The following is a 125,486-nucleotide window of genomic DNA, read 5'->3' as shown; positions in this document are numbered from 1 at the left end:
AAAGGAAACGTGTCTGCTTCCATGGGTGGAGCAACCACTGGGTGGGAGGAAGATCATTCTCCCCAGGGCTGCAGGAAATTGTCCCGGGTGTCAAAGGTAACCTCACACTTACAAACAAGGGATCCTGGGACTTGTATTTCTTTGATCAACATTTATCCTTTTTTTTTTTTTTGGATGACATTTTGGGGCTTCAGAAGCAATAAACAAGTTTCCATAGAGTTATGGTCTCAACATGGTTTCAACATACAATGGTCGTCCAACTGATTTTTTGGGGGTCAATTTAGGCACCAGGGCCAGGGTGGAACCCCCTATAGCCATATCTCTGAATCTCTCTCTCTCTCTCTCTCTCTCTCTCTCTCTCATTTAAGATTAAGAGGAAGTGTGTACACCGTGTTTCACATCTGCAGCATTTCTTTGTTCATCATAGGTGTTAACATTTTCAATGAAATAAATGAACAATCATGTCAAATATCCAAAAGATACAAAACATTCAGAAAACTTTCAGACCCTCTAACTTTTGTTATATTTTATAATGTTGTGGCCTTGTGCTTACAATAAAAGAAACTGTTTCCTCCATCATTCTGCACTCGTCTCTCCATTATGACAAAGTGAAAGCAGAAAGTGAAGCCTCTTTGGCAGCTATTACACACCTAGATGCAAAAATAACTTGTACCCTAGGGCCTAACTAAAAAAATAACAACAACTAAAAAATCTATCATATTGGAAATTCACAAAAAAAAAAAACATTTTCCCTTTCATCATATGAAAATGAATTTTTTTTTACAGATTTTACTATATTTGAAAACGCCTGAATTATTGAAACATAACATCATTCATCTCTGAAAAAATAAAAAATACCCAGTGCCAGAATTACGCTTCTTTGATCACTTTATATCCCCCCAAAAAATGTCTGAAAAAGTCCCATTTGCCCTAAAATGGTACTTATAAAATTGACAGCTTGCGTGGAAAAAAAAGGGTCCCTCAAAAAGCTGCATAGATAAAAAATATTTTTAAAAGAAGTCAAAGGGTCAGAAGAGGGCGATTAAAAATAATTTAGCAGCCTTCTTTTTGGTTTTTGTAAATTTAATAAAACATAACAAAAACGATTTAAACTTGGTAATGCTGAAGCGAGCACACCCACAGAATGCGTTAATTTGTCGTTTAAAACGTCATAAAAACAAAATCCCTAAAATATTGTCTGAATACTTTTTTTGTTCTTTTTCTCTCAAACTAAAATTACATTGTATGGTAAATACAAATTACAAAGTACAAATGGTCCTTCATAAAATAAGCCCTTATACAGCTCTGTTGAATAAAAAGTAATGGCTTTCTGAAGATAAGGAGACAAAAACCCGGTCACGTGTTAAGCTCACATTGGAGTCAGTGGATTTCTACCAACTCCGAATCTATCCCAAAACCTTGTTAGCAGCCAAGCAACGGGGAAATTGGGGAAGGTATAAAGGGAAATGCAGATGTACGAACTTCTGTCCTTGGTGGAAAAAACAAGCACCATAATGGGGGCCCAGTATGACATTTGTCTGGGACACTCTCTTTTCAAAGTATGCAAATGTGTTTCCAAACAATCATTATATAAGGGAAGACAACACATATGTCCAAACTCTTGTTTGTAGTAAACACATAAACCAACGGCTCTTACAGAATCCACGGTAAAGAACCACAACTATTGTGTAAATGATACGCTTTCCAGACAGCTCCGTTCCTCTTTACTTGCATTTAAGTCTTGCAATAGTTTGGATACTTAGAAATGTAAAATATTCTCAAATAATAACCCATTAGGCACAAGGCACTTCCTCATAGTGTATCTTTCTCGGAGATTAGAGTATAGATTTCCTGTGAATGACTCAATGTCTGATAAAAAAATAAAATGTAATGTCTTACTAGAATACAACATGCAATGCAGCATTTCAGGGCTGTTTATTAACAAATGAGACTGTACTTAAATCTCTCAGTCCAGTCCCGGTGCTCTGGTTCATCCTAGTGTGGTAGCGGGGTGTGATGGTGCAGGGCAGATGTTGTTACCGTAGGGGCAGATGGCATTAATTCCTTGTATTCGTGACGCCAGGGCGTGGTTTAGCCTTTAACCATCCGAAGGTATACCGCTGGATCCTGGGCTAGGCACGGGGGCAATAAAGACTCTGACGAAAGTGACGGACAACGGTAGCTTTACTGAGGGTAGACAGTTGGTAAAGTCTAAACAGTTCAGCCAGGGCCCAAGGAGGTGACCAGTGACACAGAGACCTTAACCCCTTAAGGACCCAGCCAATTTTCAGTGTAGGACCCGGCCATTTTTTGCACATCTGACCACTGTCACTTTAAACATTAATAACTCTGGGATGCTTTTACCTTTCATTCTGAATTCAAGAATGTTTTTTCGTGACATATTCTACTTTATGTTAGTGGTAACATTTTCGTGGATACTTGCATCATTTCTTGGTGAAAAATTCCAAAATTTGATGAAAAAATTAAAAATTTGGCTTTTTTTTTTACTTTGAAACTCTCTGCTTGTAAGGAAAATAGACATACCAAATAAATTATATATTGATTCACATATACAATATGTCTACTTTACATTTGCATCATAAAGTTGACATGTTTTTACTTTTGGAAGACATCAGAGGGCTTCAAAGTTCAGTTTTGAAGTGGATTTGAAGGGCCTTCATATTAGAAATACCTAATAAATGACCCCATTAAAAAAACTGCACCCCTCAAAGTATTCAAAATGACATTCAGTAAGTGTGTTAACCCTTTAGGTGTTTCACAGGAATAGCAGCAAAGTGAAGGAGAAAATTCAAGATCTTCATTTTTTACACTCACATGTTCTTGTAGACCGGCAGGTGTGGTAGAGGGCTCAAAAGGGAAGGAGCGACAGTGGGATTTTGGAGAGTGAATTTTGATTAAATGGTTTTTGGGGGGCATGTCATATTTAAGAAGCCCCTATGGTGCCAGAACAGCAGAAACCCCACATGGCAGAACATTTTGCAAACTACACCCCTCAAGGCATGTAACAAGGGGTCCAGTGAGCCTTAACACCCCACAGGTGTTTGACGACTTTTCGTTAAAATCGGATGTGTAAATGAGATTAAAAAAATTTCACTAAAGTGCAGTTTTTCCCCCCCAAATTGACTATTTTTACGAAAGGTATTGGGAGAAAATGCCCCCCAAAATTTGTAACCCCATCTCTTCTGAGTATAGAAATACCCCATGTTAGGACGTAAAATGTTCTGCGGGCGAACTACAATGCTCAGAAGAGAAGGAGTCACATTTAGCTTTTGGAAAGCAAATTTTGCTGAAATGGTTTTTGGTGGGCATGTTGCATTTAGGAAGCCCCTATGGTGCAAGAACAGCAAAAAACAAACCACATGGCATACTATTTTGGAAACTACACCCCTCAAGGAACTTAACAAGGGGTACAGTGAGCCTTAACACCTCACAGGTGTTTTATGACTTTTTTTTAAGTTGGATGTGTAAATGAAAAAAAAAAAAGTTTTCACTAAAATGCATATTTTCCCAAAATTTTAAATTTTTACAAGGGGTAATAGGAAAAAATTACCCCCAACATTTGTAACCTCATTTCTTCTGAGTATGGAAATACCCCATGTGTGGACGTCAAGTGCTCTGCTGGCGAACTACCATGCTCAGAAGAGAAGGAGCGCAATTGAACTTTTGGAGAGTGAATTTGTTTGGAATGGAAGTCAGGGGCAATGTGCGTTTACAAAGCCCCCCGTGGTGCCAGAACAGTGCACCCCCCCCCCCCCCCACACATGTGACCCCATTTTGGAAACTACACCCCTTACAGAATTTAATAAGGGGTGCAGTGAGTATTTACACCCCACTGGTGTTTGACAGATCTTTGGAACAGTGGGCTGTGCAAATGAATAATTACATTTTTCATTTTCACAGACCACTGTTCCAAAAATATGTCAGACACCTGTGGGGTGTAAATGCTCACTGCACCCCTTATTACATTACGTGAGGGGTGTAGTTTACAACTCACTATACCCCTTGTTATGCTCCGTGAGGGGTGTAGTTTCCAAAATGGAGTCACATCTGAGTATTTATTTTTTTGCGTTTATGTCAGAACCGCTGTAAAATCAGCCACCCCTGTGCAAATCACCAATTTAGGCCTCAAATGTACATAGTGCGCTCTCACTCCTGAGCCTTGTTGTGCGCCCGCAGAGCATTTTACGGGTTTCCGTATTCAGGAGAAATTGTGTTACAAATGTCACCATAGACCGGTAATGACCCGGAATCACAAGTGTGAATACACTTACCGACATGGGGGGGTGGTCTAATGACCCCACTGGGCATTTGCGCTGGGTGCCTGCTGATCGATATTAGCAGTCACCCCGGTCCGGTCCCCACCTGGCGCATGGCAGGGACCAAAATTCCCACAGGCGTACAGGTACGTCCTGGGTCCTTAAGTACAGGGGTGGCAGGACGTACCCGTACACCCTGGGTCCTGAACAGGTTAAGAACCAGAGTCCCATGACGTAGGTGTACGTCAAGGGTCCTTAAGGGGTTAAGGGATTTCTGGGACTTGTAGTAGGACTGGACAATTGAGTGCAGACCTCGCTGACTTGACAGATGACCTGGACTGACTTGACTTGACTCATAAAGCTGTGAGTTTAGCTTACTTGAATTGATGGTGGCTGCAGGACTTGACTTTGAGGTCTCCAACACTCTGGACACACACACTAGGCACTACTGCATTGGACCTCAGCTTAGCAGAAGAGCAGAGCTCAAAGAGAGAGAAGCTCCACCCAGGGCTTATATGGGGGAGACTAGCAGGGAGCCCATAGGTCACTCTTGAGATCACCTATTCACTAGTACCTCCTGGGTAACAATCACATGACATATCACATGGTATAACTTTTAAAGCAACATTACATTTTATAACACTTTACATGATAAAACATAATTACAATGGGGAAACAAGTGCAGGGGCCTTGGGGACACTGAAGGAGGCTGCCTGACAGGACAGCAGAAGCATGGGGTAACATCTCCTGTACTGGGCCACCACACCAGAATCGGTGCTTACTTATCGTGATGATTTCCTCTCCTCACTCTCCTGATGATTTAGAACCCCCTGCAGCCTGTTAATGAGGCCAATCATTGCCTTGTACCAACAGAGCAGGGAGAGTGCATCATTAGGGTTGGTAAACACAGCTACCAGGGTGACCTGAAGCTTCAGCAGTGGACTGGCTAGGGTGATTACATTGTTTGTTATTTCACCATTCTGGGATGCTGCGCTAAATGTTATTATTTTTTTTAAATTAAATCAGAATACCTCTTTAAGAGAATTAAATTTTTTAAATAGAAACATTCTTTGTCTTAGCCTTAGCACCATCTAAGAACAATGGGGGTCATTTACTATTGTGATCCCGACTGTTATTTCACCGGTTTTGAAGCCAAATTGTATTGCACGCTTCATGCGCCAGAATTTTCGACCATTAAAATAAAAAAGACCAGACCCACTTATAAAACCCGAAAAAGGGGCATGGCTGCATGTGAAAGGTGTTGTGGCCGCAGAAAAGGGGGCATAACCTCAATAGTTTAAAAAAATCCCAACAAATTTACTGATGTTTCCACATAAAATGTGGTGGATTTGAGCTCCGGAAAATGTAGGGAAAATTGCTAAATTAGTAAATACCATGGAAAAATACCTGTTGGGAATAAAAACCCACAAAGGAAACTACAATCCACTTTTAGGAAATCAGGGCCAAGGTTTCGTAGCATCTTGGGATACAAGAAAGTCTGCACACGATGGTTCCCATACAACTTACTAATCTGCACAGGCAACAACTTGTGGAGGTTGCGAACCAGAGATTAGATGGTATGAAGAAGATCCAAATATTCTGTCACCGGAGACAATCGTGTCCATCACTATGATCCAGAAAGCAAAAGACAAAGCATGGAGTGGAGACATCTGTCTTCTCCAGCAAAGAGGAAATTCAAAAGTCAAGATAATCACGTTAACATTCTTTGGGGGGATAAACAAGTGTATTCTGGTGCTTTTCCAAGTGAATGGGAAAATAGTGGACAGTGCAAAACAGTCCTGATACTCTAAGACAATGCCCATCCTCATACAACAGACGCAACAGTAGAGATTGGGCTCAAACATCATCCACATCCTCCCTACTGCCCAACTCAGGTCCAGTGCCTTTATCATGTCTTTGGTCCACTGAAAGAAGCACTGCCGTTTCAAAGATTTGTCTCTATTATGGAAAAGGTGCTTACTGGGCTTCAAGAGCAGCCGAAAAACTTCTTTACTGCAGGAATTTATAAACTAATTGAAGGAAATAACAATTGCAACATCTTTCATTGGGGCTCTGTGACAAAGTCATATACAGTGGAGCAAAAAAAGTATTTAGTCAGCCACCAATTGTGCAAGTTCTACTTAAAAAGATGAAAGGCGCCTGTGATTTTCATCATAGGTATACCTCAACTATGAGAGACACAATGAGAAAAAAAATCCATAAAATCACATTGTCTGATTTTTAAAGAATTTATTTGCAAATTATGGTGGAAAATAAGTATTTGGTCAACAAGAAATGTTCATCTCAATACTTTGTTATATACCCTTTGTTGGCAATGACGTCAAACGTTTTCTGTAAGTCTTCACAAGATTTTCACACACTGTTGCTGGTATTTTGGCCCATTCCTCCATTCAGATCTCCTCTAGAGCAGTGATGTTTTGGGGCTGTCGCTGGGCAACACAGACTTTCAACTCCCTCCAAAGATTTTCTATGGGGTTGAGATCTGGAGACTGGCTAGGCCACTCCAGGACCTTGAAATGCTTCTTACGCAGCCAGTCCTTCGTTGCCCGGGTGGTGTCATGCTGAAAGACCCAGCCATGTTTCATCTACAATGCCCTTGCTGATGGAAGGAGGTTTTCACACAAAATCTCACGATACATGGCCCCATTCATTCTTTCCTTTACATGGATCAGTTGTCCTGGTCCCTTTGCAGAAAAACAGCCCCAAAGCATGATGTTTCCACCCCCATGCTTCACAGTAGGTATGGTGTTCTTTGGATGCAACTCAGCATTCTTTCTCCTCCAAACACGACGAGTTGAGTTTTTATCAAAAAGTTTTACTTTGGTCTAATCTCACCATATGACATTCTCCCATTCCTCTTCTGGATCATCCAAATGCTCTCTAGCAAACTTCAGACAGGCCTGGACATGTACTGGCTTAAATGGGCACTCCGGCCCTAATACATCTTATCCCCTATCCAAAGAATAGGAGATAAGATGTCTGATCGAGGGGGTCCCGCTGCTGGGCAGGGGGTGGGGCGTGAAGTCACACAGGGGTGGAGTCGTGACATCACAATACTCTCCGGACGCGTGGTCATCACGCTGCACACTCGGAGCCTCCAGCGCTGCGGAGAGCCCACAAAGGTGGGTCCGAAATGACAGATTGCGGGGATCCCCAGTGGTAAGACCCCCCGCGATCAGACATCTTATCCCCTATCCTTTGGATAGGGGATAAGATGTATTAGGGCAAGAGTACCCCTTTAAGCAGGGGGACACATCTGGCACTGCCTGATTTAATTCCCTGGTGGCGTAGTGTGTTACTGATGGTAGCCTTTGTTACTTTGGTGCCAGCTCTCTGCAGGTCATTTACTATGTCCCCCAGTGTGGTTTGGGGATTTTTGCTCACCGTTCTTGTGATCATTTCGTATGTCTTCCAATTTCTAATAATTGCTACCACAGTTGATTTCTTCACACCAAGCTGTTTCTGGTGTCCTTCAACAGCTCTTTGGTCTTGGTCATAGTGGAGTTTGGAGTGGGACTGTTTGAGGTTGTGGTCAGGAGCCATTAATACAGGTAACGAGTTGAGGACAGAGGAGACTCTTAAAGATGAAGTTACAGGTCTGTGAGAGACAGAAATCTTGCTTGTTTGTAGGAGACCAAATACTTATTTTCCACAATAATTTGCAAATAAATTTTTTAAAAATCAGACAATGTGATTTTATGGATTTTTTTCTCATTCTGTCTCTAATAGTTGAGGTATACCTATGATGAAAATTACAGCCTCTCAGTGGTAGAACTTGCACAATTGGTGGCTGACTAAATACTTTGTTGCCACACTGTACGCAGTTGCTCACAAATACACTGGTCCCTCAACTTACAATGACCTCAGTTTACAATATTTTTGGTCTTTTCTGGACCATTGTAACTGTAAACCATACTTACCATACAATGCTACAGACAGTCCAGATCTGTGAAACATGTCAATGGCTGGAAGAACCAACCAATCAGAATGTATTACTGAAGTGCATGCACTGACTGGCTGTCTGGTAGCGCCTCCTACAGTACAGGGAGGTATTACATGTTCTGTACTCTTTACCTGTGCCAGGGTTAGCTGCTCCTTTGGACACCAGGTGAGGGTGGCTCCATTACTTTTTTAGGACATTGTGTGTACTGTATAGGACCCTGAAGAAGCTCCTGTCCTCTACATAGTGTCACGATTCGGCTAGCTGATAGTGGATCCTCTGTGTCAGCGAGGGATAGGCGTGGACCGTGCCGGTGGACCGGTTCTAAGTAGCTACTGGTATTCACCAGAGCCCGCCGCAAAGCGGGATGGTCTTGCTGCGGCGGTAGCAACCAGGTCGTATCCACTGGCAACGGCACAACCTCGCTGACTGCTGAGAAGGCGTGGGACAGAAGGGCTAGGCAGAGACAAGGTCAGACGTAGCAGAAGGTCGGGGCAGGCGGCAAGGTTCGTAGTCAATATGGAATAGCAGGAGGTCAGGAACACAGAACCCGGAGCGCTCGGCGTAACAGTACCCCCCCCCCCCCCAGGTCTCCCCCTCTTTTTGTCGGGATGTCGCTCCACAGAGGACGAGGACATCGGTAGCGACTGTAGAGTCTCCCTCCGGGGGACAGCGAAGTCCTGGGTATGCCCATGCATGGCAGACAGTCCAGAAGCAGTGGGAATGGGGAGGGGGGGCAGAGGGTGAGGTTTGACACGGGGCAGAGTGTCACCAGGACGGGGACTATGAGGGGGGACGGCTCAGTCCTGACAGGCCTTGGGGAGACCAGGCACAGGAGGAGACACTGAGGACCGACAGACGGAGCTGGGAGCAGACGTGAGGCACTCCTTGCGGCAAGCAGGACCCCAATTCTTGATCTCCCCGGTGGTCCAGTCAAGGGTGGGAGAATGGTGCTGGAGCCATGGCAGACCGAGGAGGATTTCAGAGGTACAGCCGGGCAAAACCAAAAATTCAATTTCCTCGAGATGCGGTCCAATGTTCATAAGCAGGGGCACTGTGCGAAAACGCACAGTGCAGTGCAGCTTGACCCCGTTGACTGAAGAAATATAGAGCGGCTTGATGAGACGGGTCACCGGGATGCAGTACGTATCAAGCAAAGAGGCCAGAATAAAATTTCCAGAAGAACCAGAGTCCAAGACGGCCACAGCAGAGAAGGAGGAGTTGGCAGAAGGAGAAATCCGTACGGGCACAGAGAGAGATGGAGAAGCAGACTCCGTACCCAGAGACGCCAGGCCCACATGAGCAGGTTGCGTGCATGCATTTTCCAGACGTGGAGGACGAATAGGGCAATTCACCAAGAAATGTTCGGTACTAGCGCAGTACAGACATAGATTTTTATCCCTACGGCGAGACCTCTCTTCAATAGTCAGGCGAGACCGATCTACTTGCATAGGCTCCTCGGCGGGAGGCACAGGAGTAGGTTGCAAGGGATACCGTGAGAGAGGTGCCCAGGGATTAAGGTCTTTTTCCTGGCGGAGTTCCTGGTGTCTCTCAGAAAAACGCATGTCAATGCGGGTGGCCAAATGGATAAGTTCATGCAGGTTGGCAGGAATCTCTCGTGCGGCCAGCACATCTTTGATGTTACTGGATAGGCCTTTTTTAAAGGTCGCGCAGAGAGCCTCGTTGTTCCAAGATAATTCGGAAGCGAGAGTACGAAATCGGATGGCGTACTCGCCTACTGAAGAATTACCCTGGACCAGGTTCAGCAGGGCAGTCTCGGCAGAAGAAGCTCGGGCTGGTTCCTCGAAGACACTACGAACCTCAGCGAAGAAGGACTGTACAGTGGCGGTGACAGGGTCATCGCAGTCCCAGAGCGGTGTGGCCCAAGACAAAGCCTTCCCAGACAGGAGACTGACCACGAAAGCCACCTTCGACCGTTCTGTAGGAAATTGGTCCGACAACATCTCCAAATGTAGGGAACATTGTGACAGAAAACCACGGCAGAGTCTAGAGTCCCCATCAAATTTGTCCGGCAGGGACAAGCGGAGGTTAGGAGCGGCCACTCGCTGCGGAGGAGGTGCAGGAGCTGGCGGAGGAGATGGTTGTTGCTGTTGCAGCTGCTGTAGCTGTGACTGAAATTGCTGTAGATGTGGCTGAAGTTGCTGAAGCTGTGACTGAAGTTGCTGTGTCATGGTGGTCAAGTACGACAACTGGTTTTCTTGTTGGGCGATCAGTCGGGATTGCTGGGCGATCAGCGTGGATATATCAGCGATACTTGGCAGCGGCACGTCAGCGGGATCCATGGCCGGATCTACTGTCACGATTCGGCTAGCTGATAGTGGATCCTCTGTGTCAGCGAGGGATAGGCGTGGACCGTGCCGGTGGACCGGTTCTAAGTAGCTACTGGTATTCACCAGAGCCCGCCGCAAAGCGGGATGGTCTTGCTGCGGCGGTAGCAACCAGGTCGTATCCACTGGCAACGGCACAACCTCGCTGACTGCTGAGAAGGCGTGGGACAGAAGGGCTAGGCAGAGACAAGGTCAGACGTAGCAGAAGGTCGGGGCAGGCGGCAAGGTTCGTAGTCAATATGGAATAGCAGGAGGTCAGGAACACAGTATGGGTAACACAGTAATAGCTTTCTCAAGGCACGAGGCAACAAGATCCGGCAAGGGAGTGCAGGGGAAGTGAGGTATAAGTAGGGCAAGGAACAGGTGCAAGCTAATCAGGGTGATTGGGCCAGGCACCATCATTGGTGCACTGGCCCTTTAAATCTCAGAGCGCTGGCGCGCGCGCGCCCTAGAGAGCGGAGCCGCGCGCGCCAGAACATGACAGCCGGGGACCGGGACAGGTAAGTGACCTGGGATGCGATTCGCGAGCGGGCGCGTCCCGCTATGCGAATCACATCCCCGCCGGCCATGTCAGTGCAGCGCTCCCGGTCAGCGGGTCTGACCGGGGCGCTGCAGGGAGAGAAATGCCGCGAGCGCTTCGGGGAGGAGCAGGAACCCGGAGCGCTCGGCGTAACACATAGACAGTGATTACAGCTCCCAGCAGATCTTTATTACTTTTATATGTACGATCTTGCTTTATCTCTATTAGTTATCTACTTATTTTTCTTTAATCCTCACTTTTTCCTATTTGTGGATGGCATTTTGGGGCTTCAGAACCAATTACCAGGTTTCCATAAAGATATAGGCCCACATTTATCAATGTCTTTAGAAAAAAGGCGCAAGCAGGTTTTTTTGCGCCTTTTTTTGCCCCTTTTTGTTTACACATTTCTGCTGATTTTGAGTTGCAATCCACTGATTTTGAGTTGCAATCCACTGATTTTGCCAATAGACATGATGTGGAAGGGATTTATCATTGCACCTTTTTGCAAAAAAAGGCGCAAAGCCACTGAAAAGTCTCTAAAACTACACCAGCCCAGACATGGTGTAGCTTTTTGGTGTATGTGTAGACAGAAATTTCAGAAAATGTGGACCTGCACAAAATTTATCAAAGCTCTTTTACCTTTTAATAAATGTGGTGCTCCTACACATTACCAGCACACAAAAAAAAAGGTGTAAAAAAATGCTTCACTTGCACTGCAACGATAAATGTGGGCCACGGTCTTAACATACAATGGTCTCAATACACAATGGTCATCCTGGAACCAAATCATATTGTAACTTGAGGGACCACTGTTCATTTATTATGCATTTTTTGCCTTTACTTTTTAATTCCCTGTCTCATGTTTATGTACATATAACAATAAAGATGAATTATTGATAGCTAAATAGTTCTAATAAAGGAGATATATGGTGCATAAAAATGTATCCCCTATCCGCAGGATCGGGATATGATTTAGACCCCCTGCAATGTCCTGTACGAGTCCCTGGCTCTCCCCGGGAATGGAGCCTTTCGACTCTCGAAAGAAGCGGCTGCTGAACCCCCCCCCCCCCCCCCATTAATCTCTATGGGAGAACCGTTCATCTATCTCTGGCTCTCCCAAAGAAATATATGGAGGAAGCGTGTTGGCCACCTCTTCGTGCAGTGGTTAATATATATCCCCCAGTCCACTGTACTAGTAAAAAAAATGTTTGCGACAATTATAATATTTCCAACTGAAAAGAAAACTATTTGTAAAGTATTTGTAATGTTTTGCAACACAATAAGGAAGCCATGATCTATTTTAATTGTGTAGCTTTACCCCAGACTGACTGACCACATAGAATGATACATATGGGTGTTACGCCGAGCGCTCCGGGTCCCCGCTCCTCCCCGGAGCGCTCGCTTCACCTCCTCCGCTGCAGCGCCCCGGTCACGTCCTCTGACCCGGGGCTCTGCGATCCTGCTGCTAGCCGGGATGCGATTCGCGATGCGGGTAGCGCCCGCTCGCGATGCGCACCCCGGCTCTCCTACCTGACTCGCTCCCCGTCTGTTCTGTCCCGGCGCGCGCGGCCCCGCTCCCTAGGGCGCGCGCGCGCCGGGTCTCTGCGATTTAAAGGGCCACTGCGCCGCTGATTGGCGCAGTGGTTCCAATTAGAGTTATCACCTGTGCACTCCCTATATTACCTCACTTCCCTTGCACTCCCTTGCCGGATCTTGTTGCCTTAGTGCCAGTGAAAGCGTTCCTTGTGTGTCCCTTGCCAGTGTTTCCAGACCTTCTGCCGTTGCCCCTGACTACGATCCTTGCTGCCTGCCCCGACCTTCTGCTACGTCCGACCTTGCTTCTGCCTACTCCCTTGTACCGCGCCTATCTTCAGCAGCCAGAGAGGTGAGCCGTTGCTAGTGGATACGACCTGGTCACTACCGCCGCAGCAAGACCATCCCGCTTTGCGGCGGGCTCTGGTGAAAACCAGTAGTGGCTTAGAACCGGTCCACTAGCACGGTCCACGCCAATCCCTCTCTGGCACAGAGGGTCCACTACCTGCCAGCCGGCATCGTGACAGTAGATCCGGCCATGGATCCCGCTGAAGTTCCTCTGCCAGTTGTCGCTGACCTCACCACGGTGGTCGCCCAGCAGTCACAACAGATTGCGCAACAAGGCCAACAGCTGTCTCAACTGACCGTTATGCTACAACAGTTGCTACCACAGCTTCAGCAGTCATCTCCTCCGCCAGCTCCTGCACCTCCTCCGCAGCGAGTGGCCGCTCCTGGGATACGCTTATCCTTGCCGGATAAGTTTGATGGGGACTCTAAGTTTTGCCGTGGCTTCCTTTCCCAATGTTCCCTGCATCTGGAGATGATGTCGGACCTGTTTCCCACTGAAAGGTCTAAGGTGGCTTTCGTAGTCAGTCTTCTGTCCGGAAAAGCCCTGTCATGGGCCACACCGCTCTGGGACCGCAATGACCCCGTCACTGCCTCAGTACACTCCTTCTTCTCGGAAATCCGAAGTGTCTTTGAGGAACCTGCCCGAGCCTCTTCTGCTGAGACTGCCCTGTTGAACCTGGTCCAGGGTAATTCTTCCGTTGGCGAGTATGCCGTACAATTCCGTACACTTGCTTCAGAATTGTCCTGGAATAATGAGGCCCTCTGCGCGACCTTCAAAAAAGGCCTATCCAGCAACATTAAAGATGTTCTGGCCGCACGAGAAATTCCTGCTAATCTACATGAACTTATTCACCTAGCCACTCGCATTGACATGCGTTTTTCTGAAAGGCGTCAGGAACTCCGCCAAGATATGGACTCTGTTCGCACGAGGCGTTTCGTCTCCTCGGCTCCTCTCTCCTCTGGTCCCCTGCAATCTGTTCCTGTGCCTCCCGCCGTGGAGGCTATGCAGGTCGACCGGTCTCGCCTGACACCTCAAGAGAGGACACGACGCCGTATGGAGAACCTCTGCCTGTACTGTGCTAGTACCGAACACTTCCTGAGGGATTGTCCTATCCGTCCTCCCCGCCTGGAAAGACGTACGCTGACTCCGCACAAAGGTGAGACAGTCCTTGATGTCTACTCCGCTTCTCCACGTCTTACTGTGCCTGTGCGGATGTCTGCTTCTGCCTTCTCCTTCTCTACAGTGGCCTTCTTGGACTCTGGTTCTGCAGGAAATTTTATTTTGGCCTCTCTCGTCAACAGGTTCAACATCCCAGTGACCAGTCTCGCCAGACCCCTCTACATCAATTGTGTAAATAATGAAAGATTGGACTGTACCATACGTTTCCGCACGGAGCCCCTTCTTATGAGCATCGGATCTCATCATGAGAGGATTGAACTTTTGGTCCTCCCCAATTGCACCTCGGAGATTCTCCTTGGACTTCCCTGGCTTCAACTTCATTCCCCAACCCTGGATTGGTCCACTGGGGAGATCAAGAGTTGGGGGTCCTCTTGTTCCAAGAACTGTCTAAAACCGGTTCCCAGTAACCCTTGCCGTAACTCTGTGGTTCCTCCAGTAACCGGTCTCCCCAAGGCCTATATGGACTTCGCGGATGTTTTCTGCAAAAAACAAGCTGAGACTCTACCTCCTCACAGGCCTTATGATTGCCCTATCGACCTCCTCCCGGGTACTACTCCACCCCGGGGCAGAATTTATCCTCTCTCTGCCCCAGAGACTCTTGCCATGTCCGAATACGTCCAGGAGAATCTAAAAAGGGGCTTTATCCGTAAATCCTCCTCTCCTGCCGGAGCCGGATTCTTCTTTGTCTCCAAAAAAGATGGCTCCCTACGTCCTTGCATTGACTACCGCGGTCTTAATAAAATCACGGTTAAGAACCGCTACCCCTTACCCCTCATCTCTGAACTCTTTGATCGCCTCCAAGGTGCCCACATCTTCACTAAATTGGACTTAAGAGGCGCCTATAACCTCATCCGCATCAGAGAGGGGGACGAGTGGAAAACGGCATTTAACACCAGAGATGGACACTTTGAGTATCTGGTCATGCCCTTTGGACTGTGCAATGCCCCTGCCGTCTTCCAAGACTTTGTCAATGAAATTTTTCGTGATCTATTATACTCCTGTGTTGTGGTATATCTGGACGATATCCTAATTTTTTCTGCCAATCTAGAGGAACACCGCCGGCATGTCCGTATGGTTCTTCAGAGACTTCGTGACAACCAACTCTATGCCAAAATTGAGAAATGTCTGTTTGAATGCCAATCTCTTCCTTTTCTAGGATATTTGGTCTCTGGCCAGGGACTACAGATGGATCCAGACAAACTCTCTGCCGTCTTAAATTGGCCACGCCCCTCCGGACTCCGTGCTATCCAACGCTTTTTGGGGTTCGCCAATTATTACAGGCAATTTATTCCACATTTTTCTACCATTGTGGCTCCTATCGTGGCTTTAACCAAGAAAAATGCTGATCCCAAGTCCTGGCCTCCTCAAGCAGAAGACTCCTTTAAACAACTCAAGTCTGCCTTTTCTTCGGCTCCCGTGCTCTCCAGACCTGACCCTTCCAAACCCTTCCTATTGGAGGTTGATGCCTCCTCAGTAGGAGCGGGAGCTGTTCTTCTACAAAAAAATCCTTCCGGGCATGCTGTCACTTGTGGTTTTTTCTCTAGGACCTTCTCTCCAGCGGAGAGGAACTACTCCATCGGGGATCGAGAACTTCTAGCCATTAAATTAGCACTTGAGGAATGGAGGCATCTGCTGGAGGGATCAAGATTTCCTGTTATTATCTACACCGACCACAAGAACCTCTCCTACCTCCAGTCGGCCCAACGGCTGAATCCTCGCCAGGCCCGGTGGTCTCTGTTCTTTGCCCGATTTAATTTTGAGATTCACTTTCGTCCTGCCGATAAGAACATTAGAGCCGATGCTCTCTCTCGTTCCTCGGATGCCTCAGAAGTTGATCTCCCTCCGCAACACATCATTCCACCTGACTGCCTGATCTCCACTTCTCCTGCCTCCATCAGACAGACTCCTCCAGGAAAGACCTTTGTTTCTCCACGCCAACGCCTCGGAATCCTCAAATGGGGCCACTCCTCCCATCTCGCAGGTCATGCGGGCATCAAGAAATCTGTGCAACTCATCTCCCGCTTCTATTGGTGGCCAACTCTGGAGACGGATGTTGGGGACTTTGTGCGAGCCTGCACTATCTGTGCCCGGGATAAGACTCCTCGCCAGAAGCCCGCTGGTTTTCTTCATCCTCTGCCTGTCCCCGAACAGCCTTGGTCTCTGATTGGTATGGATTTTATTACTGATTTACCCCCTTCCCGTGGCAACACCGTTATTTGGGTGGTCGTTGATCGATTCTCCAAAATGGCACATTTCATTCCTCTTCCTGGTCTTCCTTCTGCGCCTCAGTTGGCTAAACAATTTTTTGTACACATTTTTCGTCTTCACGGGTTGCCTACGCAGATTGTATCGGATAGAGGGGTCCAATTCGTGTCTAAATTCTGGAGAGCTCTCTGTAAACAACTCAAGATTAAATTAAATTTTTCCTCTGCATATCATCCCCAGTCCAATGGACAAGTAGAAAGAATTAACCAGATCCTGGGTGATTATTTGCGACATTTTGTTTCCTCCCGCCAGGATGACTGGGCAGATCTCCTTCCATGGGCCGAATTCTCGTATAACTTCAGGGTCTCTGAATCTTCCTCCAAATCCCCATTTTTCGTGGTGTACGGCCGTCACCCTCTTCCCCCCCTCCCTACCCCCTTGCCCTCTGGTCTGCCCGCTGTGGATGAAATTTCTCGTGACCTTTCCATTATATGGAGAGAGACCCAAAATTCTCTCTTACAGGCTTCTTCACGCATGAAGAGGTTCGCGGATAAGAAAAGAAGAGCTCCCCCCGTTTTTTCCCCTGGAGACAAGGTATGGCTCTCCGCTAAATATGTCCGCTTCCGTGTCCCTAGCTACAAGTTGGGACCACGCTATCTTGGTCCTTTCAAAATTCTGTGTCAAATTAATCCTGTCTCTTATAAACTTCTTCTTCCTCCTTCTCTTCGTATCCCTAATGCCTTTCACGTCTCTCTTCTCAAACCACTCATCCTCAACCGTTTTTCTCCCAAATCTGTTCCTCCCACTCCTGTTTCCGGCTCCTCGGACGTCTTCTCGGTCAAGGAGATTTTGGCTGCAAAAAAGGTCAGAGGAAAAAATTTTTTTTTAGTAGACTGGGAGGGTTGTGGTCCTGAAGAGAGATCCTGGGAACCTGAGGACAACATCCTTGACAAAAGTCTGCTCCTCAGGTTCTCAGGCTCCAAGAAGAGGGGGAGACCCAAGGGGGGGGGTACTGTTACGCCGAGCGCTCCGGGTCCCCGCTCCTCCCCGGAGCGCTCGCTTCACCTCCTCCGCTGCAGCGCCCCGGTCACGTCCTCTGACCCGGGGCGCTGCGATCCTGCTGCTAGCCGGGATGCGATTCGCGATGCGGGTAGCGCCCGCTCGCGATGCGCACCCCGGCTCTCCTACCTGACTCGCTCCCCGTCTGTTCTGTCCCGGCGCGCGCGGCCCCGCTCCCTAGGGCGCGCGCGCGCCGGGTCTCTGCGATTTAAAGGGCCACTGCGCCGCTGATTGGCGCAGTGGTTCCAATTAGAGTTATCACCTGTGCACTCCCTATATTACCTCACTTCCCTTGCACTCCCTTGCCGGATCTTGTTGCCTTAGTGCCAGTGAAAGCGTTCCTTGTGTGTCCCTTGCCAGTGTTTCCAGACCTTCTGCCGTTGCCCCTGACTACGATCCTTGCTGCCTGCCCCGACCTTCTGCTACGTCCGACCTTGCTTCTGCCTACTCCCTTGTACCGCGCCTATCTTCAGCAGCCAGAGAGGTGAGCCGTTGCTAGTGGATACGACCTGGTCACTACCGCCGCAGCAAGACCATCCCGCTTTGCGGCGGGCTCTGGTGAAAACCAGTAGTGGCTTAGAACCGGTCCACTAGCACGGTCCACGCCAATCCCTCTCTGGCACAGAGGGTCCACTACCTGCCAGCCGGCATCGTGACAATGGGTTGATGGGTCGATATTTGCTGATGTGATGATGACAAAGGGAATGTATCTGTACAGTTCAAGAAGGATTCATGTAAAAAAAAAAAAAAACCTTGGTTAATTTTTCATGATTCACTGCATTGCAACACACCTTCCTCTATATAACCTGATGCTGTGAGGCGCACCGCACAGTGCAGGCTGTGTACTCCGACCACCACAATGATGCAACTACATTGCTTGGTTCTCTTTTCACTGTGTTATGGTGCACTTGCCATGCCAAGACCACAAAACAATGGTGTAATCAGCTCTACAGATCAGGATTTTGCAGAGGTATGTTTCTTAAAAAAAAAAATATATATATATATATATATATATATATATATATATACATACACGCATACATATATGGTATATGTTCTATATTAAATGTTTTAATATAACACAATGTATCCATTAGGTTGGATTTTAAAGATCGCTGCTGTCATTCAATAGGAATCTGCACTGTTTTCAGAGTATGGAAATCTCAGCTTGTTACGAGACATAGCCCTAAGGCCTTGTTCACATGGCAGAATTTCCGAGCGGAATCCAGCAGAAAAATTCAGCTCAGAAATTCCGTTGCAGCATTTAGCTCCATGCTTTTTAATGGGATTCTGCTGTACTGTTCACGCAGAAGATTTTTGTGGCACAAGCATCTGCAGAATTCGCTCAGAAATGCACTGGCGTCTATGGAGATGGCACATTTCCGATAGGTCCTGGCGCCGACATGTGCTGCCAGCGCCCACTATCTGCAGTATGTTCACTTAATAATTCTCTGGGCGGACATTCATGAGCATAGCCTTAAGGTACAGGGTGCATACAAAATATCTTGTTCAGGCACGAACATTGGTAACTTGGCTTGGTTACAGCTGTTTCACACTCGTATTAGCGCTTCTTCAGACCAAGTCCCATAGTCAGCGTAAATGGAGTTGTAGCCAAGCAGGTGCACTACAGTTCCACTAACATGGGGGGCAAGGGACCTTTGGGGCCTTTATGGGTTTATCCAGGTGGAATGTGGTCTGCCATGTTGGGGTGATCTATCACCTTCTTACTTCATTTTTCTATTGTTGAAAAGTTGAAAATCCTTTTTATGCAACCTATGGCATTCCATTAAAAAAGGTTTTAGTGGGGGGAAAATTGGTTTAGAAATTTCTGTACGTATTTACAGATTTCAAAGTGCACTTTAACTTCTGTAATCCTGGTTGTGATGATAAGGGCACTTCTGAAAAGTTTTCTTTACAGAATAAGATTTGTCAACTTATAAGGTCTACTAGTCAGACTAAAAACTGCAATATTTCTGGAATAAAAAAAATCTTAAAGTGTACCTGTCGTTAAAAACCTTTTATATAATGTAGATAATACCATTATAAATATAGTTGTAATATACATTGATTTTAAAAAAGTGCTTATTTTTAGGTGAAGAAATGCTGTCCCTGCAGCTATTGCATGTGTGTCTCTGTTAGACCAAATACAGGAAGTGAGGGCAGGAGAAGCAGGGCTCTGTGCAGGCTTCTGGCTTGTCAATCAGCCTGCTGTGCCTGGAGCTGTCCAGAGCCTCACTGTCTAGAGCCCTCAGGGCTTGCTGCTTGTCCTCAGTGGACAGAGCCCTGCTTGTCCTCAGTATATAGAGCCCTGCTTATAATTTGTGTACAGAGCCCTGCTTGTCCTCAGTGTACAGAGCCCTGCTTGTCCTCAGTGTACAGAGCCCTGCTTGTCCTCAGTGTCCAGAGCCCTGCTTGTCCTCAGTATATAGAGCCCTGCTTATCCTTAGTGTACAGAGCCCTGCTTGTCCTCAGTGTACAGAGCCATGCTTGTCCTCAGTATATAGAGCCCTGCTTGTCCTCAGTGTACAGAGCTCTGCTTGTCCTCAGTGGACAGAGCCCTGCTTGACCATCTGTGTACAGAGCCCTGCTTGTCCTCAGTGTACAGAGCCCTGCTTGTCCTCAGTGTACAGAGCCCTGCTTGTCCTTAGTGTACAGAGCCCTGCTTGTCCTCAGTGCACAGAGCCCTGCTTGTCCTCAGCGTACAGAGCCCTGCTTGTCTTCAGTGTACAGAGCCATGCTTGTCCTCAGTGTACAGAGCCCTGCTTGTCCTCAGTGTACAGAGCCCTGCTTGTCCTCAGTGTACAGAGCCCTGCTTGTCCTCAGTGTACAGAGCCCTGCTTGTCCTCAGTGTACAGAGCCCTGCTTGTCCTCAGTGTACAGAGCCCTGCTTGTCCTCAGTGTACAGAGCCCTGCTTGTCCTCAGTGTACAGAGCCCTGCTTGGCCTCAGTGTCCAGAGCCCTGCTTGTCCTCAGTGCACAGAGCCATGCTTGTCCTCAGTGTACAGAGCCATGCTTGTCCTCAGTGTACAGAGCCCTGCTTGTCCTCAGTGTACAGAGCCCTGCTTGTCCTCAGTGCACAGAGCCCTGCTTGTCCTTAGTGTACAGAGCCCTGCTTGTCCTCAGTGCACAGAGCCCTGCTTGTCCTCAGCGTACAGAGCCCTGCTTGTCCTCAGTGTACAGAGCCATGCTTGTCCTCAGTGTACAGAGCCCTGCTTGTCCTCAGTGTACAGAGCCTTGCTTGTCCTCAGTGTACAGAGCCCTGCTTGTCCTCAGTGTCCAGAGCCCTGCTTGTCCTCAGTGTCCAGAGCCCTGCTTGTCCTCAGTGCACAGAGCCATGCTTGTCCTCAGTGTACAGAGCCATGCTTGTCCTCAGTGTACAGAGCCCTGCTTGTCCACCTACACTTCCTGTATTTGGTCTCCTAACAGAGACAAAAATGATAATTCTAATGACAGGTACACTTTAAAATCTTAAATGTTAATGTTAAACATAAGAATGCTAATGAATTTGATAAAATTTATTTTTATTTTTATTTTTTTACCTCTAGGAATACCTAAAAAAATTTTACACATCAAATGCTAGAGATAGAACTTCAATGACTGAGAAACTTGAGATGATGCAAAGATTTTTCAGGATGAAAGTAACAGGAAAGCTGGACAAAGATACAATGAATATAATGAAAGCCCCAAGATGTGGTATGCCAGATGTGGCTGAATTCACTACGTTCCAGGGAAGACCAAGATGGCAGAAAACCTCTATTACCTACAGGTGGGTTCCATCGACCAAAACATTAACTAAGGAACAAGCCTGGGGGCCTACGTGTTTATTTAATCCCTACTGACAACCCAAATAATTATACTGTAAACAATATGGGGGCTTCATTCTGAAGGACCCAATATGTGCATTTCATTATTTTTCCCTACATTGCCTTTAAATGAATATCCACCCAAAATCTAAAAAAAAAAAACATTTCTAATGTGACAAAAAAAGCTCAGCCATAATGGTTGTTGTCTCAAGAGGTCAGATGGCAGTACGTCTAGCAGCTAGCAATAACTACTCTACTCAAATAATATTGCTCACTGGAGATGTAACTTAAAGCTCCTTGGCCCCAATGCAAAATATGTCTTAGGGGCCCTCCTACTATGTACCATTTACAATATTTTATGTGACTGAGAGGGCCTTTGGACCTCCTCAGGCTCCAAGGTCTGGGTGCAACTGCTACCTCTATACTACACCTTTGCAGGTGCTACCACTAGTCTACACTTTTAAGTCCTCATTGACATAGACACCAGTATTATAAATTGAATATGGTGGGTCAACAAAAAAAGAGCATACTCACCTGCCTTTACACCCTGTCATTCCAATGGCTTCCAGTCCATGTTGCCCTGCGATTCTTCCTGCTTCCAATGACGTACCAACCCATGCTGACCCTGGCAACCCTGTGCATTTTAACACATTGGGGGAGATTTATCAAAACCTGTGCAGAGGAAGAGTGGTGTTGTTGCCCATAGCAACCAATCAGATCGCTTCTTTCATTTTCCACAGGCCTCTAAAGAGGCCTGTGGAAAATGAAAGAAGCAATCTGATTGGTTGCTATGGGCAACTGCACCACTCTTCCTCTGCAGAGGTTTTGATAAATCTCTCTCATTATGTTAGCACATCATGTAGTAAAGAAAGAATGGGGACACTCACCCATCTGTAGAAATCTTTATGCGGGAGATTTATCAAAACCTGTCCAGAGGAAAAGTTGCTCAGTTGCCCTTAGCAACCAATCAGCTCGCTTCTTTCATTTTGCAGAGGCCTTGTTAAAAATGAAAGAAGCGATCTGATTGGTTGCTATGGGCAACAGGGCAACTTTTCCTCTGGACAGGTTTTGATAAATCTCCCCCTATATCTTTACTATAATGGTGCAGGTACCAAAATATGCAGTGGGAGGGCATAAAATCAAACAGCTGGAGCAAAACCTAGCTGCTACAGATGTTTCTTGCATCAACATGGACTTCCTTGGGCCGACAAACATTTTTCCAAGACCTTTGGGTGTTGGAGACATCAAAAGTGCCTTGAGAAACGGCTGTAGCTGCTTGGTATTGCTCAAGCTGTTTGTTTTTATGTCCTCCCAATGCACAGTTTTGTACCTGCACCATTATAAAATATATGAAGATTTCTACAGATGAGTGAGTGTCACCCTTCTTTCTTTACTGTGTATTGTGGATCATATGCACCTGATCTCTACATTGTTGACATTATTTTGGCACATGGCATGGTCTTTAAAGTCTCACCCCCAGTTTTAATCGTACCACACCCCTTTACCAGTAGGCCATGCCTTCTTGTCAAGCAAAGTGCCTAAGGACCCAAAATTCTTGTGCATCAGGCATAGTAAACGTGGGCCAATGTACTTAATTTTTGGCACAATTTATGTCCTTATTCTGCTGAGGTGTGCCAAGTAAATCTATCCCACTATTTAGTTATACAACTCTTAACTTGTATTATAACTGTGAAGTATTTATGTTTTACTTTGTATAACAAAAGAAAAAAATGATGGGGTATATTTCCATTCTTTGGCAGAATTTTGAATTACACCCCAGATCTTCCATCCAGCGTGGTTGATGATTCGATCCAGAAGGCACTCAATGTTTGGAGCCAAGTCACTCCACTGAGGTTCACTAAAGTCAACAGTGGAGACGCAGATATTCTCATCCAGTTCAGAGCACGAAGTAGGTATCTTCATTTGTAATAAAATCTGAATAGAATATATTACAAGGTCTGTTGACACTTAGATTAACCCCTTAAGGACACAGCTCATTCTGACCTTAAAGGGGTATTCCGGTGCTTATACATCTTATCCCCTATCCAAAGATGCCTGATCGCGGGAGTCCCGCCGCTGGGGACCCCCGTGATCTTGCACACGGCACCCCGTTTGTAATCAGTCCCCGGAGCGTGTTCGCTCCGGGTCTGATTACCGGTGACCACAGGGCTGACGGCGTGTGACGTCACGCCTCCGCCCCCGTGTGACGTCGCGCTCCGCCCCTCAATGCAAGTCTATGGGAAGGGGGGTGACTGCCATGACACCCCCTCCCATAGACTTGCTATAAGGGGGCGTGGCCGTGACATCCAGAGCGAGCCTGTCTGTGATGTCACAAGCCTCTGGCGCTGCACCCGACACTCTAAACGAATGACGGGTGCAGCAGGGAGAAGGCGGGGGTCCCCAACGGCAGGACCCCCGCGATCAGACATCCTATCCCCTGTCCTTTGGATAGGGGATAAGATATCTAAGGGTGGAGTACCCCTTTCAGCTTCCAAATGTATAATAGTATACTTTGGGATAACGAATCCTCTTTATCGTATAATATCGACAGTTCTGTGTAAAGTCTTCAGAAGAGAAGGATTTAGGGGTAGTGATGTTGGATGCTTGGCTGCATAGCTAGAAGTATAACCATAGAAAGAGGGAGATTGTGATCCCACTGTATAGGGCTCCAGGGAGACCACACAATATGAAGTAATAAATAAAAACAGACTAACAGCAAAAGTGTGTGGCTTTCCTAGAGCAACCAATCACAGGTCAGCTTTACTATATTAACTAGCTTTGGTATAATATAAGCTGAACTGTGATTGGTTGTTATGGAAAGCCAGACAGTTTTGTAGTTTTTATTTATCCCCATTGTGTTCAGTTCTGGGGACCTCATCTACAAAAAGATGTTGATCAAATAGATCAAAGATGGGCTACCAAAACGTAGAGGGTCTAAAAGGGGTACTTCGGTGGAAAACTACCGTATTTTTTTTAAAATCAACTGGTGCTAGAAAGTTAAACAGATCTGTAAATTACTTCTACTTAAAAATCTTAATCCTTCCAGTACTTATCAGCTGCTGTATACTACACAGGAAGTTATTTTCTTTTTGAATTCCTTTTCTGTCTGACCACAGTGCTCTCTGCTGACACTTCTGTCCATGTCAGGAACTGTTCAAAGTAGGAACAAATCCCCATAGCAAACTTATCCTGCTGCGGATAGTTCCTGACATGGATAGAGGTGTCAGCAGGGAGCATTGTGGTCAGACAGAAAATAAATTAAAAAAGAAAAGAACTTCCTGTGGAGCATACAGCAGCTGATAAGTACTGGAAGGTTTAAGATTTTTAAATAGTAGTAATTTACAAACCTTTCTAACTTTCTGGCACCGGTTGATTAAAAAAAGATAATTCCATGGAGAACCCCTTTAAGTCTGCCTGGAATACACATATATGTATAAAAATTAAGTGAATAACATTAGGACAGAACAAATGGACCAGGTCGTCTTTCTATGACAACAATCTTCTTTGTTTCTATAGCACATTGCTAGCAACACTTAAAGGGGTTATCCATCATAAGGTGATTTTTGTACGTACCTGGCAGTAATGGACATGCTTAGGAAGGATCTGCTCTTGTCTTGGGGATGAATGGCTATGTTCTGAGATTACCATAACACTTGGGTTAGCTTTTTGTGGACTAGTATTTCCTGTCTGAGTTTTCTTCTTTTGACTACAAATCCTATAATTCCATTTTCCTCCCTCCCACACATCAGCCACCCAATCCATTGAAACATAAATGAGCTGCATCCATTCAAAAGACCTGTGGTTTTCAATCAGGGTGCCTACAGCTGTTGCATTAGTTGCAGATTGATCTCTCTCCCACCAAGTGATCCCTCCACCCATTGAAGCAGACAGGCTCCCTGTCATCAGCTGACTAGTGAGTCAGGTCTCAGCCGCATTGCAAGCTGGGAAAAATCTGAGACAACAGTCCTTTTGTATGCTGTTAAAAATAAATATTGGGGTGAAAATCACAGAACAATTGTAAGAAAACCGTCACACACAGGTACATACACTATATTATGAACTACACTAACTTTACACCCCATGTAGCATAGTCAAATAAAAAAAAATCCTGGAATACCCCTTTAATGATAAGTGGGCATCCATCCTCTAGGACTCACAATGATGCGAGAACAAAGGGGACACAGCACTGGTGCGGGCACTGCCTCCTCTTCTGTGTTTCTCGTCTGCACCTCAGGCATGGACCACTCAACTGTGATGGGAACTTTGGGGCCAGCTGCAGTTCCCTACTTAGCCAGGTGGCCAGGACTGCAACAAGTCAGGGGACAACTCACCAGTGCTGCATCCCCTTATTCCTAAAATACATTGGTGGTCCCAGAGATCGGGTTTCCACTGATCATAAAGTTATGGCATATGCTAGCACTTTATGAGATAGGACTAACCCCTTAATGATAACCATCTGGTTTTCTGTTGGGCATCATGGATGTCATTAAAGTCAATGAGGATTTGCCTAGAATATAGTAGCATTTATCACCTATAAGACCAGAAAAAATGAATGTGTAAATGTGTACACCACATGGTAAAAAAAAATGTTTCACTGCAGGTTTTTGTTTCAAACAATGTAGTCCAGTGGTTTTCAACCTTATTTGCCTGAGTACCCCTTGACAGCTAATTCCCCCCAAAAATTGTACCCTCATATTAGAGACATTTTGTAATGATTATAGTATAATTCATATGCTTTACTTTCCTCTATAACAGGCCCCCTGTTCCTCTCCCTATCTCCCCAGTTCCCCCGATTTACAGGTGACGTCTTATCTAAGCGGAGTTGTTTACTTTTCTTTTCTTCTCTATCTAGCCTAGACCACCATTAAGATTTCTCCCATACAAGACTTCTCCACAGAACCAGACAAACAAACATTTTAGGCTTCTTTCTGCAGTACAATACCCACCTATTTACACACTCCCCATGTTTATTGTCACGCACCGTAATAGTACGCGCTTTGCGTAAAGTTGCTAGGCCCGCTCTGTTCCCCCAAATATACCTGTAGGCCCCCAAACTGCCCCCATATATAGTTGTAGGCCACCCTACTCTCCCGCTTTGTTGCTCCACTGCTCCTCTGGTCTGGGGACCTATTGTTATGGCTCATAGCAGTAGGTCCCCGGTCTGCAGGGGCAGTGGAGCAACAAAGCTGATGGTAGTTACTGCCCACAGCAGCCCAGTGCCAGCGCTTCCCCTTTGCTGTCCTCCTGCTCCGCTCCTCCGTGCAGTGACGTCAGCCTACCATTTTGTTCCAAAGTGGTCCAGACCAGTAACCAGTGGCTGTGACTGCCATTACTGATTTTTTTTCAAGTACCCCCTAGGGAATTCCTAAGTACCCCTGGGGGTACTTGTACCCCAGGTTTAGAACCACTGATGTAGTCTACGACAGCAAAAAATAAATAAAAAATTACTTTCAACACAGATGGCTGATGTCATTCACAAGTAAAGTGTGCCCAGCATCTTACACTGATAATTCATATATATTAACATTAATTCTGACTGTTTCTTTTGTAGCACATGGTGATTCTAATCCATTTGATGGCCAAAGTGGGGTGCTAGCTCATGCCTACGCTCCTGGAAATGGGATAGGGGGTGATGCCCATTTTGATGAAGATGAAAGATGGACAAATACCCGAGCAGGTACAATGCTTAATAGTTATACTGTGCCACGTCTGTATACATTTTTTTATAAATACTTTTAAGATGCATAAATATGTTCCATCAGCTTCACTTGACCTGTCTAGTTTAGTATTCCCCATGAAATCTTTTCTTATAGCTCTGTGCAGTTTATCAGTTAACTCAATTGCCAACTGGGTGTTACCACTGGGGGGAGTGTCCTTACCCTGTCTGATACTATCCAATCAAAGCTGAAAGTGTCAGACAGTGTAGAGCCACACCCCCGACTGGTAACACCCAATTGGCTATTTAAGGCTCTGAATATTTATGTTGATGTAAGATTTAAATAGGCACTGTCATTTGAACAAACTTTGCATAGATCAATAGTACAAGTGAATATAAGAAACTGTTTAATATATCTTATAAGACAAAAATGCTTCCTTCTCCTGTTATCAAGCTTCTTCCCTCTCCCTCCTCCCCTGTGAGACTGTACTCCACGTTGAAATTCAGCTCAGCTTTGTCCTGTGTCTGCAAGACAAGCCACTACAAGTCTATGGAGAGGGGGGGGGGGAAGGTAACCAGTTCTGGGAGAAGTGCAAATTGTAGATGAAGCCTGCAGAGCAGAAATCTGCAGAAGAATGCCATATAAAAGTTATATAAAGACCACAAATAGTGTTGCTCCTCATGTACACACAGGGGAGCTTATTCTGAAAATTCACCTAAAAATTACAGTTTTCCAGTTTTCAGAAATGTCCACACATTTTAAAAATTCGGTTACGGGGTATTTAGTGCAAATCGATGGGGGGGGGGTGCGGGGAGGCGGTACTTTTTTTTAAATTGTACAACAAGGCCACAAAACAAGATAAAGATTAAAGGTGTGTGTGTATATATATATATATATATATATATATATATATATATATATATTTATATTTCTAATATATATAAATATATTTTATAATATATATATATATATATATTTGTATAAATAGTTATATTTATATATATATTTATTTATGTATATGTATATATATATATATATATATATATATATATATATATATATATGCCTTTAGTAGCAGCCTCAGTACTACAACAGTAAAAGAAGCCTTGTACATTTGGTTAATAAATTTAGAGATGAGCGAACTTACAGTAAATTCGATTCGTCACGAACTTCTCAGCTTGGCGGTTGCTGACTTTTCCTGCATAAATTAGTTCAGCTTACCGGTGCTCCGGTGGGCTGGAAAAGGTGGATACAGTCCTAGGAAAGAGTCTCCTAGGACTGTATCCACCCTTTCCAGCCCACCGGAGCACCGGAAAGCTGAACTAATTTATGCAGGAAAAGTCATCAACTGCCGAGCTGAGAAGTTCGTGACGAATCGAATTTACTGTAAGTTCGCTCATCTCTAGTTAATATCTTCTTTTAATCTATATATATATATATATATATGTGCTTCTTCCTTAGGCTTCAACCTCTTCCTGGTGGCCGCTCATGAATTCGGTCATTCCCTGGGACTCGGTCACTCTGACGACCGTCGGGCCCTGATGTTCCCCACCTACCAATCTGTAGAAGTGAATAATTTCCGCCTGTCACAAGACGACATCAATGGAATCCAGTCACTGTATGGTAGAAGGCGCAAGTAATGTCTTAAGACACCAGTCAGATGGTCCTTTAGCCAAGAGCGCAATGACAGTAAAGCACAATAATGCTTGTGTGTGGGTATAAACTTGCAATGAATATTCAATTAAAAGATATAATATCTGCAAATAAAGATGATGCACATAGTAAAAGTTAGCTTGCAGCAATTTCAATATAACTATATCTACGCCAATAATCAGGTGCTAAATGCAAGTAAAACTGTATAAGGAAGGGTTTCTCAACAAGGGTGCCTCCAGCTGTTGCAAAACCACAACTCCCAGCATGTCCGGACAGCCGAAGGCTGTCCGGGCATGCTAGGAGTTGTGGTTTTGCAACAGCTGGAGGCACACTGGTTGGGAAACACTGATATAAGGAGTAGTACTCTACATATGTTGTATATTAAGGACTTGAAAATGGTGGTCCAGGGGAATTCTATTACACAGACTAAAGGGGAACTCCAGTGGGGAAAAAAAAAATTCAAATCAACTGGTGCAAGAAAGTTAAACAGATTTGTAAATCACTTCTATTTAAAAATCCTAATCCTTCCAGTACTTATCAGCTGCTGTATATGCTACAGAGAAATTTGTGAAGTTCTTTCCAGTCTGACCACAGTGCTCTCTGCTGACACCTCTGTCCGTGTAAGGCACTGTCCAGAGCAGGAGAGGTTTGCTATAGGGAAGTTTTTCCCTGGAATACCCCTTTAACCCCTTAAGGACTCAGCCCATTTGGACCTTAAGGACTCAGACAATTTTATTTTTACGTTTTCGTTTTTACCTCCTCCCCTTCAAAAAATCATAACTCATCCACAGAATAGTATGAGGGCTTGTTTTTTGTGCGACCAGTTGTCCGTTCTTATGCCATCACTCACTTTATCATAAAATGTATGGCGCAACCAAAAAAATACTATTTGTGTGGGGAAATTTAAAAGAAAACCGCAATTTTGCAAATTTTGGAAGGTTTTGTTTTCACGCCGTACAATTTATGGTAAAAATGACACGTGTTTTTTATTCTCTGGGTCAATACGATTAAAATGATACCCATGATTATACACATTTCTATTACTGTTGCACTTAAAAAAAATCGCAAACTTTTTAACCAAATTAGTACGTTTAAAATCCCCCTAATTTGAAGACCTATAACTTTTTCATTTTTCCGTATAAGCGGTGGTTTGTGGGCTCATTTTTTGCGCCGTGATCTGTACTTTTTATCAATACCATATTTTCTTATACAAAACTTTTATTACATTTTTTATAAAAATTTTTTGGAATAAAATGTTATAAAAAAGCAGCTATTTTGGACTTTTTTTTTTTACGTTCACGCCGTTCCCCGTACGGGATCATTTACATTTTATTTTAATAGTTAGGATATTTACGCACGCGGCAATACCAAATATGTATATGAAAAAAATGTTTACACTTTTTGGGGATAAAATAGGGAAAATGGGACAATTTACGTTTTTATTGGGGGAGGGGGTTTTCACATTTATTTTTACTTAATTTTTTTACTTTTATTTTTACACTTTAATAATCCCCATAGGGCACTATTTATAGCAATCACTCAATTGCTAATCCTGTTCAGTGCTATGTATAGGACACAGCACTGATCAGTATTATCGGTGATCTTCTGCTCTGGTCTGCGGGAAGGCAGATCAGAGCAGAAGACTCCTGGAAGGCAGCGGAGCCAGGTGAGGGGACCTCTGTCTGCCGTGCAGGATGATCAGATCGCTGTGGCAGCGCTGCGGACGATCCGATCATCCTGTTAAGTGACCGCGATGCTGCAGATGCCGTGATCGGTATTGATCACGGCATCTGAGGGGTTAATGGCGGACATCCGTGGGATTGCGGGTGTCCGCCGTTACCGGCGGGTGCCCGGCTGCGATCCACAGCCGGGACCTGCCGCGCATGATGCCGGCATCGCTCCGATGCCCGCGGTTATGCTCAGGGCGTAAATGTACGTCCTGGTGTGCTAAGTACCACGTCACCAGGACGTACATTTACGTCCTGCGTCATTAAGGGGTTAAGAGAGTTGTTCAGGATTAAACAACAGTGCCACTTTTATCAATAGGCTGTTAAAACGGGTACTCCGCTGCTCAGCGTTTGGAATAGAAAAACAAAATAATACTTCTATATATTATTTACTAGGTCATGCAGATGCTTAATATGTCATTGTTATGTGTCTAGCTTCTGTATTTTGCTTAAAAATATAGGCGAGTATAAATAAATTACAGACCTGTGTCTAGTATATAGTAGAATAGAAGTAACACCAAGGGCTTAAAACATCGCTTTAATTAAATATTATATATAAAACCAGGACAAAATCATGTACAAAGAACAAACATGTTAGTGGTAGGGTAATGATAAGTCATTAGGAACCGGTCCAGGGTATCTGACCCAACAGGATTTCCTGCTAGGGAACTGACCCTGCTGGTCAAAAGAACCCCTACCTGTAAATGCAGGGAGACCTTCATCCGGAGCCTCCTATCTCACTCTAATTAGGCAAAAACCATGGAGATATAGGATGTGAAAACTATCTGGAGGAAAGTAATTACCTGATGATAACTGACAGTAACCTCCAAATAAGTACCCTGTGAGTATATTTCATGCAGTACACACTTGTCAAAACAATCTGGTGATCACATAAATCATAACAACATATATGGATATAGATAGATAGATAGATAGATAGATAGATAGATAGATAGATATCTATATATATATAGATATAACAATATCCAATGCGTTTGGTTGTGGCGCATTACAGTGCTGCACAACTCTCCAGGGAGTAGTGCAGAGGGAGTGGGAGTAATAACATACAGATAGATTCTCCCGTCTCTCTTCTCACAAAAACTATGTCAAGATGCGACAACAAGGGAGGTATTAGAAATATATCATAGCATCATGGTCCAATACACTCAAAGAGACCCCGTATTCATATCCAATACTTTGTCCCATATAGTAATCATGAGGTGGTCTGTGAATGTAGAAGTGTACAGCCAAAAAAGATGAGGAAGGGGGGGTGACTCCCCTGAAACACGTCATCCCTATCTTTTATTGTTTTATGCTTTAATAAAACCACTCCAGTGCTTTGAATTACTCCTGGTTTGGACTCCAAACAGCGCCACCCTAAGGGTTGTTTTTCCTCCACCCTCGTCTAGCCAAAAAGGAGTGGCCAGTGGTGTTCTATTTACACTGTGACCTCTCAAAAATAGCTAACATCAAGTTAGATGCGGTATGCGATGCTGATATGCAATGCAGATTAAAGATTATGGGAATGCCTTTAGGTAAAGCCTATAAATATGGGCTGAAGGACATTCGTTTCTGCCTTCACTGTCAAGGGACTCCACTGTCCGGGGACTCTTTTTGCCCAAAGATTGGTGCCTATCATGTAGTTTCCAGTACTTACCACCCGGGATGAAAATAAGGTGGCCAGAAAAAGAATTGGACGATATGCCGGTGATGCGATCCGATCCGATGTTACTTCTATTCTACTGTATTTTGCTTAAAAAATGTCTCTGTTCTGCTGCTCACTCATTCTGACGTCAACTGCTCAGGTAGAGGCGGGCACTGAGCATGCCCTCACTCACCATGCATTCACTTCCTCCCTGAGTCTGGTGTGCAGTGCTGTGTTTCTTTATCCAATCACGGCAGGCTCTCTGTTTTCATGCTGCAGTCTGATAGGACAGGAGTGAGCACAGAGGAGTGCTATTTCCACCCTCATTTACTGGACTTTTCCCCAGTCTGTGCTTCAGCTGGGACAAAGATGATGCTGTAGTCGGACAGGATTATGTTCTGGATGGTATGGGGACCCCTAGTGGTCTTTCTATAAAAAGGAGATACTATTTTTATAGAGTATTAGAAAGGTTAATGTTTTGTGAAGATGTACAACGTATAAAAAGGTTTGGATTCTGACAGTGCCCGTTTGAGTGAGTGGTGCTGAGTTACAATTCCAGGCACAATTCTGGAAAAAGACCCCGTATATATAAAAAGACCCCGTATATGTAAAAAAAAAACGTATATATAAAAAGAACTCCGTATATATAAAAAGAACTCAGTATATATAAAAAGAACTCCGTATATATAGCTTGAAATATACTATGTAGAATATGATTGCGTTACCTTTCTTACAATAAAATCACCTAATAAAATATCTGCCTCTCGTCTTTATTGTTGAAAATAAACTTATACTGGAATGTAAGACATTTTTTGAGAAACGCTCTGAACAAAAGCAAAAAGGGGGGAATTTTTTAACTGGCGTATTCCTGCTAAGCTGCGAGCGCTGTGTGTTTTTATTATGCAGACTGACTTGTAATCTGACCGTGCGCTGTTTTCATGTTGTCTGCACTGCTTTTGTCATTTTTCTTGCTATATGCAGGGGACATGGTTTGCAGATGCCCTGGATGGGGCGCTGAATTTATCAGTTACGAAAAAAATACTTTTTCCACAAATGTACCCCACTGACCGTCCGATGCATGAATGTGTGTGGGAGATTTTTACAATTTTTTGTGCTATCCGGGGGCTTCCTCTCATTTGCGCAAATTTACGAAGTGAATTATGCAACGTGATGTATTTTGTGAAGTAACTAGGCAAAAAAAAAAAGGGCTGTTGCTAAACTACAACTCCCAGCATGCCTGGACAGCCTAAGGGTATACCTTGTCTGAGGTATAGTCTCAAGTAAAGTCTAGTCTTAAAGGGGGACTCCGAATGCTGGAGTCGGCGCCGTAAGCTTGTGACAGCATAGCCCCGCCCCTCATGACGTCACCTCCCGCCCCCACAATGCAGGTCTATGGGAGGGGGCATGACAGCCTGCAATAGTACACATCAGCGTAGTCAATGGCTTATCTGTACTATTGCAGGCCAATCCAGTGTGGGCTGGAAAAGGTGGATACAGTCCTGGGAAAGAGTCTCCTAGGACTGTATCCACCTTTTCCAGCCCACGGGAGCACCTGAAAGCTGAACTAATTTATGCAGGATAAGTCATCAACTGCCGAGCCGAGAAGTTCGTGACGAATCGAATTTACTGTAAGTTCGCTCATCTCTATCAGTGATATATGATGAGAAATACTCCTTTGTAAATCTCTAACAGCGACAATAAAGCCTGAATAAAGCCTAATACTGCTGGTTGTATGTTCTCCCATATTTTCTACTGAGTTGGAAACTTCCATATCTGAAAGGTAATAGCATTAGTTCAGTTACCACTGTATTATGTCCTTATAAAGTATTTATTGAACACTACTGAAATATTTTATAGAATGCAGGCATAGTAACAGTGTATACAACCCCGCAACAGCATAATGGTGAAGAAAGTGGAAGGTGGACAGTATACAGTCCTACCACTAGATGGCAGAACTAGATAGCAGAATTGCAGCTTAGCATATTGTCCAGTGCAATGTACAGTGGTCCCTCAAGTTACAATATTAATTGGTTCCAGGAAGACCATTGTATGTTGAAACCATTGTATGTTGAGACTATAACTCTATGGAAACCTGGTAATTGGTTCTGAAGCCACCGAAATGTCATCCAAAAATAGGAAAAAGTGAGAATTAAAGAAAAATAAGTAGATAACTAATACAGATAAAGTAAGTCCTTACATATAAAAGTAAGAAATAGCTGCTGGAAGCTGTAACTCACTGTCTATGTCAGTGTTTCCCAACCAGGGTGCCTCCAGCTGTTGCAAAACTACAACTCCCAGCATGCCCGGACAGCCGTGCCCTGCCCGCGCACATAAATTGATCCCTGTTTAAAAATTTATAAAAATTTTGTTATAAAAAAGATACATTTCGTTATATACAATTTTTTCCATCACTACTGTATCTTTTTTATAATTTTTTTTAATGGTACCCTACAAAATGTTATTAAAAAAAAGGTATCTCCATCACTTTTTTGGATTTTTGAAGTCCAAAAAAGAATAAAAACCACCGGCAAAAACGCCAAAGTTAATACCCACATGGCGTTTTTCTTGGTGTTTTTTTTTTACTTCCATAGATTTCTATAGAAGGAAAATGCCAAGATTTTCCAGATAAAAATGCCAAACTAGGATTTGGAGGGCATTTTTGAAAACCAGCCTCTGAGCCCAAAATATCTGAAAAACACCCAAAGGATAAAAAAAAAACGCCAAACTGAAAAACGCCAAGTGGACCTGGCTATTTGCAGTTTACTGTTGACTTGCAGCTAGCATCTGCGAAAAAATGCCATGCGGCAAAATGGGCATTTTTTAAACCATTTTTGCATGAATTCCAGCCTAAGGGTACGTTCTGACGTGTGGATTTTCACAGCGTATTTCGCTGCGGATCCGCCTCTGAAGGACCTCCTATATGCTGCCTTTATATGTGCCTGCTCGGAGCGGCAATATGCCGATACGAGTAGGCACACTGCGATGTGCGAGTCGCCGCGTGCATGCACAGTATACTCGCACATCGTGGCCGCTCTCGGCCTAGCTCATTGAGCAGGGGAAGCGGCCGCGATGTGTGCGAGTACACCACACATGCGTGGCGACTCGCACTTTGTAGTGTGTCTGCTCGGAGCGGCAATACGGAGCAGGCACATTTAAGGGCACCATACAGAGGTCCTTCAGCGTGGGATCTGCAGCGTAAAATACGCTGTACATCCGCACATGTGAACGTACCCTAAGGCTAGGATTCCACTGAGGTTTTTTCCCACCAGCAAAAACAAATTTTTTTCGGGCGTTTTCCCTGGTGTGTGGAAACAGGCAAATTTGTCCCCTGAGGCAGTTTTCTCACTGTCTTCAGGTACCACTCTGGGGGTCGGATGGTGAGCCCAAGGAGATGAGGAGTGATGTACAGCATCACTACTCACTTCCGCCGCCATATAGTATACAAGGGGGCATAGTGTACCCATGTATACTATACAGGAGCCGGGAATCCCATCACTATACTGACAGGACTCCCTGCTCCTATAGATAGCTGTATATAGTGTATACAGAACATGAGGTCCGCTAAGGCTTGTTTCACACTACAAAATGACTCAGTTTTAACCCCTTAAGGACTCAGGGTTTTTCCGTTTTTGCACTTTCGTTTTTTCCTCCTTACCTTTTAAAAATCATAACCCTTTCAATTTTCCACCTAAAAATCCATATTATGGCTTATTTTTTGCGTCGCCAATTCTACTTTGCAGTGACATTAGTCATTTTACCCAAAAATGCACGGCGAAACAGAAAAAAAATCATTGTGCGACAAAATCGAAAAAAAAACGCCATTTTGTAACTTTTGGGGGCTTACGTTTCTACGCAGTGCATATTTCGGTAACAATTACACCTTATCATTATTATGTAGGTCCATACGGTTAAAATGATCCCCTACTTATATAGGTTTGATTTTGTCGCACTTCTGGAAAAAATCATAACTACATGCAGGAAAATTTATACGTTTAAAAATGTCATCTTCTGACCCCTATAACTTTTTTATTTTTCCACGTACGGGGCGGTATGAGGACTCATTTTTTGCGCCGTGATCTGATGTTTTTATCGGTATGATTTTTGTTTTGATCGGACTTTTTGATCACTTTTTATTCATTTTTTAATGTTATAAAAAGTGACCAAAATACGCTTTTTTGGACTTTGGAATTTTTTTGCGCGTACGCCATTGACCGTGCAGTTTAATTAACTATATATTTTTATAGTTCGGACATTTACGCACGCGGCGATACCACATATGTTAATTATTTTTTTTTTTTTACACTGTTTTATTTTTTTTTATGGGAAAAGGGGGGTGATTCAAACTTTTATAGGGAAGGGGTTAAATGACCTTTATTAACACTTTTTTTTTTACTTTTTTTTTTGCAGTGTTATAGGTCCCATAGGGACCTATAACACTGCACACACTGATCTCTCATCCTGATCACAGGCGTGTATTAACACGCCTGTGATCAGCATTATCGGCGCTTGACTGCTCCTGCCTGGATCTCAGGCACGGAGCAGTCATTCGTCGATCGGACACCGAGGAGGCAGGTAAGAGCCCTCCCGGTGTCCGGTCAGCTGTTCTGGACGCCGCGATTTCACCGCGGCGGTCCCGAACAGCCCGACTGAGCAGCCGGGATACTTTCAGTTTCACTTTAGAAGCGGCGGTCAGCTTTGACCGCCGCTTCTAAAGGGTTAATACCGCACATCGCCGCGATCGGTGATGTGTGGTATTAGCCGCGGGTCCCGGCCGTTGATTAGCGCCGGGACCGACGCCATATGATGCGGGATCGCGGCGCGATCCCGCTTCATATCGCGGAAGCCGGCCCAGGACGTAAATATACGTCCTGCGTCGTTAAGGGGTTAAAGATCCGTACGAAGTTCCGTCTGAAAACCAGCTGAAAACGGCAGTAACAAAATCCTATACGGCCGTTAGAAAATCCCATTATAGTCTATGGGATTTTTCTAATAACCGTTTTAACCCGTTATAGCCCGTTATTAATAACGGCCGTTATGCATGCACTATTTCTCCCGTTACTATCTTCCGTCACAAAATAACGAAGATGCTTTAAACGTGCTTGAAGGCTCAGCATTCAGGTATATTGTGTTACACATCTTGCTTTATATACTAATACACTGCAGGGGGTGGGAGGAAATCAAAGAATATCAAAACCTGTGCAAAGAAAAAGTTGCCCAGTTGCCCATGGCAACCAATCAGATCACTTCTTTCATTTTGCAGAGACCTTGTTAAAAATGAAAGAAGCGATCTGATTGGTTGCTATGGGCAACTGGGCAACTTTTCCTCTGGACATGTTTTAATAAATCTCCCCCTAAGGCTAGAATTCCACTGAGTTTTTTCAGGAAAAAACGCAGTTAAAAACGCCCATTTTGACGCACGGCATTTTTTCAGTGAAAAAACGTCGCAGCCAGATGTTAGGTGCAAGTCAATAGTGAACTGCAAAATGCCAGATCCACTTGGCGCTTTTCCTTTTGGTGTTTTTTTTTTTTTTTTAAACCCTTTGGGCATTTTTCAGCTCATTTGCGCTCAGAGGCTGGTTTTCAAAAATGTCCTCAAATTCAGAGTAGGGTTTTTTTTCTCGAAAATCTTGGCGTTTTCCTCCCATAGAAGCCTGAGGCTAGTTTCAGACTACGGAATTTCCGCCGGAATTTCGGCTTTGAAATTTCCGGCAGAAATTCCGCTTACTATAATGCATAGTGTAATGAATGGTTTTCCGTTCAAAAATTCACACTTCGGAATTTGTGAAGTGGAAAATCCGGATGAAAAATCCGCTAGAAAATTTCCGCCTGAAGAAAGGGGTTGCTCTTTCTTCAGGCGGAATTCCGAGCGGAACACATAGCAGTCTATAGGAGACTGCAGTGTCCGCGCGGTCCTTGCACCGACTAATTCAGTCGGCGCAGGCGGAACTCAGAATCTCTGGGCGGAAATTTTCTGCCTGGAGATTCCGTAGTCTGAACCTAGTCTAAGGGAGTGAAAAAAAAGCCAAGAAAAATGTCATGTGGGTTTTAACTTTGGTGTTTTCACAGGCAGTTTTCATTCTTTTCTTGGACTTCAGCGATCCAAAAAAAGTGATGGAGATACCTTTTTTTTGTTAAATTTCATAGGGTACCACAAAAAAAAAAAATACAGTAGTGATGGAAAAAATTGTATTTAACGAAATTTATATTTTTTAGAACAAAATTTTTATCAAGTTTTAAACAGGGATCTATTTATGTGGGCGGGCAGAGAATTAAAAATCTAGCCACAATATAAAAAATGTAGAAAGCGGCAATTTAATTATAAAAATAATATATTTTTTATAATAAATTTTGTAAAACTTTTGTAGTTTATGTATTTTAATTATGTGTTTAATAAAATGTGTGTGTGTTTTTAACTTTTATTTTTTAGATTTTTTAGGTAATACTACTACTCCCAGTATGGAACAGACTGTTCCATGATGGGAGTAGTAGTACATGTACTAATAGACAGATCGCAGTGGGTGTCCCTTCTGACACCCGCTGTGATCCTCTGGTATAAGCTATAGAAGCCAGCTGCCGGGCACACTTCTCCCCTCCAGCACTATACTCCTCTGTGATGTGAAGTTCTCTTCACTTCATAGATTCATAGTTCCCGCAGCTGTGATTGCTAAAGAAACAATATTCATGGTATAAAATATCAGGTCCCACGTGACCAGTTGTAAACATAAACTACCATCCAACATCAGGAACTAAGGTTATTGGATGTTTTTCTTAGATAGTCTGCATATTAGTATACATATTTCTTAGTTTAAAGCTTCATAATGTACATTAACCCTGTAAGGGAAAAGATAAAACAACAATTGCAGAGCTATCACTAATGGTCCAACATAACAATGCCAGGTCCTGGCCATCCACCTGTAAAAAGAAAGAAAAAGGGGACCCATTCAGTATATGGACCTGCAAAAGAATCATAGAACTGTAGAGTAACAGATCTATGCTATTCACGGTTCTGTTGGTTTCCGGAGCCACAAGGAACAACCTGCTGCGTGCAGGGAGCCGGAGTCGTCTGGCTCTCTCGCCGGATGCAGAGAGACAGTGGCATCTGACGTCAGACGCCACTGTTTCGCTACATCCAGCGAGAGAGCCAGACGACTCTAGCTCCCTGCACGCAGCAGGTGGTTACTTGTGGCTCCCAGCAAGAACTTACAGCGAGCCTGCAATGTGTATACAGTGGGCCCTCAACATACGATGGTAATTCGTTCCAAAAGAGCCATCGTTTGTCGAATCCATCGTATGTTGAGGGATTCGTGCAATGTAAAGTATAGGAAGCTGTACTCACCTGTCCCCACCGCTCGAGATGGTGTCCCCGGGCCTCCGCTGGGCTCTCCGCTGTCTTCTCCGGTCTTCCGCTGTCTTCTCCGGTCCTCCGCTGTCTTCTCCGGTCCTCTGCTGTCTTCTCCGGTCCTCTGCTTTCTTCCGCAAGGCCTTACTGGGCCTGTGTAGCAACGTCATTACGCTGCTGCGTACGCCATTCCTATTAGATGACGTGCGCAGCAGCGTATTGACGTCATCGGAGACGGCCGAGAAGACACCGGAAGACCAGCGCTGGACCCGGAGGGCACCCCGGAGCATCGTGGAGGGGTAAGTTATACTTACCGCACCACACGGGGAACATTAAGCTGCTATCCGGCAGCAGCTTAAGCATTTGGCGCTGCCGGATAGCACTTAATGCGATGGCCCCGACATAAAAAAGCATTGTATATCAATGCTGGCATCGACATGCGATAGCCTCTGAGAGGCCATCGTATGTCGATTTGATCATATGTCGGGGCCATCGTAGGTCGGGGGGTCACTGTACACAATGCTGGCTCACTTAACCCTTGCTGAGCTGTGCGCTATGTGCCAGCCCAGCAAGGAAAGAGTTAACTTACACTGCTGGACAATGTAGGTTAACCCTTCGGGTGGTATAGATCTATAGATAGCTGTATATAGTGTATACAGAAGACGAAGAAGTCCTCTTACCTCCCTCCAGTCCCGGCTGGATCCGTGTAGCTACGCCCCTAGTAATGATGTCATTAGGGGCAGAGCTACACACGGGAGCCAGGCTGGTAAGGGTGAGAGGCTCTGTTCACATTGTACGTTTTGTAAAATGTGAACAGACCATTCAGCCAGTGTCCTCCCAGACAGGGAGACTCCAGCTGTCCCTAAACTACAACTCTCAGCATGCCCAGAGGCTAACAAGGGCTGTGGGGGAGTGTTCTTAAAATAAAATAATTTTTCCAATGTGTCGTGTTTTTTTTAAATTGAATTTTCAGGCTTAGTAGTGGAAGACGGTCTTATTGACGGAATCCATTACTAAGCCAGGGCTTAGCGTTAGCCCCAAAAAGCCCGATACCCATCGCCACAGGGGTGCCGGGAAGAGCAGGTACCAACAGGCCCGGAGCATCAAAAATGGCGCTCCTGAGCCAAGGCAGTGACAGGCTTGTGCTATTTAGGCTGGGGAGGGCCAGCGCCCATATTGCAATGTCTTCGCATTTTTGGAGTTTGGTGTGACATTATGTCCAATTTGCTTTTTTTTCTCCCTTTTTTGGTTTAGTTCCAATACACACAAAGGGAATAAAGATGTGTGTAGCAAAACATGTGTTACTGCAATCCTCTTCGGTAAGAAATACTTCATTTTCCGGAAAATTTTCAGGGGTGCCAACATTTAAGGCCATGACTGTATACATATATATATATATGTGTGTGTGTGTGTGTGTAAAACAAAAATAGAAACAGAAACATAGTGGCACATCCACCATTTTTATCTACTTGCTTCTCAGTATAATTTCAAAAACTAACAGGTGGTTAGTATACATTTTGATCAAAAAGTAGAAGCCCACTCGCCACGTCAAGGCCACCTAGTCAGAGTGGGTCCCTAACCCAATACTAGTGTAGCGCCGGGGGCCGACCACTGCCTCCGCGACATCAAGCCCATAGGGGAGAATGACCCAGTTGTCAGGCAACCCCACTGCTGCCCGACCAAGCCCCTTCCTGAGTTTGGACTCTTGTCAGGCAGGGAGGAGAACAAACTCACTGTATTAATTGTGCCAGGGAACAGAATAGAGCCACCTAGTGGCAGTTTTTTCTATTACATTTTAAACATATTTATGTTGATAATTCTAAAAGAAATTGGATGGGAAAGTGTCTGCAAATTACACAAGGAACACTACATTAAAAGTTTTATTTGGTGACAGGTACTTTTTTTTTTTTTTTTTTTTTTTTAAGGCTGGTAGGATGGTGAGATGTTGCCAGGGACGAATCTGAGGTATAATGATTTAGTCAGCATGAAAGTGGTGACAGTTTCCTTAAATTGCAGAGAATTTAAGGTGTTTTCCCAAAATGACATCTATAACACATAATACATCATAAGTGTGGCCTATGGGACTGCTTAAGATAAATGTGTGTTTCTCCATTCAGACAAGGCCTCTCAGGACCCCATTCTCATGATTGTAGGGTCCCAGAGGTCAGACCCCCACAAATCATACATTGATCACCTATCCTGTGAATGTATGATAAGTTGATAATATAGTAAAAACCCCTTTTAATGGATACAAAAGAAAGGTTAAAGTCTAAGGACACCATTGCTCTGAAATTTTGTTAATTTGTTTCCTAAATGCAAAATGAAGCAATATTCTAATTAGTTTTGTTAAAAATTTCCTACCATTTAGCTGCTATTCAGAGAAAGATAAGATAAATCGGTCTGGCGGACTTTCTGCTCTCTCAGTGTTAGCAATAGTAGCAGGTGGGTGGTTAGCTACACATCAACTCAAAGAGTGGACAGGAGGAAGAAAATTCTTGGGGGACAGCCCATGTAGGCTGTAGATTGAGAGGGAAACAGATACAAGGCATTATGTACATAATGGACCAGATGTAGCCAGTTGAATATGCTGGTCCAGTAGACTCTGTCTGGAATATACAGAGGTATAGACTGGCTACCCTTTATGACAGACTGCTGATATATACCCAAAGTATATAAGGAAAAGAAGTTGGTAACATAGGCTAATAAACACAAAGCCAGAAGTAATAATAAACGTTACAAAGGTGTCTATAGCCTTCAAACCTCTGACAGCTGTTTCATCCCCTTGTGGTCAAACATCCAAATTAATTTAATATAAATTTGTCTTATTAACCTTAAGAGGTGCTATATTAAAATAAATAATTATTGCAACCCCAATGAAGGTAGAAGAGTCCAAGCAAACCCAGGCTCTTCTTAGAATAAGTCATAAATGTGTGTACATTGGGGGGGCCGGGGGGGGGGGGTCTGAGAGGGCAGAAAACAGGGGCAGGCAAAGCAACAAGTCCCTTTGTGCAGTTAATCTTGATACTGTGGCTGACCCCTTTAACATAATTTTGCCGTGCCCCTGTTATCTCCTCTGATCATTTATGGACAATTTTGTCATAAATTCTACAGAACCCCAGATTATTAGGAAAACATTCCCTTCAGAAGTTTTATTAGTCACTCCTATGCACAAGTCGGCTCATGCTCTTGGAGATACCCATCACTTTTCTATGTCCTACACTTAACCCACGTGTTTCCCTTGTTTAGTTTTCAGGTTCATGTAGAAGAATGTGTTTGCCTTAAGGGCCTCTGCAATTCAGGAACAAAACAGGAAAAAATGTAGCCTGGAGGCTCATGTCATCCCAACAAATATGTGAACTGCACATTTTCTCTAGTAATGTTTACATTACACTTAAAGACACATTTCCAGTATGTTGAGAGCGAAAACTCTGGTGACTAAAAGAAGCAAAACACTAATGTTAATACGAAAACGGACATTAGAGAAGGCAGCATGGTTCTCCTGTGGATCTTCATACCAGGTCTCCTAGTAAATGTCCACATTGTGGAGCTGGTGCCCGTCACATGGCATGATACAGACTCCAAAGACATCACTAAAGAGGACTTGCTAAAGGCTCAGGTAGGTTCTGATGGATTGTATGTATTGGTTGGTAATAATTATGGGGTATCATATACGGTAGAATTGTTGCTGTTTTTTTTAAACTTTGATCCTCACCTACCTTCTTGTTCTTATACTTGTAATCCTCAGGCTTTGAGAATGCTGTAGATAAGATAAGATAAGACAACTGGCTTTGATGGTCTGAAGTTATCTGCCCAACCCACCCATTCAAAGACACACTGCTTTTGGCTAAAAGTTAAAAGGGTTATTAAAAAAAAACCATAGCTGTCTTTCTTTAAAGTGGTACTCCGGTTTAGAAAAATGTATCTTCTATCCTTTGGATTGCAGGGACCCCCCCGATATCCTGCACAGTGCTCCGGCTCTCCCTGTGCACAGAACAGGGGTCTGTACTTGTGTATCTCCGGCTCTCCTATAGAGATGGATGTAGAAGGCATGTTAACATGCCCCCTCCGTGCATCTCTGTGGGAGAACTGGAGATACAGAGCTGGAGCACTATGCAAGAGTTCACGGGTAGGTCCCAGGTATTGTCTACAGGTTGTTTGTGGTAATGTGGCTCAGTTCCATTAAAGTGAATGGAACAGAGTTGTAATACCACACACAACTTGAGGACAGGTGTGATGCTGTTTTGGGGAGAAAGCTGTTTTGCTAATCCTGGATAACCCTTTTAGGAGTAAGAGAAATGACTGATTCCAGTAGTTGGACTTTTTTTCCCTTCCCAGCAATTTGCTGTCCACTGCCTGTTGTTAGGCTCAGTATCCGTCTAGAAACAGATCAGGATGAAACAGAGTAAGTTGGGGCTGTAGTTAGTGCTATGTGCAGGACAGAGGTAGAGCCTAGGCTGTTTACCTGCTATCTGTGGCTCCTCCAGATGACCACACATATAAATATCAGTGTACCTACCTGCTGTATGTTCACATTGTTGCAGTGTGATCTCCTTTTAACTTGTCAGCAGCAGCAGAAGTTGAGTGCTTAGTGTAACCCCTTCTGTGCTGTGTTGCTGCTGTATCTTTAATTTCTGCTCACATAACCCTTTGCAAGGACAGGGCACCAATAACCCTCCCTCCCTTTACATGCTATCTGTCGTACTATTCTATGTAAATCATCTCCCAGCACAGTACCAGCCTATTCAGCCTAGGGCAAATTCACCAGCACTATGCCATGGCATAGAGAAGAGGGATATGTACTGTGCTATGATTGACCAGAGAAGTAATGGAAAGGAAGAACCTGTGTGTGTGTATTAGTGGTAAGCAGCTCATCTCTGGTCCTGACTCTGAAATGAAGAGAATGAGAAATAGTTGCGCACCATGGAGGGGCCTCTCAGGGGTTTAATAATAGCAGGCATAGCAGTAAATCCACTTTGTCATCATTCAGTCAAAGTCGGAAAGGTTCACAAACAACTATTGACTTTAATGGGAGTTACACAAATGGCTAATCCCCCCGAACCACACTGATTATATAAGTAAACAGAGTATAAGCAACAACCACAGACCATGGGCAAAAAAGCTCAGGGTCACAAAACCCTTTCTTACACACCACCCTTAAAACGTATCTTTTTTAGCTTTTATTACATCTGTTAATAAAACAATAACAATGTATTGGGTGAATTATACACTTACAAATGCAGCCTCCGTGTTTGATTGTTCACAATGACTGATTATGCCCTGGGTATACACCCTAGGTATACAGAGGATATGTATAGTAATCCAGTGGCCTGCAGTGCAACTGGACTGAAGAACACACACAGTGATGTGTTGTAAAAATGCCAAACAATAACCCCTCTACATGTATCATTGTGTTGGTGTGGAAGCCACGGGGGTGTTAGGAAATACCTTATCACTTTGTGACGCCAGGGCACTGTTAACCTATACACGAAGTTGGAGACAGCTTCTCCCGGGCCAGACACGGGAAGTAAAGGAACACACCGACATCAGGTTACAGTTAGCTGCCTTTACTGAGCAGGGTGCAGATGTTGATACACAGACAGTATGGTGCAAAGTGGAGAGGATGCAGTTTAACCCCTTGGGAGCCCTGTTGCCTTGCTCGGAATGGTAGTGCTTTCACCCAATAGATTGATACTGACTTGAGAAAGAACTGAAGATTGATCCAGGTAGCTAGGGTTTTGTCAAGGTCCTGTAGCTTTCTCCGCCAGGGCATGAACTTGCAGAATGACTGGATAAGATAGATTTGAACTTGAACATGAACTTTCTCCATGCGGGCAATCCTTGCAGATTGATTGGATAAGATAGATTTGTTCTAGGCCTTTCCTCAGAGCTTCTCCACACACCTCACACCTATACCACAATGATGCTCAGGAACAACTGAACTCTCAACTGGGTAAACTCCTCCTCCCACTACACTATATGGCCAAGAATTTAGGGGTTCCAATTGGGCATACAGAGTCACATGGGCTTATACTGCTCCACTCTTAACGGTACAAAACTTACACAAATAACACATAACAATACTTATGAAAAAATATATTAACAATTGAATAAAGTGCTTCAACATGATAACAGTGATAACCAGTCCTTTAGTCTGCCCAACACCTGTGCTGCAGGTCTTCCTGAGAAAGTCCGAAGCCACAGGACAGCCTTAGTCCTTGGGACACCACAAACTCCCCCTCTTAAATGCAGCTGTCCTCGGCACTCAGTCATGGTGGCTGAGGAGTGATGAAGGTAGTGCCCTTGGAGATAGACAAAAGTTCAAAGTTCCTTCCTTGAAGTGGTTGGTGCCTTTACTAGTAACCATATGGTCTTTGGGAAATGTGCAAAGTAGTGCCATATGTCCTGACCTGAGTATGGGGTACTATTGGCAATGTAATTGTGCTGGTCAGATGAAAGAATAACAGGCCTTGGAGCTCTTCCAGGGGTTGCAGCAGCCATGACCAAGGGAACTCTGGAGTCGGGCCAGAGCTGCTATAGGCTATCCTTCGCTACTGGTTCTGTGCCATGGGGCCCATTAGTTTCAAGCATCTCCTTCACCCCAAAGAAAGTAAAGTCCTCCTCATTGGCCACACCCGAGGACACAGCAAGGACACAGACAGACTCCTCCTTCAGCAAATAAATTTCAGCCAAGGTATCCCCTTGAATTTCGGGGTAACCTAATGCGATTCAGGAGACAAGTAGTACAAATAAAATAGAACAGGAAGAGAGTTACATCCCAACTGAAAAATACATTTTTGACTAGATATGCTTTACGACATTTTAATTACTGGCTTTAGACTTTTCACTAATGACAGCATTAATCCAGGCATGATAAATATAGAATAAGACAATACACTACTGGATAAGTACATTGTAAGATTGTCTAGGATAAACATTTCTCCTCTAGACAATCCTGACTAAACAATGTTTTTTTATTTTTACTTTAAGGCACTTTTTAAGGATTTGGCACCCAACCAGGGAGATATAAGAAGGCTTAAGAAGTTCACGGTAACAACCGGGCAAATTAAGTGTATTGGTTTCTTCTTGGCCAAAGGCCAGGCACTTTACTTGAATTGTTGCAAACTTGATAACAAAACAGGTATCAGTCCTGGGGCATTACTACTAATGTTCTGCACAGGCTGGTAGAGGGTACACAGGGTCAGGGAAGAGTTCATAAGGCATTAGCAATGTCCTTTCATACTCTGAGAGTGTTTTTAGGATAGGGGCAAACCAACACACAAAGTTCCTGACAGAGAAATTCTGAAGCCACAGGACAGCCTTGGTGCTGGGACACCAAATTAGCAACGTCTTCGGGAGGGATATGGGCAACAGAGTATCCCGCGGGGCTACGCCATTTGCGCAACTCCCATTAAAGTGTACAGGAGTAATGCAAATTGTGCAACTTTCCAGCTTCGGCTGTTTGCAGCTTTCCCGACCACCTATGCCCACTGCACAGGCTACATTTCAGTATTTTTTTGTGTAAACCTTATTTTTAAAGCATATACGATTGATCTCTTCAGTGTTCTACTTCAACTCTCTCTAATTTGATAATTAAGTTGTACCAGAAGCACCACAAGGCATTTGGGTGCCCAAGTGCCCAATGTGTGATGTTCTTCATGCATGCTATGTCTGTTTTTGTATATTGTGCCTCCTTTCTCAATAATGCCCATTGGAGTTGCCAATTTTGCCTATCCCTAGTCCCCATCCTGCCATTTACTTAGAAGAGGAAGTAGAAGTAGCGGTTGGTTACCTCTTTAATATGCATTCCCCTGCCTATTACATAAGCTCAGATTCATAACTGATTAAATATGCATGGTCAGAGCCCTTACTATAAGTCCCCCCCACAGACTTGTTCATGAGCCATCCTCTTAGACTTGGTCACACATAATTAGAATTTCCTTAAAGAGATACTCGGGTGAATATTTTTTTTTTTTTTTTTTTATATCAACTAGCTCCAGAAAGGTAAACAGATTTGTAAATTACATCTATTAAAAAAAATGTTAATATTTCTAGTACTTATCAGCTGCTGAAGTTGAGTTGTTCTTTTCTGTCTGACAACAGTGCTCTCTGCTGACACCTCTGTCTGTCTCAGGAACTGTTCAGAGCAGGAGAAGTTTGCTATGGGGATTTGCTCCTACTCTGGACAGTTCCTAAGGTAGACAGAGGTGTCAGCAGAGAGCACTGTTGTCAGATAGAAAAGAACAACTTAACTTCAGCAGCTGATGAGTACTGGTAGTATTAAAGGGGTACTCTGCCCCTAGACATCTTATCCCCTATCCAAAGGATAGGGGATAAGATGTCTGATCGCGGGGGGTCCCGCTGCTGGAAACCTCCGCAATCTTTTCTGCAGCGCCCCTGTCATCTGGTGCCTGACTGGCGTTGCAGGGGCCGGAGGATCACGATGTCACGGCCCCGCCCCCACCAGATGACAGGGGTGCTGCAGGAGAGATCGCAGTGGTTCCCAGCGGCGAGACCCCTGCTATCAGACATCTTATCCCCTATCCTTTGGATAGGGGATAAGATGTCTAGGGGCGGAGTACCCCTTTAAGATTTTTTTAATAGAAGTAATTTACAAATCTGTTGAAAAGAATTGTTTTTCACCAGAGTACCCCTTTAAAAACTGCCAAAAATGAGCACTTAAAAATATAAGACATCATTACTCAGAAAGAGATGACTTCATATCACTGAATCCAGAACAGTACAGGTGTCCTTTAAATAAAAATAAAATAGATGTCAAATTGTTAAATTCTAAGGAATGTTTTTAAATCAGAAACTAACAATGAAATGTATCTATTACATCAGGAATATGTAGAGCGATTCTACAATGTATCTACTGTATTTAGAAGGCTGACCAATCCGATTGAGGAGAAGATCAAGGCCATGCAAACCTTTTTTGGTCTTAATGTCACCGGAAAAATAAACAAGGAAACTCTGCAAATTATAAGGAAACCCAGATGTGGGGTCCCCGATGTCCAGAAGTTCAGTCTTTTTCCTGGGAAACCAAAATGGGAGAAAACAACATTGACATACAGGTCGGAGTATATTTCTTCAATACAGAAATAGACAGTTTTGTAAACTATTTGTTTATTCATTTTTTCATGCTGGATGTCTTACCGTAGACTCTAAGGGTAGGGTCACATGGCCATACACACACAAGAAGTAGATCAGCTCACCCTGTGCACCACACGGACCGGAATGGACCATAGTTCCGAGGAAAGGAGTCCAGCGTGGCTTCTCCAGTATAAAATCACATTAACACAAACGCATCTCGATGTACAGGTAAGTGAATCATTTTGGCCAATATACGTATCCGAAACGCGTCACTTAACTGTACATCCAGATGTATTTGTGTTATGGATAAAACGTCATTTTATACCGGTGAAGCAACGCTGGACTCCTTTCTCTTTCAAGTTGCAATTCAAAGCATACAATAAAAAGTAAAAAAAAAATTCAGTATATAGTGATTACATCTTTTCAGCAGTTTCCCCCATAATCCCTCACCACTTACTGTTCCAAAATATCATGTTTATAGCTCATTGCCTGGGGTTATGACCTGAAGTTTGGCTTTAGCTTGCTGGTCACACATGCTCAGTAGCAGCACTACGTGTTTTTTCAGATGATGGGAATTAGGCTGGGTTCACACTACGTTTTGTCCCATACGGGAGCGCATACGGCAGGGGGGAGCTAAAAGCTCGCGCTCCCGTATGTGACCGTATGCGCTCCCGTATGTCATTCATTTCAATGAGCCTTAAAGGGGTTAACAAAGAATCACAAAAACATAGATCCCCGTCTGTCTCCAGGTTGGGTGTGGTATTACAACTTGGCTCCATTCACTTCAGTGGAACTGAGCTGCAGAACCACGCCCAACCTGGAGACAGTCAGGGAGCTGTTTTTGAAAGAAATTAGCTGTGTTTTCCGATTTCAGGATAACCCCTTTAAGAACTAATGTAAGAGGCTCAGCAGAAAGGTAAAGCACTTTAGCAATAAGGGAAATACAGGTGGAGGGAGCACAGTCTAGAGCAGACAAACGTGTATAGGGTGTAGAGTTATTGTTATTGTCTTTCTTTGTGTGCAATGTCCCTGCAGCCTTATTTCAAGATTTTTGACCCAATTTACGAATACCCCTTTAAGCTGGCTATACACATTAGATAAAAGTCAGCTGATTTCCAATTTGTATGGGGCTTAATAACTCTTCCCAAATGGCAGATCTGCCACCGGTGGGGGTGGGGGTGGGGGGAGAGGAGAAGATCAACCAAACAGTCAGGCATATTAAATTTCAACGATTAGTTTTAATTGAAAATCTTCTATGCTTTTTGTTTGCAACTTCTATGCAGATCTATGAGTCTTCATGGTTACAGACTACAAACAAATGTTTGCGTAGTATCATACAGCAGTCATGTGTTATTCCCTGAAGGAGATTAGCTCTATAGAACCAGTCAAATAGTGGGTAAATAGCAGTCAGAGTCAAGGACACATAAATAATGTTTAAACAGGACCTCTCTTGGGTTTTTCAGTAATAATACAAATACAGGGGTCCCTCAAGTTACAATATTAATTGGTTTCAGGACGACCATTGTATGTTGAAACCATTGTATGTTGAGGCCATAACTCTATGGAAACCTGGTAATTGGTTCTGAAGCCACCAAAATGTCATCCAAAAATAGGAAAAAGTGAGGATTAAAGATAAATAAGTAGATAACTAATATAGATAAAGCAAGTCTTTACATATAAAAGTAAGAAATAGCTGCTGGGAGCTGTAATCACTGTCTGTTTTAGTGTTTTCCAACCAAAGTGCCTCTAGCTGTTGTAAAACTACAATTCCCAGCATGCCCGGACAGCCTTTGGCTGTCCGGGCATGCTGGGAGTTGTAGTTTTGCAACAGCTGGAGGCCCCCTCGTTGGGAAACACTGGTCTATGTAGAGGACAGGAGCTTCTTCAGGGTCTTATACAGAACACAATGGGGGAGATTTATCAAAACCTGTGCAGAGGAAAACTTTCCCAGTTGCCCATGGCAACCAATCAGATCGTTTCTTTCCTTTTTAACAAGGCCTCTGCAAAATGAAAGAAGCGATCTGATTGGTTGCCATGGGCAACTGGGAAAGTTTTCCTCTGCACAGGTTTTGATAAATCTCCCCCAATGGCCCTCATTTGCTATTCTAAACCCGACTTGTTTTGTCGGGTTTTTTTGGCGCATCTTTGCGCCAGTCTGCGACACGATGCAACATTTTTTCCCGACGGACCCGATGTGGATTCTCCCAAACTCGAAAAAGGGGCGTAACCCGACATTTCTGAGCTTTCCCACGTATTTATAAAGGTTTCCAACCCGAATTTGATGAATTGTTGCGGATTTTTTCCAGACAACTCAGAGGAGTTGAAAACCAAAACCTACAAAACCCACGTGCGACAAACAGGATGCGACATAATAATAAATACCAGGGGAAAAATGCAGTCGGGTAAGAAAGCAAGATAGACCCAATACAACCCGATTTTCTAAGTAAATGAGGGCCATTGTCCTAAAAAAGTTAAATGGAGCCAACCTTACTTGGTGTCCAAAGGAGTAGGTAACCCTGGCATAGGTTAAAAGTACAGAACATTTAGTACCTCCCTGTACTGTAGGGCACCAGTCAGTGCCTGCACTTTAGGAATAAACATGTTTTACCAGTGAATGCCCATTCTGATTGGTCAGTTCTTCCAGCCATGGACTTGTTTCACAGATTCCATAGCATTGTATGTTGAGTCTGGTTTCAAGTTACAATGGTCCAGAAAAGACCATTGTATGTTGAAACTATTGTATGTTGAGGCCATTGTAAGTTGAGGGATCACTGTACAGCCTTTAAAGGGATACTCCGCTGCCCCAGTGTTCTAAACATTTTGTTTTGAACGCTTGCAGCGGGCGGTGGGATGGTGATATCATGGCCACGCTCCCTCTTGACGTGACGTCACTCTCCCTCAATGCAAGTCTATGGGAGCTGGCCTTACATCGCGAGGGGCATGGCAATGACCTCACGACCCTGCCGTCCGCACCCAGCGTTCTAAACGAATGCACAGAGATGGTGGGGGTTCCAGTGGTGGGACCATTGCGATCAGACATGTTATCCCCTATCCTTTGGATAGGGGATAAGATATCTAGGGGTGGAGTACCCCTTTAACCTTAGGCACAAACATAGATTTCTATGGGAGAAAAACGCCACGATTTCAGGGAAAAAAGGCCAGTGGCAAAACCGCCAAGGAGCTGAAAAACGTCAAAAAAAAAGTGAAAAGACACCTATTGGATTAAAAAAAACGCCAAACTGAAAAACGCCAAGTGGAAAAAGAATTTAGCGATTTTTCATTCATTTACAGCTAACATCTGGCCACAGCGTTTTTTTGGACAAAAAAAAACGCCATGCAGCAGAATTGGCATTTTTCTTGGTGTTTTTCAAAAAAAAAAACAAGTAGAAACTTAGCCTTAATCAGCCTCAGCACCTGTGCTGACTTTTTGCCAACATGAAAATCTGGACTGTCCCAGGAAGGGGATAAAAGGCTCCACTTCTAAAGTCTGACCCAATAACAGGCTTTACCAAATTTCCTAACAAGCTAAGTCTCACCAGGGACTTTAACTATTTACAGGATTTCCCATATCTCACCCATCTTTCCTTGCATGACACATGCACTTCCTGATACCTAATATTCACATACAAAAGGAACCTTTATCCCCTCATAGCTGACATAGATTAGAGATGAGCGAATTTTTGAAAAATTTGATTCGGACGATTTTCATAATTAAAAAAAAAAAATTTGTATCAATCTGAATTAATTTGCAGTGAATTGCTATTAAAAACGGCAATTTTTGGGCTACAGTGAGCTTCAATAGGGGTGTAGAACACTTTTTATATAATTTTTATACAATTTTAATATAATATAAATTTTATTTAATTTAATTTTCATACAATTTAAATAATTCAGGTTAAACCTGAATAAGGCGTTAAAAGCAGGTGTGCAGGTATTGCTGGCCTTTAACAGTAACTGGCCTTTATGAGTTTAACAGGAAAAAAAAGTACACAGCCTGAGTGTACGTATAGGTTACACCTATGTGAGGACAATACGCCTTAGTACCGTTACACCTCAATTAGGCATTAAAAAATGGGTGACTAGGTCTTTTTGTGCTCACACTAACTAGCCCCTATTAGCTTTAGAGTAGTACAACCCAGTACAGCAGTACAGACTGTAGTACAACTTTCTCTGTACACTTCCTCTCTCCTGTCCCTGCCTGTCTTCTGTAATTTGAGCTTGAGGTGAATCAATTCGCTGCTGTAAAGCTTTTTTTCTCTGGAACACACACACTGACTGCTCTCTGTGTTAAGAATCCTGATGAAGCTGCGCAAGCGCGGTGAAACGCGTTGCATTGTTTTAATGAAATCCTTTTCTACCTACCTGGCGTGCCTGTCCCTGGTCAGCGCCAGGGTAACCTACCACTCTCTGGAAGTGGATATCTACTGCTACTCGCATGGTTGGGAGGCTGCAGACCGGGCATCATCATTCACTCACGCTGATCATTGTTGTGTGTGAGCTCACACAACCACCTGGGGTAAGAGGCTTTTACAAATTTATGCCACTTTCACGTGGGCGGTTTTATGCTATGGAGCGGTCTCTTCTTTTATAGTTGTCTGCAGCAATAGCTAGCGATTATATAGGGCTGTGACATCACAGGGACTGGCTGGCTGCCGATTGGCTGCATGCCAACAAGGGATTCAGGGTCATCCCTCCTACACACCTTCCCAGAATTCCTTGCCCGATGTCCTCCCACATGTAGCCGCCATTTTAGATCCCCTGGACCGCAGCAAATGGAGTTTAATGAAGCGATTTGTTTTATCGAATCACGGCGATATTCGGATTCGTCACAAATCAAATTTTTTAGAAAATTCATAATGAATTTGGATCCATCAGATTTGATTCACTCATCTCTAATAGAGACCAAAGAAGAATGGCTACATTATACACAGGGATTGCTCTTAGCCTGTAACCATAGAGACACATAAGTTTGAATTGGAGCTGCATCCAAGAAAACGGTATGATATTTTAATCAAGACTACTTGCAAAATTTCTTATTTTATATTTTTGATGCATTTGCTCAATGAAAATGATCATAGTAAATCTTATTTATCCTTTTTCACAGAATTGTCAACTACACTCCAGATATCACCAACTCAGAGGTAGATTATGCCATTGCACAGGCTTTCAGGCTCTGGAGTGAGGTCACCCCCTTGAATTTTCGCCAGACTTATAGTGGTGAAGCTGATATTATGATATCCTTTGGATACAGAAGTAGGTATCAATACAGATTGTGTGTGTTCTGTGAAAAAAAACACTGCAATGAAGTGTTAAACAAGGATTGTGTTACTTGTGCAGATCATGGGGATTTCTTTCCATTTGATGGACCGTCAGGAATTTTGGCACATGCTTTTGCTCCAGGTAATGAAATTGGAGGAGATGTTCACTTTGATGAAGAAGAGACTTGGACATTGGGTCGCCAAGGTAAGAATAGCACTCACATTTTATAATCTTAAAGGGTACCTGTTTTTTCTGGTAATTTTTGGGGGGTGAGCTGCTGTGTGTGTACATGAGGAGTGACACTATTTTGGGCCCTTATATAACTTTTCAGTCATCCCTGAGCTAGTGGGTGGAGCCTAGCCACCATGATGATTCCTATACAATGCACAAACAGAAGAGGTGTGCTATAGAGCTGCTTCCCTATAGTTCTATAGCACACCCTCAGAAGCAGCAGCAGCATGGAGGACATCAGTTTTTTCATCTTCTCGCCTGTCTTGACTGATAACATTGCTTCAAAAACTGCCATGTGTAATTCCAGCTTTAGACAACCACCATCAATTGCAGTAAAAATTATTGTCTATAGTTTGGGTTCTCAACTTGTGGTACATAAAAAAAACACTGCTAGTTATGCCCCGCACTCCGGTTGCACATGCCGGCCGTGAGCACATGGCCTTGCTTCTCTCTGCTGGTGGCGGGGCTGGGATACGCATCGCGGGACACGTCCGCATGCGAATCCCGGCCCGTCACTCACATCCTGCTCCTCCTGCCTCTGCCTCTGTGATCTGGCACGCGTGTCCCCGTCCCCTAGGGCGCACACACCGGAGCTCTCAGATTTAAAGGGCCAGTACGCCCATTAATGAAATAATCCCCTGTGGCTCAGTTAATAAATTCCTCCTCCTCCTACACTTCCCTGCCGAATCTTTGTTGCCCTAGTGCCCGAGAGAAAACGTTCCTGTGTATTGCCTTGCCATGTATCATACCCTATGCTCCGTGACCTGAACTTGCTCCTTTGCCACCTGCCTACTGACCACTTGCTACGTTCCTGACTATGCTACTGTACCGCCTGCCCTGACCTTCTGCTATCCTGACCATAAGTTGCCGTATCCTACCTGTGCCTCGAATTCCTCAGCCGCCTGTGTGGTCGAGCCGTCCCTGGTACGGTCCATGTCATCTGCCACACAGGTCCAGCAGATCCACATCCACCGGTGTTCCTGTCTACTGGAACGTGAATGTTACACTGCTCCAGACAAATATGTTTCCATTTTTATTAGTACAACAATTTAGGGGTAGTTTGGAGAAAAAGGTCTTTTTTAATCCTGTCTGTCTGGGAGGGCGTTAGTCAAAAAAGACTGGATGTTACGAGTTGGGGGCAAACGATGTCCTTACTAAATCTGTCCAAAGGTGTCAGATTGTGTAGACGTACACCCCCTTGGCATGGAGGATTGTTACACCCAGTTGTCAATTCATAAATATTCAAGAGGAACAATAGAAAACCAGTGTAACACACATTATTCTGGAAATGTCCCAGAATATTTAGAGCATTGGGAATGCAAGTATTTACTAAAAAAAAAAAAAAGGACATGGCCGGTGATGACAAGCCTTTTTTACAACATATATTCAAAGACATATGCAGGAAGAGCCTGATTATGATGGGTGTGTGTAAGTGTCATAGGGCCACACATCCTGCTCCACATTAACTATCCACATGTGATTTTTTTTTCTTTTTTTTCAGATACCAATATTTTCCTAGTTGCTCTTCATGAGCTGGGACATTCTCTGGGACTGGAACACTCAAGATCTGAGCAAGCAATAATGTATCCAATGCTATTGGAAACGTCATTTGTGGACCCAACCAAGTTTAAATTATTTAAAGATGACATTGAAGGCATCCAAGCTCTCTACGGTATTAGTAAACTTTACATAGTTGGCTGGTTAAGTTAGCCCAAAGGCTGAGAGGCTTCTATGGGAATATGTCTTTCTACAGGAATAGAAATGTTTCCACCTAAGTACCCCTTTAAAGCGCTCTCGAGCCCTACTTTCTGTGGGTCATTGGGGATTCTACTTTTAACAACACAGGCACTGCAGCATGTCTGTCACAGGGTATCTATGACTTATGATCTCCCCTTACAATGCAAAACTATGATTAATCTCTCTGCTGTCCTAGACTACTTGATATGTTTGTATTACCAAAGAATAGGCGATGACAAGCTGATTGGTGGGGTCTGATGGCTGGAACACCCCACTGATCCTGAGAACAGGTACAACATTTTAAAAAGTAGTGCATTCTCTATGGGGCCGCCTAACAGCACTCATAAATGTTTAGCAGCCTCATATAGAAAGTACAGAGCACAATGCATGCTCGCGTGATGCACACTATTCATTCCAGGTCACAATTGTGTCCCCTTTCTCGGATTCGTCTGGGATCACAGAAGTTTGACCCCCCCATAGTTCAGTTTGTTATCCACTATCCTATGGAATACAACATGAGAAGGGAATACTACTTTAAAGCAGTACATGTATTAAGTAGCAATCTATAAACCACTCTAGACCATCAGGGATTTTACCATCTTATGTAACTAGGACTATTAGCATGAGTGGTACACTGGTACTAGGTTTTAGTTTGAAGGGAGAGAAGGTACAACATAGAATATTTTTACACCTTTAACCAAACACAGTTGGCTATGCACTAGTGTGCACTATTACTGGTTTAAATTGAATGCTGTAGAGATCAATGGTAATTATATGGCAGCAACGGCTTAGAGGCTAAAATGGCCAAGTCCATTGAATAGCTGCACATATTTCTTTGTAATAACTTGTAAATATGAGAATATTGTGAGTTAATGTTCCTTCATGGGCATCACCTGTGGGAAGGAGTACCATACATACTGTCTTACACAGTAGTCTTGTGTTGCTTCATTCTTCATCAGTGTCAATACTGTCATCTATCTTACATGCAGGATTAGAACAAAGGCTCTGTAATACATTCATTTTGTTTTAAAAACAGGAACAAGAAAGACCAATGTTCCTAAACCATATCCACCAGTGAATCCACCTCCTAGGCCAACAATAAAACCTCAACCTAAACCACCAAAGGAGCCACAGCCTAAACCACCAAAGGAACCTCAACCTAAGCCACCAAAGGAACCACCGCCTAAGCCACCAAAGGAACCACAGCCTAAACCACCAAAGGAACCTCAACCTAAACCCCCAAAAGAACCTCAGCCTAAACCACCAAAGAAGCCTCAACCTATACCACCAAAGGAACCTCAGCCTAAACCACCAAAGGAACCACAGCCTAAACCACCAAAGGAACCACAGCAGAAACCACCAAAGGAACCTCAACCGAAACCACCAAAGGAACCACCGCCTAAACCACCAAAGGAACCACAGCCTAAACCACCAAAGAAACCACAGCCTAAACCACCAAAGGAACCACAGCCTAAACCACCAAAGGAACCTCAGCCTAAACCACCAAAGGAACCAAAGCCTAAACCACCAAAGGATCCACAGCCTAAACCACCAAAGAAACCACAGCCTAAACCACCAAAGGAACCACAGCCTAAACCACCAAAGGAACCTCAGCCTAAACCACCAAAGGAACCAAAGCCTAAACCACCAAAGGATCCTCAACCTACACCGCCAAAGAAACCACAGCCTAGGCCTACAAAGCGACCTAATACTAAACCAACACTGAAGCCACATGCAAAGCCACAAGCGCCAAGAAGATGTGACCAAAAATTAGAGTTTGATGCAATAACTAGCATGAGAGGGAATTTACTGTTCTTTAAGGAAGGGTAATTCTAAATTAGTATTTTATTTTGAGACTAGCTTTTGCCCGCGGCTTCGCTCGGGTTAAATTTGGGGTAACATAGATTTACTTTTTACGATCCTATAGTAATGAGGCTCTGGGTAAAGTCTACGGGCATCCAAACAACCCGAAACATTACATCTGCTGTTTCATGGAATTGAAGATCGACATCCTTTGAGGACTTTTACCGAGTCTGCGCGCAGGGGAACCTGCCAACAGTCCTCATATCCCGTTTTCCTAACCGATCCTCCTATCTTTACCTCCTATCTCGACCTCCTATCTTTACCTCCTATCCCGACCTCCTATCCCATCCTCCTATCCCGTACTCCTATCTTGACCTCCTATCTCGACCTCCTATCTTTACCTCCTATCCCGACCTCCTATACCAACCTCCTATCCCGACCTCCTATCCCGTCTTCCTATCCCGTCCCCATATCCCGTCCTCCTAACCCGACCTCCTATCCCGACCTCCTATATCGACCTCCTATCCAGTCCTCCTATCTCAACCTCCTATCCCGTCCTCCTATATCGACCTCCTATCCCCACCTCCTATCTCGACCTCCTATCCCCACCTCCTATCTCGACCTCCTATCCCGACCTCCTATCCCAACCTCCTATCCCGACCTCCTATCTCGACCTCCTATCCCGTCCTATTATCACATCCTCCTATCCAGTCCTCCTATCCCGACCTCCTATCTCAACCTCCTATCCCGTCCTCCTATATCGACCTCCTATCCCGTCCTCCTATCTCGACCACCTATCTCGACCTCCTATCCCGTCCTATTATCACATCCTCCTATCCAGTCCTCCTATCCCGACCTCCTATCTCAACCTCCTATCCTGTCCTCCTATATCGACCTGCTATCTCGACCTCCTATCCCGACCTCCTATCTTGACCTCCTATCCAGTCCTCATATCCCGTCCTCCTATCCCGACCTCCTATCCCGACCTCCTATCCTGACCTCCTATCCCGACCTCCTATCCCGACCTCCAATCTCGACCTCCTATGCCGACCATCCCGACCTCCTATCTCGACCTCCTATCTCGACCCTCCCGTCCTCCTATATCGACCTCCTTTCCCGTCCTCCTATCTCGACCTCCTATCTCGACCTCCAATCCCGACCTCCTATCCCGACCTCCTATCTCTACCTCCTATCTCGACCTCATATCCCATCCTCCTAACTCGATCTCCTATCTTGACCTCCTATCCCGACCTCCTATCACGGCCTCTTATCCCGATCATCCCGTCCTCCTATATCGACCTCCTATTTCGTCCTGCTATCTCAACCTCCTATCCCAACCTCATATCCAGACCTCCCATCCCGTCCTCATATCCCGACCTGTAATTTGTGTACCAGGTATTGAAATATCTCCAGCCATACAGAAGTTATGTGGGAACATACATTTCCCATTGATTTGCATGGGACTTTAAACAAAAAACCCGACCCTCACAAATGGGGGTAGTTAAGGGTTAAATTAACTATCCTATATTTTAAGTGGACATAAGTAACATGTGACCAAGTATTATCAAAATATCTTCAGCCGTTTGTAAGTTATGCAGTAACATATATTTCCCATAGAGTTGTATGGGATTTAAAAAAAAAAATAAACTCAACCCCTTTTTCACCCCCTTAAGGGTGGAATTTCGAAAAATCCTTTCTTATTCCTTGTCTACGTCTTAAAAACAACACCTGTGCAAAAATTCAGGCTTCTAGGTCCAAGGGTTTAGGCTGGGCGTTGATGAGTTAGTGAGTCAGGTCTTCTCCTTTTATATATAAGATTTGTAGCAAAAAAAATGAAATTCCTTTATCTGAATGTGTTGCTAACACTTTTTTTTTTCTTTTTTACTAATTAGAGCCAGATACTAATCTAATCTGTTATTATGTTCCGATTCACCCCTAAATAACCCCTAAAAGTTTGTCCACCTTGGATCCTCCTTCTGGTCCTGCCTGCAGTCCTGTTTGCAGATTGTATCCAGTAGCAGCCTGGCATAGACAAAAGTCAGGAGTCAGGAAATGCAGAAGGGACCTCAGGTCAGCATAGAGTGTAGAGTTCAGAAAGCTGAGGTAGGTGTGTGCAGTCTCAGCCAATCACAGCCTATCTCGCTGCTCAGCACAGTGTATAGAGTGTACAGTAGATTTCAGAGGGCTGAGGTAGGTGTGCATGGTCTAAGCCAATCACAGCCTATCTCACAGCTCAGCACAGTGTATAGAGAGTACAGTAGAGTTCAGAGAGCTGAGGGGCGGTGTGTGCAGCCTCAGACAATCACAGCCCATCTCACACTGCTCTGCTCTTGGCTGTGTGTAGCAGAGTGAGGGAGGAAGTTCTCCCCTGTATGGCTTCTTCAGATGATGTCACGCCTGCTGGGGAACGCTCCTTCCCATTCTGTGGAACTCACTTAGTGTGAGCAGAAAATACAGAGTAATATCAAGGTACCAAACTAGAAAATAATAAAAATAAAGGCAGGGGGTGTCCTTATGAAGGCAGAGTACTGTCCTTATTCAGGAAATCCCATTCTATGATGTTCATATTTCCTAACAAATCATATGAAAGGTGGTAATGACAGATGGAGAGCAGAGTGTCAGTGTAGCCAGTAGATAGAAAGATCAGTCTGGCTTCTCTTTTAAAGGGTTTTCAGAAAATTACCTATTATTTAAATCAAGTTTTTATGGTGAATTTTTCATTAACTATCTGTGTTATAAACTGAAATCTTGCAGTTTTCACTCTGATCATTATGCTTTATGCAGTGTCCATGGGTCTGCTGTAAAACATAACCCTGTAAAGTGCACAGCAACACTATTCACTCCTCTGTTGGCCATTCCATCCAGCTAATTCACTGCATAGACAAATGCAGTAAATAAATCGGATTTGATCGACAGCTGCTGCGCACTTCATCGGCTGAGCCTCAGTGCTACGTAAACTTTTGCCAGCATGTGAAATTTTTTTTTTTTTTTTAAATGACAGTGATACATTAAGAAAATTATTTAACATTTTGTTTTTGCTAAGGATAATCTGGAGGAAAAGTGCAACAAAAAGCAATATCGATACCATCCTGATCAACGGTACTTGGCCAAAAATACGAAGCGTTGATGCAGCCTATGAGGTTCCACAGAGAGATATTGTTTATCTTTTCAAAGGTTAGTTACCAGTTCTGTTTGTTACTTAATAGGATTTTTAGAAAATTTTGGAAACACTGAAACTGGCCTGGAATAGGAAAATAAAACTACGCACCCCTCACTGTACAAATCACTAGTCAGACCACACATGGAATACTGTGTACAGTACTGGGCACCAGTGTACAAGAAAGATATAGTGGAGCTGGAGAGGGTTCAAAGACGGGCAACCAGGGTAATACGGGGAATGGGAGGACTACAGTACCCAGAAAGATTATCAGAATTAGGGTTATTTAGTTTTGAATAAAGACGGCTAAGGGGCAACCTAATAACTAAACAGAGATCTCTCCCATGATAGATTTATTCCCAAGACTGTATCTGGTGGACTCAATAAAAGAGTTCAAAATGGGCCTTGACGTGTTTCTGGAGAGTAATAACATTACAGGTCATTACTATAGTAATGCATCTAAACACTAAAAGGGTACTCTGGTAGAACAAACTGTTCAAATCAACTGGTACCAGGCAGGTTCAGACTTTTAGATTACATATTACACTTGGAAATTCTGGTGCAGCAGAGTCCCATTGCTGTCAATTGGATTCCGCTGCACAGTGCGCATTATAGAATTTCAGTCCTAGCACCGACTGATTTAATTGACTCTGGGCCCCCTTGGAGTCTCTGGCCGGTATTTTTTAGTACGAACCCAGCCTTAAAGCGTACCTGTCAGATCTCACAAAAAATGAAATAAAAAGGTAACTCAGTGCCTAATCCTGACCATGTACATGTAATTTGTATGCCTCTAACACCGATCTTTATTATAAAAATTAGGGATCGACCAATATCGGTTTTTTAGGGCCGATACCGATAATCTGTGGAGGTTAGGGCCGATAGCCGATAACTTAACTTATACCGGAATATCGGTATAAGTTATCGGCTATTTATCCCCCTGCGACACCGCTGCAGATCATTGATTTAAAGCGGGCACTTTAAATCAATGCACTGCAGTGGCTTTTGCGGTGCCATAGGCCGCCGCCGCCACCACCCGCTTCTCTCCCTCTACCTGTCAGGGTGGTCCAGGCCATCCATCCTTCCTGTAGTGTCCGGCGGCATTCCGGGTGGAGGGTGAACTGGTCCGGGCTGTCCTCCTTCTCCGGGGGTCATCTTCTCCACTCCGGGCAGGCTCCGGCCTAGTAACGCAGCATAGACGCCGCTGCGCAGTGACGCCCATGCGCAGCGACGCACCTGACGTCACGGCGTAGCGGCGTCTATGCAGCGTACTAGGCCGGAGCCTGCCCGGAGTGGAGAAGATGACCCCCGGAGAAGGACAGCCCGGACCGGTTGACCCTCCACCCGAAATGCCGCCGGACACTACAGGAAGGATGGATGGCCCGGACCACCCCCATTACGGGTAAGTTTAATTTTTTTTATTGACTCGGAGGGTGGGGGAGGGGCCCGACTGGTATGGCGGTATGGGCAAAAATCCATACCGTGGGAGAAAAAAAAAACGGTATCCGGTTCATACCGGTATACCGCCCAGCACTATGGTGGGGGGGGTGCGACGCGGTGCGGTGGGTCAGGAGGGCGGTCGCGGTGCGGTGGGTCGGGGGGGGGGGGCGGTCGCGGTGCGGGGGGCGGGGCATTATCTGCTTATCGGCAAGGTAATTGATAATGCCCAAAATCATGATTATCGGCCGATAATATAGGCCATACCAATAATCGGTCGATCCCCAATAAAAATCCCTCGTTTCATTAGCTTACAGTGTTAGAAATTCTCTCAGGGGAAGGGGGCGTGTCCCTTCTTTGTAGTGGTGGGAGATGATTGGTGTGTCTGCTCATGCAGCCTTGTCCATGACTTATAGACAAGCCTAATGCTGCTGCAGGACTGGTTAGAGTCCCAGTAGGTATAGGGGTCCCTAGTGGTAGGATTTTAGGATATTTTAAATATTATTATTATTTTTTTTTTGTTTTTTTTCAACTGTATTACAAAAGGTCTTGCCATCAAAAGTACAGTATAATGCTTTGGATATGTGCAATACAGTTTAGAATCAGTATCAATGACTTAAGAAAACATCATACAATAGAGCAGAATAATTCCCGTGTTGGGTTCCATATTTTCTGTTTCAATGCAGATATACAATATTATGATATACAATCTCTAAGTGTAACGTAATACATTAGTACTCTCATAACTATAAGTGGAAGAAACTCCCAATAACATTACGAGAGGTAAGTAGGTGCCGTCTGGAATGAACTCCTGTGAACAGCTCAAATTAATGACATTCTTTTCACTTTCCAATCACATAGCTTGAAAGATTACTATCATTCGAAAAAACTTATGCAATGTTGCCCAAACATGGATCCTGAGAGCTTTGTGATAACTACTTATAGGCTGGGGAAGTGACCGGCAGTGCACACCTTTCTCCCAGCTGGCTGTCAGTCAAATCAGACCTTGTACAGAAAAAAGGTCAGAACTGCCACCTGGGGAGTATACAGCGCTGCCAGTCTCTTCACCTGACTTATAAACTAGCTATCACAGTGAGGCAAAGAAGATCCGATCCAGCTCATGAGGTTGCAGCCCAAAAAATATCAAAAATTTTTAAATGAGGCATACAGTATGTAAAATCAGTACAAAAGATCCATAAAAAGTGCCTGACGTGTTTTTCAGACAATGTGTCCTAAATCATAGTCATGTGACTCAGTCATGATTATGACACACTAGAACACACTATCCGAAACGTGTCAGTCACTTTTTATGGATCTTTTGTACCGATTTTTCATCTGTATGCTTCAATAAACATCTTTTGATATTTTTTTGGACTGTATCCTTGTGAGCTGGATCTTCTTTGCCTCTCTGTATCTTGTGCTGTGGTGCGGCTTCCTGAGCTCTGAGGCGGAGATTAGTATCATAAATGCAGGTGCAGTGAGCTGAAGAGCTGGGCCTTTCTAGCTATCACAGTGGGTCTCAGGAACCAGACCCGGTGCGATCTAACCCTTAAAGGCTCATTCACACTAAGGAATCGCCGCCCGGAAATATTCTGAGAGGAGATTCCTTCTGGATTGGGCGCCAGCAAAACAAGCCAGTGCTAGGACTGCTCAAAAATGTTCTGTTTCCATAGACAGAAATGCACTTCTGAGCGCATTATGCCGAGAGAATGAACCTGTTCATTCTCTTGGTGGAAAATGGGGTCTGGAATTTCCGCAACGGACGTTCCGTATTGTGAATGGTGCAGCAGAATCCCATTAAGAACAACGGGAGGCTGCTGCACCAGATTTTCCATGTCTGAAGCGGAATTCAGTTCGGAAAATCCGTAGCGTGAGTGAGCCCTTAAAATGCGTGGGCAAATTTTTTTTTCTAATAACGGTAACCCTTTAATGGCAGCATTTTAGAGGTATTTCCTGCATACGGCCAAACGCATTGCGCGTTTTTTTTTTTTTTTTACTCTTAACAAATCATGTGGAACTTTATCTCATATAGGCCGACAGTTTTGGATCACAAATGGCTTTAGCATGGTCAAGAATTATCCCCAAGATATCTCCAAGTTTGGCTTCCCAAGTTCGATTAAGAAAATAGATGCTGCATTGTTCTTAAAAGAAGAAAAGAAAGCAATTTTCTTTGTTGGAGATAAGTACTGGAGGTAAGTGGACGTGTGTCAGGAGCATTGTGTCCTCATTAATACAGTGGTCCCTCAAGTTACAATATTAATCGGTTCCAGGACGACCATTGTATGTTGAAACCATTGTATGTTGAGACCAGAACTCTATGGAAACCTGGTAATTGGATCTGAAGCCACCAAAATGTCATCCAAAAATAGGAAAAGGCGAGGAGTAAAGAAAAATAAGTAGATAACTAATATAGATAAAGTAAGTCCTTACATATAAAAGTAAGAAATAGCTGCTGGAAGCTGTAAATCACTGTATGTCAGTGTTTCCCAACCAGGGTGCCTCCAGCTGTTGCAAAACTACAACTCCCAGCATGCCCGGACAGCCGTTGGCTGTCCGGGCATGCTGGGAGTTGTAGTTTTGCAACAGCTGGAGGCACCCTGGTTGGGAAACAATGGTTTATGTAGAGGACAGGAGCTTCTTCAGGGTCCTATACAGTACACACAGAGTCCCAAATGGAGCCACCCTTACTTGGTGTCCAAAGGAGCAACTAACCTTGGCACAGGTAAGGAGTAGTACAGAACTTGTAGTTCCTCCCTGTACCGTAGGGGGCGCTACCAGACAGCCATTCAGTGCTTGTACTTCAGTAATACAGGTGATTTACCAGTAAAATGCCAATTCTGATTGGTCAGTTCCTCCAGTTGTGACAGGTATCACAGATCTGGACTGTCTGTAGTATTGTATGTTGAGTCTGGTTTCAAGTTACAATGGTCCAGAAAAGACTATTGTATGTTGAAACTATTGTATGTTGAGGCCATTGTAAGTTGAGGGATCACTGTATTCGCAAAACTAAAAAAAAATGTACACGCATAGCTATGGGGGGCAAAGGTTAAAGCTGCACCTTGGGCATCGTGCGTAAAGGCCACCAGAGAGGCCGCCATCAGTCACTCGTGGTCCATGTTTTGCAATGGATCAGTTACTGTGTCATGTTTTACATTTATGAAAGTACGATGCAGATGTGAACAGAGCTTTAAAGGAACGGATACACTGTGTTATGCATAGTGCAGGACCTAAAGGGGGAGAAGGAACCATAGATTTGTATTTGGTGTCCCTTGAGTCCCTGTTCTCAAAACACAATAACAAGGACCTAGGAACGGAGAGCTATAGATTTATCTTTATTCTATGTTACTGAGATTCCCATTCACTGACAATATGTATAAAACGTTTATTGTAATAAAGCCTATGAATTAAAAACCCAGCATGAGTGTTCAGTATTCTCAAGTTTGTTGTATTTGTTGTTTCTGTATCTGGCAGAAGGAATAACACATCTATTTGTTAGAATTGATAGTCTCTGCGGCTGCTGTGCACACTACAGATATACTGAACACTGGGCTGTAGATTAAAAGGTTAACAATGCCCCCAACATGTTTCACCACATACACTGTGGCTTCATCAAGGGCTCTTTTTTTCACTGGGTTGCACACAGTATGACAGTAGGTCAATATGATAAGTAGAAATAAGTATAAATGTACGATTTACAATTCTACATATCTGCAGCTGCCAATAGTAGTTTACAAAGAAGGTTTATTATCAGGTGCATTTGTAGCACCAATGGAGCTAAAAGGTATACTATGCTATATATATATATATATATATATATATATATATATATATATATATATATATATATAACTCAATGGGGGAGATTTATCAAAACCTGTGCAGAGGAAAAGCTGCCCAGTTGCCCATAGCAACCAATCAGATCACTTTAATTTTTAACAAGGCCACTGCAAAATGAAATAAGAAATCTGATTGGTTGCTTTTCCTTTGCACAGGATTTGATAAATCTCCCCAATGTGTGTGTATGTATGTATGTACATGTGTACATGTGTATGTTCCACAAAAACGTCCAAACGGCTAAAGATATTAACATGAAACTTGGCACACATGTTACTTATATGTCAACAACAAACATAGGATAGGTAATTTAACCCTTACTAACCCCTATTTGCCAGGGGCGGGGTTTATGTTTAACCCCTTAACCCCTTAAGGACATAGGGCGTATCCATACGCCCCCGTTTCCAAGTCCTTAAGGACCGAGGGCGTATGGAACACCCCTGAGCATTTCCGGCCCCCACCGCTAGCCGGAGGGGAGCCGGAGCCGGATGCCTGCTGAAATCGTTCAGCAGGCATCCCGGCATATCGCCCAGGGGGGTCATTATGTCCCCCCATGTCGGCGATTGCCGCAGATCGCTGGACAATTCAGTCCAGCGATCTGCGGCAGATTCCGGGTCAATCGGGTCTCCAGTGACCCGATGACCCGGAATTACTGGCTGATCGGGGCCGTCAGAGACGGCCCCGAACAGCCAGAGGCAGCAGGGGTGAGGTGGCACTGGTGCCACCTCACGATCGCCCTGATTCGTCGGCCGGATTACCGGCCGACCAATCAGGGTGCCTGCTGCGGGTGTCACTCCCGCAACCCGCTCCGCCCCTCTTCCGGAGGACGTGAGCGGGTGCGGGAAGACGACCCCCGGTGCTGGGGACCCCGATCCCCGGCGTCCCTGTTGGGATCGGGGCCCCAGGAGCAGCGGCGGCGGCGGCGACGACGAGGGACTGACCTGTGCTGCTGGATCGTTGGAGGTGAGTGACAGCCTCCTGCTGTTGCTTAGCAACAGCTCCCAGCATGCAACAAGGGCATGCTGGGAGCTGTAGTTATGCAACAGCAGGAGGCAGACCACCACAACTCCCAGCATGCCCTTATGGGCATGCTGGGACTTATAGTTTTGCAACAGCTGAAGGCACATTCTTTCTATGTAAAAGTGTACCTTCAGCTGTTGTGTAACTACAACTCCCAGCTTGCACAAACAGCTAAAGTGCATGCTGGGAGTTGTAGTGGTGCATCTGGTGGTTGCATAACTACAACTCCCAGCATGCCCGTTGGCTGTCGGTGACTGCTGAGAGTTGTAGTTTTGCAACAGCTGAAGGCACACTGAGTTAAGTAGTAAACCAGTGTGTCTCCAGCTGTTGCATAACTACAATCCCCAGCATCCCCAGCCAATGTAGTTTGCCTCCGGCTGTTGCATAACTACAAGACCCAGCATGCCCTTCCGCTGTCCGTACATGCTGGGGGTTGTAGCTTTTGCAACAGCTGAAGGCACACTGGTTGCAAAACACTGAGTTTGTTACCAAACTCGGTGTTTCACAACCTGTGTGTCTCCAGCTGTTGCAAAACTACAACTCCCAGCATGCACTGATAGACCGTACATGCTGGGAGTTGTAGTTTTGCAACAGCTGGATGTTCCCCCCCCCCCCCCCAATGTGAATGTACAGGGTACACTCACATGGGCGGAGGATTACAGTAAGTATCTGGCTGCAAGTTTGAGCTGCGGCAAATTTTCTGTCGCAGCTCAAACTGCCAGCGAGAAACTACTGTGAACCCCCGCCCGTGCGACTGTACCCTAAAAACACTACACTACACTACCACACAATAAAATAAAAAGTAAAAAACACTACATATACACATACCCCTATACAACCCCCCTCCCCAATAAAAATGAAAAACGTCTGGTACGTCACTGTTTCCAAAACGGAGCCTCCAGCGGTTGCAAAACTACAACTCCCAGCATGCACTGATAGACCGTCCATGCTGGGAGTTGTAGTTTTGCAACAGCTGGATGTTCCCCCCTCCAATGTGAACGTACAGGGTACACTCACATGGGCGGAGGATTACAGTAAGTATCCGGCTGCAAGTTTGAGCTGCGTTAATTTCTGCCGCAGCTCAAACTGCCAGCGAGAAACTACTGTGAACCCCCGCTCGTGTGACTGTACCCTAAAAACACTACACTACACTACCACAAAATAAAATAAAAAGTAAAAAACACTACATATACACATACCCCTACACAGCCCCCCTCCCCTCCCCAATAAAAACGAAAAACGTCTGGTACGCTACTGTTTCCAGAACGGAGCCTCCAGCTGTTGCAAAACAACTACTCCCAGTATTGCCAGATAGCCACTGACTGTCCAGGCATGCTGGGAGTTTTACAACAGCTGGAGGCCCCCTGTTTGGGAATCACTGGCGTAGAATACACCTATGTCCACCCCTATGCAATCCCTAATTTAGGCCTCAAATGCGCATGGCACTCTCACTTTGGAGCCCTGTCGTATTTCCAGGCAACAGTTTAGGGCCACATATGGGGTATTGCCGTACTCGGGAGAAATTGGGCTTCAAATTTTCTGGGGTATTTTTTGCTATTACCCTTTTTAAAAATGTAAAATTTTTGGGAAAACAAGCATTTTAGGTAAAAAAAAAAATTTTTTTTTTTACGTATACAAAAGTCATAAAACACCTGTGGGGTATTAAGGTTCACATTACCCCTTGTTACGTTCCCCGAGGGGTCTAGTTTCCAAAATGGTATGCCATGTGTTTTTTTTTTTGCTGTTCTGGCACCATAGGGGCTTCCTAAATGCGGCATGCCCCCAGAGCAAAATTTGCTTTCAAAAAGCCAAATGTGACTCCTTCTCTTCTGAGACCTGTAGTGCGCCAGCAGAGCACTTTTCACCCCCATATGGGGTGTTTTCTGAATCGGGAGAAATTGGGCTTCAAATTTTGGGGGGTGTTTTCTGCTATTACCCTTTTTAAAAATGTAAAAATTTTGGGAAACCAAGCATTTTAGGTGAAAAAAATAAAAAATGTTCACATATGCAAAAGTCGGGAAACACCTGTAGGGTATTAAGGTTCACATTACCCCTTGTTACGTTCCCCGAGGGGTCTAGTTTCCAAAATGGTATGCCATGTGTTTTTTTTTTGCTGTTCTGGCACCATAGGGGCTTCCTAAATGCGACATGCCCCCAGAGCAAAATTTGCTTCAAAAAGCCAAATGTGACTCCTTCTCTTCTGAGACCTGTAGTGCGCCAGCAGAGCAATTTTCACCCCCATATGGGGTGTTTTCTGAATCGGGAGAAATTGGGTTTCAAATTTTGGGGGGTATTTTCTGCTATTACACTTTTTAAAAATGTAAAATTTTTGGGAAACCAAGCATTTTAGGTAAAAAATATATAATTTTTTTACATATGCTAAAGTCGTGAAACACCTGTGGGGTATTAAGGTTCACTTTACCCCTTGTTACGTTCCCTGAGGAGTCTAGTTTCCAAAATGGTATGCCATGTGTGTTTTTTTTGCTGTTCTGGCACCATAGGGGCTTCCTAAAGGTGACATGCCCCCCAAAAACCATTTGACGCTCCTTCCCTTCTGAGCCCTCTACTGCGCCCGCTGAACAATTAACATAGACATATGAGGTATGTGCTTACTCGAGAGAAATTGGGTTTCAAATACAAGTAAAAATTTTCTCCTTTTTACCCCTTTCAAAAATTCAAAAATTGGGTTTACAAGAAAATGCGAGTGTAAAAAATGAAGATTTTGAATTTTCTCCTTCACTTTGCTGCTATTCCTGTGAAACACCTAAAGGGTTAATACACTTACTGAATGTCATTTTGAATACTTTGGGGGGTGTAGTTTTTATAATGGGGTCTTTTATGGGGCATTTCTAATATGAAGACCCTTCAAATCCACTTCAAACGTGAACTGGTCCATGAAAAATAGCGAGTTTGAAAATTTTGTGAAAAATTTCAAAATTGCTGCTGAACTTTGAAGCCCTCTGGTGTCTTCCAAAAGTAAAAACTCATAAATTTTATGATGCAGACATAAAGTAGACATATTGTATATGTGAACCCAAAAAAAATATATTTTGAATATCCATTTTCCTTACAAGCAGAGAGCTTCAAAGTTAGAAAAATGCAAAATTTTCATTTTTTTCATCAAATTTGGTGATTTTTCACCAAGAAAGGATGCAAGTTACCATAAAATTTTACCACTAAGTTAAAGTAGAATATGTCACGAAAAAACAATCTCGGAATCAGAATGATAACTAAAAGCATTCCAGAGTTATTAATGTTTAAAGTGACAGTGGTCAGAATTGCAAAAAACGCTCCGGTCCTTAAGGGGTTAAGGACTCAGCCCATTTTGGCCTTAAGGACTCAGACAATTTAATTTTTACGTTTTCATTTTTTCCTCCTCGCCTTCTAAAAATCATAACTCTTTTATATTTTCATCCACAGACTAGTATGAGGGCTTGTTTTTTGCGTGACCAGTTGTCCTTTGTAATGACATCACTCATTATATCATAAAATGTATGGCGCAACCAAAAAACACTATTTTTGTGGGGAAATTAAAACGAAAAACGCAATTTTGCTAATTTTGGAAGGTTTTGTTTTCACGCCGTACAATTTATGGTAAAAGTGACGTGTGTTCTTTATTCTGAGGGTCAATACAATTAAAATGATACCCATTATTATATACTTTTATATTATTGTTGCGCTTAAAAAAAATCACAAACTTTTTAACCAAATTAGTACATTTATAATCCCTTTATTTTGATGACCTATAACTTTTTTATTTTTCCGTATAAGCGGCGGTATGGGGGCTCATTTTTTGCGCCATGATTTGTACTTTTTTTTTATATCACATTTGCATATAAAAAACTTTTAATACATTTTTTATAATTTTTTTTAATAAAATGTATTAAAAAAGTAGGAATTTTGGACTTTTTTTATTTTTTTTCGTTCACGCCGTTCACCGTACGGGATCATTAACATTTTATTTTAATAGTTCGGACATTTACGCACGCGGCGATACCAAATATGTCTATAAAAAATGTTTTTTTACGCTTTTTGGGGGTAAAATAGGAAAAAACGGACATTTTACTTTTTTATTGGGGGAGGGGATTTTTCACTTTTTTTTTACTTTTACTTTTACATTTTTTTAAATTTTTTTTTTTACACTTGAATAGTCCCCATAGGGGACTATTCATAGCAATACCATGATTGCTAATACTGATCTGTTCTATGTATAGGACATAGAACAGATCAGTATTATCGGTCATCTCCTGCTCTGGTCTGCTCGATCACAGACCAGAGCAGGAGACGCCGGGAGCCGCACGGAGGAAGGAGAGGGGACCTCCGTGCGGCGTTATGAATGATCGGATCCCCGCAGCAGCGCTGCGGGCGATCCGATCGTTCATTTAAATCGCGAACCGCCGCAGATGCCGGGATCTGTATTGATCCCGGCACCTGAGGGGTTAATGGCGGACGCCCGCGAGATCGCGGGCGTCGGCCATTGCCGGCGGGTCCCTGGCTGCGATCAGCAGCCGGGATCAGCCGCGCATGACACGGGCATCGCTCCGATGCCCGCGGTTATGCTTAAGACGTAAATGTACGTCCTGGTGCGTTAAGTACCACCTCACCAGGACGTACATTTATGTCCTGCGTCCTTAAGGGGTTAAAGTCCTATACAAGTCTATGGGAAACGGCTGGAGATATTTCGATAATACTTGGTCACATGTTACTTATATGTCCACTTAAAATATAGGATAGTTCATTTAACCCTTAACTAGCCCATTTGTGAGGGTCAGGGATTTTTTTTTAAAGTCCCATGCAAATCAATGGGAAATGTATGTTCCCACATAACTTCTGTACGGCTGGAGATATTTCAATACCTGGTACACATATTATGGGTCAGGATATGAGGTCGGGATATGTGGTCGGGATAGGAGGTCGAGATTGGTGGTCGAGTTACGAGGTCAGGATATGAGGACGGGATATGAGGATGGTATAGGAGGTGCAGATAGGAGGACGGGATAGGAGGACAGGATAGGAGGACGGGATAGGAGGTCGGGATAGGAGGTCGGGATAGGAGGTCGGGATAGGAGGTCGGGATAGGAGGTCGAGATAGGAGGTCGAGATAGGAGGTCGAGATAGGAGATCGAGATAGGAGGACGGGATAGGAGGACGGGATAGGAGGACGGGATAGAAGGTCGAGATAGGAGGACAGTATAGGAGGTCGAGATAGGAGGTCGAGGTAGGAGGTCAGGATATGAGGTCGAGATAGGAGGACGGGATAGGAGGTCGGGATAGGAGGACGGGATAGGAGGACGGGATAGGAGGTCGGGATAGTAGGATGGGACATGGGGACGGGATATGGGGTTGGGATATGACAACAATATATGGGGATGGGATATGAAGTCAAAAGTTTCCTCCTTTGTTGATTTTACTTCCCGACAAGGATGACGAAGGAAAAACCGGGTAACACCGGGTACTCAGCTAGTTCTAATATAAAAAAATGAAGAGCTTTGTAAACTTATCACACAAAATATCACACCCTTTTGTGTATACGGCTCCTTAAAAGACTAGTGGGGTCTTATGGTGCCCGATCTGGTTCTGAAAGCATGTGATAATCCATTTGCTCATTCTGATAATTGAGAAACAGTGCAAAAGAAGGGAGATGGAACAGATCGGCATGACTATTGTGAGATGTTAACAGGAAAATTTCCACAAGATACCTGTCGTAAGTAGGTACCAGGTTTCAGGAAGCGCATATCCCATCCAGGGAAAACTTGATGAGATATGTGAAATCTAGAAAATAGTTAAAATCCCTGTCAAGACTTACCGTAGCTTGGCAAGTCCTGTTGTTGGGCCTTGATTTTAATGTAAAGAAAGGTAGGTTTAGTAGTGGGGACTTTCACCACCTTCATGGGCCACTCCAGATTTTCAGGTTGGTCAAAAGTCAGTAAAGGTGCTGAGGCCGATTAATACATTACTGGGCTTACAATAGGTGTAACCAAGTCTGCACTGAAACGCTATAAGAAACCTCTGCTGAAAGTGGGAGTCCTGAGGCGGGCAGGGGACATTTTATAGTAGTGAGCCCCAAGGCTAGTGGTTAAAAATACTATTTTATAATGGTTTTTATAACATGATGATTTATTTTTCAGCTATGATCATACAAGTCTCACGATGGAGCCCAAATCTCCAAGGAAAATTAAAAATGGCTTTCCTGGAATTGGGAAAAGAGTGGAGTCGGCTTTTCAAGATAATGGTGTGTTTACATGCAATTTCCTGTTTCATTCACAGTGATAATTTTTTTATTTTTATATTATGATGATCAGTGTAATGAAGGTGATCGAATGGTCAAAGGGATTTTTCTATATTTAAAAATGAAGACTTAAAGGGATTGGCTAGCCTGTAAAAATTGATGGATAAGCCATCAATGTTAGATTGGCGGGGGGGTCTGACTACAGACACCCTCAATATACAGCTGTTGAGGAGGCCGAGGTGCACACTTTTCAATGTTTACTCTTCCAGTGGAAAACATATATATTTTTTTTAAATCAACTGATTTGTAAGTTAGAGAAGGAAAAGTGGATAGGACGGCACATTTAAAACTCCAAGTTAATTGCAGCTTTAAAATCGTCAAGAACAAGGTGAACAAACAGTCAGTATGCACGGTTGACGCATTTCGAGTCTACGGCTCTTTAACGAAACCTACAGCATGTGCAGAATTGTAACATATTAATAGTCAAGGGGTGGGAGGGGGAGTGGACAGTGATGGTCGACACCTGTTGGGGTATTAACCCCCTGTGGACTTTCACTGAGCGCTCTCACACCTCTTACACATAAATGCCAGTATTGGCTAGTAAAACCGCATCATCTGAACAGGTAAAAAATAATAAACAAAGCTCTGGATAGGGGATTTGTTTTTTCACATGCCATATCTCCTTTAATAATATTGTTTTCATGTATAGTGGTAACATTTTATCAGTAAGTAGTACCTCAATAATTGTATTCTCCTTATATGTCTCAGATCGCCTGTATTTCTCCAGTGGAGCCAACCAGATTGAATACAGCCCTAGGAGGAAACACGTCATCCGCAAAATCCCAAATTACCAATGGCTGAACTGCAACTGAAGATAAAGGCTGTTTCAGATTAATTCTAAAATATGAAATGTGCCTCCAATCATGTGTCAGATAGATATACAAACATACACGTCAATATTAGGTAAAATTATATACAGCTTTATTAAATGCTTCCCAAACTTGATATGCAAAAGATGTCTAAGTGTTGCTGCCACCTTCTGTCAAAATTACAGATCATTATACATATTTAACATTCCTTTTTAAAACAAAAAGTCATGCTAAACAGACGCTGTACTTACCAACCTTCTTCTTGGTATGGGGCTCTTCTTCTGTAGCTCCTCCTCTAATGACGTCATCATTAGAGACTGGGGGTACAGAAGAAGAACCACGGACCGAGAAGAAGTATGGTAAGTAGATCTTCTGTATACAATATAGAGCAAATGCTGTATACTGTATGTAACCCCCACCCGCCAAAGAGCTAATTAGCGCTCTGCAGCACTAATTAAAGGGGTTATCCAGGAAAAAACTATTTTTTTCATATATATCAACTGGCTCCAGAAAGTTAAACAGATTTGTAAATTCCTTCTATTAAAAAATCTTAATCCTTTCAGTACTTATGAGCTGCTGAAGTTGAGCTGTTTTTTTCTGTCTAAGTGCTCTCTGATGACACGTGTCTCGGGAACCGCCCAATTTAGAAGCAAATCCCCATAGCAAACCTCTTCTACTCTGCTCTCTGCTGACATCTCTGCTTGTCTCGGGAACTGCACACTGTTGCCAGACAGAAAACAACAACTCAACTTCAGCAGTTGATAATTATTGAAAGGATTAAGATTTTTTAATAGAAGTAATTTACAAATCTGTTTAACTTTCTGGAGCCAGTTGATATATAAAAAAAAGTTTTTTCATGGAATACCCCTTTAACTCTCTTCTTGCTGAGCTGGCGCATAGCACTCAGCCCGGCAAGAAACTACTTTTGACATGTCAAAAGTTGTTGATCGTAGCAGGTCTTAGTCCTGAGACCCGCTGCAATTGCTAATGACAGGCTCCGCTCCCCGGCCAGCAGAGAGATCTATCATTTCTTTGTGTAGACTTCTATGCAGAGAAATGATTGATCTCTCTGCTGGCTGTGTCAAAAGTTGTTTTTAAATTACAGTATCCCTAACTCTTTACTGGGCTGGAGCATAGCTCCCAGCCCAGTAAGGGTTGAAAGCATGAGCTGTGCTCGCAGCTGTCTAGCTACGGGCACAGCTCAGACCCTATATTGCCAGGTTTGGCTCGGCCGAACATGGGAATACAGTATAGGGTCTGAGCTGTGCCCATAGATAGACAGCTGCGAGCACAGCTCATGCTTGAAACAGCTCATGTTCTAAAGTTATGCGTGTCGTGAACCTCCTGAAGATCGGATCGGACCGCTCAATCAATATGGTGACACTTCCTGCAAAAAAGTTGCAACATAATATAGAAGGGTACAACACAAATAGAGAAACACAGCCACACATCCACCATTTGTATTTTGATCTACTTGCTTCTCAGCATAATTTCCTCTTTTCATTCTCCCAGCCCTCTGGCAGTGAGCACATGGTATGTGTTCACACTGGTGTGGTTCTCTGTGGCGGCCATTGTTTCTATGATGCTTTGTCTGTGGGGTGGTGCGGCCCAAAGCCGGGGGCTTGGTCGGGCAGCAGTGGGGCTTCCTGGCCACTGGGTTGCTCCCCCGGTGGGCTTGGTGTCTCGGAGGCAGTGGTCCCTGCCCGGCACTATGCCAGTTAGGTTAGGGACCCACTCTGACTAGGTGGCCTTGACGTGGTGAGTGGGCTTGTACTTTTTGATCAAAATGTATACGAACAACCTGTTAGTTTTATAAATGAAAAAAAGAAAGTGTAAGTGCAGATCACAATTAATAAATGACACTGTCGAGGTCAACAGGGCATGCAACTATAGCAAAAATAAGTAAAGATAAAAAGGACTCCAGCTCACCGTGATTCATTGAGTCAAGGAGATACATCTGCAGGGAGCACGAGAGCAGGAAAGCCGAGCCATATCCTCGGTGAAGCAAGCTGATCCAATGAAGGGAAGAAGGGAAGGGGGCTCCAGCTCCACAAGACGGTAAGTAAAATTTAACCTTTAACGATACATGGTTAAAAAATGTCCATGGTCCATGTAAACATAGAAAAAGACAAAAGTGCTCAGTGAGTTAAAACCCACGTCAACCGACGCGTTTCGGACCAACTAAGGGTCATTAGTCATGGTGCTGCATCCTATCTGGACGGCTGCTGCTTTTATACTGAACTAAGTATCATAGTCACATGACAAATTACATCACAGATTAAGCCACAGCTGATGTATAATCACCGATAATGGGAGTACGGCATATGCAAAGAAGTGCAAATAGAACTAAAACAAATGGGAATAACCATAGAAAAGAAGCTAATAAATGTACGCTAAATCAGTTTTGTAATTTATGCCTTTAGGATACCTATTATTCAACGTAAGAATCCAAAAGGCTTCTCGTTTGAGGAGGACGCGTGACCAGTCCCCTCCTCTGGATGGTGGATGCACCCTTTCGATGCCACATATTTCTATGAAGGACGCATCACCTTGGTGAGTTTCATGGATGTGTTTTGACAAACCAGATAGAGACCGCATGTTAAAAACCGCAGTGTGTGAACCGTGAAAATTTTCATATATGCGTCTTCAATTTTCTGGTGGTGCAACCTACATATTGCAATTTGTATAATCTACATGCTGCCAGATAAACGACATGTGTAGTGTCACAATTAATAAACGTTTTTAAAGGATATTTATTTCCATTTACAGTTGACACAAATTCTGTCGATCTGGCAACATGTTTGCAAAGATTGCATCTATTTCGGGCACACTTAAAGAAACCCTTAAGATGGAGCCAGGTACTCGAAGGCTCTTTGCTAACTATGTCGCTTGGTGATAATTGATTGCCCAGCGTACGGCCTCTTCTGTGATTTACCTTATCACTACATTTCTTATCGTTATTATAATCCAATCAAAAGTACTAATATGGAATCTAATCCAGGATCGGCTGTTGCTGATAGCAACCATTTTTCTGAATTAAGCCTTGACAACACAGAACGCTTAAATAAAGTTACAAACCTTTTTTCAAAGGAAAATAATCCCACGTTTCCATTTGACATTCGTAAGCTCATGTGGGACCTTGAACACCAAAAAACTCAACAATTGCGATTGTGGTGGGATGCAACAACTTTAAAACAATATGTCGAAAATCAAATGGTACCCCGGGGTTTACGAATAAGAAAAAAATCCACCTCAGTTCTGGAGGATGAATATCAGGAACGTTGGAACAATGCACTATCTGAATGCTCTTTTAAGCTCATAAATATACTAATAGAACGGGAACAAAAAAAGTTAAAAGACATTGAAACTAACATAAGTGATCTTACACAATCATTGGATAAATATAGGACTCATTCAGACATGACAGAATTACAAGCCACTATGAATAAACATTTACAAGAACTCGAGGAGGCAATAACTAATGTTAAAAAGACTAAATTCAACAGGGATCTCCGCAACTATGCCACTAATTCGGTATACACCTGGCAAGGGCGTTTCCCGAATAAACATCCCCGGTCCATTCTAAAGAGAAACACCAACTACAATGATTCAAAAATACAAAGGAAAAATGTCAATTTCAGTTCGTCAGATATAGACACCACAGATAACTGTACCGATGTATCAGAGGAGGACATGCCACATACTGCATCAGTTCCCATCAACGTGTCAAAAAACGGGAATGGTCCCACAATAAAACCAGTAAAAAAGAAAAACAAATACAAATCAAACGCAGGGGGCACAGAGCAGGACGAAAACACAGAAAATATAAACACCCGTCGCACCAGACATCAGACCAACAGATGTTGACTGATTGTGCATCAGAGACTCGACCACCCCTAAAAAATCCACTTTTGAAGGAATGTCATTCACCAAATTCTAACAATATTTCATCTTCAGTAATCAATATTTCAGCCAGCATTTTGACCCTTCAACAAATCAGGGCACTTGAAAAATGTTTAAATTTTGTGCCGGATCAAAACTTTGACTTATATAGGACATTACAGGATGTTAATCGCTTTGTAAGACTCCTTACTGTGAAACGTCACTTTAACTCTGATAATGATCACGTTGCCATGGGAGATGACACACCTCCCATGTGTCTGAATACATTGGGAACTAACCAATTGCCACTTCATCACTCCTTTAAGGATCAATGTGCTATGCTCAACATGGTTGATCTGTCAGCAGAATCTTTTGTGTCTGACATCACCCCAGTCACTAACACTAAAAAAAAGCTTTAAAACAGCTAACCCTTATTTTTATCCGGTTAATGCGAGAACTGAATCCATGGACACTTTTCAAGGTCGTGTGGAGAGAGATCTGAAGGATCTTTCTCAAAACAACAACAAAAAAACATCCTTTAATAATTTAACTAGTGCAGAAAGAAAAGCTCTCAAACAACTGGAAAAGAACCCCAACATTATAGTTAGGGGAGCAGATAAGGGTGGAGCTACGGTCATTTTGGATAGATCACTATACCATGACCAGGTGTTAAACATGCTTAGTGATGTGGTAACATACCGAAAAATCCCTAGTGATCCTACGGAAATAGTGAAAAAGGAGTTAAAAGCATTAATATCCTATGGTGTATCTCTGAACATTTTCAGTGAGCAACAGGGTGATTTTCTCTGTCCTGATTGTCCGGTTATGCCAGTCTTTCATGCACTACCCAAGATCCACAAACAGGTATTCCCTCCACCGTTACGTCCCTTAGTGGCAGGGATTGGATCAGTGCATGAAAGACTGGCATCGTGGGTGGATTTGCTGTTGCAGCCTTTGGTTGTACGCACTGCAGGCTATGTCCGCGATACTAAAGCTTTATTGTCAGCTATAAAGAAAATTGATTGGCTAGACGGTTATTTGTGGTTATCTTGTGATGTGACTAGCTTCTATTCTTGCATTCCGCACCATATGGCAATAGAGGCTGTCAAATACCATGTTAGAAAGTACAGTAACTATGATGTGACATTATCAAATTTTTTACTGGATGCATTGCTTTTTCTCCTGGAGAATAATTTTTTCCGCTTTGACACTGATCATTACATTCAAATTACAGCCAATTTATACATGGCATACTGGGAGGAGGTTCATCTATATTCGGCCGATAACCCTTATGCCTGTGCTGTGCACTGGTACGGCCGATATATAGATGACCTCCTCCTAATATGGTCCCACTCCCGTGACGAGGCCACGTTGTTCCTCAAATACATCAACAACAATAATTTAAATTTAAGGTTCACATTGGAGTGGGGGGGCCCTTCAATAAATTTTTGGGATGTACATCTGACGGGTGACACATCTATCAAATCGGTGCATTCAGAAATGTACAGAAAGCCTACTTCAGGCAACAGTATTCTTTTTGCAACAAGCTGCCATCCCAGTCATGTTACCCGCAATCTACCGGTGGGAGAATACATTAGGGCTAAACGTGCTTCGTCCACAGAAACCTCCTTTGAGCATACATGCACCGATATTGATAAGAGATTACTGGCTAGGGGTTACTCTAGAGCCACACTAATCAGAGCAAAAAATATAGCCAAAAATAAGACCCGTGAGGCTCTTTTAACAGAAACCAGTACCAAAGTTAATCCTGACAGTGTCAAGGCGAGGAATAAAATTACATTCTCAAAACAATATAGTACCGATTTTCCAGCGATCAAAAGCATTGTATCCAAACATCTACCGGTTCTATTTGATTATGAAGTTTTGACTTCTATTTTGCATGAAGGGGTCCAGTTTGTGGCCATAAGAGGCCGTACGCTAGGCAATCAATTATCACCAAGCGACATAGTTAGCAAAGAGCCTTCGAGTACCTGGCTCCATCTTAAGGGTTTCTTTAACCCCTTAAGGACTCAGGGTTTTTCCGTTTTTGCACTTTCGTTTTTTCCTCCTTACCTTTTAAAAATCATAACCCTTTCAATTTTCCACCTAAAAATCCATATTATGGCTTATTTTTTGTGTCACCAATTCTACTTTGCAGTGACATTAGTCATTTTACCCAAAAATGCACGGCGAAACGGAAATAAAAATCATTGTGCGACAAAATTGAAAAAAAAACGCCATTTTGTAACTTTTGGGGGCTTCCGTTTCTACGCAGTGCATATTTCGGTAAAAATTATACCTTATCATTATTCTGTAGGTCCATACGGTTAAAATGATACCCTACTTATATAGGTTTGATTTTGTCGCACTTCTGGAAAAAATCATAACTACATGCAGGAAAATGTATACGTTTAAAAATGTCATCTTCTGACCCCTATAACTTTTTTATTTTTCTCCGTACGGGGCGGTATGAGGGCTAATTTTTTGCGCCGTGATCTGAAGTTTTTATCGGTATGATTTTTGTTTTGATCACTTTTTATTCATTTTTTAATGGTATAAAAAGTGACCAAAATACGCTTTTTTGGACTTTGGAATTTTTTTGCGCGAACGCCATTGACCGTACGGCTTAATTAATTATATATTTTTATAGTTCGGACATTTACGCACGCGGCGATACCACATATGTTTATTTTTTATTTTTTTTACACTGTTTTATTTTTTTTATGGGAAAAGGGGGGTGATTCAAACTTTTATTAGGGAAGGGGTTAAATGACCTTTATTAACACTTTTTTTTTTACATTTTTTTTGCAGTGTTATAGGTCCCATAGGGACCTATAACACTGCACACACTGATCTCTCATCCTGATCACAGGCGTGTATTAACACGCCTGTGATCAGTATTATCGGCACTTGACTGCTCCTGCCTGGATCTCAGGCACGGAGCAGTCATTCGCTGATCGGACACCGGGGAGGCAGGTAAGGGCCCTCCCGGTGTCCGGTCAGCTGTTCGGGACGCCGCGATTTCACCATGGCGGTCCCGAACAGCCCGACTGAGCAGCCGGGTCACTTTCAGTTTCACTTTAGAAGCGGCGGTCAGCTTTGACCGCCGCTTCTAAAGGGTTAATACCGCACATCGCCGCGATTGGCGATGTGTGGTATTAGCCGCGGGTCCCGGCCATTGATTAGTGCCGGGACTGACGCGATATGATGCGGGATCGCGGCGCGATCCCGCTTCATATCGCGGGAGCCGGTGCAGGACGTAAATATACGTCCTGCGTCGTTAAGGGGTTAAGTGTGCCCGAAATAGATGCAATCTTTGCAAACATGTTGCCAGATCGACAGAATTTGTGTCAACTGTAAATGGAAATAAATATCCTATAAAAACGTTTATCAATTGTGACACTACACATGTCGTTTATCTGGCAGCATGTAGATTATACAAATTGCAATATGTAGGTTGCACCACCAGAAAATTGAAGAGACGCATATATGAACATTTTCACGGTTCACACACTGCGGTTTTTAACATGCGGTCTCTATCTGGTTTGTCAAAACACATCCATGAAACTCACCAAGGTGATGCGTCCTTCATAGAAATATGTGGCATCGAAAGGGTGCATCCACCGTCCAGAGGAGGGGACTGGTCACGCGTCCTCCTCAAACGAGAAGCCTTTTGGATTCTTACGTTGGATAATAGGTATCCTAAAGGCATGAATTACAAAACTGATTTAGCGTACATTTATTAGCTTCTTTTCTATGGTTATTCCCATTTGTTTTAGTTCTATTTGCACTTCTTTGCATATGCCGTACTCCCATTATCGGTGATTATACATCAGCTGTGGCTTAATCTGTGATGTAATTTGTCATGTGACTATGATACTTAGTTCAGTATAAAAGCAGCAGCCGTCCAGATAGGATGCAGCACCATGACTAAGGACCCTTAGTTGGTCCGAAACGCGTCGGTTGACGTGGGTTTTAACTCACTGAGCACTTTTGTCTTTTTCTATGTTTATTTGGACCATGGACATTTTTTAACCATGTATCATTAAAGGTTAAATTTTACTTACCGTCTTGTGGAGCTGGAGCCCCCTTCCCTTCTTCCCTTCATTGGATCGGCATGCAACTATACCAAAGTTGCAAAGACTAAAAAATATATATATATAGAAAAAAATGTTGCCCGGACCTTCCAAGATAGTGTAATCAATTGTATATAAAAATAGATTACTGCGTCGTGCTCCAATAATAATTCAAAAAATTTTTTATTGTTAAAATAAAATCTAATACAGTGCATTACTCCTCACAGGGCCCATGTGAGAAGAACACATAAGATGTATATACACATGCAGACAATCTTAAAATATAAACAATTTTAAAATAATTAATTTTAAAATGACTGGCATATAAGGTTGCTCTATATGGGCAAAATATGACTCAAATCTGTATATATCCTCGCAATATGGGGATATAGCAAAGATATTTGAAATGAATAAGTGTCCTTTATATATAAAAGGGCATCATCTCTTTAAGAAGCAAAAGCACAGTAACTAAACTTTGGCTACAAATTTGGCTAACTTGTGACTTACTATTATACTGCCAATTTCAGGTTTAAGATGGAAGTTTTCTTCTAAGTGTCCCATGTCATCCTAAATTTTCTAAAAGTTTTACTTATCTGACTGATAAACAGCTGATTTTTGCCAGGAAGATGTCTGCTATACCTTTATCCTGTAGCAGCTGACCATATAATAGTCCATATGAGCGTTAGCCGATGTATGGTTGTTGCACTGCTCTACGGTTCCTGGTGGGGGAGCTCCTGAGCTGTGTACCCAGCATCATTCCCTAACAGGGACAATGTATATATGTGAAGAACAGTTTTTTCCAAACAGTGCTTCTCCAGCTGTTGCAAAACTACAACTCCCAGCATGCCCGGACAGCCAAAGGCTGTCCGGGCATGCTGGGAGTTGTAGTTTTGCAACAGCTGGAGATGCACTGTTTGGAAAACACTGGTGTAGAACAATCTAAATGAAAGATTGCACAACTACAAAAGCTTCTAAAATACAACCGGGCGTTCATTCATCTTTGTACAACTCTGATGACGTAAAGGGAATGGCATTGCAGTCATATATTTTAATCATATGTCAGTGTCAAATGCACATATGTATATTTATGGGCAATTTCATATTTATAGGCGATGGAAACCTCTCATTCTGGCTTTGTACTTAAAGAAGTATTCCGGGATTTTTTTTTTTAACTATGCTACAGGGACTGTGAAGTTAGTGTAGTTCATAACATAGTGTCTGTACCTGTGTTTCATGGCAGTCTTACAATTCTTTTGTGATTTTTGCCCCAATATTTATTTTTAACAGCATACAAAATGTCATCTCAGATTTTCCCAGGATGCAGTGCCGACCGAGACATTACATCACTAGTCAGGTGTTCAGAGGCAGCCTGTCTGTGCTTCAATGGGTGGAGTGACCGCTAGGGGGAGGGAGATCATTCCGCAGTGAATTGTAGTTTTGCAACAGCTGGAGGCACCCATGCCAGAAATCACTGGTCTATTGCATTAAAAGGATCCCATGTATGTTTCACTGGGTCGGGTGGCTGATGTGTGGGAGGGAGAAAAGTCACCTCACACTTACAAACAAGGAATTATGGGATTTGTAGTTCAAGGGAAGGAACTCCAACAGGAAATAGCCAGTTCACAAAAAAGATAGCCAGTGTTATGGTTGACTCAGAAAATAGTCATTTAGCTCCAAGACAAGCACTGATCCTCCTAAGCATGTCCATTACTGTCTGGCAGGTACGTACTAAAATCACCTTATGGTAGAGAACCCCTTAAAATCATTGCGGTTAATTGGAATAACTTTTGATATGATGTACAGATGCGTCAAAGGTTTAGATCGCATCAGGTCCCAGTCCTAAGATCTGATGCGATCGCAAGTTATAGCCGGGTGTGGTGCCCTACAGCACATGCCTTTCTTCCTCGGCCGTCACTTTAACCTGACTAATTCCCTATGGACTCTAATGCAGTGAATAAGCCAGACACAGCTTCTGGCAGAGGGCGAAGCATGCTGCTGTGCACTTTATAGGGTTACAGCTTGCCGTCAGGATATAGGATATAGACCCGGTGCTATGTGGACAACATGTCAAATGTTTTTCCAAATTACAGTGATGCTATAATATGATGTGAAAATACTTTCTTCATAGGTCTGTATTCAAATTTTTGTTTAGTTTCTTCTCTACAGCCTATACTCTATACTTCTACACAGCCTATGGCCATCATTTACTATTGCAAACCCGACATGTTTTGTCGGGTTGTGCGCCAGATTCTGTCGCAGTGCGCCATAAATTCTGTCTGCGCCAGAATTTGTGCCAGAATTTAAAAAAACCCAGACTAACTGTCCATTTTGCTAAGAAAACCCGGAAAAGGGGCGTGGCCACCGGGAAAAGAGGGTGTGGTCTCAGAAAAGGGGCGTGTCCCTGACATTTTAACAAAATAACTACATATTTATTAAGGTTTCCACATAAAATGTGGTGGATTTGAGCTGAGGAAAACCCTACAGATCAGAACATGTGTAAAAAAAGCAAAGTGTAGGGAAACTGGAAAATGTAGGGAAACCTTAGTAAATACCGTGGAAAATAAATTGTAGGGAATTAAAACCCACAAAGAAACCTACACAACACTCTTAGTAAACGAGGGCCTATATGTTTGTCCCCCTACAGGCTGCCTTGTATCTGCTCCCTTCTCTATCTACATCCTGCATGAGCTGTCCCCCAATGATTATTTTCCCCTTTTCACAATCCGAGCTGGTATGTACACCCCTCCAAACTCCTTGCTGCTATCTCTAAGACTAAGAAAGTACAAAGGCCATGTGACAAATTTGCAAGAGCACACAACCCAGGGAAGAAGCACTGTTTTGGGTTTACATCCTTGTGGTGCCACAGCCAGTGATCGTTCATGGTGCTGATAGTCTTGGGGCTGTCTGATTGCTTAGGGGGGCACACAACAAGTAATGCAGGTGGCTCAGTCCCTAGGGGCACGCCCTGATTTAGTCTCAAACATGCTTTTAGTTGCATACCAGGCTGACCACAGTTTCTAGAGTGGAGTGGCGGTCAGTAACCTAGACAACAAGCTGTCAACAAGGGAAGGAAAGAATCAGGAAAATCATGAGAAGGAGGCAAGTTTGTTAAAGTAAATGTATGGCTTCGGCAAACTTTAAACTAAGGGCTCATTCACACTACGTTTTGGGAATATGGCAGCCAGATCTGGCAGGAGAATATAAAAACCGGCCGCTGCTATATCCACGCCGGACCCGCGCTGCACTGCATTCATTTGAATGAGCCAAATGGAGTCAGAGAGTTACTTTGGTTGGCTAATTTTTGGCCCATATACGGTTTTGTTGCCAGACTTAAAACCATGGTCTACCAGTGTTTTTAGTCTGGCAATAAAACTGATATGGTTAAAAATGAGCCAATCGAAGTTAGTATCGGACTCCATTCAGCTCCTTCAAATAATTGGGGTGCGGCGTGGGTCCGCAGGGAAAAGGCAGCGGATGGTTTTTAAATTCTCCCGCCGGATCCGGCTGCTGTATCCCCAAAATGTGGTGTGAATGCACACTAAGGTGTATGGGCACCTTAAAGAGTACCTGTCATCAAACCATATTTTCTAAAATAACTCAGATTATATCCCCTAACTACTCCTAACACCCCTCCTGCCTTTCCGAGCTTTTAACACAGCTGTCACGCCCCCTCCCATAGACTTGCTTGAGGGGGCGGGGTGTGACATCATGAAGGGGTGGGGCTTTGACATCACGAGCTCCCGTCGCCGGCTCCAGCGTTCGGAACAGTTGCGTTCCAAATGGTGAGCAGCGGAGTACCCCTTTAATTCTTTCTGTGGACTCCGCACGGAATGCTTAGCAGTCTATGAGATGCCACATTCCTGTATGGTCTTAGGAATGCCTGCACAGAGAACATAGCCTAAAAATACCTACGCAGTGAACCCCCCCTAGAGGTGATGGAAAACTAAATTTTATGATGTAATTGCAGAATACTGCTGTATGGAAATAGGGGATTTGGAGTTCTGACTGATAAAGACAGAGCTCAGTCCTTTTTTAAGAATTTTGCAATTTTTTTAATTAAATAGAATTACATTATAGCTACATTTTCCTTCCCTCAACTACTTCCATTAGCCCCTGCAACATCTCAAACCACCAAGAATATTAGTCATCAGCATAGGTTACCATTAGTCAGCAAGAGCAGCATTTTGCCATCACCACTGTGAGCACCAATACCGTGTTTCCCCGAAAATAAGACACTGTATTATATTTATTTTTCCTCAATAAGACACACTATGGCTTATTTTCAGGGGATGTCTTATTTTTATTAAAGGGGTACTCCAGTGCCTAGACATCTTATCCCCTATCCAAAGGATAGGGGATAAGATGCCTGATCGCTGGAGTCCCGCCGCTGGGGACCCCCGTGATCTTGCATGCCGCACCCCGTTTGTAATCAGTGCCCGGAGTATGCTCGCTCCGGGGACTGATTACGCTCGACCGCAGGGCCAGGGGCGTGTGACGTCACGCCTCCGCCCCCGTGGGACGACAGGCTCCGCCCCTCAATGCAAGCCAATGGGAAGGGGCGTGATAGCCATCATGCCCCCTCCCGTAGGCTTGCATTGAGGGGCGGAGCGTGACGTCACACGGGGGCGGAGGCATCATGTCACACGCCGCTGGCCCTGCGATCGAGCGTAATCAGTCCCCGGAGCGAACACGCTCAGGGGACTGATTGCAAACGGGGTGCCGCGTCCATGATCCCGGGGGTCCCCAGCGGCGGGACTCCAGCGATCAGGCATCTTATCCCCTATCCTTTGGATAGGGGATAAGATGTCTAGGCACCGGAGTACCCCTTTAAGTATGGTACAACAATACAACAATCTACATTCAATTCAATGATCTCTCTGGGCTCAGTAGCAGACTGCTTGCTGAAGGTTTTCCCCTATCCTTTGGTGTATGTGTGGGGTGAGAGAGACCCACAGTGATTAGTAACATGGCAGCCACAGCTTTATTCTTCCCCCTGAGAACCCACAAAGCAGAACTTTCTGTTCCACTGAGGAGACTTTTACTTTCACTTTCTGTTTCCCTCTATGCTGCGCCTGGCAGCACGAACAGAAGGACCGGGACCTGACAGTAAGAGTCGACCTTGTTGATGGGGCTGCCGACACCTCTCCGGTCACCTCCGAGATAGCAGCTGTCACGATGGGGCAGATGAGAAGGGCTGCCCGTCTTCTTTACCGTTCCGTATCGGTACGCTTAGCCACGCCTACCACTATGTCTTATTTTCAGGGTATGGCTTATATTACGGCAAAGCTTACAAATTCTGCTATGGCTTATTTTGTGGATATGTCTTATTTTCGGGGAAACAGGGTAATCTTGGAAACTCCCCTGATGAAAAACTATGACGCTAAAATGCACCAGACAGGGATTCTTTACTGTAAGAGCAGTGAGACTATGGAACTCTCTGCCGCATGATGTTGTGATGTCTGACTTAATAAACAAGTTCAAGGGGGTCTGGATGTTTTTTTTTTTTTAAATATAATATTACAGGTTATGGATACTAAATTCATGTAGATAGAACGTTGATCCAGGGATTTATTCTGATCGCCATATTGGAGCCGGTAAGGATTTTTTCTATGTCATGGGGCAATTGGCATCAGTCTCATGGTTTTTTTTTTTTTTGCCTTCCTTTGGATGAACACAGTGGGGTTTTAGGTTGAACTTGATGGACCTACGTTTTTTTTTTGTTTTTTTTAAAAACCTTACAAACTATGTACAGTATGTAAGAATACATACTTGCCATAAAAAGAGGTTTATGTTTGTTTGTTTTTTTCCTAAGGGGGAAAAAGATGCAAAAGCATTATTATTAATATGGAATGTACAAAAGAAAAAAAGACATTACACATCTGTCCCCACTATAGGATCCTCTTATTCTGCCCATGTACTATGGAAACACAGGTGTGCTGTACTACTGCCCACATATACAGAAGAGGAAGAGATACCGAGAACTACAACCGACACTGTGCTAAAGTATCAGGGGACTAGAGATGCCATGTATAGATGCTTCTACACACTAATAAAACAGGCACTACTGAAGAGTTAAAGGGGTACTCCGGTGGAAAACAAAAAAACTGTTTTAAAATCAACTGGTACGGCCTCACCTGGAATATGCTGTTCAGTTTTGGGCACCTGTCCATAAAAGGGACACTGCGGAGTTGGAAAGGGTGCAGAGACGCGCGACTAAACTAATATGGGGCATGGATCATCTTAGCTATGAGGAGCGATTAAAGGAGTTACAATTGTTTAGTCTTGAGAAGAGACGTTTAAGGGGGGATATGATAAACGTATATAAGTATATTAATGGCCCATACAAAAAATATGGAGAAAAACTGTTCCAGGTTAAACCCCCCCAAAGGACGAGGGGGCACTCCCTCCGTCTGGAGAAGAAAAAGTTTAGTCTCAAGGGGCGACACGCCTTCTTTACCGTGAGGACTGTGAATTTATGGAACGGTCTACCTCAGGAACTGGTCACAGCAGGAACAATTAACAGCTTTAAAACAGGATTAGATACATTCCTGGAACAAAATAACATTAATGCTTATGAAGAAATATAAAATCCCATCCCTTCCCCAATATCGCGCCACACCCCTACCCATCAATTCCCTGGTTGAACTTGATGGACATATGTCTTTTTTCGACCGTACTAACTATGTAACTATGTAACTGGTGCCAGAAAGTTAAACAGATTTGTAAATTACTTCTATATAAAAATCTTAATCCTTCCAGTACTTCTCGGCTGCTGTATGCTCCAGAGGAAGTTTTTTTCTTTTTGAATTTATTTTCTGTCTGACCACAGTGCTCTCTGCTGCCACCTCTGTCCATGTCAGGAACTGTACGGAGCAGGAGAGGTTTGCTATGTGGTGTTCTGCTGTAGGTTTCATCTATTATGTAAAACGGGAACCTGTAAAACAAATTTTTGCACTTACAGCAGGTGTAGATTTCATTTCCTAACTATCAGGCAGCTGGGAATGCACCAGAAGTATTACATTCCGGATTCTTTTAATACATTTAAATGGTCAAGTAACTCGGAATATCACCTTATAATGCAATTGTATCTAAGACAGTAATGATTGAACACAGCATCAAATCTGCAAAAACACTGTGAATATAACCTAAACATTTCTGAAAACACTCACTTGTGGGGGAATTCATCATCCATGCGCCTGGCGTATTTGTCAAAAAGCCACTTTTTTTTTTTTTGTGCAACAAATATAGCAACTTTTTGACACTTTGCCATGTGCTCACCAAGTGGGTGTAGCTTGTCGAAAAATAAAGGGGGCGTGGTGCCAAATGTACCCCAAATTTTTAGCAGTTTCTGACTATAAACAGACGTGAAATGCAGCTACCGTATTTTTCGCCATATAGGACGCACCGGCGTATAAGACGCACCCAATTTTTAGGGGCAAAATCTAAAAAAATAAAGATTTTGAACCCAATAGTGGTCTTCAACCTTCGGACCTCCAGATGTTGCAAAACTACAACTTCCAGCATGCCCGGACAGCCGTTGGCTGTCCGGGCATGCTGGGAGTTGTAGTTTTGCAACATCTGGAGGTCCGCAGATTGAAGACCACTGCATAGGAGGTAATACTCACGTGTCCCCGCCGCTCCGGACCCGTCACCGCTGCCCTGGATGTCGCTCCATCGCTGTTGCCGTGTCCCCGTCGCTCCGGAACGTCTCTGCTGCCGGCCGGGTATCCTCGCCCTCCGTCGCCGCCATCACGTCGTTACGCACGCCGACGCACGTACGCGACGACGAGGAAGGAGAGCGCCGGCCATACAGGGGATGCCTGAACGGAGAAGACACCGAGGAGGCAGGCAAGGTCCCTCCCGGTGTCCTGTAAGCACTAACCCGGCTATTCAGTCGGGCTGTTCAGGACCGCCGCGGTGAAATCGTGGCGGTCCCGAACAGCCTGACTGAACAGCCGGGTTAGTGTCACTTTCCCTTCAGACGCGGTGGTCAGCTTTGATCGCCGCGTCTGTAGGGTTAATACAGGGCATCACCGCGATCAGTGATGTCCTGTATTAGCCGCGGGTCCCGGCCGTTGATGGCCGCAGGGACCGCCGCGATAGGGGTGTATTCGCCGTATAAGACGCACCGACTTTTCCCCCCCAGTTTTGGGGAAGAAAAAGTGCGTCTTATACGGCGAAAAATACAGTAAAATGTCCTTGCTGACATGCAACTCTGTATAAAGCCACCGTGCCCGTGCGCTGGTGAGGCATTATTTAAGACTGTCATGTGATACACCGATCTTGATAACCCCTCCCCCCACACATGTATCTAGTTCACATCAAATTCTTCCTTTGTCATACTGGATAAGGGTCATACCTTATTTTCCAGGTATGTTTGGTAATCTTTATAGCTATAGTAGAGGCTACCAGATGCCTTTGGAATGAGTAAGTAAACTTATAGGCTTACTATCATTTAATAAAAAACTTTTGACATGTTGCCCAGACATATAAAAAATTTTGATCTCTAGTTAAAAGCCGAGGGAGGTTCACGGCAGCACGTTGCTCACTCCCTGGCTGTCAATCAAATCCGACCTTTTCTCTTTAAAAGTCTATGCAGTGAAAAGGTCGAATCTGGTGGCTGGCTGGGGAATTAAGCTGGATGCCACGTACTTTCCTGGCATATAACTAACGATTTAAGATCTCGGGAGTGAGACCTAGTCCTGTATCTTAGAAACATGTAAAAAGTTTTGTTTCGGTTTTGTTTTTGATGATAGTGACTCTTTAAGACCCCACATAAAAACTTGTAAAGGGCTGCAATACTGTAATGAACACTGTCACTGATCCTATTTAAAGGGGTACTCCCGTGGAAAACTTTTTTTTTTTTTTTTTTATTAAATCAACTGGTGCCAGAAAGTTAAACAGATTTGTAAATTACTTCTATTAAAAATCTTAATCCTTCCAGTACTTTTTAGGGGTTATATACTACAGAAGAAATGCTTTTCTTTTTGGATTTCTCTGATGTCATGACCACAGTGCTCTCTGCTGATCTCTGCTGTCCATTTTTGGAACTGGCCAGAGAAGGAGAAAATCCCCATAGCAAACATATGCTGCTCTTGACAGTTCCTAAAATGGACAGCAGAGGTCAGCAGAGAGCACTGTGGTCATGACATCAGAGAAATCAAAAAAGAAAAGCATTTGCTTTGTAGTATACAGCCCATAAAATGTATTGGAAGGATTAAGATTTTGTAAATAGAAGTAATTTACAAATCTGTTTAACTTTCTGGCACCAGTTGATTTAAAAAATAAGTTTTCCACAGGAGTACCCCTTTAAGGTTATTGCAATTTTCTTTCCTTTTTCTTTTCTCCTTGGGATTTCAGTGTTCTGCATGCCACCATATACAGCCCCCCCCCCCCCCTCCATCTGTGTTGAACCAAATGTTTTCACCAATTACATATGGTTTATGTTTCCTTTCAACTGGGCACCTATATATTAAAAATTTAGACAAAAAAAAATTCCTGACACTCAATGCTAATTTAAATGACACTTCTACGTTGAAAAATGTTCAAAAAAAGTAAAAGTGGGAATGGGAGAACACTAAATGATAAAAAAAAATTTAAAAAAAAAATCTATTTATGGTTTATACATTAATAAAATTAATGACATTTTTTTTATTTCATTTAAAAATAATATTTGCAAAAAAAAAAAAACATCTCACAAGTTATCATTTTATTTGCAGTTTATTCAACGATCCTATATGCAGGACCTTTCAACATTTTTTTTCTACATAAATGCTTGTTTTCTCATTGCCTTCTATGTGGTCCGAAATGTTTTTTGCTTTCTCACACTTTTTGGGGAGAATTTAATAAATAGTTTTTTGTGATTTGGTGAATTTGTGTAACCATTCCTCTCTTTAGGGGCTTCCAGAGATTGTGGTGCAAAAGTCAAGTTGTAAACAATATAAAGAGATACTGGATGAGCACTATCTGCCATTTGGTCTTCTAAATCTTCATTCCGGTATTAGGAGATGCGGAGAGGCCGTCCTACAACTCCGAATACTGGGATGTAGACTAAGAAGACATAATGGTGGATAGTGCTCATCCAGTATCTCTTTTTTTGGAATATAGCACCCGGGTTGTCACTGTATTCTATAGTCTGCTCCGGCCGGTGCACCTCCTCCATCACTATTTACAATAGTATGTTGGCGATTGGTAGCCAATATCCGTCAGTGCTCTCCTCCTCATTCTTTATTTGTACTACTAGAAGTCTAGTTGCATTTTTTTTTGTGTACAGTGTTGCAAAATTTGGCAGATGGCTTGTGCAACACAATTTTGACACACAACCAGGCAACCACCTGGCCGGAATTTTGTATTTTGCCCACCTTGCCGACAGGGCCGGATCATCATTGGCACTCATGGAGCGCCTGCTCCAGGCCCCGCGTCCGCAGGGGGCCCCCACATTGGGCAACCAGGCCCCTTAGCCAGGGGGGCCCACAGGGCCCCCCTTGCCACAATCACATGATGGCCGGCACTGCCATCATGTTAATTAATCAGTATGACAGCCGCTGCTACCAGACCTGTCCGTCCGGCAGCAGCGGAGTCTACATGAGAAGGACCTGGGGTGGGACCTGAGTGACCATCCCACCCCTGCCTTTCTGCCGCATTAAGTGAGTCAAGGAGGAGGGGCAGGGCACGTACGGCGCCAACAGGAAGCCCTGCCTCTCTCCTTCCGCAGTGACTGCCCGCTCATTCATATGCTCGGCCGCCCGCAGGACCATCTGAGGACCGGCACAGGACCATCAGTCACAGCTCGGTAATCCGCCCGCAGGACCGTCTGTCCGTCTACTTCCCTTCCTTCCGGCTAGTGGACCCCGCTATCCCGCCCGGTATGAGTAAACCCTGCGCATTATAAATGTACGGCGCTGCATCCTCCTGTACAGATTAACATTAGGGTAGGGTTACATGTAACAGATCTGCAGCGTATTTTACGCTGAGGATCCGAGGATGACTTCACTTTATAGAGTGCCTCCTGCTGTTCCCCCCCCCCCCCTCGGGTGCTGCTCACAACAGCAATCTGCCACTAACAAGCAGCCACACAGGGACCTGCGAGTCACCGCGGGCACATGCTGTGTACTATGAAACATCATGGAGCGGCTCGTAGCGGCGGATTGCTGCTGTAAGCAGGACACGGGGGAAAACAGCTGGAGGCACACTATAGGGTCAGGTCATTGGCGGATCAGCAGAGTAACATACACTACTGATCTGTTACATGTGACCCTACCCTAAGGGTGCGTTCACATGTGCGTATTTTTGCTGCAGATTTGCTTCAGCAGATTTTGCTGCCCATTGACTTCAATGGGTAGCAAAATCTACCACAGCAAATCTGCAGCAGAAAATGTATTGAATCTGTGGGGCGGGGGGTATTTGTGAGCTACACACGTTCAGCCATCCTGAATAATGGTATCTGCTTGTTCATGAGGTGATCATAGAATGTGGGGTCCGGAGGCAGCGTGTGTATGTATGATGTGTGTGTATGTATGATGTGTGTGTATGTACTGTATGTATGATGTATGAATGATAGATGTGTGTAAACAAGATGTATGTATGATGTGTGGAGATGTATTATGCGGGGGGATCTGGAGGCGGGGGTTGTATGTATGATATGTGTGTGTATGATATGTATGTATGTAATGTGCAAGTGTGGGGGGGGCGGAGGCGGTGTGTCTATGATGTGTGTGTATGTACTGCATGTATTAATGGTGTGTGTATGTACTGTATGTGGCAGTATTATATTCAAAGGGTACAGTAGGAGGCAGTATTCAGGGGGTACAGTAGGTGGCAGTATTATATTCAGGGGGTACAGTAGGAGGCAGTATTATATTCAGGGGGTACAGTAGGAGGCAGTATTTAATTCAGGGGGTACAGTAGGTGGCAGTATTATATTCAGGGGTACAGTAGGTGGCAGTATTATATTCTGGGGGTACAGTGGGAGGCAGTATTTTATTCAGGGGGTACAGTAGGAGGCAGTATTTTATTCAGGGGGTACAGTAGGAGGCAGTATTATATTCAGGGGGTACAGTAGGAGGCAGTATTTTATTCAGGGGGTACAGTAGGTGGCAGTATTATATGCATTGGGTACAGTGGATGGTAGTTTTATATTCAGGGGGTACAGTGTGTGGCAGTAATATATTCAGGGGGTACAGTGTGTGGCAGTATTATATTCAGGGGGTACAGTAGGTGGCAGTATTAAATGCAGGAGGTACAGTGGATGATAGTTTTATATTCAGGGGATACAGTTTTTGGCAGTATTATATTCAGGGGGTACAGTGGGTGGCAGTATTATATTCAGGGGATACAGTGGGTGGCAGTATTATATTCAGGGGATACAGTGGGTGGCAGTATTATATTCAGGGGGTACAGTGGGTGGCAGTATTATATTCAGAGGATACAGTGTGTGGCAGTATTATATTCAGGGGGTACAGTATTTAGCAGAATAATAATGATTATTGTCTTCATACAGAGGATGAGGATCTACTGACAAAGTGAGAACCTATGATGTCCGGGTGTCAGACTCTGCAGAGAAGATGGAGCTGGAAGACTTCCTGATGTCTGGACCAGATGAAGAAGAAAAGAAAAGACAACAGAGAAGATGTCACTCAGGACACTGATATCATTGTGTTTTCTCCTGACTGTGTATCAGCTGGAGTCACTTGTTAGTTCTGCAGTGATGATGGGTGACAATGTACCCTAATCTGTGGATCTCCATCTGTTCCAAAACTACAACTCCTATAATGCCTGAGGTTCTCCAGACATGATGGGAGTTATAGCTTTATATCAGCTGGAGAGCAACTGGAACCAAGGTGATTGGGTGATTGGTGGGGGTCCCAACAGTTGGACCCCCTCCAGAAAAATGGTCTGCTTATTTTTAAATGTCTGTTTTGTCTGTCTGGCCCTGCCTCCCTGCCTGTTAGTCAGTTATATTGTTGTGTATTCTCCTGACTGTGTCCCATCTTTTTTTTTCGTACTGGGGCCCTGGGGTTTCTAGCTACGCCCCTGGGCCCCCCGTCACATTCGGGACATCCCTGTGTCCCGAAAAATCTTTTCAGTACACAAGGATGTTACCTCTCTGCGGCCCCGCTTTAACTGTAAAAACGCAGGGGCCGCCGGGAGGTAGCATACGCAGGGACATAACTGACATCCTGTGTGTGCGCCCATGGTAACAGCGGAGAGGAGGACGCAAGCGCATGGTAAGTATCCATGGCAGTACGTCATCTTCAGTGTTCCGACCTCCAGAGGGGTGGTGGTCGGAACACTGAAGCGGGGCAATAAACAGGCATACAGCCTCCAGCCATACACTGTATATGGCTGAAGGCTGTATGTCTGTGGGGGAACTGTACTGCCCCTAATGTGGGGGAACTGTACTTCACCTAATGTGGGGGAACGGTACTGCACCTAATGTGGGGGAACTGTCAGGGGGGGGGCCCCATCATTATGAAGTGCCCCGTCTTCCAGGCAGCCTTAAAGGACATCTGCAGCGTTACAAACACTTATCCCCTATCCTCAAGATAGGGGATAAGTGTATGATCGCGGGGGGGCCCAACGCTGGGGCCCCCGGCGATCTCCTGTACGGGGCCGAGGCTCTCCCGTGCAGGGGGCATGCCAGCCGCAGCATGACGTTGCGGCCGGCACGCCTCCTCCATACATCTCTATGGGAGAGGCGGGGAGGCAGCATTCGTGCCTCCCCGCATCCCCCATAGAACTGTATGGGGACGGGGAGGAGACGGGGCATCACCGTAGAAATCTAGGTCGACGCTACGCGCCTTATCGCTCACCATGAGTGCTTATGGCGGCGCCCCGTTAGTGAGATCGGGGGGGTCCCAGCGGTCGGGGTCCCAGTGGTCGGACCCCCAGCGATCAAACACTTATCCCCTATCCTGTGAATAGGGGATAAGTGTAATGCCGCTGCAGTTGTCCTTTAATCTGGCCCTGCCTGGCGATATTTTTAAATTAAACATATCGGCTATGCAATGGCCGGTATTTATCCAGGCGGCTCTTTTGTTTTATGTGGGGAGGGCGTTTTGTGAAGGGGTGTCTCCGTCAGGTATTAGTCGTAGGATGGCGGCTTTGGCTTTCTAGTTTAAGGCCCGGAGTTTGCCGGATGCGACGAAGGCCTTTTTGGTGCGTCAGGCGTTGAGAGGTTTTCGGAAAGGGGCGTTTTCACGGGATGGGAGGCGGCCTGTGACTTTTCCGCTTTTGACACGCTTGGGTGTTTTGTTGGCTGGGGTATGTTTTTCTGATTATGAGTTGCGTTTGTTTCGCTTGGCGTTTGCGCTGGCGTTTTTTGGGGCATTTCGTGTTTCAGAATTGGTGGCTCCTAGTTGGAGTTGGGAGGGGGGGGGTTTGCTTTTTTCGGATGTTAGCATTGTGGATGGGGCGCTGCAGTGTTTGCTTCGGCGGTCTAAGACTGATCAGGTGGGTCTGGGGGCTGTGGTAAGCTTGGCGCCGTTGCGGGGCTCTGAGATGTGCCCGGTGCGTTGTTACACTGCGTTTTTGGAGGTTCGGTTGGGGGTGGTGGACCCTCTTTTGGTGCACGCGGATGCAGGATTTTTGTCTTGATTCCAGTTTGTGGGGGTATTCCGTAAGTGTTTGCGAGAGGCGGGTTGTGTCGCTGAGGACTATAGCTCTCATTCTTTCCGCATTGGAGCGGCTACCGAGGCGTCTCGGTGGGGCCTGGGGCCAGAGGTGATTAAGCGGATTGGGAGGCGGGAGTCAGTGCATTTTAGAGTGTATGTACGTCCTCATTTGTTATGATGGTTTGTGTGTTTCCTGTGGGGGGTGGGTCATGTCTGTATTTCTTGTTCTCTTTCTCGTTGCAGGTGGCGGTCCCGGATTGATATGGATCGTAGGTCATTCCTATTGTCACGATTCGGCTTACGGGTTGTGGATCCGCTGTGTCAGCGAGGGATTGGCGTGGACCGTGCTAGTGGACCGGTTCTAAGAGGCTACTGGTTTTCACCAGAGCCCGCCGCAAAGCGGGATGGTTGCTGCGGCAGTAGCAACCAGGTCGTATCCACTAGCAACGGCTCAACCTCGCTGACTGCTGAGAAGGCGTGGGACAGAAGGACTAGGCAGAGGCAAGGTCAGACGTAGCAGAAGGTCGGGGGCAGGCGGCAAGGTTCGTAGTCAGGATGGATAGCAGAAGTTCAGGTAACACAGGCTTTGGACACACTAAACGCTTTCACTGGCACAAGGCAACAAGATCCGGCAAGGGAGTGCAAGGGAGGAGATCAGAAATAGCCAGGGAGCAGGTGGAAGCCAATTAAGCTAATTGGGCCAGGCACCAATCATTGGTGCACTGGCCCTTTAAGTCTCAGAGAGCTGGCGCGCGCGCGCCCTAGAAAGCGGAGCCGCGCGCGCCAGCACATGACAGCAGGGGACCGGGACGGGTAAGTGACCTGGGATGCGATTCGCGAGCGGGCGCGTCCCGCTGTGCGAATCGCATCCCCGACGGCCATGACAGTGCAGCGCTCCCGGTCAGCGGGACTGACCGGGGCGCTGCAGGGAGAAAGACGCCGTGAGCGCTCCGGGGAGGAGCGGGGACCCGGAGCGCTAGGCGTAACACCTATGTTGTGCGGGGCTGTGCCCGGGCAGGGGTGTGGCCGGCTGGTAGGCAGCTGGGTCTGTCCGGCTTGGAAGGGGAGGTGCATTGGTTAGGGAAGGGTGGGATGCTGTGGGAGGAGCTGTTGGGTAGGGTACAGTTTTTCGCTCAGTTAGATAGGTCCCCGGATGTGCTGGTCATCCATTTGGGGGGGAATGATTCGGGTTTCAGGAGGTGTCGGGATTTGATACGGGACATCAAGGTAGATTTGCTCTGGCTATGGTCTTCCTTCCCGGGGATAGTGGTGGTGTGGTCAGAGATAGTGGCTAGGAGGAAGTGGAGGCAGGCTCGCTCTGTTGTGGCTCTGAACAAGGCCCGGGCAAAAGTGAATAAGGAGGTGAGCAAGTTCGTAGCTCGGAATTGGGGATTGGTGGCGAGGCATAGAGATTTGGAGTCGGGGACGCCGGAGTTTATGGCAGAGGATGGGGTCCATCTTAACGAGATGGGGATGGATCTATGGATTCTGGATTTGAAGGAGGTGGTAGGTCAGACTGTGGGTTTGTGGAGGAACGGCGAAAAGTAAGGAGGCCACTTGTCGCCGTTGTGGCGGGGTCAGGAGAGGGATCTGGAGGCACCATTGGACGGCATGAGGGCCGTATTGGATGGAGTGTGGAGGTGGACTGGGAGCGGTTCCCAGTCCAATGGGGAAGTCCAGGTGGACAGGGACACAAGAAGTTTTGGGGGGCTTCAAAATGGTGCTACTGGGCAGGTGCCATGCGGCTGGGAGTAAGGGAAGCCCCACCCATTTTGGTGCAGTAAAGGTGCCTTCAGGTTCTTCTCCTGCATTAGGAATAATTTATATGTTATGTTCTGGGTTATGTTTATATGTATGATGTTCATACAACTGTTATGTTTGCAATGTTTTAATTGGTTAATTTAATAAAGTGGGCTGCTGTGGCCTTTTTGTACCAACAACTTGTCTTGTTTCATTATGGGGGAGGTTTGGAGGCAGTAAGGGAGGTTATGGGGGTGGGTCAATAAGGTATCTGCAGCTATAATATCCCCTAGTCATGTGGTAGCCCAGTACGGGAGGTGTTACCCCGTGCTCCTGCTGTCCTGTCAGGCAGCCTCTTTCAGTGTCCCTAAGGCCCCTGCACTTGTTTCCCCATTGTAAATATGTTTTACCATGTAAAGTGTTATAAAATGTAATGTTACTTTCAGAGTTATTGTTACGCCGAGCGCTCCGGGTCCCTGCTCCTCCCCAGAGTACTCGGGGCGTTCTCCTGTCTGCAGCACAGGTCAGACCCCGGTCAGACCTGCTGATCGGGAGCGCTGCACTGTTACTGCCGGCGGGGATGCGATCCGCGTAGCGGGACGCGCCCGTCCGCGGGTCGCATCCCAATCCTCTCACCTGCCCCGTTCCCCGGCTGTCACGTCCCGGTGCGCGCGGCCCCGCTCTCTAGGGCGCGCACGCCGGCTCTCTGAAATTTAAAGGGCCAGTGCACCACTAATTGGTGCCTGGCCCAATCAGTTGTCAATAACTCCCATTCATATATTAACCCACTTCCCCTTCCTGTCCTAGCCGGATCTTGTTGCCCTAGTGCCCTGAGAAAGCGTTTTGTGTATCCAAAGCCTGTGTATCCAGACCCTTGCCGTTGCCACTGACTACGATCCATTGCTGCCTGCTCTGGCCTTCTGCTACGTCCGACCTTGCTCTTGCCTTGTCCCTGTGTACCGCGCCTGTCTCAGCTGTCAGTGGGGTTGAGTCGCTATCGGTCCATCGCGCAAGTCCATCCCGCTTTGCGGCGGGCTCTGGTGAAAACCAGTAACCCCTTAGATTCCGTTCCGCTGGTACAGCCCACGCCATCACCTCACTGACACAGAGGATCCACCTCCAGTGTCCTCTCTGCATACCAGTCCGGATCCTGACAGTTATACCATGTGATATGTCATGTGATTGTTACCCAGGAGGTACCAGTGACCAGGTGACTCCAAGAGTGACCTATGTGTTCCCTGCTAGTCTTCCCCATATATAAGCCCTGGGTGGAGCTTCTCTCTCTTTGATCTCTGCTCTTCTGCTGAGGTCCAGTGCAGTCGCCTAGTGTGTTTGTCCAGAGTGTCGGAGACCTCAAAGTCCAGTCCTGCAGCCACCATCAAGTCATGTAAGCTAAAGTCAGAACTTTATCAGTCAAGTCAAGTCAGTCCCTGTCATCTGTCAAGTCAGCGTGGTCTGCATTCAATTGTCCAGATCTACTACAAGTCCCAGCAAGTGCTTAAGGTCTCTGCATCACTGGTCACCTCCTTGTGCCCTGGCTGAACTGTATAGACTTTTCCAACTGTCTACCCTCAGTAAAGCTACCGTTGTCCATAACTTGTCGTCGGAGTCTTTATTGATCCTGTGCCTAGCCCAGGATCCAGCGGTATACCTTCGGGTGGTTATAGGCTAAACCATGCCCTGGCGTCACAAATACAAGCGGTTAATGCCATCTGCCCCAAGGGTAACAACATCTGCCCTGCACCACACACCCGGCCAACACAACAATATAATGTAGTATGAAACACAAATGACAAGCAAAATCAGGAGGATGGATATACTTCCTGGACATAAAAATAAGCACAAAGGAAGCAATCACCTAATGGAGCCCCCGGGGAGAGAAAGTAAACAGCTTTATGACACTTCTTTACAATGGAAGGAATTCAGGATGCAGTAAATGTCAGGAAAGGACAAGATGATAAAAAAACATCATCAGCATTTGCATCAAAAAAACGTATTTAAAAAAAAAGTTTAGATGGCTCCAGGGTTGACAAAAAAAAAATTACAAACCGGTTCATAGAGACTGGTGGTTTCACAGATAAGGCTCTCTTTTTTTCTCTTAAAGGACAACTGCAGCTTAATATACACTTATCCCCCATCTACAAGATAGGGGATGAGTGTTTGATCGCGGGGGGTCCGACCGCTGGGACCCCCCACGATCTCCTGTACGGGGCCGCGGCTGTGCCGTGGCTCTCCGGTGCAGGGGGCGTGCCTGCCGCAGCATGATGTTGCGGTCGGCACGCCTCCTCCATGCATCTCTATGGGAGAGGCGGGGAGGCAGCGTTCGTGCCTTCCCGGCTCCCCCATAGAACTGTATGGGGACGGGGAGGGGACGTGGAGGAGACGGGGCGTCACCGTCGACCTCTAGGTCGACGCTACGCGCCTTAGCGCTCACTAAGAGCGCTAATGGCAGCGCCCCGTTAGGGAGATCTCGGGGGTCCCAGCGGTCGGACCCCCTTCGATCAAACACTTATCCCCTATCTTGTAGATAGGGGATAAGTGTATATTGCGCTGCAGTTGTCCTTTAAGGGTAGGGTCACACGTAGCACATCCACAGCGAATTATGACTGGTGGCTTTATTTTCAGTAAATGTTTTTAATAGCATGCCCAAGTGTCAAAGAGGTCCACTATGTCTTGGGGCCACAACGTCTTTCTCTGCTGATGTCAAGCCTGCTCCTGCTGGGGGTAGACACACAGGACTCGTCTGCCCATGCACCATCAGTGTGTATAACAGTGGATGCTCGGTGAGTCAGAGAAGTATAGAATAACTCACCACACGTGCGCTGTTATACACATATTATAGACCACGCCTCTCTGACACTTGTGCATGGTATACAAAACATTTTTTTAATGGATATAAAGCCACCAATTCTCCAAAAAAATATATTCTTGGTAACCTTTACTGCAACCCTTATGGCATATAACCTGACATATCCACTTTAATTTATAATTTTGCATAACAGGAAATTCAGGCCGAAAAAATAAGTATTTAAAATAGGTAGCAGCTTGGATGTAAATGGGGGACAGGTGTTTTAAATTTGGTGTTATCGCTCTGACATACTGGTAGTACAACATGGTATCCCATTGCAAAGAACTCTTTGAGGATCTAAAAAAAAAAAGAGAATTATTTTTCTACAAAAAGATGGCCTAGGCTGAAACTGCAGCACAGTGAGCAAGACCATACAGTGGTTTCAGAGGACAGGTTCCACTCAGACTCACCAGGGGTGGGCTCACTTATGGGAGATACTGTATATATAATGTGAGGGGTGGACTCACTTATGGGAGATACTGTATATAATGTGAGGGGTGGGCTCACTTATGGGATATACTGTATATATAATGTGAGGGGTGGACTCACTTATGGGAGATACTGTATATAATGTGAGGGGTGGACTCACTTATGGGAGATACTGTATATAATGTGAGGGGTGGGCTCACATATGGGAGATACTGTATATAATGTGAGGGGTGGGCTCACTTATGGGAGATACTGTATATAATGTGAGGGGTGGACTCACTTATGGGAGATACTGTATATATAATGTGAGGGGTGGGCTCACATATGGGAGATACTGTATATATAATGTGAGGGGTGGACTCACTTATGGGAGATACTGTATATATAATGTGAGGGGTGGACTCACTTATGGGAGATACTGTATATATAATGTGAGGGGTGGACTCACTTATGGGAGATACTGTATATATAATGTGAGGGGTGGACTCACTTATGGGAGATACTGTATATATAATGTGAGGGGTGGACTCACTTATGGGAGATACTGTATATATAATGTGAGGGGTGGACTCACTTATGGGAGATACTGTATATATAATGTGAGGGGTGGACTCACTTATGGGAGATACTGTATATATAATGTGAGGGGTGGACTCACTTATGGGATATACTATATCTATAATGTGAGGGGTGGACTCACTTATGGGAGATACTGTATATATAATGTGAGGGGTGGACTCTCTTATGGGATATACTGTATATAATGTGAGGTGTGGACTCACTTATGGGAGATACTGTATATATAATGTGAGGGGTGGACTCTCTTATGGGAGATACTGTATATATAATGTGAGGGGTGGACTCTTATGGGAGATACTGTATATATAATGTGAGGGGTGGACTCACTTATGGGAGATACTGTATATATAATGTGAGGGGTGGACTCACTTAGGGGAGATACTGTATATAATGTGAGGGGTGGACTCACTTATGGGAGATACTGTATATATAATGTGAGGGGTGGACTCACTTATGGGAGATACTGTATATATAATGTGAGGGGTGGGCTCACTTATGGGAGATACTGTATATAATGTGAGGGGTGGACTCACTTATGGGAGATACTGTATATAATGTGAGGGGTGGGCTCATATATGGGAGATACTGTATATAATGTGAGGGGTGGGCTCACTTATGGGAGATACTGTATATAATGTGAGGGGTGGACTCACTTATGGGAGATACTGTATATAATGTGAGGGGTGGACTCACTTATGGGAGATACTGTATATAATGTGAGGGGTGGACTCTCTTATGGGAGATACTGTATATATAATGTGAGGGGTGGACTCACTTATGGGAGATACTGTATATATAATGTGAGGGGTGGGCTCACATATGGGAGATACTGTATATAATGTGAGGGGTGGACTCACTTATGGGAGATACTGTATATATAATGTGAGGGGTGGACTCACTTATGGGAGATACTGTATATATAATGTGAGGGGTGGACTCACTTATGGGAGATACTGTATATATAATGTGAGGGGTGGACTCACTTATGGGAGATACTGTATATATAATGTGAGGGGTGGACTCACTTATGGGATATACTATATCTATAATGTGAGGGGTGGACTCACTTATGGGAGATACTGTATATATAATGTGAGGGGTGGACTCTCTTATGGGATATACTGTATATAATGTGAGGGGTGGACTCTCATGGGAGATACTGTATATATAATGTGAGGGGTGGACTCTCTTATGGGAGATACTGTATATATAATGTGAGGGGTGGACTCTCTTATGGGAGATACTGTATATATATAATGTGAGGGGTGGACTCACTTATGGGAGATACTGTATATATAATGTGAGGGGTGGACTCTCTTATGGGAGATACTGTATATATAATGTGAGGGGTGGACTCTCTTATGGGAGATACTGTATATATAATGTGAGGGGTGGACTCACTTATGGGAGATACTGTATATATAATGTGAGGGGTGGACTCACTTATGGGAGATACTGTATATATAATGTGAGGGGTGGACTCTCTTATGGGAGATACTGTATATATAATGTGAGGGGTGGACTCTCTTATGGGAGATACTGTATATATAATGTGAGGGGTGGACTCACTTATGGGAGATACTGTATATATAATGTGAGGGGTGGAGTCACTTATGGGAGATACTGTATATATAATGTGAGGGGTGGACTCACTTATGGGAGATACTGTATATATAATGTGAGGGGTGGAGTCACTTATGGGAGATACTGTATATATAATGTGAGGGGTGGAGTCACTTATGGGAGATACTGTATATATAATGTGAGGGGTGGGCTCACTTATGGGAGATACTGTATATATAATGTGAGGGGTGGACTCACTTATGGGAGATACTGTATATATAATGTGAGGGGTGGACTCACTTATGGGATATACTGTATATATAATGTGAGGGGTGGACTCACTTATGGGAGATACTGTATATAATGTGAGGTGTGGAGTCACTTATGGGAGATACTGTATATATAATGTGAGGGGTGGACTCACTTATGGGAGATACTGTATATAATGTGAGGGGTGGACTCACTTATGGTAGATACTGTATATAATGTGAGGGGTGGACTCACTTATGGGAGATACTGTATATAATGTGAGGGGTGGACTCACTTATGGGAGATACTGTATATAATGTGAGGGGTGGACTCACTTATGGGAGATACTGTATATATAATGTGAGGGGTGGACTCACTTATGGGAGATACTGTATATATAATGTGAGGGGTGGACTCACTTATGGGATATACTGTATATAATGTGAGGGGTAGACTCACTTATGGGATATACTATATATAATGTGAGGAGTGGACTCACTTATGGTAGATACTGTATATAATGTGAGGGGTGGAGTCACTTATGGGAGATACTGTATATATAATGTGAGGGGTGGACTCACTTATGGGAGATACTGTATATATAATGTGAGGGGTGGACTCCCTTATGGGATATACTGTATATAATGTGAGGGGTGGACTCACTTATGGGAGATACTGTATATATAATGTGAGGGGTGGATTCACTTATGGGAGATACTGTATATAATATGAGGGGTGGACTCACTTATGGGAGATACTGTATATATAATGTGAGGGGTGGACTCACTTATGGGAGATACTGTATATATATATAATGTGAGGGGTGGACTCACTTATGGGAGATACTGTATATAATGTGAGGGGTAGACTCACTTATGGGATATACTATATATAATGTGAGGAGTGGACTCACTTATGGGATATACTGTATATATAATGTGAGGGGTGGACTCACTTATGGTAGATACTGTATATATAATGTGAGGGGTGGACTCACTTATGGGAGATACTGTATATAATGTGATGGGTGGACTCACTTATGGGAGATACTGTATATAATGTGAGGGGTGGACTCACTTATGGGAGATACTGTGTATATAGTGTGAGGGGTGGACTCACTTATGGGAGATACTGTATATAATAATGTGAGGGGTGGACTCACTTATGGGAGATACTGTATCTAATAATGTGAGGGGTGGACTCACTTATGGGAGATACTGTATATAATGTGAGGGGTGGACTCACTTATGGGAGATACTGTATATATAATGTGAGGGGTGGAGTCACTTATGGGAGATACTGTATATATAATGTGAGGGGTGGACTCACTTATGGTAGATACTGTATATAATGTGAGGGGTGGAGTCACTTATGGGAGCTACTGTATATAATGTGAGGGGTGGACTCCCTTATGGGAGATACTGTATATAATGTGAGGGGTGGACTCACTTATGGGAGATACTGTATATATAATGTGAGGGGTGGACTCACTTATGGGAGATACTGTATATATAATGTGAGGGGTGGACTCACTTATGGGAGATACTGTATATAATATGAGGGGTGGACTCACTTATGGGAGATACTGTATATATAATGTGAGGGGTGGACTCACTTATGGGATATACTATATATAATGTGAGGAGTGGACTCACTTATGGGATATACTGTATATATAATGTGAGGGGTGGACTCACTTATGGTAGATACTGTATATAATGTGAGGGGTGGAGTCACTTATGGGAGATACTGTATATATAATGTGAGGGGTGGACTCACTTATGGGAGATACTGTATATAATGTGAGGGGTGGACTCACTTATGGGAGATACTGTATATAATGTGAGGGGTGGGCTCACATATGGGAGATACTGTATATAATGTGAGGGGTGGGCTCACTTATGGGAGATACTGTATATAATGTGAGGGGTGGACTCACTTATGGGAGATACTGTATATAATGTGAGGGGTGGGCTCACATATGGGAGATACTGTATATAATGTGAGGGGTGGGCTCACTTATGGGAGATACTGTATATAATGTGAGGGGTGGACTCACTTATGGGAGATACTGTATATAATGTGAGGGGTGGACTCACTTATGGGAGATACTGTATATAATGTGAGGGGTGGACTCTCTTATGGGAGATACTGTATATATAATGTGAGGGGTGGACTCACTTATGGGAGATACTGTATATATAATGTGAGGGGTGGGCTCACATATGGGAGATACTGTATATAATGTGAGGGGTGGACTCACTTATGGGAGATACTGTATATATAATGTGAGGGGTGGACTCACTTATGGGAGATACTGTATATATAATGTGAGGGGTGGACTCACTTATGGGAGATACTGTATATATAATGTGAGGGGTGGACTCACTTATGGGAGATACTGTATATATAATGTGAGGGGTGGACTCACTTATGGGATATACTATATCTATAATGTGAGGGGTGGACTCACTTATGGGAGATACTGTATATATAATGTGAGGGGTGGACTCTCTTATGGGGTATACTGTATATAATGTGAGGGGTGGACTCTCTTATGGGAGATACTGTATATATAATGTGAGGGGTGGACTCTCTTATGGGAGATACTGTATATATAATGTGAGGGGTGGACTCTCTTATGGGAGATACTGTATATATAATGTGAGGGGTGGACTCACTTATGGGATATACTGTATATAATGTGAGGGGTAGACTCACTTATGGGATATACTATATATAATGTGAGGAGTGGACTCACTTATGGGATATACTGTATATATAATGTGAGGGGTGGACTCACTTATGGTAGATACTGTATATATAATGTGAGGGGTGGACTCACTTATGGGAGATACTGTATATAATGTGAGGGGTGGACTCACTTATGGGAGATACTGTATATAATGTGAGGGGTGGACTCACTTATGGGAGATACTGTGTATATAGTGTGAGGGGTGGACTCACTTATGGGAGATACTGTATATAATAATGTGAGGGGTGGACTCACTTATGGGAGATACTGTATATAATAATGTGAGGGGTGGACTAACTTATGGGAGATACTGTATATAATGTGAGGGGTGGACTCACTTATGGGAGATACTGTATATAATGTGAGGGGTGGAGTCACTTATGGGAGATACTGTATATATAATGTGAGGGGTGGACTCACTTATGGTAGATACTGTATATAATGTGAGGGGTGGACTCACTTATGGGAGATACTGTGTATATAATGTGAGGAGTGGACTCACTTATGGTAGATACTGTATATAATGTGAGGGGTGGAGTCACTTATGGGAGATACTGTATATAATGTGAGGGGTGGACTCCCTTATGGGATATACTGTATATAATGTGAGGGGTGGACTCACTTATGGGAGATACTGTATATATAATGTGAGGGGTGGACTCACTTATGGGAGATACTGTATATATAATGTGAGGGGTGGACTCACTTATGGGAGATACTGTATATAATATGAGGGGTGGACTCACTTATGGGAGATACTGTATATATAATGTGAGGGGTGGACTCACTTATGGGATATACTATATATAATGTGAGGAGTGGACTCACTTATGGGATATACTGTATATATAATGTGAGGGGTGGACTCACTTATGGTAGATACTGTATATAATGTGAGGGGTGGAGTCACTTATGGGAGATACTGTATATATAATGTGAGGGGTGGACTCACTTATGGGAGATACTGTATATATAATGTGAGGGGTGGGCTCACTTATGGGAGATACTGTATATAATGTGAGGGGTGGACTCACTTATGGGAGATACTGTATATAATGTGAGGGGTGGGCTCACATATGGGAGATACTGTATATAATGTGAGGGGTGGGCTCACTTATGGGAGATACTGTATATAATGTGAGGGGTGGACTCACTTATGGGAGATACTGTATATAATGTGAGGGGTGGACTCACTTATGGGAGATACTGTATATAATGTGAGGGGTGGACTCTCTTATGGGAGATACTGTATATATAATGTGAGGGGTGGACTCACTTATGGGAGATACTGTATATATAATGTGAGGGGTGGGCTCACATATGGGAGATACTGTATATAATGTGAGGGGTGGACTCACTTATGGGAGATACTGTATATATAATGTGAGGGGTGGACTCACTTATGGGAGATACTGTATATATAATGTGAGGGGTGGGCTCACATATGGGAGATACTGTATATATAATGTGAGGGGTGGACTCACTTATGGGAGATACTGTATATATAATGTGAGGGGTGGACTCACTTATGGGAGATACTGTATATATAATGTGAGGGGTGGACTCACTTATGGGAGATACTGTATATATAATGTGAGGGGTGGACTCACTTATGGGAGATACTGTATATATAATGTGAGGGGTGGACTCACTTATGGGATATACTATATCTATAATGTGAGGGGTGGACTCATTTATGGGAGATACTGTATATATAATGTGAGGGGTGGACTCTCTTATGGGATATACTGTATATATAATGTGAGGGGTGGACTCTCTTATGGGAGATACTGTATATATAATGTGAGGGGTGGACTCTCTTATGGGAGATACTGTATATATATAATGTGAGGGGTGGACTCTCTTATGGGAGATACTGTATATATATAATGTGAGGGGTGGACTCACTTATGGGAGATACTGTATATATAATGTGAGGGGTGGACTCTCTTATGGGAGATACTGTATATATAATGTGAGGGGTGGACTCTCTTATGGGAGATACTGTATATATAATGTGAGGGGTGGACTCACTTATGGGAGATACTGTATATATCATGTGAGGGGTGGACTCTCTTATGGGAGATACTGTATATATAATGTGAGGGGTGGACTCTCTTATGGGAGATACTGTATATATAATGTGAGGGGTGGACTCACTTATGGGAGATACTGTATATATAATGTGAGGGGTGGACTCTCTTATGGGAGATACTGTATATATAATGTGAGGGGTGGACTCTCTTATGGGAGATACTGTATATATAATGTGAGGGGTGGAGTCACTTATGGGAGATACTGTATATATAATGTGAGGGGTGGAGTCACTTATGGGAGATACTGTATATATAATGTGAGGGGTGGACTCACTTATGGGAGATACTGTATATATAATGTGAGGGGTGGACTCACTTATGGGATATACTGTATATATAATGTGAGGGGTGGACTCACTTATGGGAGATACTGTATATATAATGTGAGGGGTGGACTCACTTATGGGAGATACTGTATATATAATGTGAGGTGTGGAGTCACTTATGGGAGATACTGTATATATAATGTGAGGGGTGGACTCACTTATGGGAGATACTGTATATATAATGTGAGGGGTGGACTCACTTATGGGAGATACTGTATATATAATGTGAGGGGTGGACTCACTTATGGGATATACTGTATATATAATGTGAGGTGTGGAGTCACTTATGGGAGATACTGTATATAATGTGAGGTGTGGAGTCACTTATGGGAGATACTGTATATATAATGTGAGGGGTGGACTCACTTATGGGAGATACTGTATATAATGTGAGGGGTGGACTCACTTATGGGATATACTGTATATAATGTGAGGGGTAGACTCACTTATGGGATATACTATATATAATGTGAGGAGTGGACTCACTTATGGTAGATACTGTATATAATGTGAGGGGTGGAGTCACTTATGGGAGATACTGTATATATAATGTGAGGGGTGGACTCACTTATGGGAGATACTGTATATATAATGTGAGGGGTGGACTCCCTTATGGGATATACTGTATATAATGTGAGGGGTGGACTCACTTATGGGAGATACTGTATATATATATAATGTGAGGGGTGGACTCACTTATGGGATATACTGTATATAATGTGAGGGGTAGACTCACTTATGGGATATACTATATATAATGTGAGGAGTGGACTCACTTATGGGATATACTGTATATATAATGTGAGGGGTGGACTCACTTATGGGAGATACTGTATATAATGTGAGGGGTGGACTCACTTATGGGAGATACTGTATATAATAATGTGAGGGGTGGACTCACTTATGGGAGATACTGTATATAATAATGTGAGGGGTGGACTCACTTATGGGAGATACTGTGTATATAGTGTGAGGGGTGGACTCACTTATGGGAGATACTGTATATAATAATGTGAGGGGTGGACTCACTTATGGGAGATACTGTATATAATAATGTGAGGGGTGGACTCACTTATGGGAGATACTGTATATAATGTGAGGGGTGGACTCACTTATGGGAGATACTGTATATATAATGTGACGGGTGGAGTCACTTATGGGAGATACTGTATATATAATGTGAGGGGTGGACTCACTTATGGTAGATACTGTATATAATGTGAGGGGTGGACTCACTTATGGGAGATACTGTGTATATAATGTGAGGAGTGGACTCACTTATGGTAGATACTGTATATAATGTGAGGGGTGGACTCACTTATGGGAGATACTGTATATATAATGTGAGGGGTGGACTCACTTATGGGATATACTGTATATATAATGTGAGGGGTGGACTCACTTATGGGAGATACTGTATATAATATGAGGGGTGGACTCACTTATGGGAGATACTGTATATATAATGTGAGGGGTGGACTCACTTATGGGATATACTATATATAATGTGAGGAGTGGACTCACTTATGGGATATACTGTATATATAATGTGAGGGGTGGACTCACTTATGGTAGATACTGTATATAATGTGAGGGGTGGAGTCACTTATGGGAGATACTGTGTATATAGTGTGAGGGGTGGACTCACTTATGGGATATACTGTATATAATGTGAGGGGTGGACTCACTTATGGGAGATACTGTATATAATGTGAGGGGTAGACTCACTTATGGGATATACTATATATAATGTGAGGAGTGGACTCACTTATGGGATATACTATATATAATGTGAGGGGTGGACTCACTTATGGGAGATACTGTATATAATAATGTGAGGGGTGGACTCACTTATGGGAGATACTGTATATAATGTGAGGGGTGGACTCACTTATGGGAGATACTGTATATAATGTGAGGGGTGGACTCCCTTATGGGATATACTGTATATATAATGTGAGGGGTGGACTCACTTATGGGAGATACTGTATATATAATATGAGGGGTGGAGTCACTTATGGGAGATACTATATATAATGTGAGGGGTGGGCTCACATATGGGAGATACTGTGTATATAATGTGAGGGGTGGACTCACTTATGGGAGATACTGTATATATAATGTGAGGGGTGGACTCACTTATGGGAGATACTGTATATATAATGTGAGGGGTGGAGTCACTTATGGGAGATACTGTATATAATGTGAGGGGTGGAGTCACTTATGGGAGATACTGTGTATATAATGTGAGGGGTGGACTCTCTTATGGGATATACTGTATATAATGTGAGGGGTGGACTCACTTATGGGATATACTGTATATAATGTGAGGGGTGGACTCTCTTATGGGAGATACTGTATATATAATGTGAGGGGTGGACTCACTTATGGGAGATACTGTATATAATGTGAGGGGTGGAATCACTTATGGGATATACTGTATATAATGTGAGGGGTGGACTCACTTATGGGAGATACTGTATATATAATGTGAGGGGTGGACTCACTTATGGGAGATACTGTATATATAATGTGAGGGGTGGACTCACTTATGGGAGATACTGTATATAATGTGAGGGGTGGACTCACTTATGGGATATACTGTATATAATGTGAGGGGTGGACTCACTTATGGGAGATACTGTATATAATGTGAGGGGTGGAGTCACTTATGGGAGATACTGTATATAATGTGAGGGGTGGAGTCACTTATGGGAGATACTGTATATAATGTGAGGGGTGGAGTCACTTATGGGAGATACTGTGTATATAATGTGAGGGGTGGACTCTCTTATAGGAGATACTGTATATATAATGTGAGGGGTGGACTCACTTATGGGAGATACTGTATATATAATGTGAGGGGTGGACTCACTTATGGGATATACTGTATATATAATGTGAGGGGTGGACTCACTTATGGGAGATACTGTATATAATGTGAGGGGTGGACTCACTTATGGGAGATACTGTATATAATGTGAGGGGTGGAGTCACTTATGGGATATACTGTATATATAATGTGAGGGGTGGACTCTCTTATAGGAGATACTGTATATATAATGTGAGGGGTGGACTCTCTTATAGGAGATACTGTATGTATATATATATTACTACAGACAAGTATCTGCAGATGTTCTATTTCCTGCCATATTTATATTTCATTATACAGGCACAAACAGACACAACAAAAGGACTCAAGAAAAAGGGGCAGAGCAAACAGTGGGAAATTCTAAAGATAAGATGACAAAAAAAAAAAAACAATTCATTTATAATAATAGGAAATTTCCTACAATTCACAGATATCACAAACAACTTCAGGTAATTTCTATTAGACCCAGCACAATTATCAGGAACATATTCCACTATAAACCTGGAAGTAATAGAAGTGTTATCTTATCAGGCCTAGAATAAAAAGCTCACTGGTAAATTTGCGTTCACTTCCTACTTAGAAATGATAGCAACTTTATAATCTAGAGCAGTCTTTGCCAAACAGTGCACGCTGTGCTGTAAAACTACAACTCCCAGCATGCCCGGACAGCCTTTGGCTGTCCGGGCATGCTGGGAGTTGTAGTTTTTGCAACAGCTGGAGGAACACTGTTTGGGAAACACTGATCTGGAGTGTAATCGACAAACAGCAAATGCTAATTCTTTTAAAGATTATAGGGGGAATTTATTTGAGGTTGCACTAGAAAACTGGTATAAAAAAGTCACACATTTTATTTGTGCAAAACACAGGAAAATTCACACATTTTGAAAGCAAAAATTATTATTTTTTTTTTTTTAGATAGAAAACAGACCCAACTGACACTGCAGTGTCCTGACCGATCCCATTGACTTGAATGGGGTCCCACAGGTGTCCTGGATTTTACGGCGAAAAAAAAAAAAAAGGCATCCAATGTGTTTTTTCTTCCTTCAACTCTTGTCCTTCCGATGGACTTATCGATTGAGCTCCCTTTAGCGCAGCACACGCTTTATCATTTTGCCACTGACAGCATTGTACTAGTGCTTTTTTTTTTTTTTGTTGCGGTAAGTTGTATTTTTTTTTTTATTTTTTTTTTTACTGGGGCCCTTTATATTACCATATAACGTATTGCGAAGCCAGGAGAAAAAAAAATATTTATAGTGTAAATTCAAAACCAAAATGTAATTGGGAAATTGTGTGTGGCAATAATTTTTGAGGGGGAGTTGACTATGTGGTAACACTGACATAAAGTTATTCTACAGGGCAGTATGGTTCGTATGATACCAAATTTGCATAATTTATGTTTCGTTTTATAATAAAAAATAATAATAACAATTAAAAACTTAAAAAAATAATTTAAAGTCATTGCCATGTTTTGACCCTCATAACTTTATTTTTATTTTTCCACCTATGGAGCTGTGTAGTTGTGGTTTTGCAACATCTGAGGGACCACAGTTTGGAGACCACTGCATTTGATAGTCGGCTGATTCCTTCAAAATTGGTGGGTTTGGTAACACCGAATCTAATGTGTATTGTCAACTTAGATCACTATTGACAAATGTCTTGTCCTGTGGCTATGTTACATTAAAGGAGGTACTGCAACACAGGATAGGACATAAGTGTCTGATCACAGAGGGGTTTGACCCATAGGACCCCTACAATCTCCTGTACCGGGCCTGGCTCACATACTGAACTTACTGGGGACCGGAGAGCTCAGGGGAGAAGCTGCGGAATAGTAAGTTCCTCACGAGAGCCGGGCCCCGTACAGGAGATAGTATGGTAGTGGGGTGTGATGAGGGCAGATGTTGTTATCCTAGGGGCAGATGCATTAACCCCTTGTATTCGTGACGCCAGGGCGTGGTTCAGCCTAAAACCACCCGAAGGTATACCGCTGGATCCTGGGCTAGGCACAGGATCAATAAAGACTCCAACGGCAAGTTACGGACAACGGTAGCATTACTGAGGGTAGACAGTAGGTAAAGTCTATACAGTTCAGCTCAGGGCCCAAGGAGGTGACCAGTGAGGCAGAGACCTTAAGGGCTTACTGGGACTTGTAGTAGGGTGACCACATTTCCTAACTGCCATTCAGGGACACTTAATTACACATTAGACAGCCGCCCCCCCCCCCCCCCCCCCCCCCCCGCGTTTAGACAGCAGCAGGGCCCCCCCTTTAGACAGCAGCGCCCCCCTTTAGACAGCAGCAGCAGTGCCCCCTTTAGACAGCAGCAGCGCCCCCCTTTAGACAGCAGCAGGCCCCCCCCCCCTTTAGACAGCAGCGCCCCCCTTTAGACAGCGGCAGCACACAGCTCACCTGCGGCTGTCCTCCGTCGGGTGCTGCTGCTTCCCTGCCCCGTTCTTCCGTCCTCCGGGTCCGCATGATTGTGTCCTATGGAGGAGCATGGGACTTTGCTCTGGGCTAGGGGTAGAAGGAGGGGTAGAGAAAGCAGCCTCAGCCGGGGTACTTACTTCTGACTCCTCGGTGTGAATTTCGGCCCAGGACCCCCAGGTCTGGTGGTGAGGGGACAGCCTCACCGGTGATGATGCACAAGAAGATGCCAGTGTTCCCTCGAACAGGGTTGGTGGCCAGTCTCCATCGTCCTGAGGCAGGGCAGGCCTCTTTGGCCCTGAGGGAGATGCGATGTAAATGATTTACCAGCTCCTGAAACATTTGCGCTGTGGCAACTTTCCAGGCTTCCGGTGCCATCATGGGACTCTCTGCATGTGTGCTTGCCTGTTCCACCATGTTGCTCCTCTGACTGACTTTCGGCAAACTGGGAGGATCCGGTAGCGCTGCTCCTTTTATGCAGGGCTTCAGGAAAATGGCCGCTGGCCGGAAGTGTGTCAGCGGTGCAGCGCTGACTTCGGCTCTACCAGCAACAAGGGGCAGATCTTCACAGTTCCACTTCGGCATGGATACAGCAACATGGTTTCCACGCCAAGGGGCGGGATGCTGACGGGACATTTTCAGGCGCTTCTGTGGCACATCTTTAACCCTTCCAGGTACAGGCAATCCTTGGCAACATAACATAGCTTCAGACCTAATCTTGCACATGGTTGACACAGTACTTTTCTTCACCTCCTCCTCTATTTCACAAGCGCCACCAGTAAACCACTATTCATGTTCAAAGTCCCATACACTTTCTGGCACAGACTTAAATTGTATCGGCATGCGATTTTTGCAGACAATATTGGACACAGTTCAGACTAGGGGAGGACTTTTGGCATAAGGCGCACACCCGTATCCTTTTCGTGACACTAAAAGTTGTGGTAGTGGGGTGTGATGAGGGCAGATGTTCTTACCCTAGGGGTAGATGGCATTAACCAATTGTATTCATGACGCCAGGGCGTGGTTTAGCATTAAACCACCCGAAGGTATACCGCTGGATCTTGGGCTAGGCATGGGGGCAATAAAGACTCTGATGCCAAATTACGGACAACAGTAGCTTTACTGAGGGTAGATAGTTGGTAAAGTCTATACAGTTCAGCCAGGGCCCAAGGAGGTGACCAGTGACGCAGAGACCTTAAAGGGGTACTCTGGCACTAAGACATCTTATCCCCTATCCAAAGTATAGGGGATAAGATGCCTGATCGCGGGGGTTCCGCCGCTGGGTACCCCCGTGATCTTTCACATGCTCCAGGGGATGATGGTAACGGGGTGCTGCCTGAAAGATCACGGGGGTCCCCAGCAGCGGGACCCTCGCAATCAGGCATCTTATCCCCTATCCTTTGCATAGGGAATAAGATGTCTTAGCGCCATAATATCCCTTTAAGGGAATGCTGGGACTTGTAGTAGGACTGGACAATTGAATGCAGACCACGCTGACTTGACTGATGACAGGGACTGACTTGACTTGACTCATAAAGCTGTGACTTTATCTTACATGACTTGATGGTGGCTGCAGGACTGGACTTTGAGGTCTCCAACACTCTGGACACACACACTAGGCGACTGCACTGGACCTCAGCAGCAAGCAAGAGCCAAGAGCGAGAAGGGCTTATATTGGGGAGACTAGCAGGGAGCCCATATGTCACTGGTACCTCCAGGGTAACAATCACATGACATAACTCTTAAAGATACAACACATTTTATAATACAATACACTGCAGAACATATGTACAGGGGGGAAGCAGGTACAAGGGGCCCTGGGGACACTGAAGGAGGCAGCCTGACAGGGCACAAAGCAACATCTCCCATACTTGGCTACCACAATAGCATAATATGCCAGCGCCTCGCAGTTTGCGGAATGTCCTCCAGAGATTTTCTGTGCAGACATTCCGTCATGTGAACATAGCCTTAGAATGTCACTCTAGAGATGCAGTTTCATGTCACAGTCAGGGGTGGAGAGACACAGTTCTCGATACTCGCCGGCTTTCATACGGTTGCTTTGGAAACCTGACTGGCCAGTGGGAGCTGCGTCTCAGCACGTGGATCTGTGGAGAGCACATTAAGGCTTATTTCCGGAGTGACACTTTAGGAAGGCCATATACAATGGCCCTGATTTACTAAGAGTGGAGTGGAGTTTTCTTTGTGGGTTTTAATTCCCCACAGGTATTTTTCCACGGTATTTACTAATGTTTTCCTACATTTTGCACTTTTCCCTATGTGGTGAGGGTGTGATGAGGGCAGATGATATTACCCTAGGGGCACAAGGCATTAACCCCTTGTATTCGTGATGCCAGGGCATGGTTAACCTCTGCACCACCCGAGGTTTGGTCGCTGAATCCTGGGCTAGGCGCGAGGCAAATAATCACTCCGATGCCAAGTTACAGAACAAGGGCAGCTTTACTGAGGCAGACAGATGGAATAGTCTTTACTAGATGTCCAGTGACTTAGGAGACTTGCAGGCTCGCTGGGACTTGTAGTGGACTTGGACAGAATGCTGCAGACCCATGCTGAATTTAGACAGATTTGACTGACCTGACTAGGACTGACTAGACTTCACCCCTTGTGTAGCTTACCAGGCTTTGAAGTTCACCTGTGGGGCACTTGTTGACACAGGTCTTGACTGTTCTGCTCCTCAGACTCATCTCTCTAAACTCGCTTCTCCCCTGGTTTATATGGGAGCACTTTGGAGGGGTCCTATAGGTCACCACACAAGTCACCTGATCACTGACACCTTCCCTGGTTACATGACTTGGTAACAACATTTAAAGGCATATTAACATTATAAAGACATTCTCATATATAACTTAAGGCACTTATAACATTAACCATTTGAGATGTAATAAGGGTGGACTCAGGGGACACAGAGAATCTGCCACAGAGGACAGAAAGGTACAGGGGTGCAACTCCTGTACTGGGCCACCACACCTACATTTTGCTTTTTTTTTCTTTCCCCCACCTGCCCTGAACTGTGGGGTTTTCCAGAGCTCAAATCCACCACATTTTCTGTGGAGACCTTAGTAAACATGATGGGATTTTTTAAAAATTTTGGGGCCACGCCCCCTTTTTCAGCGAAAACGCTCCCTTTTTTCTGGTTTTCTGAGTAAAATGGAGAGTTGGTTGCGTTTTTTTACATTTTTTGGCGCAAATCCTGGCAAAAAACACAATTTGTGACACAATGGGCCAAATTCTGATGCACACCCCGACCTACCAATTTGGGTGGGACCTGACAATTATCTGATCTGTATGGTGATCACCAGACTCTCCCCTCAATGACAGATATCAGGAGAGAGAAGGCTCGAACATGTTGGATTTCAAGAGATAAGCCATCACCAGGGGGTCTGACAGCGACTGTGTCCCCTCTACCCCAGTCTTTCCCATCCCGGGTGCCTATAGGCTGTAGCAGTTGCAAAACTACAACTTCCAGCATGTCCGGACAGCCGTTGGCTGTCCGGGCATGCTGGGAGTTATAGTTTTGCAACAGCTGGAAGCACCCTGGTTGGGAAACACTGCTCTTACCCATTTGAAGCACATGCACGCTCTACCAAGCTGAGAGTGCATGTGTAAGGGAGGATTGTATTCACATATACATAATAGGCATTAATATATTGATAGTGTTATAAATGACTGCAATATTTCCAATGATGTATAACACACAGGTAAAGCTAAACTTTTTGTGACAGTAAAGCATAACGCACTACCCCTTAGAAAAGTGCACCGATGACGTCATGACGTCGCCTCTGGAGCGCACACGTACCACGCACAGACGTTTGCGTTCCACAACTTGCGCGCCGCGGTCACGCCCGCCAGTGCTTAGCGCTGGGTCCCGGCAGGCTGAGGTTGAGCTGCGCAGCTGTGTTTTCAGTGATTTCGTCTCCGCGGTTACCGGTACAAGATGAAGTTCTCGGTGGATTCCCGGAGCTGGCTGTGGACGGGGCTGCTGCTCCTGGCTGCATTGTGCACGGTGATAGCGGACGATCCTGGTGAGTATGCGGGCTGCGGAGTGTGATGGACACTTAGAAGTATTGCGGGTGGAGTAGTGTGAGGCAGCAGTGCGGACCCTGCACAGTAGTGGAGTGAAGCTGTGGTTTGGGCTCCAGTCATGTGACCAGAACAGTTAGCTGGTGCTGCAGGTTTCTTAAAGTGGGAGCGAGGCAGGTGGAGCTATGTGTAGGGGCAGGTGGACCCTCCTGAAGTGACAACGGGGTGGAGCTTCAAGGTGGGTGGAGCCTCGTGAAGACGGGACGGGGCAGGAGGAGCGTCGTGAGGAGGGGACGGGGCAGGAGGAGCGTCGTGAGGAGGGGACGGGGCAGGAGGAGCCTCGTGAGGAGGGGACGGGGCAGGAGGAGCCTCGTGAGGAGGGGACGGGGCAGGAGGAGCCTCGTGAGGAGGGGACGGGGCAGGAGGAGCCTCGTGAGGAGGGGACGGGGCTGGAGGAGCCTCGTGAGGAGGGGACGGGGCAGGAGGAGCCTCGTGAGGAGGGGACGGGGCTGGAGGAGCCTCGTGAGGAGGGGACGGGGCAGGAGGAGCCTCGTGAGGAGGGGACGGGGCAGGAGGAGCCTCGTGAGGAGGGGACGGGGCTGGAGGAGCCTCCTGAGGAGGGGACGGGGCAGGAGGAGCCTCGTGAGGAGGGGACGGGGCAGGAGGAGCCTCGTGAGGAGGGGACGGGGCAGGAGGAGCCTCGTGAGGAGGGGACGGGGCAGGAGGAGCCTCGTGAGGAGGGGACGGGGCAGGAGGAGCCTCGTGAGGAGGGGACGGGGCTGGAGGAGCCTCGTGAGGAGGGGACGGGGCAGGAGGAGCCTCCTGAGGAGGGGACGGGGCTGGAGGAGCCTCCTGAGGAGGGGACGGGGCAGGAGGAGCCTCGTGAGGAGGGGACGGGGCAGGAGGAGCCTCGTGAGGAGGGGACGGGGCAGGAGGAGCGTCGTGAGGAGGGGACGGGGCAGGAGGAGCCTCGTGAGGAGGGGACGGGGCTGGAGGAGCCTCGTGAGGAGGGGACGGGGCAGGGATACTTTGTGTAGGGGCAGGGGCATCTTTGTGTAGTTGGGCATTGGTGGAGCTTCGTATGGTGGCGGCAGGGCAGGGGCAGTTTAGTTAAGGTAACCTTCATGTAGTGGCAGTGGGGCAGGTGAAAATTACTGTAGTGATGGCGGGTAGGGGGGTATCTTTTTGTAGCAGGGGTGGGTGGATCTTCATGTAGTGGTGGGACAGGTGATGGCTATGCGTAACGGGGTGGGTGGAGCTTCATGTAGTGGCGGTAGGGCAGGGGCATCTTTGCATGGTGGCAGGGTAAAACTTTGCGTAGTGGCAGTGGGGCAGGTGAATCTTCTTGTAGTGGCGGAGGGGCAGGGGCATCTTTGTGCAGTGGTGGGAAGAGACTTTTGTAGTGGTTGTGGTGGCTGTAGCGTCAGGATGTGGCAGGGGCATCTTCGTGTAGTTGGGGGTTGGTGGAGTTTCATGTATTGCTTTCTGGGCATCTTCGTGTAGTTTGGGGTTCATTAGAACTTTGTGCTGTGGTGGCGGGGCAGGTGCAGCTTTGTGTAGTGGCGGAGTGACATTTCGTGTAATGGTGGGGGCTTGAGTAGTGGTGGTGGGGCAGATATGTCACTCGTCTGCCATGTCCGTTTCCCGGCATGTCATGGAAACCATCCATGGTCCAGACGTTCTGCCGCGCAGCGTTGCTGCAGTTGTCACTAAAGCCGATCTTATCTGTGCCCGTGACGCAGCTGGTACCCGAATGGTGACATTTCATGTGGTCAACGACAATAACAAACTCTTAGATAAAGTCCTGACATGTGACCCTGTAATCGGCGCTTAGGATTTCTTCTCATCCCTGCAGCCCCACAAGGAATTTATGATCTTACATCCTACTTCCTGCTCGGCCCCCCCCCCCCCCAGCCTCAGAAGACAAGACGGGGTCCGGGGTGGAAATGTAGACAGGAAGTCGTCCTCCTCCTCTTACCGTGAACAAAAACCACAAGAAAACCTATTAGGAACTGCAAGAAAGTGAATTTCCCTTCTTAGGTGACCTGACAGGGATTACCACAGTAGTTGTGGGTAACTCTAGCACACAACATTCTTTTTCATAGTGTTTCCCAACCAGGGTGCCTCCAGCTGTTGCAAAACTACAACTCCCAGCATGCCCGGACAGCCGTTGGCTGTCCGGGCATGCTGGGAGTTGTAGTTTTGCAACAGCTGGAGGCACTCTGGTTGGGAAACACTATCCAAGGGAAATGTATAAATTCTCATAGGTCCTATTAATCCAGGGCTCAACGAATCCCAGGTTGCCATGGTTTTCCATAATTTAAGTCAGCCCTAGGGGGTCTTCCATCTTTAAAAAAATAAATATTGACCTTACTTATCTCCTCGGTTCCTGCGCTGATCCCCAGTTGTGCCTCCGGTCGGCCTCTGTTGTTACATGAACAGTGGATGTCAGGTGACTGCCGACAGCCAATCGGCACCCACGGCAGTCTCGATCTGTACTTAGGAGTACTGAATGTGATCGCCGAAGCTGCTGATTGGCTGTTGTACACCTGAGCGCTCTGTGAAGATAGCCGCTTCTGAACATCAAGGGGACACTTATGACTGTGACACTGGGTAGGTGAGGGCACACGGAAGACTGTGATAGAGGGAGAAATGAGGGGACACTAATGACTGAGAAACGGGAGAAGAGGGGACACTAATGACGGAGACACGGGCGGATCAGGGGACACTAATGACGGAGACACAGGCGGATCAGGGGACACTAATGGCGGAGACACGGGCAGATCTAGGGACACTAATGACGGAGACACGGGCGGATCGGGGGACACTAATGACGGAGACACGGGCGGATCGGGGGACACTAATGACGGCGGGTCGGGGGACACTAATGACGGCGACACGGGCGGGTCGAGGGACACTAATGACGGCGACACGGGCGGGTCGGGGGACACTAATGACGGCGACACGGGCGGGTCGGGGGACACTAATGACGGCGACACGGGCGGGTCGGGGGACACTAATGACGGCGACACGGGCGGGTCGGGGGACACTAATGACGGCGACACGGGCGCGTCGGGGGACACTAATGACGGCGACACGGGCGCGTCGGGGGACACTAATGACGGCGACACGGGCGCGTCGGGGGACACTAATGACGGCGACACGGGCGCGTCGGGGGACACTAATGACGGCGACACGGGCGCATCGGGGGACACTGACTGTTAAACAGGAAGAAATGAGGGGACACTGACTGACTCAGGAAGAAATGAGGGGACACTGACTGACTCAGGAAGAAATGAGGGGACACTAATCACTGTGACACATGAATATGAAAGTACATTAATGACTGAGAAACGATGGAGAAGAGGTGCCATTAATGACGGGGACACGGGTATATGAGGGGACCCTAATGATTGATCATATAACGTTATGTGACGGGCGGCCTCCTTGCTCCTAGATTCTTATAGATTTAATAAATGTGCCCCATAGTGCAGACATGACCGTCCATACAGCGCTGTTATATAAACTTTGCTGACCTCAGTCAGTAGCGTGCGGCTAGTGTGCAGGAAGACGCTGATGGATGACTTCCTCATTCCGAAACTTGAGGTTCAGTGTTTATCATTAAAACAACAGACAGGGAGATTAACCCGTCCCCAGTGTTAGTGCAGCAGAGAGAATTGGGAGAAAGAAAGAGAGCAAAAACTGGGGGCGCTCCCTGGTATCGTATATCAAATGGTGTCCACCCTCCACCACACCAAAGTGATATACTGACCTGCTGAGTGCATACTAAAAAAAATAGGCAATGTATATGATGGCTGCTGCACCAGACCCCAAAAGGAGACCCATATGGAATAGCGGAAATGCAAGCAAAAAATGGTCTAGGAGGCGCTGCTCATATCTTAGACAGGAAAGAAGGACCCAGGCCAGCACAGGACAACGTATATTTTATTCTATGCCTTTTTTTACAGTACAGACGATGCGTTTCGGCACTAGCTCGTGCCTTCCTCGGGTCGACCAAGAATTCCCCAGGTTGTGGATTAGATGAACTGGGGTTCTGGTCCGGAGACCATGCAGCACAGCAGGAACACAACACAGGGGATCCGGACCAGAACCCCAGTTCATCTAATCCACAACCTGGGGAATTCTTGGTGTCCCGAGGAAGGCCGAAACGAGTCGTCCGTGCTGTAAAAAAAACCCATAAAATAGTGATCGCTCAACATCCGATGATAATTGGTTCCAGGCGGACCATCGTCTGTTAAGTACATGGATGCTTAATGATACTCACATGTCCCCACTTCTCCGGCCTGTCAGTTCGCCGCTCCTCTCTGTCGCAGTGCAGGGCAGCGGCGATGTAGAGATGCGGCAGCAGAGGAGCGGCAAACTGACAGGCTGGAGCGGCAGGGACATGTACGTATCATTGAGCGGGGCACGTGAGGCACATTAAAGGAGTAGTCCAGTGGTGACTCAGTGGTTAACAACTTATCCCCTATCTTAAGGATAGGGGATAAGTTGCAGATCGCAGGGGGTCCGACTGCTGGGGCCCCCTGCGATCTCCTATACGGAGCCCCGACAGCCCGCGGGAAGGGGGCGTGTCGACCTCCACACGAAGCGGTGGCCGACACGCCCCCTCAATACAACTCTGTGGCAGAGCCGAAGCGCTGCCTTCGGCAATCTCCGGCTCTGCCATTGAGATGTATTGAGGGGGCGTGTCGGCCGCCGCTTCGTGCGGGGGTCGACACCCACTATCAGGCCGGAGAGCCGGGGCCCTGTACAGAGAGATCGCAGGGGACCCCAGCGGTCGGACCCCCGCGATCTCAAACTTATCCCCTATCCTTAGGATAGGGGATAAATTTTTCACCACTGGACTACCCCTTTAAACGCCTATCCGCAGCTGAAGCAGTGAGCACTGCCGGATAGCCGTTTTTGCGATGGCCCCGACACACAGAAGCATCGTATGTTGATGCTGCATTCAACATACGATGGCCCCTTAGAGATTGTATGTCGGGGATCACTGTACACGTTGAGCCTGGGTACTTTTGAGCAGCCAGTGCAGTGGAGGTGTTTTTTTTTTCACGAAATACTTGTACCTTGTAAATGTCCATTACTCCTCCAGGGCTCCATCATTTTGGAGGTTTTATGACCGTACAGTAGAGCCCATCATTAAAACTGTTTTCTACTTCGGATGCCTTTTACTTTATACGAGGTGTAATGGACTCCGATCTGAGCACAAGGCATGGAATGCAGAATGCCACCTCATGGGCGCCTCTTCTCCCTCATATATGCAGGCGTCCCCTCCCCCTTTTCCATGGCACTTGAACCAATTTCCAGCCTTGTTTAGTATGGGGCTTGTTCACACGACAAAACTTTAAAGTTCTGTGTGGATTACGTTTTCCTCTGCTGTCAAGGTCCGAATTACGATGGAAGCTATAACATGTCTAATTGCTGACAAATGAGCACTTACTCGTTTCCCCTGCGCACGGCACAACATCAATAGGGGGGATGTGAAATGGGGCTGTGGACATGAAATGGTGGAGATGTGACATGGAAGTGTGAACATGGGGGGGAGGATGTGACATGGGGGGGATGTGACATGGGAGTGTGGACATGGGGGGGATGTGACAAATGGGGGGTGTGTGGACATATGGGGGGATGTGACATATGGGGGGGTGGACATGGGTGGGGGGGCGCGGATGTGGACATATGGGTGGGGGGGGCGCGGATGTGGACATATGGGTGGGGGGGCGCGGATGTGGACATATGGGTGGGGGGCGCGGATGTGGACATATGGGTGGGGGGGGCGCGGATGTGGACATATGGGCGGGGGGGGCGCGGATGTGGACACATGGGCGGGGGGGGCGCGGATGTGGACACATGGGTGGGGGGGGGGCGCGGATGTGGACACATGGGTGGGGGGGGGCGCGGATGTGGACACATGGGTGGGGGGGCGCGGATGTGGACACATGGGTGGGAGGGCGCGGATGTGGACACATGGGTGGGGGGCGCGGATGTGGACACATGGGCGGGGGGGGCGCGGATGTGGACACATGGGCGGGGGGGGCGCGGATGTGGACACATGGGTGGGGGGGGGCGCGGATGTGGACACATGGGTGGGGGGGGGGCGCGGATGTGGACACATGGGTGGGGGGGCGCGGATGTGGACACATGGGTGGGGGGCGCGGATGTGGACATATGGGCGGGGGGGGCGCGGATGTGGACACATGGGCGGGGGGGGGGGCGGATGTGGACACATGGGTGGGGGGGCGCGGATGTGGACACATGGGTGGGGGGGGCGCGGATGTGGACACATGGGTGGGGGGGCGCGGATGTGGACACATGGGTGGGGGGGGGCGCGGATGTGGACACATGGGTGGGGGGGGCGCGGATGTGGACACATGGGTGGGGGGGCGCGGATGTGGACACATGGGTGGGGGGGCGCGGATGTGGACACATGGGTGGGGGGGCGCGGATGTGGACACATGGGTGGGGGGGCGCGGATGTGGACACATGGGTGGGGGGGCGCGGATGTGGACACATGGGTGGGGGGGGCGCGGATGTGGACACATGGGTGGGGGGGGCGCGGATGTGGACCCATGGGTGGGGGGGGGGCGCGGATGTGGACCCATGGGTGGGGGGGGGGGCGCGGATGTGGACCCATGGGTGGGGGGGGGGGCGCGGATGTGGACCCATGGGTGGGGGGGGGCGCGGATGTGGACCCATGGGTGGGGGGGGCGCGGATGTGGACCCATGGGTGGGGGGGGGCGCGGATGTGGACCCATGGGTGGGGGGGGCGCGGATGTGGACCCATGGGTGGGGGGGGGCGCGGATGTGGACCCATGGGTGGGGGGGGCGCGGATGTGGACCCATGGGTGGGGGGGGGGCGCGGATGTGGACACAGGAGTGTGGATATGAAATGGGGAGATGTGAAGTGGGGGATTTCACAATTTATTATATCGTAATTTCATATTAAAATCACAATATTTCCCTCTACAATCACAATCGCACATTTTCCCCAAATTGTGCAGCCCTAGGAGCCAGGACGTCGCCTAATGTTACGTCATCCAACGGGGAAATTTCTAAAGGGGAA

At 45.0% G+C, this 125,486-nt stretch overlaps 3 protein-coding genes and 1 long non-coding RNA gene across 6 annotated transcripts in view; 3 read left to right on the top strand and 1 right to left on the bottom strand.

The window, feature by feature from the left end:
• The first annotated feature begins 18,273 nt into the window (after positions 1-18,273).
• On the top strand, positions 18,274-29,324 carry LOC130358389 (matrilysin-like). The gene is made up of 5 exons (XM_056561575.1): positions 18,274-18,401; positions 20,977-21,197; positions 22,995-23,143; positions 26,786-26,911; positions 28,353-29,324. The coding sequence occupies exons 1-5, from the start codon at positions 18,291-18,293 to the stop codon at positions 28,529-28,531; spliced, it is 786 nt and encodes a 261-aa protein (XP_056417550.1). The 5' UTR covers positions 18,274-18,290; the 3' UTR covers positions 28,532-29,324.
• Positions 29,325-42,683: 13,359 nt separating this feature from the next.
• LOC130358385 (stromelysin-1-like) lies at positions 42,684-94,487 on the top strand. Of its 3 annotated transcripts, none has more exons than XM_056561556.1 (10): positions 42,684-42,871; positions 48,097-48,326; positions 53,450-53,598; positions 53,683-53,808; positions 55,337-55,507; positions 56,609-57,398; positions 60,419-60,549; positions 63,999-64,158; positions 72,949-73,052; positions 73,818-74,372. In XM_056561556.1, exons 1-10 carry the CDS (start codon positions 42,746-42,748, stop codon positions 73,919-73,921), a joined length of 2,091 nt encoding a protein of 696 aa, XP_056417531.1. In that variant the 5' UTR covers positions 42,684-42,745; the 3' UTR covers positions 73,922-74,372. The 3 variants fall into 3 exon arrangements, 2 of the variants coding, with proteins under 2 accessions (XP_056417531.1, XP_056417530.1); XR_008889503.1 differs by lacking the exon at positions 42,684-42,871 and adding an exon at positions 94,376-94,487 and having other exon boundaries at positions 47,924-48,326; positions 73,818-74,012; XM_056561555.1 differs by lacking the exons at positions 42,684-42,871; positions 48,097-48,326 and adding an exon at positions 50,423-50,747.
• On the bottom strand, positions 44,718-50,090 carry LOC130358386 (uncharacterized). The gene is made up of 3 exons (XR_008889504.1): positions 50,020-50,090; positions 48,183-48,286; positions 44,718-45,971 (listed from the first exon to the last, which is right to left on the bottom strand). It is a non-coding gene; the product is annotated as an uncharacterized LOC130358386 (long non-coding RNA).
• Positions 94,488-118,199: 23,712 nt separating the features above from the next.
• Positions 118,200-125,486, top strand: part of TMEM123 (transmembrane protein 123) — a 45,325-nt gene continuing 38,038 nt past the window's right edge. The window contains exon 1 of the mRNA XM_056561554.1: positions 118,200-118,404. Within this exon, the coding sequence (XP_056417529.1) occupies positions 118,317-118,404 (88 nt within the window). The 5' untranslated portion in view covers positions 118,200-118,316. The remainder of the gene's footprint in view (positions 118,405-125,486) is intronic.

Source organism: Hyla sarda, chromosome 2, assembly GCF_029499605.1.
Source record: "Hyla sarda isolate aHylSar1 chromosome 2, aHylSar1.hap1, whole genome shotgun sequence".
NCBI classification, from domain to species: domain Eukaryota; kingdom Metazoa; phylum Chordata; class Amphibia; order Anura; family Hylidae; genus Hyla; species Hyla sarda.
This window is presented reverse-complemented; position numbering and strand designations above follow the sequence as displayed.

What these genes read in the sequence shown, in the direction of transcription:
- LOC130358389 (XM_056561575.1), top strand. Translation starts at nt 18,291, where the DNA reads ATGATGCAACTACATTGCTTGGTTCTCTTTTCACTGTGTTATGGTGCA. An exon ending in AAAACCTCTATTACCTACAG is followed by an intron (nt 21,198 to 22,994) that starts GTGGGTTCCATC and finishes ATTCTTTGGCAG; the next exon opens with AATTTTGAATTACACCCCAG. An exon ending in CATCCAGTTCAGAGCACGAA is followed by an intron (nt 23,144 to 26,785) that starts GTAGGTATCTTC and finishes TTTCTTTTGTAG; the next exon opens with CACATGGTGATTCTAATCCA.
- LOC130358385 (XM_056561556.1), top strand. Translation starts at nt 42,746, where the DNA reads ATGGTTCTCCTGTGGATCTTCATACCAGGTCTCCTAGTAAATGTCCAC. An exon ending in AAAACAACATTGACATACAG is followed by an intron (nt 48,327 to 53,449) that starts GTCGGAGTATAT and finishes CCTTTTTCACAG; the next exon opens with AATTGTCAACTACACTCCAG. An exon ending in TATTGTTTATCTTTTCAAAG is followed by an intron (nt 60,550 to 63,998) that starts GTTAGTTACCAG and finishes TATCTCATATAG; the next exon opens with GCCGACAGTTTTGGATCACA.